The following is a 144,179-nucleotide window of genomic DNA, read 5'->3' as shown; positions in this document are numbered from 1 at the left end:
TTTCTATATCGGAAAAATCCTCTGAGGCTTCTGAGAACTCTCTCTCTTTCCAGGTGCCTCTGTTCCTTCTTTCTCCTTGGAATGTTACTATAATGCTCTTCTCCTTGCTATCCATTTCTCTCTGAACTTTCTTTTTATAACATGGAGATTGATCCCCTGTAGAAGGCTAGTCATCCTGCTGCCACCCCCACCTCATCACCTCCCATAATGATAGCCTTTTTTTTTTTTTTGATAGCCTCTTTTAAAATAAGGTGTAACATAGCTGGATGGGTAGACTGGCCTGTGATGTCATTTAGGTAACACCTTACAAATCTTTGCAAAACTGGAAATCCAGCCCTACAGGCAGTTCAAATTCGACTCATTCCTTTACATAGATCCCATACCTCCCCTATTTATCTAAAAAAAAAATTGTAAACCTGTCTGGGAACTCTGATCTAGATCATTTCCAATCCCCAAGACAAAAAAGAAAGAAAGAAAGAAAAGAAAGAAAGAAAGAAAGATAAGAGCCCCCTTTAATCACAAATTGCTAAAAGGACTCTCTTGCTCAAACAGCTTTCTTAAATTTCTTGTCAAGGGTCAATACAGATATTAAAAATCTCCTGAGTGAGTAGTCTTAATTTGTTCCATTTGTTTCTTATAAGCTAATGAGTTTTATGTTATATCTGATTCATGAATAAAGTTTTAAAATGAAAATTACTTTATCTTTGTGTTTACCTGTATGTATGTAGGTCTATGTATGCACATTATAGATATGGTATTTTTCTGTCTCTGGATGGTATTGCTAAAATTAATTTGTGAAAGAGCTCTAGTTAATTGGCTTAAAAAAGCAAGAGCCTATATAAAACTCTCAGAAACATTATAGAAACTAACTCAAATGAATTTCAGGTTAATGTGATCTAGGAAAGTATTTGATATTAAAATTAGTAAGTTTGTTGGTTTAATTAATACAGACATGTCTTTAGAATTATCAACATTAAGTATAATACTTTGATTTTTACCTAGGTTTACTAAAAGTCAAACAAGTTTATATTATCTTTTATAAAATTTGTCTACAAGAAAAATAACTTGGTATGATGAATTACATAGGCAAATTAAATGGATAAGAACTTTCAAATGAACTCTTTAACGACAATTATGTTTTATTATATGTCTACTTAAAAATAGTTTTCCCAAATCTTTTTGGTAACTTTTAATCTTCAGAGTTTTGCTAAGTTAAGATAAATGATGGGAATTCATTGATTATCTAGATCATTTCCAAATAAGATAAAATGCTGAAATATTAATTGGTAAACAAGTCTAAGGTTATCTACTTTTGACCTCTTATTTCATAAAGGCTGAATATGCATGGGTCTATTAGTAAACGTGTGTAGACACATTTACATGTGTTTATTATGTGTACTCAGTCATGTCTGACCCTTTGCAACCCCATGGACTGTAGCTCATCAGGCTCCTCTGTCTATAGGATTTAATGGCAAGAATATTGGAGTTGGTTGCCTTTTCCTTCTCCAATAAACATGTATATCTTGTGCATTATTGAAAGATTGTAGTGTGAAGCAGCATACGTTTCTAAAAAGTATAAAATTTATAAGTTCTCCAAGTCACAAAATGTTAATACATTAACAAATGTTTGCTTCTTTATTTTCACAAATAAAGTAAGATTTCAAAGGATTAAGATTCCTAATTAATATAGGTAATTAAAGCTATTAGAATTAATAAGAAAAATCTTCCAGGCAAGGAAAATTTTTCAAAGGTATAAGGAATGGAAACTGATTTTATTAAAGGAAAAGAAGGTAAATTTGTCCCAAAGCTGGTAAATTCGAAATGGGAAAGAAACCAAGGGAAAATAAATGGCCAGAGAAAGTTGGGAAAGATTTGGGGGAAAAGAAAGGAATCTTTAGAGAGGAATTTTGTGTGTAGTCAGAACTGGCTAAAATCAGAATAAATTTAATGCAGTAAAAGAATTTTAATATCAAAAGTAAGCTGGTATGGACCTTAAATTTGATTTTTATCTTTTTTTTTTTCATATTGGCCTGCTTTTGACAACAAGAAATTATGAAAGGTTTCCCCCCTCCCTTTGAGTAATATATCAAAAAAAAAAAAAAAAGAAACAGCAAAGATTTTATATCTTGTCAAGTTAATCTCTTATGTTCTATGTTCTTTATCAGGTCTATGACTACTTTAGTAAACTTTGTCCTCTTGATATTGAAAGAGCTAAAATTTCCTCAGAACTGTATTTTGAACTTTCTATATTTGTCTATGAGGTCTTTAATTGTTATTTTGGTTAAACAGATAACTAAGCATTGTTTCACAGTGATCTGTGATCCTATTTGACCAAGTGTTTTTTAAAACTTTAGATATTTTTGACAAATGTCCTCAAATCGAATTCTAAATGAAGTCCTTTTGACTTAGAACTAATTTTGAGATATGAGATGTTTCAGAGGGCTCTGGAAATATCTCAAAGATTGCTCTCTTTTTATGAAAAGAGGGATTTTAAATTGATTAGGCTTATTTGATATGTTAAATTACATGGAAAGCCTTGTCAAATTAGAAATAATACTAAGCCTTCTTTATGTTGTGTATGTAAAGGTATATTACTGTTTCAGGAACTATGTGAAATTCCTAAAAACCTGATAAGTCCTGATACAATATTACCAGCTACAATTCTAGTTGTTATTTTTAAATGTTGTATACCACAGAAATAATTAAAATTTCCTGTCAATTGCACTGTAACCAGATCTTTAACTGTGCCTTTTTAAGTCTTTTAGCATATATAAGCAGTTATTGTTTTATTCTGATGCTTTTGCAAAAATGCTTCATCTTTGAGAAAATTCATAGAAAGGACTTTTTGATAAATATAAGTTTCTGATAATTTTCAGATCATACCAGATCAAACTGGGTAAAAATAACTATATATGTCTAACGGGAAAACTGGTGGCTTCAAAAAACTGCTAACAAAAGGTCAAGGTCAAGAAGTAATTATAACTACAATGATTTTTTGTTTTAAACATTGCTGGTTCTTTTGTGTTTTGCTTTTCTAGATTTAAGGAATCTTTTTCTTTCAAACTATCTATGATTTGCAGCAGTTTGGTACAGTATACCTTTGTAAACAAAGCTGAAGCATTTATCTTTTTCTTACCACCTGACCCCTCCAGAATTCAGAAGCTGTTAACTACTCTTATTTTAATGGCAATATAGTATTTGTAGAAGTAAAACAAAAATCCATTCTCCTTATAATGAATAACATTACCCAATCTGACATGGTCAGAAACATTGACTATATTACTAAGGCCTTGCCTTTAAACATAAACTCAGATATGATCATGTGGCTTTAAGGAACTAAGATTGACTTTGTAGAACTAATAAAGCCCCTTGGAAGGGCAGCCTGGCTGCTTGCTTGCAAGATTCCTGGCATTCTAACTAGGTGAGGAAGGAAGGTCACTTCCTGGCAGATGGAGGAATCTCAAATATTTGGGATACCTCAAGAAGAGAGTGGACTTCCCTGGTGACTCATATGGTAAAGAATCCACCTGCAATGCAGGAGACCTGGATTTGATCCCTGGGTTGGGAAGATCCTCTGGAGGAGGGCATCGCAACCCACTCCAGTATTCTTGTCTGAGGAATCCCCATGGACAGAGGAGCCTGGCAGGCTGCAGTCCACGAGGTCACAAAGAGTTGGACATGACTGAGTGACTAAGCACACGAGAAGAGAGTAATTCACTCAATTCTACAGATATTTCGAATGAAATCTGATGGAAAGTACTTGGATTGGTTTTCCTGGCCTCAAGTGAAAGAAAGAAAGTGAAGTTGCTCAGACATGTCCGACTCTTTGTGATCCCATGGACTGTAGCCCACCAGGCTCCTCTATCCATGGGATTCTCCAGGCAAGAATACTGGAGTGGGTTGCCATTTCCTTCTCCAAGAGATTATTAAAAATTGAATCTAATATTCTTTAAGAAAATCTCCAATAAAGCAGATTTAAGAGTCTATATGATCAATCATTGTTCTTGGTACACTTATATAAATAATCAGGCCAAGTTTATTGAAAACAAACTTATTTTGTAAGCAAAGTAGTCTTAATTTGGCTACATTTGGTAGAAGTTAGCATTATTTTTGAGAGAAAAATTATGTTTCAGTAATATGCATTTGTGGATATTAGATTTTAGTGCTATTAATTGTCTCTGAGGTTTTGGTATTTACCTAAACTGGACTAGATCCTAAATTCTTCTAGTTACTTCCAATATGTGGCTGTGACTCTCCAAACTAATGTTTCTAGTTTTTCTCCTTGAAATCATTGAGAACTAATATTGCCTTTTCCCCAAAGCCATCAATTCAGTTCAGTCGCTCAGTCTTGTCGGACTCTTTTCAACCCCATGAATCAGAGCACGCCAGGCCTCCCTGTCCATCACCAACTCCTGGAGTTCACTCAGACTCACATCCATCGAGTCAGTGATGCCATCCAGCCACCTCATCCTCTGTCGTCCCCTTCTCCTCCTGCCCCCAATCCCTCCCAGCATCAGAGTCTTTTCCAATGAGTCAACTCTTCGCATGAGGTGGCCAAAGTACTGGAGTTTCAGCTTTAGCATCATCCTTCCAAAGAAATCCCAGGGCTGATCTTCAGAATGGACTGGTTGGATCTCCTTGCAGTCCAAGGGACTCTCAAGAGTCTTCTCCAACACCACAGTTCAAAAGAATCAATTCTTCGGTGCTCAGCCTTCTTCACAGTCCAACTCTCACATCCAAGCTAAAATTACACAATTTGATATAAACCCCAGAGAAATCACTGTCGCTGTCTACATGTATACACAATCCTCATGACTCTTGCTACATGAGACATTCAGAAAGTTTACCTAAACACCCAATGACATCATCAGAGACATTTAAAACTGCAAAAGATGCTTTGAACTTGACATTTAGGGATCTTTTCCCCTGCTGGACTTGGTATCTTATTGAGATCTAGATTGCAACTAATTATACTGATAATAATTCTAATTTGTTTGTTAAAATGTTGTTATTTTATCTCTCATGTTGCTGTACTATGATGCCCTCCACAAGAATAATGATAACTCAGTGTCTGGAGATGATTAACTACTCCTATGAGATTCCTCCTGACCAAGATTTATGAACTACTCCTATTTTGAGTGCTGGCTAAGACTCACTTCCTGGATGGTTCCTTGTTGCTCATCTGTGGCCATAAACTCTCTAACAGCAAAGCTTTCACACAGCCAACTCTTTCTCTCCTCCATGGTATATGATTCTCTGGGAATGAACCTTCTCAGTGTTGCGAATTAGATGCCAAATAACGAAATGGTTGATCATCAATGCTTTCTAAAGAAAGATTTTAATCAAAAGGGAGAAATGTGAAAGGAAAATAACGCTGGAGTCAGTATTGCTAAGAGAGCCTTCTAAAATTCATCTAGGAGGCCATCAAGGACATGTGACTTATGCACACATCTCAGTCTGATGGAACCTCATTTTTTGAACACTTTTTGTCTTAACATAGGCATCCAGTACTCTTGCCTGGAAAATCCCATGGATGGAGGAGCCTGGTGGGCTGCAGTCCATGGGGTTGCTAAGAGTCGGACACGACTGAGCAACTTCACTTTCACTTTTCACTTTCATGCATTGGAGAAGGAAATGGCAACCCACTCCAGTGTTCTTGTCTGGAGAATCCCTGAGCTGGGGGAGCCTGGTGGGCTGCGGTCTATGGGGTCACACAGAGTCGGACACGACTGAAGCGACTTAGCAGCAGCAGCAACAGCAGCAGGCATCCAAAACAATGTTCCAGAAACTCAAGATGCTTATTGGACCCTTACCCTAAATAACTCATGACAGCCTATTCCTCAAGGAGAAATATTTTCTTTCTTGCGTCAGATTACAACTTCATAGCTGTTGCCTTTATAAGCCCCTGAAGCCCCTGATACTTATTCTTTCCCAGAATACTCTTAAGGTTTTAATCCAAATCTGTGTCTCTTGAATTGCAATTCTTAAGACCCAAAATAAGCTCTTTTCTTATTTGTAGCCTTCTGTGTTTGTTGGTTAACAAAGGAAACTATAGTCAAAGACTGCAGTTCTTCAATGCTGTGCTGTGTTTAGTTGGACACTCAGTTGTGTCCAACTCTTTGCAACCTCATGGACTGTAGCCCACCCGGAACCTCTGTTCATGGGGATTCTCCAGCAAGAATACTGGACTGGATTGCCATGCCCTCCTCCAGGGGATCTTTCCAACCCAGGGTTTGAACCCAGAAACTACAGCAATATGGGAGGATTCTTTACCATCTGAGCCATCAGAGAAGCCCAACAATACTGGAGGGTGTAGCTTATCCCTTCTCCAGGGGATCTTCCTAACCCAGGAATCAAACCGAGGTCTACTGCATTGCAGGTGGATTCTTTACCAACTGAGTTACTAGGGAAGCACTGCAGTTCATGAATACATTGTTCTAAATAGTGTTATAGATGATAGTCTGCCTAACATGATTTGGTCTTGAGTTAATTGGTATTTAGTCATATTTTAGCTATAAGTTCTGCTGTGTTCCTGTTTGTAAACTTAGTGTGAAACTATCCATTTTCTCCAGAGGCAATTCTTAAATTTTAAAGGCTTGTTATTCTGAAGTTGGAAGCAGGCAGTTTAAAAGTTCAGCAAAGTCACAGCCAGGAGAAAAGTGCAATTTGTATGCCTGGTTAGGATATGGATGGGTGACTCTTATCCTATACCTAAAAGTAAGTGAAGTAAAATAAAATTGGTCAAAGAAATTGTTGAACCAAGTAAATGTCATCCATGACTCCTTGTCAGTCTTGAATATGGATTATTTTCAGAATAAAATCTTTTTATGTTTTTAAAGAATGACATTAAAAAGATGAGACACAGAATAAAAGATGAAATAGTATAGACAAATTAAACTAGGGCAAAGTAAGTCCTTTCACCTATGATAAATAGGATTTTCAAACTTTAACATCCACCAGAACTCTCTAGGGAGTTTACTGAGCATGCAGATTCCTGGCCCCACCACATGGCTTAATAGATCTTGGGAAGACTCAGAAATCTGCATTTTTAAGAGACATCCAACTATTCTCATTCAGGTAGTCCAGAGATCATGCTTTGAAAGACAATGAGGGATTCGGGAGCGCTGCTGCCGGGGGGGGGGGGGCGGGCTGTAACACTCGGGGCGAAGGGCCAACCCGCCGCCATGACTACGGCGGGGCACCCCCCACCCCCGAGCCACCTTCCCCGGCTCCCTAGACACTGGGACGACCCAGAGGGATGGTATGGGGAGGGAGGAGGGAGGAGGGTTCAGGATGGGGAACACATGTATACCTGTGGTGGAAAAAAAAATTTTTAAAGCAAAAAAAAAAAAAAATGAAAGACAATGAAGGGGAAATACAAGAGGGGATTAATGTTGGCTGATGCTAATCCAGCATTTCTTCAGACAGTGAAACCTTTGGAAGTTGGAAAGACAAACCTGAACACAGAAACTTTAGAACCCATTTGTTGACTAAAACTTGTATTTGTGTATTGTTTTGTTCCTTCTGACTTATAAAAATTATATTCAGGAAAAGTAGAGAGCAGCAACAACACTCCACACACATGCACATCTATAATTTCTAAACTAAATATCTTCTACAAATATACTCTGAGATGCTTATTTCCTCATTAGTAGGGGAAATGTCCATAAATAAACCTTTGACCTTTCTTACTTTCTTCACATCCAGAATGTATACTGCTACTGCTACTGCTAAGTCGCTTCAGTCGTGTCCGACTCTGTGTGATCCCATAGACTGCAGCCCACCAGGCTCCCCCGGCCCTGGGATCCTCCAGGCAAGAATACTGGAGTGGGTTGCCATTTCCTTTTCCAATCCATGAAAGTGAAAAGTGAAGGTGAAGTCGCTCAGTCGTGTCCGACTCTTAGCGACCCCATGGACTGCAGCCCTCCAGGCTCCTCCGTCCATGGGATTTTTCCAGGCAAGAGTACTGGAGTGGGGTGCCATTGCCTTCTCTGTCCAGAATGTATAGAACAGTCCAAACTCGAGAACTGACGAAGGACTTTCAGTTGAGCCTTACACTGCCCCAACAAGACTGAGAGAAGCTGCTGGCCTTTTCTCCCTTTCCTTTCACCTACCTCTGCTTTGACCAGACTCTCCTATCGAAATCCTTTGAGGTAGACGATATCTATAAGCTCTAATCTGGTCCAGCCTTGACCCCATTTTTTTTTGAAATTAGCAGGATGTGAACAGATTTAGATTCCTACCTCAAACCAGCAGAATTTAATACTTAAATCACCTTCCATTCACTCATTGTAATTTGAGTGCTACTCAGTATTTGAGTGCCTACTAGGTGACAGATACAGTTTTAAGACTGGGATACATCTGTGAACACAATAGAAAGGCTCCTGACCTTGCAAAGCTTATCTTCCAGTAGGGAGACAGTCAACAAGCAATAAACTTTACTTAGATAGCAACTGTTAAGAGGAAACAAAAAACGAGGGCAAGGGACATTTATGTATATGTATGTGTGTGAGTGGTGGGATTACATAAGAGTGGTCAGAGTAAGCCTTACTAAGAAAGTGAGACTTGTGCAAGGATTAAAAGGATGAGAGGGAGTTAGCCAGAGGAAATTTATGGGAAGAACTGCAAGGAGCAAAAACCCTATGACACAGATATGACGTGTGTGTTCAAAGAGCAGTCAGGAAGCCAGTGTAGCTGGAACAAATGGAACAGTTGGATAATAGAAGAGGATAAAACAAGAGGTAATAATGGAGAAAATCAGGAATATATTCAAATTTTTTGTCTGAGTTACCAGGAGATTGGTGTTGACATCAACTGAGGGAAGGAGGAGGCATGGAGCAAGTTTAGGGAATGAGCGGAAATCAAGAGGTTTGTTTTGGAGATGCTGGGTAGGCACTTGAGTATATGAGCTTGGAGTTCAAGAGAGATATAAAATATGGGAGTTGTCAACATATAGATTTTATTTAAATATATGGGGCTGCTTGAGGTTATCAAGATGTAGATGAAGATAAGATTCAAAACCTGATCTCTGCAGTACTCTAAAGTTAATAGGATAAATTAAGAGAACCAACTAGCAGAAGAAACTGAGAAGAAACAACCAGAATAGTATGAAAAGTAAGAGAATGTGACATGCTGGAGAGTATGAGGGAGAGGTAGGCAGGTCAAGCTGCTGACAGGTTGAGGCCTGAGGTCTGACCATTGTAATTAATACCAGTGAGCTCAGCTGGTAAAGAATCCATGTGTAATGCAGGAGACCCTGGTTCAATTCCTGGGTCAGGAAGAGCCACTGGAGAAGGGATAGGCTACCTACTCCAGTATTCTTGGGCTTTCCTAGTGGCTCAGCTGGTAAAGAATCTGCTTGCAAAGCAGGAGACCTGGGTTTGATCCCTGGGTTGGGAAGATCCCCTAGAGATGGGAACAGCTACCCACTCCACTATTCTGGCCTGGAGAATTCCATGGACTGTATAATCCATGCGATCACAAAGAGTTGAACACGACTGAGTGACTTTCACTTTCACTTTGACAAAAGCAATTTTGGTGGAATAATGGGGTTAAAGCCTGAAGCAGGTTTAAGGGGAATCAAAGGAACGTAGTTGGAGACAGTAAATATAGACAATTATTTCTAGGAACCTTGCTACAAAGGGAAAGGAAAAGAAAAGAGGCAGTTGCTAATAAAGAGTTAAAAGAGGTGTTTTTACAGCTGTCATTGTGTCATAGGCTTCCCTGGCGGCTAAGATGGTAAAGAATCTGTCTGCAATAAGGGAGACCTGGGTTCAATCTCAGGATCAGGAAGATCCCCTGGAGAAGGGAATGGCAACCCACTCCAATATTCTTGCCTGGAAAATCCCATGGACAGAGGAGCCTGGAGGGCTACAGTCCATGAGGTTGCAAAGAGTTGGACACAACTAAGTTACAGACACTTTCACTTTCACTTTTATGGCTGAGTTTTAAATGGGAGAAGTATAAACATGCTACTACATCTATTAAGAATGATCCAATAGAGAGGAAGATCATAGTACGGAAGAGACAAAGGAAAATTGCTAGAGCAATATCCTTGATTAGATGAAGGAGGGTGGGTCCCTCAAGTACAGGGACTGGCTTTGTACAGTGTTCAGATAGTTTGTCATGGTAACAAGCAGGAAAGCTGAATATCTGGGAGATGATGCTGGTTGGAGGCTACAAGAGATGGTGTGAGTCTAGGGAAGTTCTCTTCTGATGCTTCAATTATCTCAGTGCAGTAGGAAATAAAATATTCCCTTGAGATTGAAGAAGAGGATGAGGTTTTGGGGTTTTAGAAGAGAGAAGGTATGAAAATTTTGCTTGAGAGAGTGGGAGAATGAGTGAACTTGTAATAAAAGTTATGATTGCCTGTAGCCAGTAGGGACCCAGTTGTGATTCTTGGTCATAAATTTAAAGTGCAACTTGTCAAGAGTTTGTGGTTTTTCTCCAGTCATATTAAGTTACATACACAGGTGCAGGCACAGGTGCAGGCACAGCTGGATTTAACTGAGGGAGAAAAGTGAAGTGACTCTCAAGAGGAGTGATTGAGGACAATTAAATGGTGGGACAGTCTTGAAAGGTAAGCGCAACATGAAGGGAACCAACAACAGTGCAGAAGCATCCTAGGGATAGCAACAGCAGAGAGCTGTTACCACCCCAACGCTGAAAGGGCAAGAGGAATAATAGTCATCAGATCTTTCTGAGCAGTAGGGCTGCAGGGAAAAGGCCTGCTGATCTGGAGCTGTGGCCTAAGAGAAACTTAGCCACTGCAGAGCTGCAGACTGTTACAAAGGGAGCAGGGAATTAATACCCCTACTTCTCTTTCTCCTGCCTTCCATTCTCTTGCCAGTGCCTCTCATTGGCTAAGCCTAACTGGTAGCTAAAGGGTGAGGAAGCCATGTTGAAGCATCTATAAAGGGCAGCTCCCAGTGCCCAGAGCAGAGTGCAGAAGGATGCAGAGGGGATCTGCAGGAGCAAACCTAGGAGAGTACCCAGTCTGATCAGAGCTGTGCTTCTGCCAGATGAGAGCCCTGAAGTGAGAAAGAGCAAGGGAGGCAAGTCAGTATGCACAGGAGTCATTATAATGGTTGAATGTGGGATTCAGGTATAACCTAAAACAAATCCCTTACCATTATACATTGGAAGTGACAAATAGATTCAAGGTTAGCTCTGATAGACAGAGTACCTGAAGAACTATGGACAGAGCTTCATGACATTGTACAGGAGGTGGGGATCAAGACCATCCCCAAGAAAAAGAAATGCAAAAAGGCAAAATGATTGTCTGAGGAGGCATTACAAAAAGTTGTGAATAGAAGAGAAGTGAAAGGCAAAGGAGAAAAGGGAAGATATACCCCTTGGAATGCAGAGTTCCAAAGAATAGCAAGGAGAGATAAGAAAGCCTTCTTCAGTGATCAGTACAAAGAAATAGAGGGAAACAATAGAATGGGAAAGACTATAGATCTCTATAAGAAAATTAAAGATACCAAGGGAACATTTCATGCAAAGATGGGCTCAATAAAGGACAGAAATGATATGGACCTAACAGAAACAGAAGATATTAAGAAGAGTTGGCAAGAATACACAGAAGAACTGTACCAAAAAGATCTTCATAACCCAGATAATCACGATGGTGTGATCACTGACCTAGAGCCAGGCATTCTGGAATTTGAAGTCAAGTGGGCCTTAGGAAGCATCACTACAAACAAGGCTAGTGGGGGTAATGGAATTCCAGTTGAGCTATTTCAAATTCTAAAAGATGATGCTATGAAAGTGCTGCACTCAATATGCCATCAAATTTGGAAACCTCAGCAACGGCCACAGGACTGGAAAAGGTCAGTTTTCATTCCAATCCCAAAGAATGGCAATGCCAAAGAATGCTCAAACTACTGCACAACTGCACAATTGCATTCAACTCCCACATGAGCAAAGTAATGCTCAAAATTCTCCAAACCAGGCTTCAGCAATATGTGAACCATGAACTTCCTGATGTTCAAGCTGGTTTTAGAAAAGGCAGAGGAACCAGAGATCAAATTGCCAACATCCGCTGGATCAGGGAAAAAGCAAGAGAGTTCCAGAAAAACATCTATTTCTGCCTTATTGACTACACCAAAGCCTTTGACTGTGTGGATCACAATAAACTGTGGAAAATTCTGAAAGAGATGGGAATACCAGACCACTTGAACTGCCTCTTGAGAAATCTGTATACAGGTCAGGAAGCAACAGTTTGGACTCTGTGGGAGAGGGAGAGGGTGGGATGATTTGGGAGAATGGCATTGAAATATGTATAATATCATATATGAAACGAGTCGCCAGTCCAGGTTCAATGCACGATACTGGATGCTTGGGGCTGGTGAACTGGGACGACCCAGAGAGATGGTATGGGGAGGGAGGAGGGAGGAGGGTTCAGGATGGGGAACACATGTATACCTGGGGCAGATTCATTTTGATATATGGCAAAACTAATTTTGTAAAATTGTACAATTTTACAATATTGTAAAGTTAAATAAAATTAAATTAAAAAAAATAAAAAAGCAAGAGAGTTCCAGAAAAAAAAAAAAAAAAAGAACTAGACATGAAACAACGAACTGTTTCCAAATTGGGAAAGGAGCATGTCAAGGCTGTATATTGTCACCCTGCTTATTTAACTTATATGCAGAGTACATCTTGAGAAACGCTGGGCCAGATAAAGTACAAGCTGGAATCAAGATTGCTGGGAAAAATATCAAAACCTCAGATATAAGGATGACACCACCCTTATGGCAGGAAGCAAAGAAGACCTAACAACCTCTTGATGAAAGGTTGAGGAGAGTGAAAAAGTTGGCTTAAAACTCAACATTCAGAAAACTAAGATCATGGCATCTGGTCCCATCAGTTCATGGCAAATAGATGGGGAAAGAGTGTAAACAGTGACAGACTTTATTTTGTGGGCTCCAAAATCACTGCAGATGGTGATTGCAGCCATGAAATTAAAAGACGCTTGCTCCTTGGAAGAAAAGTTATGACCAACCTAGATAGCATATTAAAAAGCACAGACATTACTTTGCCAACAGAGGTCTGTCTAGTCAAGGGTATGGTTTTCCCAGTAATCATGTATGGATGTGGGAGTTGGACTATAAAGAAAGCTGAGTGCGGAGGAATTGATGCTTTTGAACTGTGGTGTTGGAGAAGACTCTTGAGAGTCCCTTGGACTGCAAGGAGATCCAACCAGTCAATCCTAAAGGAAATCAGTCCTGAATATTTCATTGGAAGGACTGATGCTGAAGATGAAACTTCAATACTTTGGACACCTAATGGGAAAAACTGCCTCATTGGAAAAGACCCTGATGCTGGGAACAATTGAAGGCAGGAGGAGAAGGGAACAACAGAGGATGAGTTGGTTGGATGGCATCACTGACTCAATGGACATGAGTTTGAGTTAACTCTGGGAGTTGGTGACCAACAGGGAGGCCTAACGTGCTGCAGTACATGCGGTCAGAAAGAGTCAGACATGACTCAGTGACTGAACTGAACTGAACTGTTGGATTCAAACAGGTAAAGAAGGACAAGGGGATGTGAATGGCATGAGGGACAGTGAGAATACAAAAAGAATCGCCATCTGGTGACGGAGAAGATAGTTGTCATTCAGGTAGCACTAGGAGTGATGATAGGAGGTTAAAGCAGGAGGTGATGGTCAAAAAGTGAGATGGATGGAATTGAGATTTTTAAAATTTATTTATTTATTTATTTATTTAGTTGTGGCACATGGGATCTTCCTTATGGTGCATGGATCTAATTGTGGTCTACCAGCTCAGTAGTTGGTGGCACCTGGGCTTAGCTGGTGGTGTGCAGGCTTAGTTGCTGTATGGTAAGTGGGATCTTAGTTCCTGACCAGGGATAGACCCTGCATCCCCTCCGTTGCACTGTGGATTCTTAGTCAGTGGGCCACCGGGGAAGTTCTTGGAATTGAGATTATGCAGGAGATGCAGTTACTGATGACAACAAATTCTTGATATTATGATATGAGTGAGTGGCTGGGTTAGGGTGAAAAACGAAAGCATTGCCATTATTTCAGAGGTTGAACAAGATGGCAGAGGAGTCAATGGACGTGGAATACATCTCTCTCCTTGGATACGTCAGGAATACAACTTCAGACTCAGAAGTGAATACAGAACACCAGCTAAGAACAGACGGTAGTACCTGACCAGTGGAAAAGAATACCTATAACCACACAAAACTTGGTAGGATGAAGGAGCTAGTGGGAAAAACAGGAGTGTTAGTTAGACTGGATCTGCCCTTGGTGGGTGGGGGAACTGAAGCAGGGGTCGGATCCTCACATCGGGACAATTGTCTGAGTCAGAGGAGAAACATTTAAGAGTGAAACAGCTGGTCTGTGGCAGCCTAAATGGAATGAGAACCAGACAGTCCTTGCCACAGCCATACATACCCTGGACAGGGACACAGGTCGCCTAGAAGGCGCAGCAGCTGGGAGGTGGAGTTTAGGGATTGTGGAGCAATCTCAGGGTGAGGGCTGCTGTTGACTGCGGAGAGAGGGAGCAAGAGAATGTGAGGGAGGAGATTGTGGTGGGAAATGCCTGTGGAGAAAAGCCCCATAGCCATGGAAGCAAGGCGATATTGCTGAGTCACGTGTAGGGGGTGGAGCAATCATCATAGCCTCTCTCTTCCCACACACCAACATCAGCAGCTCAACAATAGAGAGGCTGACCCATCAAATGCTTGATGCACTGAACTACAGAGTAGGACCCCAACCAGGGGGGCCCTCTATGTGCCTACGTGAGGAACAACAGAGAAGGACCTCAGGCAAGGGAGCCATCTTAGTGCCTGAAATGTGGAGCTATGGAGAAAGACTGGCCAAATAGGCCTTCTGATGGCCAGCTATAAGAGGCTCGACAAAAGACTGATGATGCCTTAAGTCCTGTGGTGAAGGCACTCCGTGTCCCTGCACTCTTGGCGAGGGTCTCTGCAAGCCAAGCAGCTGCACCACCCTCACGCTCAATTCTCACTAGGGCAGAGCTGCCACAGGCAAAAAATGTCAAGCGTCTGTATGCACAGGGTCGCTTGGGTAGTGTCCAACTCTTTGCAGCCCTGTAGACTGTGGCCTGCCAGGCTTCTCTGTTGGGGTGGGGGTGGGGGTAGGGGGTTCTCCAGGCAAGAATACTGGAGCATATTGGCCAATACTGGTTGACATACTCTACTAGAGCACTATAGTTCCTGCTGCCCTAGCCGCCACTCCCCAGAGTACCTGGTGCTGCCAGAAGCCCTGCAACCCAAGCAACTGTACCACCTCCATAGCTGGCCCTCACAAGGGCAAACCCAAGTCCTCCAGAGCAGCCTCAGGAGCAAACCCCAATGGACGACCCACATGCAGAGGTAGAAATAAAACCACAGTTGAAACCGAGGGACAGTGTGGCTAAGGAAGAAGACCCAAAACCTTCCCACCAGCTGTACAAGCTACAGATTAAAATCACACAGTCCACACAATCAACTAGGCATATATGTAATATATAAAAGGTCATTGAGAACTCCCACAAAAGATGCAGTAGTTCTGATAGCTGTGGACATTGGAGGCAAGAACACACAGGAGTAGGACCAAATTAGAATCTGAGCTGCCCACACAGCAGGTCCAGAGATCAGCAAAGCTTTGGAGGGCATCCTAGGGAGGTGAGGTGGACTGTGACTCCCAGCGAGGGAAAGGACTCTGACAGCAGTGATTCAAGAAAAACATTTATTATTCTTATGTTTTGACTTGTTCTGTAGATTCTTTTGGATTTTTTTCCCCTTTTGTTTCCTTTTTTCCCCCCTCTGGTGTAGTTGTTGATTTTATTGGCACTATGAAGTCTAATTAAGCTTTTGAGCTTTGCTTTTATTTTTTCTCAGTCACATTTTTCATGCTGTCATAGTTTTGTTTTCATTGCTTTATTCCCCACTTGGCATCTTGCTTTAGTTTTGTTTTCCAGTTTGTGCTTAAGTTAGTTTTGTTCTTAACTGGTAAATAAAATTTTTTATTTCCTTTGTTCACCAGGTCAATATCCTGTACTTTGTTTTTGTTGGATTGTTTTGACTTTGCTCATGGGTGTATATGTATACGTGTATATTCCATTATTTTAATTGTCATTTACCTGATTTTGTAACTGCCATTTTTCTGGGGTTCATCTTTGGTTTCTTGTTTTTGGACATTTGTTTTAATCTCACTTAATGCCATAACAAACCACTTGTGGAATGTTTGTTCCTGACCAGAGATCAAGCCCTGAGCCTTTGGAATGGGAGCACTGACTCCAAGACCCTAGACTACCAGAGAACTAACCCTAGGGAGTATCAAATAGTGAGAACTCACACAAAGGAAACCACTTGAATGCAGGACTGGCATCACCAAACCACCAGTAGCACCCTGTGCAGGATGCCTCATCTAAACAACAAACAGAACAAAAAGACAAACCCAATCATCATCAGACAGGATGACCACCTCACTCAGCCTTGCCCATCAGAGGGAAAACAAACAAACAAGCAAAAACTCAGGACAAATCTCACCCTATATGAAGTTTACACAAACCACTGGACCAACCTTAGGAGGGCAGAAACCAAAAGGAAGAAAGAATTCAACCTTGAAGCCTGGGAAAATACCTCAAACACAGTAAGTTAAAAAAAAAAAAATAATGAAAAAGCAGAGAAATACTACACAAATGAAGGAACAAACTAGAAACACAGAAGCCCAAATAAATGAAAAGGAAATAGGCAAACTGTCTGAAAAAGAATTCAGAATAATGATAGTAAAGATGATCAAAAACCTTGAAAACAAAATGGAGAAAATGCAAAAATCAATTAACAAAGACCTAAAAGAATGAAAGAATAAACATACAGAGACAAACAAAACAATTACTGAAATTAAAAATACTCTAGAAGGTATCAATAGCAAAATATCTGAAGCAGAAGAATGAATCAGTGAGCTGTAAGATTAAATGGTGGAAATAACTTCTGAAGAGCAGAATAAAGTAAAAAGAATGAAAAGAACTGAGGATAGTCTCAGAGACCTCTGGGACAATATCAAATGTACCAACATTTGAATTATAAGGGTCCCAGAAGAAGAGAAAAAGAAAAGGTATGAGAAAATTTTTGAAGAAATTATAGTTGAAAATGTCCCCAACATGGAAAAGGAAATAGTCAATCAAATCCAAGAGGCACAAAGAGTCCCATACAAGATACACCCAAGGAGAAACATGCCAAGACACATACTAATCAAACTAACAAAGACTAAACACAAAGAAAGAATATTAAAAGCAGCAAGGGTGAAGCAACAAGTAACATACAAAGGAAACCCCATATGCTTAACAGTTGGTCTTTCAGCAGAAACTCTGCAGGCCAAAAGGGAATGGCAGGATATATTTAAAATACTGAAAGGGAAAAAAATCTACAACCAAGACTACTGTACCAGGCAAGGTTCTCATTCAAAATTGATAGAGAAATAAAAAACTTTTCAGACAAGCAAAAGTTTAGAGAATTCAGTACCACCAAACCAGATTTACAACAAATGTTTAACAGACTTATATAGTCAAGAAACACAAGAGAAGAAAAAACATCTACAAAATCAACCCCAAACAATTAAGAAAATGGCAATAGGAACACATATATCAATAATTACTTTAAATGTAAACAGATTAAATACTCCAACCAAAAGACACAGACTGGCTACCGCTACCGCTAAGTCATTTCAGTCGTGTCCGACTCTGTGTGACCCCATAGACGGCAGCCCACCAGGCTCCGCCGTCCCTGGGATTCTCCAGGCAAGAATGGTGGCTGGCTGAATGGATACAAAACAAGACACACATTTATGCTGTCTACAAGAAACCCACTTCAGACCTAAAGACACATATAGACGGAAAGTGAGAGGATGGAAAAATATATTCCATGCAAATGGGAAGCAAAATAAAGCTGAAGCAGCAGTGCTCATATCAGACAAAATAGACCTTAAAATAAAGAAAATTACAAGAGATAAGGAAGGACATTACATAATGAGCAAGGGGTCAATCCAAGAGGAAGACATAACAATTGTAAATATCTATGCACCCAACATAGGTGCACCTGAATACATAAGACAAACATTAACAGACATAAAAGGAGACATTGACAGTAACAATAATAGTAGGAGACTTTAACACCCCACTCACACCAATGAACAGATCATCAAAACAGAAAATTAATAAGGAAACACAAGTCTTAAATGATACATTAGATGAGATGGATCTCATTGATATCTTCAGAAAATTCCATCCAAATGCAGAAGAATACACCTTCTTCTCAAGTGCACATGGGACATTCCCCAGGATAGACCACATTTTGGGTCACAAGTCAAACCTCAGTAAATTTAAGAAAATTGAAATCGTATCAAGCATCTTCTCCAGCCACAATGCTATGAGATTAGATATCAGTTACAAGAAAAAAAAACTAAGAAACACAAACACATGGAGATTAAACAAGTTTCTAAATAACCAACAGGTTACTGAAGAAATCAAAAAGGAAATCAAAAAATTTCTGGAAACAAAGGACAATGAAAACACGACAACTCAAAACTTATGGGATGCAGCAAAAGCAGTTCTAAGAGGGAAGTTTATAGCAATACAATCCTACCTCAAGAAACAAGAAAAACATCAAATAAACAACATACCTCTACATCTAAAACAACTGGAAAAAGAAGAACAATAAAAACCCCAAAATTAGTAGAATGAAAGAAATCATAAAGATCTGAGCAGAAATAAATAAAAAAGAAATGAAAGAAACAATAGTAAAGATTAATAAAACTAAAAGCTGGTTCTTTGAGAAGATAAAATTAACAAACCTTTAGCCAGACTCATCAAGAAAAAATGAGAGAAAAATCAAATCAACAAAATTAGAAATGAAAAAGAAAAGGCTACAACAGACAATGCAGAAACACAAAGGATTATAATACACTACTATGAACAATGATACAGCAATAAAATGGATAACCTGTAAGAAATGGACAGATTCTTAGAAAAGCTCAATCTTCCAAAACTGAACCAGGAAGAAATAGAAATTATGAACAACCCAATTACAAGCACCGAAATTGAAGCTGTGATCAAAACCCAAAAAACAAAAGCCCAGGACCAGATGGCTTCACAGGAGAATTCTATCAAATATTTAGAGAAGAGCTAATGCCTATCCTTCTAAAACTCTTTCAAAAAACTCTTTTCCTGTAGAGGAAGGAACACTTTCAAACTCATTCTATGAGGCCACGATCACCCTGATAACAAAACCAGACAAAGACAAAACACAAAAAGAAAGCTACAGGCCAATATCACTGATAAACATAGATGCAAAAATCCTCATCAAAAGTTTAGCAAACGTAATTCAGCAACTCATCTAAAAGCTCATACACCATAATCAAGTTGAGTTTATTCCAGGGATGCAAGGATTCTTGAATATACACAAATCAATCAATGTGATACACCATATTAATAAATTGAAAGATAAAAATCATATGATAATCTCAATAGATGCAGAAAAAGCCTGTGACAAAATTCAGCACCCATTTATGATTAAACCTCTTCAAAAAATGGGCATAGAAGGAACCTATCTCAACATAGTAAGGGCTGTATATGACAAGCCTATAGCAAATATTATTCTCAATGGTGAAAAACTGAAAGCATTCTCCCTAATATCAAGAACAAGACAAGGGTGTCCACTTTCACCACTGTTATTCAACATAATTTTGGAAGTCCTACCTACAGCAATCAGAGAAGAAAATGAAGTAAAAGGAATCCAGATCAGAAAATAAGAAGTACAGCTCTCACTGTTTGCAGATGACATGATACTGTACATAGAAAACCCTAAAGATAGTATCAGAAAATTACTAGAACTAATCAGTGAACTTAGCAAATTTGCAGGATACAAAATCAATACACAGAAATCACTTGCATTTCTATATACGAATAATGAAAAATCAGAAAGAGAAATTAAGGAATCAATCACATTCACCATTGCAACAAAAAGAATTATATATCTAGGAATAAACTTATCTAAAGAGACAAAAGAACTGAAAATTATAAGACACTAATGAAAGAAATCAAAGATGACATAAACAGATGGAGAGATATTCCATGTTCCTGTTTAGGAAGAATCGATATTGTGAAAATGACTATACTATCAAATGCAATCTACAGATTCAATGTGATCCCTATCAAATAACCAATGGCATTTTTTCACAGAACTAGAACAAAAAATTTCACAATTCATATGGACACACAATAGCCAAAGCAGTCTTGAGAAAGAAGAATGGAGCTGGAGAAATCAACCTTCCTGACTTCAGGTTATACTACAAAACTACAGTCATCAACGGTACGGTACTGGCACAAAAACAGAAATAGAGACCACTGGAACAAGATAGAAAGCCCAGAAATAAACCCATGCACCTATGGGTACCTTATTTTTGACAAAGGAGGCAAGAATATACAATGGGGCAAAGAAAGCTTCTTCAATAAATGATGCTGGGAAACCTGGAAACCTAAATGTAAAAGAATGAAATTAGAACACTTCCTAACACTGTACACAAAGATAAACTCAAAATGGAATAAGGACCTAAATGTAAGACCAGAAAGTATAAAATTCTTAGAGGAAAACATAGGTAGAACACTTGATGACATAAATCAAAGCAAGATCCTCTATGACCCACCTCCTAGAGTAATGGAAATAAAAACAAAAGTAAACAAAGGGAACCTGATTAAACTTAAAAGCTTTTGCACAGCAAAAGAAACTATAATCCAGGTGAAAAGGCAACCCTCAGAATGGGAGAAAATAATAGCAAATGAAACAACTGACAAAGGATCAATTTCCAAAATATACAAGCAACACATTGAACTCAATACTGGAAAAACAAACAACCCAATCAAAAAGTGGGAAAAAGACTTAAACAGACATTTATCCAAAGAAGACATACAGATGGCTAACAAACACATGAAAAATTCTCAACATCGCTCATTATTAGAGAAATGCAAACTACAATGAGATATCACCTCACACCAGTCAGAATGGCCATCATCAAAAAATCTACAAACAATAAATGCTGGAAATGGTGTGGAGAAAAGGGAACACTCTTGCACTGTTGGAGGGAATGTAAATTGATACAGCTGCTTTGGAGGATGGTATGGAGATTCCTTAAAAAACTAGGAATAAAACCACCATATGACCCAGCAATCCCACTTCTAGGCATATACCTTGTGGGAACCAAAATTGAAAGAGACACATGTATCCCATTGTTCACTGCAGCACTGTTTACAATAGCTAGAACATGGAAGCAACCTAGATGTCCATCGAGAGGTGAATATTTAATGAAGCTGTGATACGTATACACAATGGAATATTACTCAGCTATAAAAACAAGAGCATTTGAGTCAGTTCTGATGAGGTGGATGAACCTAGTACCTATTATATAGAGTGAAGTGAGTCAGAAAGAGAAAGATGTTTATAGTTGTATTCTAACACATATATACGGAATCTAGAAGAATGGTACTGAAGAACTTATTTACAGGGCAGCAATGGAGAAACAGACATAGAGAACAGACTTATGGACATGGGGAGAGGGGAGGAGAGGGTGAGATATATGGAAAGAGTAACATGGAAACTTATATTCAGTTTAGTTCAGTTGCTCAGTCGTGTCCGACTCTTTGCAACCCCATGAATCACAGCACACCAGGCCTCCCTGTCCATCACCCACCCCCAGAGCTTGCTCAAACTCATGTCCATCCAGTCAGTGATGCCATCCAGCCATCTCATCCTCTGTCGTCCCCTTCTCCTCCTGCCCCCAATCCCTCCCAGCATCAGAGTCTTTTCCAATGAGTCAACTCTTTGCATGAGGTGGCCAAAGTACTGGAGTTTCAGCATTAGCATCATTCCTTCCAAAGAAATCCCAGGGCTGATCTCCTTCAGAATGGACTGGTTGCATCTCCTTGCAGTCCAAGGGACTCTCAAGAGTCTTCTCCAACACCACAGTTCAAAAGCATCAATTCTTTGGCGCTCAGCCTTCTTCACAGTTCAACTCTCACATCCATACACGACCACTGGAAAAACCATAGCCTTGACTAGACGGACCTTTGTTGGCAAAGTAATGTCTCTGCTTTTGAATATGCTATCTAGGTTGGTCATAACTTTTCTTCCAAGGAGTAAGCGTCTTTTAATTTCATGGCTGCAGTCACCAACTGCAGTGATTTTGGAGCCCAAAAAAATAAAGTCTGACACTGTTTCCACTGTTTCCCCATCTATTTCCCATGAAGTGATGGGACCAGATGTCATGATCTTCATTTTCTGAATGTTGAGTTTTAAGCCAACTTATATTACCATATGTAAAATAGATAGCCAATGGGAATTTGCTCTATGGCTCAGGAAACTCAAACAGGGGTTCTGATTCAACCCAGAGGGATAGGATGGGGAGAAAGATGGGAGGGAGGTTCAAAAGGGAAGGGACATATGTATAGCTATGGCTGATTCATGTTGAGGTTTGATAGAAAACAACAAAATTCTGTAAAGCAATTATCCTTCAATTAAAAACAAAAAACGAAAGCATTGAAGGTGGAGAGGTCAAGTGACTAAGAGGCCTGATCAGGATCTATTCCCAGATCATCACTTAGTGTTGTCACATGACATCTGGGCCCTCCTGTTGCTCTACAAATTTCTTAGGAATAACTTTAAAGGGGAGGTAATGGACGGAGGAGCCTGGTGGGCTGCAGTCCATGGGGTCACTAAGAGTTGGACACGACTGAGTGACTTCACTTTCACTTTTCACTTTCATGCATTGGAGAAGGAAATGGCAACCCACTCCAGTGTTCTTGCCTGGAGAATCCCAGGGACAGGGGAGCCTGGTGGGCTGCCATTTATGGAGTCGCACAGAGTCGGACCGACTGAAGCGACTTAACAGCAGCATCAGAGAACCTATATGAAGCAGACTGCAAAATCTTCCTGAAAGATATACAATAAGATCTACATAAATTGAGAGATATTTTTGTTTTGGATGGGAGGAAGTCTTGGGCTGCAAAATCACTGCAGATGGTGACTGCAGCCATGAAATTAAAAGATGCTCGCTCCTTTTTAGAAAAACTGTGACAAACCTAGACAGCATGTTAAAAAGCAGAGACATTACTTTGCCTACAAATGTCCATCTAGTCAAAGCTATAGTTTTCCAGTAGTCATGTATGGATGTGAGAGTTGGATGTAAAGAAAGCGGAGAGCCCAAGAATTGATGTTTTTGAACTGTGGTGTTGGAGAAGACTCTTGAGAGTTCCTTGGACTGCAAGCAGATCAAACTAGTAAATCCTACTCAGTCCTGAACATTCGTTGGAAGAACTGATGCTGAAGCTGAAGCTTCAATACTTTGGCCACCTGATTCAAAGAGCTAACTCATTGGAAAAGACCATGATGCTGGGAAAGACTGAAGGCAAAAGGTGAAGAGGGAGGCAGAAGATGAGATGGTTAGACAGCATCACTGACACAATGGACATGAATTTGAACAAACTCTGAGAGATAGTGAAAGACAGGGAAGCCTGGTGTGCTGCAGTTCATGGGGTTGCAAAGAGTCAGATGCGACTTAGTGACTGAACAACAATATAGAGTGAGGTATGAGTCTTAGATGAGTTGCTATTTTTTAAATTGAATGGTCAGAGAGGGTCTTAGAGAAAGAAATCTGAAAGCAAAGAGGTTAACTGCCATGCGGATAACTATGAGAAAAGGATAACAAGAGAAAGAATCAGTTCAGTTCGGTTACGTTCAGTCACTCAGTCATGTCTGATTCTTTGTGACCCCATGGACTGCAGCACACCAGGCCTCCCTGTCCATCACCCACCCCCAGAGCTTGCTCAAACTCATGTCCATCCAGTCGGTGATGCCATCCAGCCATCTCATCCTCTGTTGTCCCCTTCTCCTCCTGCCTTCAATCATTTTCAGCATCAGGGTCTTTTCCAGTGAGTTAGTTCTTTGCATCAGGTGGACAACACATTGGAGTTTCAGCTTCAGCATCAGTCCTTCCAATGAACACCCAGGACTGATCTCCTTTAGGATGCACTGCTTTGATCTCCTTGCATCGAAGGGACTCTCAAGAGTCTTCTCCAACACCACAGTTCAAAAGCATTAATTCTTGGGTGCTCAGCTTTCTTTATGGTCCAATTCTCACATCCATACATGACTGCTGGGAAAACCATCTTTGACTAAACGGACCTTTGTTGGGAAAGTAATGTCTCTGCTTTTTAGTAGGTTGTCTAGGTTGGTCATAGCTTTTCTTCCAAGGAGCAAGAGTCTTTTAATTTCATGGCTGTAGTCACCATCTGCAGTGATTTTAGAGCCCAAGAAAATAAAGTCTCTCACTGTTTCCATTGTTTCCCCATCTATTTGTCATGAAGTGATATGACTGGATGCCATGATCTTAGTTTTTTGTATGTTGTTTTAAGCCAGCTTTTTCACTCTCCTCTTTCACTTTCATCAAGAGAAAGGATAACAAGTGCAAAGGCCCTGAGGTTAGAGCATGCTTGATATGTTCAAGGGACAGGGAGGCCAGATTGGGGTGGATAGATAAAATTTTAAAATACCATGGAAACACCCCATGTAGAGAAGGACTTCAGCTTTTTCTGTGAGTAATACAGGAAGCCACTGGAGGATTTTAAACACTGATGTGACAGCTGCAACTTCAATACTTTGGCCACCTGATGCGAAGAACTGACTCACTGGAAAAGACCCTGATGCTGGGAAAGATTGAAGGCAGGAGGAGAGGATGACAGAGGATGAGATGGTTGGATGGCATCACCAACTCTATGGACATGAGTTTAAGCAAGCTCCAGGAGCTGGTGATGGACAGGGAAGCCTGGCATGCTGCAGTCCATGGGGTTGCAAAAAGTCGGACAAGACTGAGCTACTGAACTGAACTGTGATAGGTCATTCATTAACTTATGATCTGAAGGATATTTAGTTGGCCATTTCAGTTTGAAGGCAGTACAGTATTTGCCAATCACTCCACATAACACATGCAAACACTGCAGTGTCTCCCACAAGGGCCTTATGTGAAAAGAGAATGTGGCCTAGGAGGGTTTCCAGGGGATTCTGAGAGGGGCCTGAGTAGGCTTTCTGGGGGTACTTGGAAATTGTGTTGTCATCTGTGTGGGCCCTTTCTTAGAAAACGTGCTGTTCTCTGTCATTTGTTTTGTGGTTATCTTGTTCAGAGAAAAGAAACTCTGGAAAATTGATAAGGATATTTCATTCCAGAAGGATTGTTGTTTTTTGACTTTGAATAAGGGGAAGAAGGTCCCAAGGACTGCACTACTCCCCCCAACTCAAAACCCCAAAAAACACAAAATCCCCAGGATTTTGATTTGTTAGAAAGCTCAAAAAGCTCAGATCATTTATTTTATAAAGTGTGTGTGTGTGTTAAGTCACTTCAGTCACGTCCGACTATGCGACCCAGTGGACAGTAGCCTGCAGGCTCCTCTGTCCATAGGATTCTCTAGGCAAGAATATTGGAATGGGTTGCCATGCCCTCCTCCGTGGGATCTTCCCAACCCAGGGATCAAACCCACATCTCTTATGGCTCCTGCATTGGCAGGAGAGTCCTTTACCACTAGTGCCACCTGGGAAGCTGAGGCAAACTTAGTGTCTTAGGTCGGGTTCCCTAGAAGCAAATTCTAAGCAGAATTTGTGTAAGAATGCTTTATTAAGAAGTATTCCTAAGAAGAACCCTCAGGGGGGTCAGGGAGTAGGACTGGGAAGGGAAGGAGCCAGGCAAGGAATTGGGCAGAATTGATCATGGATGTCTGAAGGAAAACTGCCCTGGCCCCCAGAGGAGCTATGCAGACAGCAGGCATCCACATCAGGCATCTGATTCCACAAGGTTACCAAGCTGTGGTAGGTCACACCTGTCAGTCATTGCTCATATGCTGTGGGAAATGGGGAGATTCTGCCTCCTCAGGCATGTGGGCCACACAGAGGGCTCCACTGGCAAGTCTCTAAGAGAAAAGATACAGGAATAAAGACATTGTGTGCCAAAGGGATCTTTGGAAGCTTTGAATGAAAACTAGATTTCACACGTTCCTTTCCACTCTTCCAAACCTTCATGCTTTTCTACAGGAAAACACACGTATACCTCAGATGTAAACTTTCATGTGTGAAAAGTGAAAAGTAAGCTGCTTCCCTGAGCTGAAAAGACTGCTTCTCAACTACTGAGAAGAGCCATCTTCTCAACAGGCAGGGACAGTACATACTACTTCCTCTGACACCCAGTTTCCAAGTGCTGAGATAGTCATATAGACCTAGTTTGTTTCCAAAGCCTAAGAAGGAAATAGGCACCAGCTAGTGGTCAGAGACCTATCTCGCTCTCAGATGTGTTTTGTTTGATGTGTGTAATATGTTTAAAAATTGGACTTTCAATATTTGTCCATAAAAAAGTACCAAAAATTTTGCCCACAAAAAAAGTATCAAAAATTATTTTGTGTCCAGAGTGTTCATATTATGAACAAGAGGTTGATAATCAAAGATAAAAAAATTATGCTTGAGGGGACAGTGAATATGGTAACATAAAATATCATAACAGTGGTAGGAATTTCACATCTTAGAGTTTTCTTAATAGAAGTAATAAGCTCAAGGTAATACACAGCCAATCTGAAGTAAGATAGTAAAACCAGCTTGAAAGGCATTTTTAGGGACTGGTTGTTTATCAGCATTTTAAAAAGAATGAAAAGGTGGCAAGAATACACAGAAGAACTGTACAAAAAAGATCTTCATGACCCAGATAACCATGAAGGTGTGGTCACTCACCTAGAGCCAGACATCCTGGAGTGTGAAGTCAAGTGGGCCTTAGGTAGCATACTATGAACAAAATTAATGGAGGTGATGGAATTCCAGCTGAGCTATTTAAAATCCTAAAAGATGATACTGTTAAAGTGCTTCACTCATTATGCCAGCAAATTTGAAAAACTCAGCAGTGGCTATAGGACTGGAAAAGGTCAGTTTTCATTCCAATCCCAAAGAAAGGCAATGCCAAAGAATGTTCAAATTACTGTACAATTGCACTCATTTCACATACCAGCAAGATTATGCTCAAAATCCTTCAAGCTAGGCTTCAGCAGTATATGAACTGAGAAATTCCAGATGTACAAGCTGGATTTAAAAAAGACAGAGGAACCAGAGGTCAAATTGCCAACATATGCTGGATCATAGAAAAAGCAAGGGAATTAAAAAAAAAAAATCTACTCTGCTTCATTGACCATGCTAAAGCTATTGACTGTGTGGATCACAATAAACTGTGGAAACTTCTTGAAGAGATGGGACTCTCACCTGCCTGCCTCTCACCTGCCTCCTGAGAAACCTGTATGCAGGACAAGAAGCAACAGTTAGAACTGGACATGGAATAACAGACTGGTTCAAAATTGGGAAAGGAGTACATCAAGGCTGTGTGTTGTCACTCTGCTTATTTAACTTATATGCAGAGTACATCATATGAAATGCCAGGCTGGATGAATTACAAGCTGGTATCAAGATTGCCAGAAGAAATACCAACAACCACATATATGCAGATGATATATATGCCACTTAAGTGGCAGAAAGGGAAGAGGAACTAAAGAGTCTCTTGATGAAGGTGAAAGAGGAGAGTGAAAAAGCTGAATTAAAACTCAACATTCAAAAACCTAAGATCATGGCATCTGGTCCTATCACTTTATGGCAAATAGATGGGGAAAATGTAGAAACAATTCAGATGGTGACTGCAGCCACAAAATTAAAAGACACTTGCTCCTTGGAAGAAAATCTATGACAAACCTAGATAGTGTATTAAAAATCAGAGATATCACTTCACTGACAACGTTCGATACAGTCAAAGCAATGGTTTTTCCCGTAGTCATGTATGGATGTGAGAGTTGGACTATAAAGAAGGCAGATCGCTGAAGAATTGATGCTTTCAAGCTGTGATGCAGGAGAAGACTCTTGAGAGTCCCTTGGACAGCAAGGAGCTCCAACCAGTCAATCCTAAAGGAAATCAACCCCAATATTCATTGGAAGGACTGAGGCTGAAGCTGAAGCTCCAATACTTTGACCACTTGATGCAAAGAGCTGACTCATTGAAAGGGACCCTGATCTGAAGAAAGATTGAGGACAAGAGGAGAAGGGGGTGATGTAGGATGAAATGGGTGAATGGCATCACTGACTCAATGGATATGAATCTGAGCAAACTCAGGGAGATAGTGAAAGACAGAGAAGCCTGGCATGCTGCAGTTCATGGGGTTGCAAATAGTTGGATACAATTTGGGACTGAACAATAATAACAGAAAAGAATGATAGAATAAGATAGCTAAACTAAATACAAAGCTTTTGAGGTTTTATTTTGACTGGGTAGAAGTAATTTGCTTCTCAGACAAAAATTTATAAATTAACACTTAACATGTGATATTTAAAATTACAATTTCCAATATTTACACATTATATATAAAAATTATGCATTTCATATATAAATATGCAATTACACATTACAAATTACATATGTAAATATATAATTACACATTACATTTAAATATTACAAATGTAATTATGTATGTTGTAATATTATAAGCTATGGACTACCACAAAATCTGGGCCTATATAGTCAGTAGTGGATTTCCCTAGTGGCTCAGATGGTAAAGAAACTGCCTGTAATGCAGGAGACCCAGGTTTGATCCTTGGGTTGGGAAGATCTCCTGGAGAAGGGAATGGCTACGTACTCCAGCAATCTGGCCTGGACAATTCTATGGACAGAGGAGCTTGACAGGCTACAGTTCATGGGGTCACAAAGACAGCTGGACACGACTGACCGACTAACACACATAGTCAGGAGTACACATTCCTATAGATGATTAAATAATCTGTGGGTGGCACTGATAAATAATGTCCCAGTTCGATATTATGTCTTTCTTTTCTTTGTCTTATTTTTAAGTTTTGGATAATTTTGAAAATATCTCTGGTTATACCACTATAGATTTTATGATTAAATTGGCCTGAAGACAGACTCTAGCATAAATCCTCTAGAGAAGGAAATGGCAACCCACTGTTGCCTGGGAAATCCCATGGACAGAGAAGCCTGGCAGGCTACAGTCCATGGTGCTGCAAAAGCCTGACAAGACTTAGCAACTAAACAACACCAACAACAAATTCACAAAATATATAAAAGCTACCCATCCTGTTTTGGAACTAGCTATGAAAAATCAAGCTGTGGTTGAACAAGAATCTTCCAATTAAAATTTTCTGATGCATAAGATGAGAAAATGTTTCTAATTTCTATCTGGGATGTGGAGCTAGGCTAACTGGGAGCCTGAATATGAAAAATAGGGAGGTGGGCCTGGGTTTACTTGTGGAGAAGTGGTAACATAAGGACTGTTCAAGAGTATAGTATAAAGAGACAAAGAAACAGCCTAAGGGAAGCAGAAGCAGTGAAAAAAGAGAGACAGGAATATGAATTGAGATGAATCGATGAGGATCTGATAGTATATTACACATTTATTTTTGTACCTTCTTGTGAGTTAGAAAAATTCACAGATGTGGAATTGATGGGCAAAAGTTAAGAGTATTAATAGATATTGCCAAATTTATCTCTAAAAAGTTTGCAACAGTTCATACTGTCATCAGTTGCATATCAGAATGGCTGTTTCTTACATCCTTACCAGAATTACATTAGCAACTGCTTTAATCTTTGCCAGGATGAAAGTAAAAATTTTAAAGTTATATAAATGTTCTAAACTACATTTATTGTGGCAGATTCATGATGATGTATGGCAAAACCAATACAATATTGTAAAGTAATTAGCCTCCAATTAAAACATTTTTACCTATGAGTTGGATTATTAGATTGGGTACCATTTCAAACATTTATTTCTTTTTTCTGGTAGCGTCTTTTTACATTTTTGTAGCCCATTTTCCACAGGGATTAAAATTTTTTTCTTACTGATTTTTAAAAGCTTTTGATTCATTAAGGAGATTAGCTCTCTGCTATGTAGCCAAGGACTGGGTAGGCAGAACTTTAAACTGTTTCTTTGTGAATACAGTTTAGTAACTTTCAAACAAGAAAAAGTCAATGGAATGGCCTCTCTAAAGTTCTAAATAGGAGCCGAACATACAGGCATCCCCTCAAGGGAGAACTGTAACCGGAAATATTTTTGTGGTTTAGTGTGACCGTTTGAAGCCAAACATCCCTTGAGGTATTGAAACAATGACAGTTGGAAAGTCAGGCAAATTTGCAGAGACATCACAAAGATAGGATTAATTCTGCTACCAGTACCTTCTCTTTTGAATTTTACTACTTTTAGAACCTCTCTCATAGATTCCCTCGGAGAAGGTGATGGCACCCCACTCCAGTACTCTTGCCTGGCAAATTCCATGGACGGAGGAACCTGGTAGGCTGCAGTCCATGGGGTCGCTAAGAGTCAGACATGACTGAGCGACTTCCCTTTCACCTTTCACTTTCATACATTGGAGAAGGAAATGGCAACCCACTCCAGTGTTCTTGCCTGGAGAATCCCAGGGACGGGGGAGCCCAGTGGGCTGCTGTCTATGGGCTCACACTGAGTCGGACACGACTGAAGCAACTTAGCAGTAGCATAGATTCCCTAAAGGGGAACTCACCAAGAGGGACACACAGAATGGAGATCTGGCATCAGTATCAGGTTTAAATACCCAGCGGGGTGGAGGGGGAAGGGAAAGAGTTGATACCATGTGTAGCTTTAACGGGAGTCCTGCCTAAGTCAGACAGCCTGGAGGGCATGAGTTGGGAACAAGCTTTGGCAAACTGCTCTTCTTTGCTTGGGCTCCCAAGGCGGCAGTCACCACAGCACTGCCTGCACTAGTCATCCTTTCTCTGTGGCTTCAACCCTGGATGAGTTGTGGACCAGCCAGTGCACCATGGTTAACAGCAGAGGCAAATTAACAAACTGCAGTGCCAGTGTTCAACAGTAACACTGTATGGCAGCAACAGAAACTGCACGGCAGTGGGATGAAAGCCTGCTGTGAACTGATTCAATTCACTTGGAAGTTCGCTTTTGCCTGGAGTTTGGAAGCAGGCACTTCTGGAGCTAAATGCCTCGAGGGTTCTTGGACAATTTGGAATGGGGACGATCAAGAAGGAAGCATGGAGCATCCTGGTAATATGATTAAGGGAATACTTTGAATAATTTCCACCTCAAATTTGAGAGTCAGGTCATAGTAGTCGCAACTGGGGTGTAGCAAATGTTAGTTTCATCTATTTGAAAATTTTTTTTCTGCACTTTGTTACTTTGTAAGTCATAGAGAGTTTAAAAATATTTATAGCTCAATTACTTTCTTTGTGACTTCTGCATTTTGTATGCAGAAAGGCCTTCCCCTCTCCAAGATAATGTATATATAAGATACGGATATCTGTGTATTGTTTAGTCATGTCCAACTCTTTGTGACCCCATGGACTGTACCCACCAGGCTACTCTGTCCATGGAATTCTCCAGGCAAGAATACTGGAGTGGGTGGCCATTTCCTTCTCCAGGGGATGTTACTGACCCAGGGATTGAACCCGGGTCTCCTGCATTGCAGGCAGATTCTTTACTATCTGAACTATAGGGAAGTCCCACAGATATATAGATAGTGATAGGAAAACTCTGAAAGGCTTTGGAATAGGCAAAAAAGATTACTGGGCATCCTTTCAGTGGAATACTACATGGCTCTTTAAGGTTTTCTGGAAGAATAATTAAGATAGAGTGGAAATCATTAGTTACCTAGGAAATTAACCACAGCTTTTCAGTCTCATTATTCAACAGGTTCTATGATTCTTGAAAGTTGTCTGAGGTCCTGCTATAAGCTGCAGGTCAAAGTCTGGATCTTTAGCAGACATTGAAGAAAATAGTGAAAACCACTAGGCCATTCATGTATGACCTAAATAAAATCCCGTATGATTATACAGTGGAAGTGACAGATAGATTAAAGGGATCAGACTCAGTAGACAGAGTGGCTGAAGAACCATGGATGGAGGCTCATAACACTGTACAGGAGGCAGTGACCAAAACCACACCCAAGAAAAAGAAATGCAAGAAGCAAAGTGGTTGTTCAAGGAGGCTTTATAAATATCTGAGGAAAGAAGAGAAGCAAAAGGCAAGGGAGAAAGGGAAAGACATACCAAACTGAATGCAGAGTTCCAGAGAATAGCAAGGAGAGATAGAAGGCCTTCTTAAATGAATAATGCAAAGAAATAGAGGAAAACCATAGACTGGGAAAAACTAGAGATATCTTCAAGAAAATTGGAGATATCAAGGGAACATTTCATGCAAGGATGGGCATGATAAAGGACAGAAACAGTAAGGACCTAACAGAAGCAGAAGAGATTAATAAGAAGTGGCAAGAAAACATGGAAGAACTATACAAAAAGGTCTTAATGACTAGAATATTCACTATAGTATACTCACTCACCTAGAGCCAGGCATCTCGGAGTGTGAGTTCAAGTAAGCCTTAGGAAGCATTTCTACAAAAAAAAAAAAAAAAGCTAGTGGAGGTGATGGGATTCCAGCTGAAGTTTTAAAATCCAAGTATGGTAGGCAATATGTCAGCAAAGTTGGAAAACTCAGCAATGGCCATAGGACTGGAAAACGTCAGCTTTCATGCCAATCCCAAAGAAGGGCAATACCAAAGAATGTTCAAGCTACCATACAATTGTGCTCACTTTTCATGCTAGCAAGGTTATGCTCAAAATCCTTCTTAGCTAGGTTTCAGCAGTACATGAACTCAGAGCTTCCAGATACACAAATGGGCTTAGAAAAAGCAGAGGAATCAGAGATCAAATTTCCAGCATTCACTGGATCATAGAGAAAGCAAGGAAATTCCAGAAAAACATCTACTTCTGCTTCATTGACTAGGCTTGACTATGCTAAAGCCTTTGACTGTGTTGATCACAAAACAAACTGGAAAATCCTTAAAGAGATGGGAATACCAGACCACCTTACCTGTCTCCTGAGAAACCTGTATGCAGGTCAAGAAGCAACAGTTAGAACTGAACATGAAACAACAGACTGTTTCAAAGTTGGGAAAGGAGTTTGTCAAGGCTGTGTATTGTCACCCTGTAGAGAACATCATGCAAAATGCAGGGCTGGATGAATCACAAGTGGGAATCAAGATTGCTGGGAGAAATATTGACAACCTCAAATATGCAAATGATACCACTCTAATGGCAGAAAGTGAAGAGGAACTAAAGAGAATTTTTAACCTTTAAATTTATTTATTTATGTTTAAAATATATTTATTTTTTCAATTGAAGGATAATTGCTTTATAATGTTGTGCTGGTTCTGCCAAACATCAACATGAATCAGCTATTGGTAAAGAGCCTCTTGATGAGGGTGAAAGAGGAGAGTGAAAAAGCTGGCTTAAAGCTCAATGTTCAAAAAACAAAGATCATGGCATCTAGTCCAATCACTTCTTGGCAAATAGAAGGAGAAAAAGTGGAAATAGTGATAGGTTATATTTTATTGGGCTACAAATCAGTGCAGATGGTGACTGCAGCCATGAAATTAAAAGACACTTGCTCCTTGAAAGGAAAGTTTTGACAAACCTAAACAGTATATTAAAAAGCAGAGACATCACTTTGCTGACAAAGGTCTGCATAGTCAAAGTGGTTTTTCCAGTAGTCATGTATGGATGTGAGAGTTGGACCATAAACAAATCTGAGCACTAAAGATTTGATGCTTTTGAACTGTGGTGCTAGACAAGACTCTTGAGAGTCCCTTGGACTGCAAGGAGACCACACCGGTCAATCCTAAAGGAAATCAACCTGAATATTCATCGAAAGGACTGATGCTGAAGCTCCAATACTTTGGCCACCTGATGCAAAGAGCCAACTCATTGGAACAGACTCCAATGCTGGGAAATATTGAGGGCAAAATGAGAAGGAGGCGACAGAGGATAAGATGGTTAGATAGCATCACTGACTCAATGGACATGACTTTGAGCAAACTCCAGGAGACAGTGAAGGACAGGGGAGCCTGGAGTGCTGCAGTTTATGGGGTTGCAGAGTCAGACACGACTTGGAGGCTGAACAGCAACAACAAAGCAAAGACACAGAGGCCCATTGCGTCATTGGAAAAGGCCCATTGGAAAAGGACTTGCCAAGTATATTAAACTACTGATACTTCATAGAATAGACTTTTGGGTCATGTTTCTGGGCCGATGTTACTTAGATAACTTTCAAGCTGTACCTGTGAAGTGAGTCTGACTTTCCATGACTCCTTTTAGTCCAGAAGCAGGTAAGTTTATGTCAGCAGAACCTTAAACCAAGATCCAGCAGAGCAGAATTACACAGGATGGAAGGCGTTAATGAGGGAAAGTTTTCTGTGGTTCTGTTGAGACTGTTTTAATACTCTTTTCCGGATAAACAAGGAAGCCATTTCTTTTTCTTTTTAAGCTATCTTTAATCTACATTGATTCACTAGACTCTGCTTTTGTAAATTGAAGTTAAACTCATTGATTTTCTCACCATCAACAAATTAAGAAGCTCCAAGTTCTTTTCTCCTTCATAGCCATGTATAGTTATTTGCATAGCTTCCTTTCTACTAGTATATAATTGAAAAAAATTGTATATCAATTTCTGGGAATGTTGTATTTGTGAAGGATGTTCATTTAATTGAATACCTCTAGTGAACACAGGTTGATTTTACTTATGAAGCCAGTGCCAGCAAAGCCATCCCAGGAAAGCCAGTTCTTGCAGCATCCTTATAGATTGTGAGAAAGGGCACTTTCTAGAAGACCAGGCTCCTTAGCAAATTTGGGAACTCACATAGAGAGGAATTCATTCAGATTTATAGGCAACATGGGCAAAGTATGGTGGAATTTCTTGGGCTTGATTTCCTAGCCTTGAAAGTGAAAGTCACTCAGTTGTGTCCAACTCTTTGTGATCCCATGGATTGCAGCCCTCCAGGCTCCTCTGTCCATGGAGTTCTCCAGGCAAGTATAGTGAAGGGGGTAGCCATTCCCTTTTCCAGGGGTCTTCCCAACCCAGGAATCGAAGCCAGGTCTCCCGCATTGCAGGAGAGCCACCAGGGAAGCCCTTCCTAGACTTGAGCTGGCAAATAATAGAGACTTTTAAAAGTGCACTTGAGAGCTCCAGTGGTTGTACAACACAAACCCAAGAAAGGCCTGTTGTTGTTTAGTAGCTGAGTCATGTGCCACTCTTTTGTGACCTCATGGACTGTAGCCCAACAGGCTCCTCTGTCCATAGGATTTCAGAGGCAAGAATACTGGAGTGGGTTGCCATTTTTATCCTCCAGGGGAGTCTTTCAGACCCAGGGATCGAACCTGAGTCTCCTGCATTGGCAGGCATGTTCTTTATCACTGAACCACCAGGGAAGCCCCAAGAAAGCCTACTTGGTTAACTGACACTGCGCCTATGTGAATTATCAGGTCACACCGAACGAGGCCATCTTTTTTTAATGACCAAAAATAATCTTAGAGACTTTTATGGTCAAAAAAGGGAAAGATATTAATAAAATTGGAAAGAATTTGAAGTTTTAAAAAGGAGTAGAAAAAATTAGTAGGTTTTCTGTGTAATACTAGATGTCCCTTCTGAGTTCTGATTCCAAATGAATTTTGCTCATTTTTTTGTCTTTGAGTTGTTTCATAACGCTGTAAATTGTAGAAAGCTGATAGAAACCAAAATGATTATTGCCCAAAGAAGCAAATGAATTCTGTCCGATGGAGATGTAATTGATTTCTCCCTGGGAAAGAGCCAGTTTTGCATCTTTTAGCAAATTCATTTCAGCATCTCTGGTTGCTCATATATGTGTCTTTTCTTTGAATTCTCCCTGGAACCATTTTAAAACATCTTATTTGTTCCTTTATTAATAATGAGCTAGATAAACATTTTGACACTTGACTAGTTTATATGAGAATCATAGCACTACATTTATAAAAAAAAAAAAAAAAGACATATTTACCTGTGTGTTTTAAAGTCTTTAGATGAGCATTTTTTTAAGATATAAGGGGCAATATAAGGATATAGCTTTATTATCTTCATAAAACTAAGTCATTTTTTTTCACCATTTATTGAGTATCCCTTATTTTCCCCATTAATTTGGAAAGGCTACTTTTCTGATGTTATTTGTGTTCTCTATTATGATCTATTTATTTCCACATCATAAGTCTGTTTTAAATGCCATTGCTTTATAACGCATTTTGATAATTTGGCAGGTTATTTTAATGTTGCACTAACTACTGAAGAACAGATTGTCCTGCCAATTTGGATTAGTCTAAAATTAGAAATAATGAATGATAAAACACTGGTATACAAAAAATGGCTCAGTTATTTGGGTCTCATCAACTCCTTCTCAGACAATGCTAATGAGACAGAATGTAATTATAAATCTAGAAGGTAAGCAAGCAGGTCTTCTGAGTTGCAAGGTAATCAGTAAGTCCATAGTTTATTCCATTTTGGAAGTCCATAGTTTATTTCATTATGGGTTATTCTCCCCAAATCCAAACAATTATATGTAAAATAGGGCAGAATACACATTAGCATGGAATGGTAGTGGAAGCAGTCAGAGCCATTAAAAGTACAATAGGACCAGACCTTTTGATTCATAAGAAAACCTGCTCAATTCTGACACACTTTTACAACTGCTTGAGTTTGAAAGTGAAATGACTCACACCCTTTATCCCTGGGGTTTTGATTAAGAAACAGAAAGAGGAGGCACATAAGGATAAAAGTATCAGCCTTATTGCTAATGAAGCTAGGTTGGAGTCCACAGCTTGGACTCCTGGCTCCAAATTTCCACCTTGAGATCCACATGGGCAAGAAGGTGGCCCTGCAGAATAAGCTATCTCCAGGGCAGCCCAGTGAGGGTCAAGAGCAGCCTCACACCCAGTCATACCTTGAGGTGCAGGTTGTTCCTGCACTAACCCTGTCCACAGATAAATGCAGACATCAGACTATGGCCATCTTGCCATCTTGGTCGGATAAACTTTCCTAAAATCATGGGGAGGAGCCAATGATGGACAAGGGAAAAATCAGGCTATAGGAGCTTTCCCTTCAATAGTTCCTGGAAAAATGGAAGTATTGATAGGATTTCCTATTTTATGAGTGGTTACAATGTGGGCAGAGAAAGACTAGAGTCCCTCATACAAGATGGCACAGAAACTGATACTCATAAAGATGATCTTAAGAAGAAAATATTATGTTGAACCTACTCTGATTATTAAGGATTGGAGAATTGTAATATGCTTCAGATCAGAGAGATTCCTATTGGAAGAATTTTTCTTTTTTTTAGAATTCTCATTTGTCTTTAATCACTGAGTTTTAGCTTTTACAAATAATCTTAGAACAATGCAGTGAACTGAGGTTTGGGGGAGCCAGTTCTTACTGGTACACAAAGAACTGTTCAGTTCAGTTCCATCACTCAGTCATGTGACCCTATGGACTGTAGCACGCCAGGCCTCCCTGTCCATCACCAACTCCTGGAGTTTGCCCAAACTCATGTCCATCCAGTCAGTGATGCTATCTAAAATCTCATCCTCTGTTGTCCCCTTCTCCTCCTGCCTTCAATCTTTCCCAGCATCAGGGTCTTTTCCAATGAGCCACTTCTTCTCATCAGATGACCAAATATTGGAGTTTCAGCTTTAGCATCAAGTCCTTCCAATGAATATTCAGCACTGATTTCCTTGAGGATTGACTGATTTGATCTCCTTGCAATCCAAGGGACTCTCAAGAGTCTTCTTCAACACCACAGTTCAAAAGCATAAATTCTTCGGTATTCAGCTTTCTTAATAGTCCAACTCTCACATCCATACATGACCACTGGAAAAACCATAGCCTTGATTAGACAGACCTTTGTTGGCAAAGTAATGTTTCTGCTTTTTAATATGCTGTCTAGATTGGTCATAGCTTTCTTCCAAGGAGCAAGCATCTTTTAATCTCATGGCTGCAGTCACCATCTGCAGTGATTTTGGAGCCCCCCAAAATAGTCAAACTACCACACAATTGCACTCATCTCACACGCTAGTAAAGTAATGCTCAAAATTCTCCAAGCCAGGCTTCAGCAATACGTGAACTGTGAACTTCTAGATGTTCAAGCTGGTTTTAGAAAAGCCAGAGGAACCAGAGATCAAATTGCCAACATCCTCTGGATCATCAAAAAAGCAAGAGAGTTCCAGAAAAACATCTATTTCTGCTTTATTGACTATGCCAAAGCCTTTGACTGTGTGGATCACAATAAACTGTGGAAAATTCTGAAAGAGATGGGAATACCAGACCACCTGATCTGCCTCTTGAGAAACCTGTGTGCAAAGTCAGGAAGCAACAGTTAGAACTGGACATGGAACAACAGACTGGTTCCAAATAGGAAAAGGAGTATGTCAAGGCTGTGTATTGTCACTCTGCTTATTTAACTTCTACGCAGAGTACATCATGAGAAACACTGGGCTGGAAGAAACACAAGCTGGAATCAAGATTGCTGGGAGAAATATCAATAACCTCAGAAATGCAGATGACACCACCCTTATGGCAGAAAGTGAAGAAGAACTAAAGAGCCTCTTGATGAAAGTGAAAGAGGAGAGTGAAAAAGTTGGCTTAAAACTCAACATTCAGAAAACTAAAATCATGGCATCTGGTCCCATCACTTCATGGAAAATAGATGGGGAAACAGTGGAAACAGTGGCTGACTTTATTTTTCAGGGCTCCAAAATCACTGCAGATGGTGACTGCAGCCATGAAATTAAAAGACGTGTGCTCCTTGGAAGGAAAGCTATGACCAACCTAGACAGCATATTAAAAAGCAGAGACATTACTTTGCCAACAAAGGTCTGTCTAGTCAAGGCTATGGTTTTTCCAGTGGTAATGTATGGATGTGAGAGTTGGACTGTGAAGAAAGCTGAGCACAGAAGAATTGATGCTTTTGAACTGTGGTACTGGAGAAGAATCTTGAGAGTCCCTTGGACAAAGGAGATCAGTCCTGGGTGTTTGTTGGAAGGACTGATGTTGAAGCTGGAACTCCAATACTTTGGCCACCTGATGCAAAGAGCTGACTCATTTGAAAAGACTCTGATGCTGGGAAAAATTGAGGGCAGGAGGAGAAGGGGACATCAGAGGATGAGATGGTTGGATAGTATCACTGACTCAATGGACATGGGTTTGGGTGGACTCTGGGAGTTGGTGATGGACAGGGAGGCCTGGCTGCTGTGGTTCATGGGGTCACAAAGAGTCGGACACAACTGAGCGACTCAACTGAACTGAAACTGAAAATAAAGTCTCTCACTGTTTCCATTGTTTCCCCATCTATTTGCCATGAAGTGATGGGACTGGATGCCAGGATCTTAGTTTTTTGACCAAACGTGGTCTACTGGAGAAGGGAATGGCAAACCACTTTAGTATTCTTGCCTGGAGAACCCCATGAACTGTATGAAAATGCAAAAATTATGACACTGAAAGTTGAACTCCCCAGGTTGGTAGGTGTCCAATATGCTAGTGGAGAACTAAGTCCAGAAAGAATAAAGAGATGGAGCCAAAGCAAAAACAATGCCCAGTTGTGGATGTGACTGGTGATGGAAGCAAAGTGGATGCTGTAAAGAACAACACTGCATAGAAACCTGGAATGTTAGATCCATGAATCAAGATAAATTGGAAGTGGTCAAACAGGAGATAGCAAGAGTGAACATCAACATTTTAGGAATCAGTGAACTAAAATGGACTGGAATGGGTGAATTTAACTCATATGACCATTATATCTACTACTGTGGGCAAGAATCCCTTAGAAGAAATGGAGTAGCCCTCATAGTCAACAAAAGAGTCCGAAATGCAGTTGTTGGGTGCAATCTCAAAAACGATAGAACGATCTCTGTTCATTTCCAAGGCAAACCATTCAATATCACAGTAATCCAAGTCTATGTCCCGATCAGTAATGAAGAACTATTACATGCTCAATTTTCTGTAAATAACTCAGCTGGTTGGAATAACATTGTCACAGGAACAAGATTATTTTTAAAGCCATAAACAAACATGCATTTCTGCTTACTAGTAGAACTGGAAGCATTTTTTAAAGTTTGGACACTTGAATATAAGGTTCCATGAACTCTCAGTGTCCCGAAACACTGACAAGTTGGCCAATCTGTCTCCAACAATCCCAACTAGTGAGTGTAGCAAGAACCCAATTACCCCCAGGCCCTTTTAGTTAGTGTGTGTGTGTGTGCGTGTTCAGTCACTCAGGTCCAACTCTTTGCAACCCCATGGCTCCCCATCAGGCTCCTCTGTCCATGGGATTATCCAGGCAAGAATACTGGAGGGGATTACCATTTCCTCCTCCAGGGGATCTTCCCAATTTAGGGATCGAACCCGTGTCTCCCGCATTGCAGGCAGATTCTTAGCCATTGAGCCACCTCAGTATTGTACCCTAGAAGAATGAACACAAAAATTCATAAATGCTTTATTCCACATTTTAATGTTTAAAAACTATGTTAACAGAGAAGTTATACAATAGAACTTCTTACATGTCCCACATCCTGGGGGGAAAAAACAAAACTATGTGTTTAATCAACCATGAATTACAAAGTTTTGTGACATGTGACTCACTTAAATCATCCATCTGAAACTCATTGACAAGGTTTTACATTAGTACACCAGTGGTGTGCTACAGGTAGATGAAGTCTAGAATACACTGAACTCTAGAGAGTAGATTACATACCAGCGATCAAGACTCAAGTCTTTTGGGAAAAAAAAAATTACTTAAGACATCCTATGTTGGCGTGGACACTGAAAGGCAAACATGCAAGACTTTCAAAAGCTTGATAAATAATAGTTCTTTTCTTCTTTCTTTCAAATTTGTGCTCACAGTTAATATTCAGGTCTAATATTCAGCTCTTTCCCTTTCAAAGGGACCAAAGTTTGGGAAACAGAAATTCAATTTTGGAAAAAAAAAAAAATTCCTCCTCCCCAACATCTGTTTTCATAAATACTGTGTAGTAGTATCAGTGTTAACAGTGAAACAGTATTGCAAAGAAACAACTTGTTATTTTGGGTATTCTATTTCTATACGGCAATAATTTGGGTCTAAAATGTTCCTTTTTATTTGTAGCTCAGAGGACTAGCTTTGAAATAATTAATCTTAATACCAGTATAAGAAATCAACGTTAACTATTTCTCAGACATTTCTCTCTCTAAACAAGTAAGATTTGTAGGTTCCAAGTTTACATTAAGAGAACTATGTTACCTGGGAGAGAATGTAAATTTTTCTAATTCCCAAACAAAACCACTAGTATCAATGAAGACATTTATTCTTGATATGCAGATACTAGCAACTTCTATTTCAATGTGGATCAACAACTTCAAAAATATACAGCCTCCTATTTATTTACAATGTATTTACATAAAAATGAAGTATTTCCTACAATAAGCCTCAACTGCATAGATTCTTCCTTTAAAAAACACGAATTCAAGCCTGTATGCATATAGGCCCAGCTTCACAGTCCTTCCTTACAGAAAACTCTAAAGAAGGAGGTCTGAGCCCTGTGAATTTTACATGCTTTTCAATAACTTTTCCTTTAAGATTTAGTGGTATCTTTCAGTTGTTAGCCACCCCGTCCCCAAATTTGTATCTGAAAACCTTAGATCATTATAAATAATTCACTGTATTTTACAGGAATGGTGTTGCTAAAAGATTCTCAGATTTGCCATTTCTAAGGAAAACATTAACATCCTCAAATGATAAAATCTCAGTCTTTAATTTGAAAGTGGATAGAAGTTTACCATGAACTAGAATGCAGGAATTATATTCTTAAGGTTTACATCCTAAGCCTCAAGCCAACTTCCATTGAAAAACAGAGGGAAACTGATGGCTTTTGCACTAAAGGCATAAAATCAAATACCTGATCATTTCACCGATCTCCTCCCCACCCCCAACCCAACAAGATGTGCCATCCAGCACTCTGATCCGCTGAAAGAGTGGAGCACTAACCTTTTCAAAGGCTTTTCTGTAGCCTCTCTCAGCAGAGAACTCCCTTTAAAGGGAGGATAGGATTGATCATCACATGACGAACCCAAACATTCTAGAGAAACTTCTGACCTAAATTCAGTATTTCCTCTAACAAAAGGTAGATCTTTTAATTGCTTTCAAAAAAAAAAAAAATCCGAAACACCTCATTTTCATTTCTTCACAGCTGCCAAAACTCTAACCTTACTGTGTCTCAGGCCACGTGCAGGCAGCCTTATTTGCAATGATGCACCTGTACCAGCATTTCCAGTAGGAAGGGGGCTGCATTTCTCCCCTCCCTAAGTCCTGGTTCCCACTCTTATCCCTCAAGTCCTAGGAACCACTGTCTGAGAATGACAGATAGGACTACTGGGGAGAAAAAGGTGAGATGAATTGGCTCAGTGTGGGTCTCTAACTTGACCTGTGCCAAGATCACTGGGAGTGATTATAAAATACAGTTTGCTGGAGCTCCACCTCCAAAGTTTCTGATCTTATTTGGTCTGGGCTGAGGCCTGAGTACATGCATCCCATCGAGTTCCCAGGTGATGCTGATGCTGCTGATCTGGGGATCCCCACTTTGAGGAACACTGACTTGGAGGCTTGAATCCAACTCTAGAAAGAAGCTAATTCTGGGGTGACTGTCTGAGGTGTCCTCTGAAATACCATGACACCTTATCACAGCCATTAGTCCACCCCAAACTCCATGGCCATCACCCATGTATGTCTTTCTCAACAGAGTCTGCAAATATAAGAGGAAAAGTGGGTAGAGAGGTTTTTACCCCTCTTTGACTATTGGGCAGTTAAACTATGGTTTCCTAGCACTAAATCCATTAAAAGTGCTGTGTGCTGGCTTCAGCGACTGGCATGCAGGAGAAGCTACACAGTGACATCATTTATGGTAGTGGGAGTGAAGGAGATAAACTCCAGGAGCAAAAGGTCCTACAAACAGAAGCAGGCAGGCCAGGCCTGAGCCTCCAGAGAAAAGAAGGGGTAGCAGCGGAGAATGTCCCTGGTGATGTATGGCCCATCAGAGGACCCCTCATCCTTCTTAACCCTCTTCCTCCTATGAGGTCTCTGGTTGCCCTGGACCTGGTCCCCTTCCTTTGCTGGGGACCCAGCTGTAGGCCACTCTGGGCACTTCTAATTGGTGGCTACTCTGGTGCCACCACCCAGCAGGCAGTGTGAGATTGGAGTGGTTGATCCAGATTCCACTAACATGAGGGATGGATTCTCGGCAACTCTGAGCAAACATCTGCTAGAAACAAAATCATATTCATTGCTTAGATTCTTTAGCAATCTTGTTAATATAGTACCCTATTTCAGCTAAACTATGAGTTTAGATCATCTTTTCTAGTTGGTCTGGGGGCCTAACCATTATGTATAACTTGGTTTCTGAAGGAAAATACATTCCAGGTTGCAAACAACCAACCGACAGTTCTGCACTATGCTCTGCCTATAAGTTGGGGTTCTGCACTAGCTTATAAATTGGGGACTGCCTATGATTAACAAGACTGAATTTCTTTCCTGTACATATGCTGCTGTCCTCACTTCCAATAAGTAACACGAAGGAAATTAGGGATTTGCAGTGTGCTATGTTATTACAACTAGAGAACAGTTCATACCCCAAAGCATGAACCTAGCACTGTTCACTGGTGCTGAGATCCCATCTACCCAAGGAAAGTGTGCTTCTCCCAAAGGCTTAAGGTATAAAATTCGTTAGTCTACTCACATAGCAGAAAAACTTGTACAGCACTTGACTGTGTGATTTAAATTCTACCTAACATCTGTGGTACATGTATTTTTGGCTACGGGTTCACTACTCTGAACAAGAAGAATAAGAACAGTACACTTTACAGCTGCTGCTGCTGCTGCTAAGTCGCTTCAGTCGTGTCCGACTCTGTCCGATCCCAGAGACGGCAGCCCACCAGGCTCCCCCGTCTCTGGGATTCTCCAGGCAAGAACACTGGAGTGGGTTGCCACTTCCTTCTCCAATGCAGGAAAGTGAAAAGTGAAAGTGAAGTCGCTCAGTCATATCCGACTCTTAGCGACCCCATGGACTGCAAATGATGAAATTAATCACTGACAAATTACAGTAGGGTCTATTATATTCAGTCAACAATAAACTTAAATAAACGTACAAAGGTTTTAAAACCCTGTAGTAGTGCAGACATCAACAAGTGCCTCCTCTAAATAAGGATATTTTAAATAATAAAAAAAAAATCCCATTCTGACACATAAAATCCAGAGATCCAAAAATATCATTACACATCCCAAGCCTCCTCTAAATAAGCATATTTTAAATAATTTAAAAAATCCCCTCTTCTGACACATAAATTCCAAAGATCCAAAAATATCACTATACATCCCAAGAGCTAATGATAATCTTCTAAACTATATGGGCAGAAAGTGAATTTTTATAAGTTAATGAAGAAAATGGGAAGTAGCCTAATATAGCTTGCAAATGAAATTTGTATTTTTTTAATGGAGGGTCATCCACTATCTAGCTATTACATGATTGGGTGTCCCCGGATAAGCTCCAAGGGCCAGGCATCTTGTTTGGTTGAGTTTCTCTTCTGCTTATCTATGGAAGACTGCTGAGAAGGACAGAAATGGCTGTGGGTTTCACTGGGTTAAGAATTTATACATAGGTAGGTACTCATTTCTAAATACCTGAACTCTAATCTCTGTGGATGTAATTCTGGAGCATGACATTAGAACCTATGATGATACGACTAAGACAGGCAGAAAATAATCTTTCCTTTTCCCCCAAGAGGGTCAGGAATGATCCTGATGCTTGCTTTCTGTATGGGATATTAGTCTGTAAAGGGGAGGGGACAGTTCCGTGTTACTCCTGGTAAATATGGAGGCCTCCAGGGATCTCAGTGCGGGAGGAACAGAGCCCAGAGTTAAGTGCCTCAAAACTCTGCCAAGAGCCTATGGTTAGAGGCTACTTATCTCTGGATAAGAAATCTGTTCAGTGAATTGACGTGTTTGTTGAATTCAACCAGGATGTAGATATAACACAAGCCCTGTTTCAAGAGACTAGCTCACAGGGTCACATGCTTCTCATTGTGTGATACAGACAATCCACGCACAGGCGATGGCCCAGCACAGGGGGAATGTGGTACTGGGTTTCTATCCTGTCCCCAGTGCCTTTTCAAGCTACCGTGCCCCACACTTCTCTGCTTTTACAGTCTCTCGGGAATTTCCTTCACTGGCTTTTAGGAGAGGGGCTGGGGTAAGAGTGTCAGCAACTCTGTCCCCTATGTGGGTCACATCAGGTGGGCAATGACAGCCCACCCTTGACCAGGGATGAGGAGAGGGATAGCACTGCCACCAAAGTCCCCATCTTGGGGGAGAAAGGTACACAGTGCTTTCATCCCACGCTGTCCTCAAAATCATCTCTGAAGGCTCTTTTTTCAAGACTGGATGGATGGCTAGTAGAGAAGAAATAGGAATGAGGCTTATTTAAGGTACAAAAATCTTGTATTTACAATAACCTAAATTTATAGATACAAAGTGTTAGTCACTCAGTTGTGTTCACCTCTTTGCAACCTCATGGACTATAGTCCACCAGACTCCTCTGTCCATGGACTTCTCCAGGCAAGAATACTGGAGTGGGTAGCCATTCCCTTCTCCAGGGGATCGTCCCAACCCAGAGATGGAACCAGGGTCTTCTGCACTGCAGGCAGATTGGGTTCCCTTGGTGGCTCAGACAGTAAGGAATCTGCCTGCAATGCAGGAGACACCAGTTCGATCCCTGGGTCGGGAAGATCCCCTAAAGAAGGGAATGGCTACCCACTCCAGTCTTCTTGCCTGGAGAAATCCATGAACAGAGGAGCCTGGCAGGCTACAGTCCATGAGGTTGCAAAGAGGTGGACACAATTGAGCAACTAACACTTTCACTTTCATAGATATAAAACAAATTTTTTAAAGACCCCCCTAAAGTACCTAATATAAAACAGGACTTACTTTCCCTAGATCATCCTTGGTTAGATACATATGATTTTCTGTGCAAAAAGCTGATGGACATGAGTAGAAGCTGCTGGGTTTATAATTTAAGACAATGTTTTTCCCCCTTCAACAATACAGATGTTGGGCTGAAGGTTATCTGCATCTGAAAAATATTTCCTCATACATTTTGGACAATCTTTTTGTAGGACTTCTGTTTCTCAATTTGTTATAAAGGTGTCGTGGGTCTTCCCCAACAAAGGCTGACTCAGATTATATAGAGTAACTTTGACACAAAGAGGGAAACAAAACTTCATTTGCTAGATAACCCAGATGTGTAGTTCAGTGTATTTACCAAGGTAAGAATCATTCCCACCCCTTTCTGAGCTGAGAACACTCACCAGAGAAGGTCTCTGCACAGAGTGGATGGAATGCCAGTGAGGCCATGAGCTGCTGAAGCTCGCCTGCCAGGTGATCAGAACTGCCTCAAATATTGGGCATTCTCTGATCCAACAAGGGTATGTGCCCTGTGACTCTCATCTGATTATCCCTATGTGCTATTTTAACCAAAATAGGCAAATTATTTACGAAACCATTTTTTTCTGTAAAGCAAAATAAATATATACAATTCAAGATTCTTTTCTCTGCTAAAAAGGTACAGATATAAGCTGAACATCAGTAGGAAAATTATTTCAGAATCTGGATGTACAATAAATAAACATGATGGATGATCACGTCTTCAGAGTTCTAAGACGATGAAATCACAAAAAAATAGTTAGTAGAGTGAAAAACAATCAACTGTGAAAAGTACTGGAAAATATGATTGCATGAAATTTGGAACCAAAAAAATCGACAATCTTAAAATTGATCCCCAATCCTGGAGAAGGATGAACCATGATAGAAACAGGTCTCTTGTTTTGCTACCAAAGTATTATTTCATTGTCTATCTTGTAAATTTCTGTTTGCTTCTGTAAACTTGCAGAGGAAGTGATGAAGGGTTGCTGATGCGTGATAACTTGACTGCTTTTCTCAGCTGGTCTCAGTGGCCTTCGTCACCACTTGATGAGTAGGCCCAGTCGTAGATGACCAAGGGAATGCTTACCAGGGAAAACAATACTCCCAGACCCAAGAAAAGGGCAGCCTGGAGTAACAGAAAGGCAAGGGTTATTTTCAGGGAAGCAAACATTTCCCATGTATACCCGGGAAAAACAAAAATGATTTCCCTCTCTTTTCATGTCCCCTCATATTTTATTTGGTTGGTTACATCTATTACTGAACTGTGAGATTCTTTCTAAAGTTGTGTGTACCTGATTCTCCAAGGATGGGCAACTAAGAAAAACTAGCTGTGCACAACCATCCTCTGTATTCTGCTCTTTGACTTCATGGAACGAAGGAAAAAGATCATCCTTCAACAACATACAGGTCATGTCATCAGCCAGCCTAGTTTATCACTGGCAGGTAAACATTTCTGTTTGAAAAAGTGTTAAAAGGATATCTAAAAGCAGAGTAGATTTGATCGAGTGAGACAGGAAATGAGTATACAAAATTAAGTGCTTTCAAGGGTTGATGAAGGCCCAGGGGGCAGATTACTAAATCTAAAATCTGGAGAACACAAGCTTTTAAATTGTTTGGTGTTCAGAGTTTCCAATGAGAGCTGAAATTCAAGGAGAAGGATGAAGTGTCAAGACAGCCAGGGCGGGCTAGACTGGAGTCTGGAGGAGGAGACAGAGTTATGGGAAGGGGAGGGGGTGGAGAGTGGGGTTGAAAGGGTTGCATCCAGGCTCACCATCAGCGGTCTGGTGTAACTCCCAGTGAGCCCCTACATAGACTGGATCTCTTGTTTAATGCTATTTGGTAGATCCTCCCAGTGGTTTTATAACAGGAGCAAGGTTGGAGAGGCCCAGAGATTGGTGATCAGTAGGTCTCCACCACTGTCAGATTGAATCTTAAGCTAACTGCCAAAATTTAGTCAAAAACCTCCCCAAAAAACAAAAGTTTGGGACCAGAAGATGGCTCCTTCCTCTCTATCCTCATGAAGCCCCCACTGGTCAGATTTAGAAGGATTTGAGATTTATGGCTTTAGGGATAGTCCTTTTGGGGAAGCAGATGCTCCAGTGGCATCAACGATGCTTCCTCTAAATACACAGGGATGTTCCCCCGTGCCTACGCCCCTCACTGGGGTCTGCTGACTCAGGTAACGTTTGTGATTGGAGTGCTCACACTATCTGGGAGGGCGGCTGAGAAGCCTTCTCCGAGGCCAAACATAATGGTGCTCCAGAAAGTACTCATGTAGCAGCCACTTCACCCCTGCTTCCCTCACTGTCTCCAAGTGCACCACCTTCAAGATGCCCTTGAACTTCACCAGACCTGGAAACAAGAATTCCAATATAGAAAGGTAGTTTCTGAATCCGGGTCTGTTGCTTCAAGGCATTTCTGTCAAATTATAAAAAGACTCAATGCTAACTAAGCTGTTTCAATTAAGGCACTGCAGGTTCCCTGGGCTGAAGGATGGAGTTACAGGACCAGGGACTATACAGAAACAGTGGACCGCAGAAAATTTTTGAGTCCCTTTCCACTTCAGATCTTGCTAATGACAAGGCATCACCCTGGAGAGACACAGGATGATCAATGTCTAATTTCTTGGCTGGCCACTCTGACACAAAAGGAGCAGAACCTGAAGATATTTTGAGGGAATGGAGAAGATCCTGATATGACATTTCAAATCTCCCAAATGGGCAAACACTAGTATGGTTGCCTCCTTCTGAGGTCACTGTAAGTACTAGATGATGGAGATGGACTATTTACCTGGCATAGTTCCATGAAAAACAAACCAGAAAAATGAGAGTGGCTGGCATGAGACATACCCAAATTTGTTGAGTTCCCTTGTCTCCATCTTGGCTTGTGATTTTTAAATAAAGAGATGAAGGAAGAATGAAAATAAGCATATTAGCAGATGTAACGCCTGGAAAATAAGAAAAATCGAGGTTATCATTGTGAAAGTTTAACTTTCTAAACAGCTATCATAGAATAAGCAGCAGGTCAGAAAGCCATACCAACGACTCCAAAAATATCCTTCATGGAGGGTATGAAGATCACCAACAAGTTGATAATAACCAGGAGTAGGATGGTCACCAAGACATGACGACATAAATTAAACTTTGTTTTCTTAGCCAGTTCAAATAAAGAAGATCGAACCTGCAGAAAAAGAAAGCAAAAGTCCTGTCATGCCTCCAGCTTGATGCCTTTCGTGTTTCTCATCAGTTATGGACGGATTGGGGCGTAGGCATTTGGACATGGTCAGTCCACACCTCGTGAGTTTATAGATGGCTTAAACGTCTGACAAACCAGGGGGCTGGACATAAGATGGAAAGTCCTTTTCTTTATGAGTAGGTAGTTTTCTTTTGCAGGGGGCGGGGGGTGGGGGACAGTTTCTATTTAATCTGTGACTGAGCACTCTCTTCTGGTCCTTCTATATTGCCCTGTCTTGGATGACTGGGAGTCAAATAGTCTACCTACATTTCTCTGTAAGGAAGAGGGATAGACTAATCAGAACTGACTCATCCGTCAGAAAGCTACCCTAACTCACTGATACCACTTTCTTTCCAAAGACCTTTGAGATCCTTCCCTGAGGCAGTTTCAATGATGCAGGAATTCCCCACAGCAGCCTTGATCTGCAAGTGGCTCCTGAAGGCAGCACGGAAGAGGAGCCCTCAGCTTTTAGTCAGGTTGCACTGAGGCCTTTTACTCACCGTGAAAAACAACACGGGCACGGTGAGGATGACGGCCATGATGACTGCCAGCCGTACCGTCAGGATAAGGATGTCGTTCTTGCTCTGGTACTTGTGGAGGAGGTCGGACTGCACGCTTTCTAAAATGAGGCGGAATGTGAAAAGGCATTAAAACAAGACAAAAGAATTATCATGGAGTGATGGGTTTCCTGAACCACAAAGGATCTGTAAACTAAAGAAGGCAAGGAAAGCAATGCTCTGGGAACTGAAGTGTCTATTCAACAATTTATAAAGTTGGAGAGCAAAGTCCCCATGTGAGACATGCCCCACCTGTCCATACCTGCAGCAAAAAGGAGTGTAAGAGTAATCACCAGAAATTACACAGAGTGTAATTTACACTAAACTAAACCTAGGAGTGAGCTGAGGTTAGGCATACCATATGGCTGAAACACAAAGCCCTTCTTCATCTAGATTCTCTTCAACTTGGTGCCACTCATCCAACAATGCCCATAAGCCTCAGTCTCGCTGAGTGGGCTGCAGGCCACCTCCAGCCTCTTTCAAAGACTTCTGTTATCACTCAACGTCCAAGCAGAAGTGCCCATGGAACTTCACTGCTGCAAGGAACGCATTCTCCTCTTCCAGATATGTTTTCCTCATAAAACTTATATACCACTTTGAACTTTTTCTTAACACTGAACTTTAGAAAGTGTCACTTCAAAGACAAGCAAAGCTAGAAAAGCAGTCACTGAGCAAGAAAAAGCTCACCCCTGCCCTTTTTTAAAGAATAATTGCTGTTTTTTAAATATTTATTTTTATTTACTTATTTGACTATGTCAGGTCTTAGTTGCTGTGTGTAGAATCTTTAGTTGTGGCATGTGGGACTTAGTTCCCAGACCAGGGATCAAACCCAGGCCCCCTTCATTGGGAGCATGGAGTCTTAGCCACTGGACCACCGAGGAAGGCCCACTCCTGTTTTTTTTTAATCAATGACTATACAGCAGTTAGTTGTAATTTGGATGTGCTCTGGAGAGGAGCTAAGCTCAAGGTCCTTCTACTCTGCCATTTTGTCTCCAACTCAAAAATCCACTCCTTTGACAAGAGATAGTTCCCTTCCCATCTCAAGGTTCAGGGTGTGGAATTCCAGTTCCATTTAACAGTCTGGGCCAGAGATAGGTCTCAATTTTAGAAAAAGGATCCTAGATTATAATAAAAATCTCCTTAGTTCTAATTTCCTTGATTCAAAATTCATAACCATCTAAAAGTAGCTTAGCTTTTTTTCTTGCTGCCGTCTCTGGGGTCGCACAGAGTCGGACACGACTGAAGCGACTTAGCAGCAGCATCAGCAGCAGCAAGAGTATTGAAAGGTTTTGATATTCTATTCTATGTGGGAAAAAAATGGATTTGCCACAAAAAAATCATAGCTTAAACAAGGCAACAGTGAGACCAGTCAACTAATATTAGGCTCTCTCTCTCTTTCCCTCCCTTTACCCACCCCCAAGCCCTGCAACTCTTCAGGAAACTTGAGAACACTGTCTTTATGCAGAAATTAAATGTGGTATTTATGGATTCATTAGACAATGCTCTTCTCCATTGCTTGTGAAAATGGTAATTAGGGAATTCCCTGAAGGTCCAGTGGTTAGGAGTCAGTGCTTTCACTACCAAAGGCTGGGTTCAATCTCTGGTGGGGGAACTACGGTCTCACAAGCTGTGAGGCTTGTGGTAATGGTAATAATACAACTGTATAATCAGGGAAGCCTTTCCAGGCCGAATTAATCATCTCAAATGTGTTTAAATTTTGAGACATTTGTGTTTATGAAAAAAAGTGCCCCCAAGAAATGTTATTTCATAGAGAATGTAATGTGAAATTTACGTATTCAAATTTAAACCAGCTCCCAAACTGTAATGATAATGAAAGATGTTAAATAAAATTGCAGGATGATTGGAATAGAAGAGGATGAAGGAGCAGTAAGGTAGACTATTCATACGGGGTCAATAAAAGTTACAAATGAAACTTTGTTCTTTTTCAGATTTCATTTAACTCTGTCATTGCTTCATATTAAAGCAAAGCTCCACCTGCTGCTGAACAATCAGGTGTTTTATTATTAATTAACGCACAGTGTCATGAGTGTAGCACTCTACTCTTTCTCACTTTCCAAATCTATCTCTGTCTCTCTTTTCTATTAATGGAAAATGACCCAGTTCACAACAGCAATTAGGAAAGCCTTCACTGATACAGTTCTAAACCTTCCTTAGTAAAGGTGACATGCTTATAAAATGCATTTTTTTTAAGGACAGTATTAGGAGAAAAAATTATGGTAATTATTCTATTGCATAGTCAGCATGAATATGTAAAGGAACCATAGCCATTTGCTTTAAGCAGAAGAAAAGATCAGTAAAATCAATGGATAGATTTGTTGCTTTTGGGGGTTATCACATTGAAATATCAGTACATATTTTGATACTGATTTTTACTAATTTACTTACTAATACCTATATTTAGGTACTGACAGAAGGTACTTACCATAGAATGTCAAGTAGCCAAAAATGGCAGTCAAGAAATACATAACAAACATGGCGAAAAAGGAGATATTTGAAACCATCTGCATCTTTTTCTGTGATCGACTAAAAACAAAGAAAAAGAAATTTGAAAAATTAAAAACCATGTTATTGAATGTAAACACAAATATTAACCCTGAAGAATGGAACTTAACTTTCTTTCTAACAGGCTTGGGCTGACTTGAGCTGCTATAATTACCCCCAGTAATTACAGCAAATATGCCAGTTTCCAATAACTTTATTTACACTGACTGGGTATTGAGAGAGAAAGAGCCATGGAACAAACAATGCCTTGAATGTTCTTCCTCATTCTTTTGGAAGAATATTGAGTTCTCATCTGAAGGGCAGAGAGTGTTTTTTTAACATTTGTTTGATACTATCTCCACACTCAGGACGCACAGGAAAAAGGCAGAATAAGTTCCAATGCTGTTTCCTTGGCTCCAGAGATCAGGCACTGAGCTAGAATTTGACTGGGAGTTCTGTCACTAAAGCTGCTATTTAAGGTCTGATTTTCCCATCGAATAGCCTCAGGGAGGGTTTCCCAGGTGGCTCAGTGGGTAAAGAATTCACCTGCAATGCAGGAGATACTGGTTCCATCCCTGGGTCGGGAAGATCCCCTGGAGGAGGGCATGGCCACCCGCTCCAGTATTCTTGTCTGGAAAATCCCATAGACAGAGAAGCCTGCAGACTGAAGGCCACGGGGATGCAAGGAGTCAGACTTGACTGAAGCGACTAAGCACGCATGCACTCACACAGCCTCAGGGAAGCCTGTATGTCTTCACAGCAATGAGTGCCCAGAAACTCACAGCTGGGATAATGAAACGCTCTCTCTTTCTCTCCTAGGTCAAGTTTATCTTGGGAGTTTGCATGAACCTCTAAGTTTCTTTAGCTGCCCAAACAATTAATCTCCAAGACTTGTACTCAAGAGTAGGCCACCAAGAAGCAGGACATTTGACTGTGTCATAACAGGAAGTATGGAACACAAGACAAATTGAGAAGTACCCACATAAGACAACTACAAACTAAAAGCAGAACTATTAAGTTTAAAAGATGCCAAAGATATCTTTTAATTATCTTATGTTTAAATATCTTAAATGTAAGATCATAGAGTAGGACTAATGTATGCAAAGATAGGTAGATGTAAATACTTCAAAACTTAGTCATGAATCAATTTAAAATGAAAGAGGAACAATCATGAGTGAATTCAATCCTGAGTAACATCATCTTTCTTTCAAAATGGAAATAGATAACTATATTGTATATCTTTTCTGAGCTTAAGACTATGCCATGATGCCTATTTCAAGAAACAAGAAAAATGTCAAACAATCTACCCTGACACCTAAAGAAACTAGAAAAAGAAGAACAAAGTCCAAAGTCAGTATAAGAAAGGAAATAAAAATGAGTGGAATAAATAAAATAGAAACTAAAAAGATAACAGAAAGGATCAATGAAACTAAGAACTGATTCTTTGAAAAGACAAACACAATTGACAAAGCTTTAGCTAGGCTTACAGAGAAAAAAAGACAGAAGGCCCTGATAAATAAAATCAGACACAGAAGAGAGTAAGTACCAACAGACACCATCGAAATACAAGAGACTACAAGGGAGTATTATGAAAGTTATATGCCAACACACTGGACAACCTAGAAGAAACGGACAAACGCTTAGAATCATATAACCTTTCAAGACTGAATCATGAAGAAACGGAAAATATGAATAGACCCATCACTAGTACAGAGACTGAAGCGGTCTTCAAAAACCTCTGGAAGAACAGAAGTCTAGGACCAGAGGACTTCACTGGTGAATTCTACCAAACATTCAAAGATTTAATACCTATCCTTTGCAAACTCTTCCAAAAATCTGAAGAGGAGGGAATGGTTCGTAACATGTTATGAGGCCAAAATCTTTGTGATACCAAAACCAGACAAAGAAAACACAAAAAGGAAAATTGCTGGCTAATATCTCTGATGAATATAGATGTAAAAATCCTCAACAAAATATCAGCAATGACAAACCGACAGCAAACATCACTCTAAATGATGAAAAATGGAAGCTATCCCTCTAAAATGAGGAAGAGGACAAGGATGCCCACTCTTACCACTCTTATTCAGCCTAATAGCAGAAGTCCTAGCCAGAGCAATTAGGGAAGAAAAAAAATAAAAAGCATCCAAATTGGAAAGAAGAAAGTAAAACTGTCACTATTTGCAGGTGACATCATTTTATACACCGAAAACCCTGAAGACTCCACCAAAAAACTATTAGAGATAATAAACAAGTACAGTAAAGTTGCAAGGTACAAAAATCACACAAAAATCTGCCATGTTTCTATATGCTAACAATGAGAGAACAGAAAGAGAAATTAAGAAAACAATCCACTTATAAATGCAACAAAAAGAATAAAATATCTAGGAGTAAATTTACAAGGATGTAGCTACAGAGAATAGAGTCGTGGTTACCAGCAGGGAAAGGAAAGAGGGAGGACGAAATGGGTAAAGGAGATCCACTGTATGGTGACGGATGGAAACTATATTTTTGTGAGCAGGACGTAGTGTGTATGGAAGTAGAAATATCAGGTTGTACACATGAAACCTATATAAGTTGTAAACCAGTTATCTCAAAAAAGAGACTATGACATGATAAATATTTTTATGTAGAAAGTCTGATAATAAGAGAGGCTAAGAAGAGAACCCATTAGGGAATTCATAAGCAGTCCTTCCATTTTCTTTAGAAGAGCAATCAAAAACAAATCCATAATCACTGTAATAGTTGAAAATGAACAACAATATTCTTCTGTCCAGTTTGTGGTCTTAAAACATTCATTTCTTCATGCCTGTTTTACCAGCCTCCAACTAAACCAAAAGGCAAATCATATACAATGTATTCAGTGGTTCACAGATGAATCTGAAGATTACCATTATTCATTTGCAAACTAATCACAAGTGATATAAAGCAACACAAACACTTGAACTCTCTTGAGTAACACAGTATTTGAAAAACCAAATTAATAAGAAAAAGCCCACATAATAAATGCTTTTTATACATTTATGGACAAAATATACTGCAGGTTTGTGTCTTGCTCAAGAATGACAAAGTAAATGTTGAAGCTGGGCTATGGAAGTTCATGATATGAGTCCATTTATTTTGATACAGCACTTGCCTATTAATGAGGGGCTGTAAAATGATTCAGTTTGAAAAAAAAAATTAAACAAATCTCTTACTCTTTAAGTTCACTGTAAATTGGCAGGACCGACGGGTGGCAGACAAAAGCAAACGCAATTGTTGGTAAAGCGTACACGGTCTATTTGAGAGGAAAAAATAAACGTTACGGAAAGGCATTTTACCATAAAAACTGTATTGCTCCAGTATTTCTGAGCTGTCTTTTTATCTGACAGCCCTTCAGAATCCTTGGATTATTTGGTTATTAGGGGAGCTTTGGTATCTAAAATAGGAGCAGCTTTTCTAAGACAGCTTATCTAGCTTGAGCCATTATGCACTTGGCAGAGAGGGGTTTTACAGCCAAGCTCACCTACGCTGTATTTTACGTTCCCCAGGCGTTGCATCACCTGTATTAATGTGGCACTAGCTGGTTACAAGCACTTTCCTCTGTTATTTCACTGAGTCCCCACAATCCTGAGACAGACCAGCACTGTTCTCCTGGCTCCCTCCAAGACAGGCAAGGCAACACAGCCAGAACATGCACCTTCGTTTCACTGCTCTCTGCTTTATAAGGGGTGCATCAGTCAGACTTAAATATGGATCTAAAAAGAAAATGACTTTCTTAAAAGAAAACTACTTCACTACTTTAGGGTACCTTTCAGAGTTAAAAGACAGCAGGTGACAGATCAAACTAAATTAGTTTAATAGAAAAAGATAATTCAAGATAGTAACTTCTTATGCAAAAAGAAGCTGGCAGAGAAGAAGGGAAAAGTAACTTTTCTCATGCTATAATTTTGCCCAAGCAAGGTATCAGGCACATTCTAAGAAACCCTGTAAGATACACAATAGAGTCATCATTTTACAAATGGGGTTGACAATTTGCCTGAGAATTCAAATCCAAGCCTGACTGTCTCCATAGTCTACCCTTCCCCAATATGTCGTATGAATGTTCCTGAAGTGCCAATTTGTGGTGGGGTCTATATTTCAACTGTGCAAGCTGGGGAAGTTTGAGGTGTTCCTTTCTGTCAGCACGAGACAGAAGCAGTGAGCTGTGGGATGGGGATGGGTGGAAGGGGGGCTCAAAGGGAAGGCGTAGACACATATCAGGACTGATTCAAGTTGTACGGCAGAAATCCACACAACATTGTAAAGGAAGTACCTCCTATTAAAAAATTAGTTTTAAGAAAAGAAGAAACAGTGGGCTAAGGATGTTATTAATTTGTTTTTAAAGAACTATAAGAAATAGCAGAGCTGAGATAATTGTGCAGAAAGAGCTTTTCACAGAGAATACTTTAGGTTGTCCTACACTAAACTGGGTAAAGGGGAGCATGAAGTACACCATCTGTATATTTCTTCAAGGTCATTAAATGGACTGTGGCATTTGAAACCTGTGGTACCCTGTTCCTTTGAGAATCAACGCATCAAAGACAGTTTAATTAAAACAAGTTTAAGAAACACAATGTCCTTTGTAAAAACACCCCTATTTTTATATCTAAAGGACAAGAAACTTACCTTTGAATTAAAGGTAACATATTTTGGCGTACACATGTCCGGATTTGTTGAATTAGGAATTGTTGAATTTAGCTCTGGAACAGAACAGGTAATTTTAAATTTCTTGTAGATAACCTGGCATTAAAAAAAAAAAGGAGAAACAATCAAACTTTGTCAAATAAAGCCCAGTAATGCGTAATTATTACGTAGCATCGTACTATGGCAAAACCAGGCCAACCATTTCAACCAGCACTTACCACAATTAGGAAAAAAACCATACAGCTCAAGGAAAATCCACTAGTATAGCCAAGATAACCTAAAAAGAGTTTAAAGAATTATTATTTTATCCATCACCTCTTTCAATGCATTATTTCAAGCACAGTTTAGGGTTCCAATAATATCCATACATGCTAATATGAATATAAGATTTTCTATTTGATAGGGCTATCTTATTTGGCAAAAAATGGTGACTTTAAATTAAAACAATACAGTAGTATGTGCTTTGATTCCAGTTCTTCCTGACACACTAGAGAATGCAGATTTTCAGAGTCCAGGGGAAAAGAGCCTCCCAAATTTGGCTATCGGTCTCTGCTGCCGTATTCTAATGAATTCCTATAGCCAAATCCATTTACTCCTTGATCCACTCAATAGTTCTTGATTATGTACCTATTGTGTACATACTGAATATGCACAGAAGAGATGAAGTGATTTCTAGGGATAAACTGAGCACCCAAGGCACTCGACCTTGTTCCCCTTAGAATGCCTGGGAGATCTCTGAGCACCATAAGCTCCAGAAAGGCAGAGTTAAGTGGTCTCTGGGGGCTGCACGGTGCTCACCTCTGGGGGAGAAGAGTCCTTCTCCACTAGCATGAAAAAGAGCTATGTATACACAGAAAAGCTTAAACAGAGACTCAGAAACCAGAAAATTAAGTAGCTTTAAAGAAAAAATCCACTTATAGGTCTAAAAGAACAGCTACAGAGGTGTGGTAAGAACTTGAGATGTCTGCCTCGAATGAGCCCAGAATTATAAGGAAATGCATTTCAGTGCCATTAGACTGGATAGAGGTCTGGCTGCATTATTTCACACATGAAATTTTCATAACATCAGGGATTCTTGTCTCCAAATATAAGCACACATGCAAAAATGTCAAAGCCAAGTGGATATGGCTTAGTGATCATCTACCACTTTTCACTTCTCTCTCTCCCTTCAGTGAGGCAAATCATTGAGACTGGTTAGACTCTGATCGTTTAAGACTGATTCATAATATCAATTTTTGCCTGTTCAGTACTCAGTCCTGACTGACTCTTTGCAACCCCATGGACTGCCAGGCTTCCCTGTCCTTCACCATCTCCTGGAGCTTGCTCAAACTCATGTCCGTTGAGTTGGGGATGCCATCCACCCATCTTGTCCTCTGTGGTCCCCTTCTCCTCTGGGTAAAAATATAAGCCACTTTCTGTCTTGGTATTAGCTATGAAATTCTGTCCATCTAAACAATCAGAATGTGTAAGACCTTCTATGAGGAGAATTCCATTTTTTGGACTTTGGGCTTTTAGACAGAGCATTTTCTGCTGCTGGCCCCAGGACCCCCTTTACCCTTCCATGGCTTAGAAGAGGGACTGCTTACAAAGTCACATATGAGCCAGTGTTTTTAATCCCCTATTAAAGTCATGCCTCATTAATACTTACAATTTATTATTCAATCTTTACCCTGCAAGTCAAAGTAGGGAGCAAAGTTGTTTGTTTTTATTAGGTTTCTGATTCATCTGAGTGCTATAGAGACTGTGATAAAAGCAAGATCTTACCTAAGTTCTTCAAGAGACACAGAGGGAGAATTATGCCAAAGGTAACGACCACCACCAGCAGGCGGCCATCCACGTACCAGGCTCTGAAAGGCATTGAAGCAGATAGCCATATTTTCTTAGAAAGCGACTTTTTTTTCTCACAAGGAAAATTTCACAATATTTTTAAAAATTAAAAAAAAATTTTTTTAATGGTAATTATTATTCGATTTTATCCAAACACTTTAAGCCAACCACTAATCATTTACTATCATCTGTCTCTCCATGTGACCGAGGAAGAGATACTTCTTTCCCCCTGCTCTCCCCCACTGGCTATGTGTGCCATTCCTCTGAATTATTTATATGACTTCAAAGCTGAATGCACACATTACGTTTTGTCAAATTACAACTTGTCTTATCAATTATTTAAAGAGAAAGTTCCTTTTTGCTTGGCTTGGTGAATATCGTCAAAAAATAAGCCACCACAGGTAGGCATTGCTTACTCCCTAATCGCTTGTATTTGACCTTGAATCCTGATGCTAGAACACTAGGCACTCTGGTTTCTACAATTCTCCCTTGAAAGAAGACAGAGAAACTAAGACTAATAAGAACTGTTGAACAAGAGGTAGTCAAAACACAGCAGTGTGCCAAATGCAGAGGCAACATTTTCCAAGGTTGGCTACATCTTTAACGAGGTTGGCTCATGTCAATTCTGCTCCCAAAATGTTCTGTCTCTTCTTTAAGGAAGAATTTTGGGTCTTAATTTTGCATGTTCTATTTCTGCATTAGAAATACTCCATATCTGTTCTATTTCAGAGAAACTAGATGTCGATTTCAAGCTCTTGGGAAGTTGCAGGACTCAGCGTCTATAGCACGGCTGATGAATCTATCTTTTAAATGCTCAGATTCAAACGGTTCTCCTTGCTTCCTTCATTTATAAACCCCTAGAAACAACAAACCAAGAAAAAACAGCCTAGGGAAAATTCTGTTCCTGCAGTCTTCATAAAACAAAAACTTAGGTTATTAGCCCTCATTTCAATTAAAAACATTTTAGTTATCTTTTAAACAACAGTCTAACTTACGAAAATTCCTCTTCTTTTCCCATTAGAAATTTTATGGCAGAAGGTAGCTCATTTTTTACTATGAAGAGGTAGCTCAGCATTGCTAGAAGAAAATGAGAACATTTTTAGAAAGGAGATACTGAGGCTCATGTTGCAAGCTATACAAAGATGACCAGACTGTCTCTAGACTAACCTTCAGTAGGACATAAAGATGGCTGTAGACACTGTCCAAGTACCCTGGTTGTAAGTGTAACTGGTTGTAAGTGACTACTGTCTCTGCTTCACTTTCATTGCACAATTTTAGCAATGAGAATTGCTAAATTGTGTTAAAATTGAATTGTGTTAAAATTCATGTGGCCACCCAACCACTAAGATTAGAAAAAATAGTAATAACATTCACAACTTTAATGTATAGAAAAAACAATCTTTTTACCTCCAGTGTTCTGTAGGGAGGTGGCTCCAAAGATGACAAGTTTCCCTGTGGTACCAAAGACCTGTTCTCCCAGCTTTTCATAAACCATGCAGCCTGTTTAAAAAACCATAGATGAGAACAGAAAAAGTGATGAGTTCCCTACATTAAAAATAGCCAAGATTTCACCATTCTCTTGAATATTCCCCAAGTTACTGTGTCTTTATCAAAAATCATATACATAGTCTTCTTGGTTTTGTAAGGATTAAGGCATTCTCATTACAAAACAAAAACAACTTGTTGACTTTTAAAAATGTCAGACATGAGCACCATTTTTTTTTTTCAGGTTGGCTACAAAACATTACAAGTAAATGATTAGGTCATAAGCCTTATTTTTATTTTAATTATCTCAAAAATTTCCCTACTTTACTTGGGGGGAAAGTCCCACTCTAATTTTATTCTCAGGTCTGGTGTATATCATTAAAATAAAAATTTGTTTTAAAAATAAAAACCCTGATGGCTGGGAAGAAAGGTTTCTTTTGAATGAATTACCTGAACTGATGAGGCTAACAAGGAATAATAATATTCCAACAATGCCTTGTGGGTTCTAAATATAATAACATAAAAACATGTAATAACCACAACATTAGAATTTTGACCTTTATTTCAGAGATTTGACACTCACAAAAAAAAGCAGCAGATAATTCTTTCGAGAGAATAATTTGGCTATAGCAAAATTCTAAAGTCTTCAACTGGCTCATCTCAACAAATACTAAAATGTTAAACCATTCATTAAAAAATGGGTTTATGCTTCTTTTGTAACAGTTCAGCTCACATTTTTCAAAAGGTTCACAGAAAGAAATTGGGTTAGACTATAATTAAACTTCTGTTTATTCTTTCATAAGACTGATGTTTAAACTAGACAATGGTTAGATCCACAGTTTATTACAAAATGTTCCAGTTAAATGGAGTCATCTATATACAGTAATGGTTGGCCAATGTGGTTTTAGCTAACGTAAAAGTCAAAGTATTACAAACATAATCCAGTGTCCCAGGAATAGAAAATAAACATGTCAGGTATTACACTGCCCAGAGAACTTAAGGTCCTTTCACAGCACACTGACGCCCACATCGCTTGGGAGTCACATTTTCTCCTTGGACTATGCACAAAAGAGAATGAAAGCTCTGTTTACTTTTAAAACCTTGGAGCCTATAATATAAAAGCATGGGATCCTTGGTCTGAATTTATAAACACTTGAGGAAAAACCAAGGTCTTTAAAATGAAGTCATCTTAAACTAGAAAAGCAAGTATATTTGAGGGTTCTCTTTAAATTGCAATGTTATTTGCTTACTATTCATAACAAGCTCATTTATATGTTCCTGTATCTACTAAGTAAATACCACTATAGGTCTTCCAGCGACAACAGGTCAAAGTACTGCTTTTCTTTAATAAACAAGTTGTTGAACAGGGAGAGTATCATTTGTTCAAAATGTCACTGTGAGAATTTATCACTTTGGCTTTACAAACAGCTTACCTGTTTCCTTTGAACAGATCAACAGCAGGTTGATTGAATATATAGACAGCAGTGTTACTGAAGTCAAAAGTACCCTAAAGCAAAGAAAATAAGTCTTGTGATAACTATAAAGACTGACCTTAAAATGTAGAAAGGCCAAGGCTGATTAATAGGTTAACACTATTCACTGATAGAATCCAAATACTGGAACCTATTAGTCACACCCTCCTTAACATCTTCAATAAAAATGTTCTACCAAGTAAAGAATTGCTCATTGGACTGTAACTCCAAGAATTCAAATCTTTTACGTAATTCTAAGCTTAAATATAAATGGCACTCTGGAATCATTTCAATTGAGGTGACTTTTAAAACAACATTGTGAAAGAAAGCTTTTGTGGTCTATGGTACACTTTCTGTGACATCTGAGTGAGGAGGCGTGAGAAGGGAGGGGTGGGGGCTGGGAGAGTAAGGCATGAAACGACCTTTAGGTCAGTGACGTGACTTTGGGCACCTTTCTTGAGGTCTCTCATTCCTAGACTCCTTGCCTATAATATAAAGGCAAATGGTGTCTAGGGTTCTTTCCATCTATTTATTCTATGGCTATTTTTGAATAAATAAATTAAACCACTGAGATAATTCACTTTTTTTTTTTTTTTTTTGCTCCCAGTGTCTCTTAAAAGAACCTCCTTTAATGGATGGGAAAATTCTGACAATCATCTGTAATGAAAAGACTTTGTTGAATGATGAACTCATGTTTTTGTTTTAGTACATCTGGCTCATTGCCGAACCTTCCTCAAGAAAAAGCACAGTTAAAAATGATGTGGGAGATGACACAGTTCGGAATCATTTGGTTAAAACAGACATAAGAATTGAAAATAAAGCTTATTTAATAATAAGAACAAAATTCCAGTCTCCTAGATGAAACCATTCACTTCCTGATGTTGGGAAAAATGTCCCGGAAACAAGGCATTTGTGCAATTGATTCCATGTCTGAGTAGTTAAGGCAATTATTTTTCTGGCAAGGACTGTTGGGCAGTGCTTGGCACCTTGTGCAGTTCTCTCTGCAAGGGCCTCCTCCCAGACCTCTCCACATCCCATGCGCCTGCTAAACCCCTGCTCAACTGCCACCTCCTCAGGGGCCTTCCCTTGCCCCAGGCAGAAAGACAGCTTCTTAGCTTTCCCCTGTCTTGCAGCATTTTGTTTCGCCTATGTTTCAACCACGGGGAGATAAATGGGGGAGCAAAGACAGTCAAGGGCAGAGAAGATGAACGGCCAGAGACTGGCCAGGAAACATAAGAGAGTGACAGGGCTCAGCAGAGGTAAAACAAATACTGGGAGAAAGATCAGAAAACCTAACCCTTTGGGTGAAGGTACAACTGACCAGCTAATAAAGGGGAATGTATGTATGACTGTAAGGAAGGGCATCTGGATATGTATTGACTCAGATCTCGGAGGAAGAGGGTGAATAAGAGGGTAAGTCCCTTATTACTTATTCTGGTTGAGGACATGAAAAGCTGAGAGCAAGCTTTTATTAAGCAATGGAGCAGTTCTGAGATAAGCAGTGGAACATGACTTGATATGCCACAGAGTAAGACACAGGACACAACTGTGCAATGATTTCTCTTTCATCTTGTAAGATAATATTTATGTTGAGGAAGCAGGCTTTGCGTTTCACTCAGAGTTCACTCACGGTGACACTGAAGCCTAAACGGCAATTTCCACATGTGCCTGTGCCAGGCCACAGGGGATTTATTTCTGTGTGGCACGGACAGCTTGGGCTTCCCAACTGGGGGCTGAGTGGGCGGAACTTGAGGATTAGCCATGTGCTCTTCTGGAGCAACTTTGTTCTCTGCTCAATTGACTCTCTTGGGACTGAGCTGGGGAGAAGAGTGCATATTACCACTGGCCCCGAGCTATTGAGTAAAGAGTATGACCTTTCAAAATACATACCTTGTAGGAGGGATAATTACTAATGTCTACCTAATTGCCAACATCCACTGGATCATGGAAAAAGCAAGAGAGTTCCAGAAAAAAATCTATTTCTGCTTTATTGTCTATGCCAAAGCCTTTGACTGTGTGGATCACAATAAACTGTGGAAAATTCTGAAAGAGATGGGAATACCAGACCACCTGACCTGCCTTTGAGAAATCTGTACGCAGGTCAGGAAGCAACAGTTAGAACTGGACATGGAACAACAGACTGGTTCCAAATAGGAAAAGGAGTACGTCAAGGCTGTATATTGTCACCCTGCTTATTTAACTTCTATGCAGAGTACATCATGAGAAATGTTGGACTGGAAGAAGCACAAGCTGGAATCAAGATTGCCGGGAGAAATATCAATAACCTCAGACATGCAGATGACACCACCCTTATGGCAGAAAGTGAAGAGGAAATAAAAAGCCTCTTGATGAAAGTGAAAGTGGAGAGTGAAAAAGTTGGCTTAAAGCTCAACATTCGGAAAACAAAGATCATGCCATCTGGTCCCATCACTTCAAGGGAAATAGATGGGGAAACAGTGGAAACAGTGTCAGACTTTATTTTTTTGGGCTCCAAAATCACTGCAGAGGGTGATTGCAGCCATGAAATTAAAAGACACTTCCTCCTTGGAAGGAAAGTTATGACCAACCTAGAGAGCATATTGAAAAGCAGAGACATTACTTTGCCAACAAAGGTCCATCTAGTCAAGGCTATGGTTTTTCCTGTGGTCATGTATGGATGTGAGAGTTGGACTGTGAAGAAGGCTGAGTGCCAAAAAATTGATGCTTTTGAACTGTGGTGTTGGAGAAGACTCTTGAGAGTCCCTTGGACTGCAAGGAGATCCAACCAGTCCATTCTGAAGGGGATCAGCCTTGGGATTTCTTTGGAAGGACTGATGCTAAAGCTGAAACTCCAGTACTTTGGCCACCTCATGCGAAGAGTTGACTCATTGGAAAAGACTCTGATTCTGGGAGGGATTAGGGGCAGGAGGAGAAGCGGACGACAGACGATGAGATGGTTGGATGGCATCACTGACTCGATGGATGTGAGTCTGAGTGAACTCCTGGGGTTGGTGATGGACAGGGAGGCCTGGTGTGCTGCGATTCATGGGGTCGCAAAGAGTTGGACACGACTGAGCGACTGAACTGAACTGAACTGAACCTAATGGTTAACCAAAGGCCCTCAGCCCGGAAGAACTGGGTCTTCAGTAGCAAAAGAAAGATTCTAAGGAAACATCTTTCCCCCAGCTAGGACCACGTGGTGTTCTCGTACCAGAAGCCTCTTTGCCTTTCTTTTGGGTGGACTTTCTTTGGAGATGATGCACTTGTATCAGGGCTTCCCCTGGTGGCACCAGTGGTAAAGAACCCATCTGCCAGTGTAGGACATTCAAGAGTCTTGGGTTCGATCCCTGAGTCGGGAAGATCCCCTGGAGAAGGAAATGGCAACCCACTCTAGTATTCTTGCCTGGGAAATCCCATGGACAGAGGAGCCTGGAGGGCTACAGTCCACAGAGTCGTAAAGAGTAGATACCACTGAAGTGACTCAGCATGCACGCATGCATATCACTTCCTTTTCTTTTCCAAGTGGGAGGAAAGGGTTGATCACAGAAGATTTTAGCAGGAAACTCAGCTATCTTCTTCCCCACACTTAACACTGGCGAACTGAGGTCATCCCACAGTGATGACAAGCCCCTTGCTCCCATGTCTGAGAGCCATCAGGCCACACCCCCAACCAAATGACCCCATAGTAAGTCTGACAGCCAATCCCTGAAGACCCTTTTCTCCATCCCTTCCAATGCATACATCTTCCCTTCCAAGACTGAAAGCTAATATAAAGCAAAAAGCTGTTTCTAAGTTGTCACTAAGAGGTACCTTCTGTGTATATTAAAACTCTAAGACTGCTTTAGCCTGTAACAGAATCTAGCACTAACGGGCCTAAGATTTAGAAAAATTCACCTCCCTATTTAGATTCTTAGAAGAAGTGATAAGGTATCTAATTAGTTCTCACAGATCCCAGAATAGTTTAAGAGGCTCCAGTGGGAGTTGACGTCTAAAAGACAGACCAGGAAGAATGACTTGAGATACAAAAATGACTTATTTGAACATTTATTTTGAGCATAACTGTGCCCTTATTTGTCCAAGTAAACATCTGGACATATGGTTAGGTTTCCTGGAGGAGAAACATAAGCTGGTATTCCTGAACTAAGAGCAACAGAAATGACTCACGTCTTCAGTTTCATCTGGCTGTCATATAAGCTTTCGTGCTGCTGTGTGTGTGCATGCTCGGTCACTCAAATAGTGTTCAACTATTTGAGACCCTGTGGACTACAGTCCACAAGGCTCCTCTGCCCATGGAATTTTCCAGGCAAGAATACTGGAGTGGGTTGCCATTTCCTACTCCAGGGAATCTTTCCGACCCAGGGATTGAACCTGCGTTTCTTTGCATCTCCTGCACTGGCAGGTGGATTCTTTACCATTGCTCTTCCTGGGAAACCTTTCACATTGCTAACCACTGACCAAAAGTTTTCATATGGCTGGGGCAAAAGCCAATCACTGAAAAAGGCCTGTTCAATGGGAAGCAAACTTCAGCACCAGGCAGTTGTCAAGGTATGAATAGTCCAAACTGATGTTCAGCCTTGAAGAGGAGAGGATCTAGAACATGACTGGACACAGGCCCTGGGGAAGCAGTGGAGCAAGGTCAGTCTTGTGAAGAATGTGGTCAGGAATTCTGAGAACCCTCATGCATCAGGCATACTTTGTAAACACGGTGCAGGGACATTCCACTAGATTTTGTGTCCCCTGAGAACCAAGAGGCTGGTTCAGATCAGGTAAGTCGCTCAGTCGTGTCCGACTCTTTGCGACCCCATGAACCGTGGCACGCCAGGTCTCCCTGTCCATCACCAACTCCCGGAGTACACTCAGACTCACATCCATCGAGTCAGTGATGCCATCCAACCATCTCATCCTCTGTCGTCCCCTTCTCCTCCTGCCCCCAATCCCTCCCAGCACCAGAGTCTTTTCCAATGAGTCAACTCTTCGCATGAGGTGGCCAAAGTACTGGAGTTTCAGCTTTAGCATCAGTCCTTCCAAAGAAATCCCAGGGCTAATCCCCTTCAGAATGGACTGGTTGGATCTCCTTGCAGTCCAAGGGACTCTCAAGAGTCTTCTCCAACACCACAGTTCAAAAGCATCAATTTTTTGGCACTCAGCCTTCTTCACAGTCCAACTCTCACATCCATACATGACCACAGGAAAAACCATAGCCTTGACTAGATGGACCTTTGTTGGCAAAGTAATGTCTCTGCTTTTCAATATGCTATCTAGGTTGGTCATAACTTTTCTTTCAAGGAGTAAGCATCTTTTAATTTCATGGCTGCAATCACCATCTGCAGTGATTTTGGAGCCCAGAAAAATAAAGTCTGAGACTATTTCCACTGTTTCCCCATCTATTTCCCACGAAGTGATGGGACCAGATGCTATAATCTTCATTTTCTGAATGTTGAGCTTTAAGCCAACATTTTCACTCTCTCTTTCATTAAGAGGCTTTTGAGTTCCTCTTCACTTTCTGCCATAAGGGTGGTGTCATCTGCATATCTGAGGTTATTGATATTTCTCCCGGCAATCTTGATTCCAGCTTGTGCTTCTTCCAGCCCAGCGTTTCTCATGATGTACTCTGCATAGCAGTTAAATAAGCAGGGTGACAATATACAGCCTTGACGTACTCCTTTTCCAATTTGGAACCAGTCTGTTGTTCCATGTTCAGTTCTAACTGTTGCTTCCTGACGTGCGTACAGATTTCTCAAGAGGCAGGTCAGGTGGTCTGGTATTCCCATCTCTTTCAGAATTTTCCCCAGTTTCTTGTGATCCACACAGTCAAAGGCTTTGGCACAGTCAATAAAGCAGAAATAGATATTTTCCTGGAACTCTGGTTAGGAAACAGAATTCTAGACTCCTGGACTCGGGAGAGACCTTGAGAGACTACCCTGCCCAGCTTTTCAGGCAGGATGGGAAACCTCTCTGCTCTGTGCCAACACAAAGGCTTGTAGGTCTGCCAGGTCTCCTGTCAGGAGACACAAGTACAACCCATCCTGATTCTGGAAAGTGCTGTGCAGTGGAACTGAGGCTGAGCTGAAAGCAGTGCTGCTATTTTCATCCTGGGTCCTTATTTTACCCTCCGGACCGACTTGAATCTACTTGAAATCTATCCCCTCTTCCACCTCAAAGTCCATCTGACGGTGCTCATTTTACAATGCTCATTTTAAGACAGTGCTCGTTGACTTGAACATCTCTAGTACTTTCAGCTGTTCATCCATCTCTTTTAATGGCTGTGTGCATGATGTCTCACATTAGTTTTGGTTCAAAAAGTGCAAAGCACAATAAGATGATTAATTTGTGTTGTACACCCTGCTTCTTTTAAGGCGACCTATTTTGGTTTTCATTTTCATGGAAGCGGGTCACACTTTTCATTCTTATTGAGTTTCTGGTAGGAACTGCTGTTAGGCCAATCTTCCTGGTTCCATCCTGTGCACTTTTTGAAAAGTCAAGTATATGGGTCTGCACTTATTTTCATTACCTTTTATCTTTCCAGTCTCCCGATATTTTTTAAATTGCCAATCCTTTTTACTTATGTATCAATTACCTCATCCAGCTTCCTATCTTGAGTCTGCCTTCATCCAAGTCTTCACCCAAGAAGACTCAAACTTCATCCTGAGTGTGGGTCTAACGCTGAATGGAACAAGACCATCTGGAAAGTGGCCCCTTGTCCAGACAACTGCTCCAAGTAGACATCACCTCTGACTTCTCATCTACTCTCTCGTCCCTAATGTCTAATTTATTGGCAAGTGTCTGATCATTTATGCCTCCAAAATATAACCCCAATCCATACACTTCTTTTTTTTTTTTTCCTATCTCCACATCCACTACTCAAATCCAAGCCACTATCTTCTTTAATTTCTGGGCAGCTGGGATAATCTCTATGTCTCTTTTTTCTTGATTTTCTTGGACCCAGCAGCCAGAGGAATCTGTTTTATTGCTTTACTATATGTCTCCACCACTGGACTGCAGGACAGGCCTTGATGGTTTAATTCACAGCCATGGCCTGTCCTAGGGCTTCCCTGGTGGCTCAGATGGTAAAGAATTCACCTGCAATGCTGGAGACATGGGTTCAATCCCTGGGTTGGGAAGATCCTCTGGCGAAGGGAATGGCTATCCACTCCAGTATTCTTGCCTGGATAATTCCATGGACAGAGAAGCACGACAGACCACAATCCATGGGGTCACTAAGAGTCAGACACGAGTGAGTGACTAAGCATGCACTCATGGCCTGTCTTATTTCCTATACTTATAATATCAAACACAGGACATAGCAGACTCTTACCTAAGAAAAAGTGACTTTACAAAGGTTAGAATCTCATTTTTAAGTCACATGAGATTCTGCCAAATATCTTACAAAAATCAAAGTACACTCTGTTTAAGCCAGTCCTGTGACCTGCCAGTTCACTCTTCTGAAAATTTTTATTGGCGTATAGTTGATTTACAATGCTGTGTTAATTTCCACTGTACAGCAAAGTGAATCAGTTATACATATACATATATCCACTCTTTAAGATTCTTTTCCCTGTAAGTCATTACAGAGTACTGAGAAGTATTCCCTGTGTTACCAGTTCATTCTTCAAAAGATAAGTTAGTTAAGCATGACTATTTAGGACATACTTATTTGGCCCATGGAGCAATATTTTCTGCAGTAATTGCACATAAATAAGCTATTTAGTAATCTGCTCTGGAATGATGTTTGCTGCTGCTGCTAAGTTGCTTCAGTCGTGTCCGACTCTGTGTGATCCCACAGACGGCAGCCCACCAGGCTCCCCCGTCCCTGGGATTCTCCAGGCAAGAAAACTGGAGTGGGCCGCCACCTCCTTCTCCAATGCAGGAAAGTGAAGTGTGAAAGTGAAGTCGCTCAGTCGTGTCCGACCCTCAGCGACCCTATGGACTGCAGCCCACCAGGCTCCTCCGTCCATGGGATTTTCCAGGCAAGAGTACTGGAATGATGTTTGGGTTCTACTTTTTACCACTTTTGAAACCTGGGATGACATTTGTCCATTTTCAGTCCTCTGGCAATATATTCAGAGACGTTTTTCCTCTATTTGCTGCAAGAAAATTTTGTCTCATACATTAAACAATGAACACCTAAACGTCTATTTTAAAAACATTTATCTGTCATTGTTTGAAACATTTATAGGACTGTGATTCTTTATTCTTCTATAATATATACAAAGATTATATGGCTAATGTTTTAAAATTTTTCATTTTTAAAAGTATGTTATGCTAATGAAATAGAAAGCTGTGACAATAAATGGAACCAACACTTAAGATGATTGAAATGTTCTATACCATGGCTGTAGTGGTGATTTCACAACTGTATTTGAGTAAATTCATCCAATCCTACATCCTTTAACTTGAATTAGGAATTTTATAAGTTATACCTTCAAAAAAAAGAAAAAAGAATAAAACCCAACCTAACAACACTTTAAGGCAGATGAAACTATCTTTTTAACAGCCCAGCTATATAACAAGAAATCATATGACATCCTCCAACCGAGCATCAGAGCCCTTGAAAGAGGTGAAGATGAAGCAGCCGTCACCACTGTGGATCTAGAAATAGCTCAGATGGGGGTGTTCAAGGCTGCCACACAGGTGAGGGCTTTCAACTCATCCAGGCCCCACTTCTCTCAAAAAAGACAGAACCCTTACCGACCCTCCCAGCATGACTCTCCCTGTCCTCTCCCTTGCCTGAGTTTAAAGCAATTATTCTCAAGCTTTGAGTCTATCTGAATCTCCTTGCTGCTGCTGCTGCTGCTGCTGCTAAGTCGCTTCAGTCATGTCCGACTCTGTGCGACCCCGTAGACGGCAGCCCACCAGACTCCCCCGTCCCTGGGATTCTCAAGGCAAGAATACTGGAGTGGGTTGCCATTTCCTTCTCCAATGCAGGAAAGTGAAAAGTGAAAGTGAAGTCGCTCAGTTGTGTCCAACTCTTTGCCACCCCATGGACTGCAGCCTACCAGGCTCCTCCATCCATGGGATTTTCCAGGCAAGAGTACTGGAGTGGGGTGCCATTGCCTTCTCCGCTGAATTTCCTTAGGTTCTTGTTAAAATGAAGATTCTCAGTCAGCAGGTCTGGGATGGGACATCAGATTCTGTATGTTTCCCAAGCTCCCAGGTAAGCTGATGCCACTGGTCCATGAACTGCACCTAGAGTAGCCAGGATGTAAAGCTACGAGCTCTGGTCCCCTGGCATGTCCATCTCAGTGTTTATTTCTCACAACCTCTGGACCAGCGCCACCACATCACCTTCCACACTGTCTGCAGGTGTTCAGGGTGATTACCTGGGACACGGACCCCACCACTGTCCAGGTGAGACTGGGCTGAAGGGAAGCATTTACAGCTGAACCAATGCCATTCCTGTGGGACCCTGACCGACTCTCAGTGTGAAAGTGAGTCCTGTCTGTTTCCTTTGGTTGACTTCCTAAGGGTATTAGGGCATGACTTACTTCACTAGGATACATATATTTTAAATTATTTTTAACTTCACACCCCTCCCCAACTGCCATGTCCTTTCCTCCAAAGGGGCCCTGAGGTTGACCATACTATATAATCCCCCCTCTTCTATCTAAACCTGGATGAGAGTATAAAACCTTTTAAAAAAATAATGTCCAGAGATGCCTGTTTTATTTCTTACCAAGTGATGGCATTTCAGGCTGGTGACTTATTATATCAACTACTTTTGTACCTCTGAAGTACAAATCCACAAGCCAGCTCAGCAAGGAGCAGTGGTGTCCACACCTAACTGTGGGGGGTGGGTGTGGGTGTGGGGATCGGGGATGGGGGTGCGAAGCTGGATTTTCCAAGTAAAGGTCTTGGCTGTCAGGGTGCTGTGACTGGAGACAAGGGCTAGGGCTGAGATTGTTTGAGAGACCCTGACACCTGGCTGAGACAGGCTGAAACCCTGTGATCAGCCTGTCAATTCCTAGGCCCAGTCCTCCAACCCAAACCTTAAGAGCACAGTTACTATCTTCCTTTTTGTAGTCACTTCAGCCCAAACAAGGAGCTGAGCTGGTCCTAGGAAAGTGGATCTGGGGCCTATTTTCAGCTGACCTGTCCTCCGCCTGCACTCCCAACCTTAGGGCATTGCCCTTTCTGCAGATTCTTAGGAAAAAGCTAGGTTTCTGGTAATCTCCTGTCTCTTTTCAGTTCTGCTTTGAGAAGAAAAGGGAACATAGGGGTAACCAAGGGTGGACACAGGCATCTTGGCAGAGCTCCGGCGGCCTGAGGCCCAGAGCCACGCAGAGTCAGGTCTGCACTGGCCCGAAGTGCTCCTCTGGGAACACAGGGCCAGGGCACCTTCCTGGAAGGGTGTCCAAGAGGAAGAATTCACTAACCACATCCTACACTAGTAGGGGCTGTTCATCTGAGAAGGCAGAGGCTGGGAGAACATCAAGGTCAAGGAAGAAGAGCTAGAAGGGAGGAATGAACAGCTCTTTCTTACCACAAGGGAGGCCGTGAAAGTAAGCAGTTACTAGGTGAATCATTACTGTATCTCCTCTTCTTTCCTCACCAGAAAAGAACACCAGCTTCCTGTGAGATCTGGAGAGCCCCTGCCTAAGAACCAAATGACAAGCTGGTGTTTTTCTCTCAGACCAAGTCACTCAGGAAAGAATGATCTTACTAGCATCCCTATGCTAAGGCCTCAGGCGGCTGCGGACGCCTCTCTGCTCTGCCTGCATGTGTCTCTGAGCTGTGGGGCTCTGTGCAAGCGTGCTGGCACCTGAGGTGCAGCGACAGCACCAGTGCTCTGTGGCTTGGTGCTCACAAAAGCTTTCTTGAATTGAAAAATACTCTGACATGCTAACGTTATTTTATCATGCAGTTATCTCTGTTTCTATATCCTTTGATATCCCCAGTGCCTGGGAGAGTGTCTGGCACATAAAATGTACCAATAAATATTTGATGAATAAATGAATTATTTCCTTAAAAAATATAAAACTTTTGCCATCCTCATCATTAGAATAGTCCACATGAAAACTCCTTCGCTGGAGAGAAAGTGGTCTTTATTACTCATCCTGCTTTTATCTAACATCGTGTCCCCCCAAACTGCAGCCCCTCACTATCATAGACAGTCCACTGTCTATGTGGACTCATAGACAGAGATGATGATTGAGGCAGAATATTTGCAAGAAAATGTAAAACCCGAGGACAAGGGAATTGAACAAAGTGTAGGAAAAGCTCTGTCTCCTGGCCAATCATCTTTCTCCAGTCCTTCCCTGTGATGCTGGCCTCTGCCAAGCTCTCTTCTACCTCCCACCTTTCTTCCACATTTCCAGGCTGTCTCCACCTTCCCCATTTTCTCATTCACCTCTCATCTCCACTGACTCTCCCCACTCTTTCACTCCACCCTCAACTCTTCATACAAGAAATATCTCTATGACGTGAATTCAGTTCAGTCACTCAGTCCTGTCCGACTCTTTTTGACCCCATGAACAGCACCATGCCAGGCCTCCCTGTCCACCACCAACTCCCGGAGTCCACCCAAACTCATGTCCATTGTGTTGGTGATGCCATCCAACCATCTCATCCTCTGTCGTCCCCTTCTCCTCCTGCCCTCAATCTTTCCCAACAATCAGGGTCTTTTCAAATGAGTCAGCTCTCCAGATCAGGTGGCCAAAGTATTGGACTTTCAGCTTCAACATCAGTCCCTCCAATGAACACCCAGGACTGATCTCCTTTAGGATGGACTGGTTGGATCTTCTTGCAGTCCAAGGGACTCTCAAGAGTCTTCTCTAACACCACAGTTCAAAAGCATCAATTCTTCTGTGCTCAGCTTTCTTTATAGTCCAACTCTCACATCCATATTTTAAAATACTGCTGAAGAGAGCAGAGTGCCTGCTGGGGATGAAGGAAGGGCTGGAGAGCCCAATGAGGTGAATTTGAAATGTCATTCATCTGTGTGGTCAGGGAGCTCAGGTTCAGGGCTTTTCCAGGATACTGTGATACAGCACCAGTGGAGGAAGGGAATTTCAGGTGTGGGGAAGTGAGGAGTTTAAGTGAAGGGCTGTGACATCTAGGCTGGACAGGGAAGGAAGCACAGAGGTTTTAAAAGACATACAAGGCACAGTTGGGAGTATCCAAAGGGAAGCCCTTGGAGGGAAGTAGAGGAGGCTGTGGTCTGGAGTAGGGTGTCTAGCGGGTACGTGCAAAGTGGGTGGTGCAGTATAGTTTCTGGTCTGGGTAGTGATGCCAGTGGGAGAGGCTTAAGTGGAGAGGAAAGGGCACACAGGAGAAGTATTTTTTGATGAGAGCTTAAATGGAAGAACACACGCCTGAAAATTAGGAGAGAGGGACAAGCTGTTCTAATTCATGAGGAAATTTTAAATATTTTGAAAAATTCAAAATTATTTTTTACATAACAAATGCACCTCCTAGAGCTTTCATTTACTTCAATGAGAATTCGGTATAATTAAGCACTTTGTTGATCACTGCTAACAATAAATTTATATTAACAATAAGACCCTGATGCTGCGAAAGATTAAAGGCAGGAGGAGAAGGGGATGACAGAGGATGAGATGGTTGGATGGCATCACCAATTCAATGGACATGAGTTTGAGCAAGCTCTGGCAGTTGGTGATGGACAGGGAGGCCTGGTGTGCTGCAGTCCATGGGGTCACAGAGTCGGATACGACTGAGCAACTGAACTGAACAGAACAATAAATTTAAATATTCACTCTGTCAGGCCCACCCTAAACACTTTTAACAGTATTTTACTTATGAATAGTACTATTACTACCTATTTTACAGATAAGGAAACTAAAGTTCAGGGAGGTTGAATATTTTATCCAAGGTCACAAAGCCAGCATCGTAGCCCTCAAACTCTGGCAGTCGAACTCCAGAGTCTTTATCCACCGTGCTTTACTATCTGCCAAAGTCAAATGTCCACAGAAGAATACCAGTGTGAAAAGCAAGAGCCTAGCAGAAGACAAAAAACTTAGATTAAAATATATCCAAGTATTAATAATTGAGCTTGTTTTAACAGACTTTGAGTGATTTTTTAATATTTTATACATTTTCAAAATGGCCTTAATGATTATCTTACTTTTACAATAGTAGTATTAAAATAAAAAATATAAAGAATCTTTCAAATGCCAGCATCATTATTCCAAACCCTTTTTTGGGAGGTATTTATCTGTTTAAGCCCAAAGCTTATTAATATAATTCCCATTTAATTTAAGGAACTCATGAAATACTTATGGAAAAGAGCAGAAACATCTAGTTATTCAGTCCCAAAATGGACTTCTTAGTCACTACACCCTGATTAAATTTCAACATTCTGAGGGTCAGAAGACCAGCACACTAGGATCTAGTAGCATGTGATTATTTGTAATATTTACAAAGTGAACAAGAGAATTAAAGGGATGGTTTTTAAAGGCTGGACAGGGAACAGGTGAGGATCAATTATTTGTACAATTCCATTACTTTTCTTGTAGGCAAATTTAATTCTGTGGTGCAAAGATTCTCTTAAACTAGCCTCACTGTTGATTCAGTTCAGTTCAGTCGCTCAGTCGTGTCCGACTCTTTGAGACCCCATGAACCACAGCACGCCAGGCCTCCCTGTCCATCACCAACTCCTGGAGTTCACTCAGACTCACGTCCATCAAGTCAGTGATGCCATCCAGCCATCTCATCCTTTGTCGTCCCCTTCTCCTCCTGCCCCTAATCCCTCCCAGCATCAGAGTTTTTTCCAATGAGTCAACTCTTCACATGAGGTGGCCAAAGTACTGGAGTTTCAGCTTCAGCATCATTCCTTCCAAAGAAATCCTGGGCTGACCTCCTTCAGAATGGACTGGTTACAACTATAGGCAAAAAAAAACACGAAGTGGTGACACAGGCTTTCTTTCTTGTGGATACAACTTCCTCATTTAAACTCAGACCTCCTCCTAACTTTCTTAGCTTCTCAAAAGCATCAACTAAACTGATAAACTCTATTTCTATCTGTGTATCTCTTTTAAAAACTTCTCTCTCTTTAGGATTATATTAGATATTGTTTGATTTGATCACCAGTGATATACATTCTTTGCCTTAGACAAAACAAAGTACTGGTCACTGTTGATTAGGTCATTTGTTTTGTCTAAGGCAAGGAATGTATTTCACTGGTGATCAAATCAAACAATATCTAATATAATCCTAAAGCGAGAGAAGTTTTTACGTAGATAGAAATAGAGTTTATCAGTTTAGTTGATGCTTTTGAGAAGCTAAGAAAGTTAGGAGGAGGTCTGAGTTTAAATGAGGAAGTTGTATCAGCAAGAAAGCCATGTGCCACCACTTCCTGTTTTTTGACTATAGTTATTGATAGAAGGTTGTGGGTTTTGTGAGCGCTCCATTTTTAACTTGAGAAATGGCTTCCTTCCATTCCACAAGGATCACTTCCTTGTGGCTTCCCTTCTCCTCAAAACTATATCCTTACCTTTCAAAATGATGCCTCCTTTATTACACTCTAAAGATGTGACCCCTGAGTGACAAAAGAATTCCATATAACCATTAGGTAAAGGAATCTGCTATACTTGATGGGCTATGTGGACTTCCATTCCAGTAGGAATAGTGGAATACAGGCTGAATTCACACTTTTTCTGTTTCCAAGGTAACAACCCATACACTTAAGGTGAGTTAAGAGGAATACATCATCGTTGCCCTCCCGTCCCCTCTCCCACTCCCAACTGGTGTCATCCTGGGCAAGTTACTTAGCCTCTGTAACTCTTAGCTTCTTTATTTGTAAAATGGGATGCTAAATAGAATTGTTATAAAGACTCCATGAAACAATGCATACTTTATAGGTATCTTCATTTTTTAACCCTTAAAAAAAAAATTTAAGCCATTCTCGTCTAGCAAGCCATACAAATAGAGGCTGCAGGTGGCTTTTGTCTGTGGACTATAGTTTGCTGACCCTGATACAGATGTAGATCACTGATACAGTGTGCCTGACCAAAGGTGAAGCCTGGGGCTATAGAACAAAGCCAGACTAACTGGCCCACGCCAGGGCAGTTTTCCAATCTACTAAACTGCCTGCTACTCTGTGAGTTCAAGCTACTCTGGAAAATCCAAATTTCTGGACTGCGTGGACCTACTGTGTGACACATCTGTCTTACTGTAACCCAGAAGAGTAAACGTTAAAGGCATTCTATGCATCATGGCCACGAATAGTACTGTTAAACAGTTTAGTTTAGTTTAGTTTAGTTTCAGACAGTTTAGTTAAGCTGCTTCATGCAGACTAAGAAAAACACAGGGCTCCAAAATGGGGCCACACTGCTGCCCTTGGGTAGCACCAGGGCCCTGGATGCAACTCAGCATAGGAAGACCTGAGTGAAGACTCAGTGTATGTACTGTGTGTTTATGCACACGTGCACACTCACACGCACACCACTCCTATACCTCTGGGGCCAAGAGCATCGACTTCTTGGAAGCCCTTATCAGACACATCTCAGATGATTCATCAACGAAGCATAACTGCTCAATTTTTAAAAACAGTGGGTGGGACCGATCTCTTACACTTGCCAACTCCTTCTGTTTACAAAATAGGCACTCATTTTTAGCACAACACTAACCCCTTTCCTATTTCCCCATTTCTGAAAAGCTTCCTCATCCAGTGAATTTCAATAGAGTTCAAGGGCACTGCTGCTGTCCTTTCTACATGTATTCCAAATGCTGGCAAGCCTGAATGTACCACTGCTCCCCTTCCAGTATCATTATTCCCAAACAAGAGACTCTGAGGCCAATGATATTTGCTGCCAGCTGAAGGATAACAATTTTCTCTTCAAATCATTTCTAAGGAACGGAGACCATAACTCAAAGAATTTTGAAAACAAGTAAGTGACTGACAAGATGGAAGATGAGTGAGCCTCTACCCAGGGACCTCCTAGGATCATCAGAAGAGCAGCATTTCCTATTGACTTCCTCTTTATTGTGCCTGTTTTGATATCACAACATCCAATTTGGTCTTTCCTTAGGAGGCCAAGAACTGCCTGCTTCAGAGCCCCTAGAGAAGACAACTCAACATTTACCAGGAATGACTTGATAAATATCACACAGACCATCTTTGTTATGGCTAAGAGGAAAATTATCATCTTTGGTGGGTATGATTCAAACTTTTAGGAATGTATCTAAAGTAATAAAGCAATGAAAGTTCGAGACCATGCAGAATATTTGCAAAGGTACACTGCAACCTCACTCCAATTTGGTAAAATTTGCAGAAAAAGATTGAGAGACTCCAGAGAGCTATGCTGAGGCAGTTGTTTAAGACAGCAAATCTCCTGATAGAACAAGAAGCCCATATTTGTGACACGACAATAATGATCAAATAACCGTAATATATGAACAGGATTTAGGGCAATGTGTTGATGAGTCTGTTGTTCTAATTCCGTTTCTGCCTACCCCTTATGCAGGCTGAATTGTAAAACACTAGAGAAGGCATCTGGTAGTCTGATCTTGGCTTATAGCATTCCTCATTTTTTAGATTTATCTTTACTGAATGGCTATTTACTGATTTGTTTGCAAACACTGTGATTATAGGCAATACTGTATTGCATCTTTTTGGTAGTAGGATAGTGATAACCATCTACAAAGGTAAATATTAAGAGAGGGACTTTACCTACAATTGGAACAAACAATCCACCACAAAGTGAAGGTAATTGCTGTAAACTAACAATGAAAATTACTGTCCTTTCTGCAAACAGCAATTTAGCAATAAATGCCCTTTTAGCAATGCAGTGCTAACCTCATAGTAATTCTTAACAGTCTCTATTTTGATTTTTCAAATGAAAGAGGCATTCCCAGGAAAGTAACCAAAGGGTGGTGAGTCCCTTGCTAACCTTCTCCAATTTTCATTACATGTCCACAGCCTACTTAAAATTGGAGGGTGAACTAAATCTCATAGTTGACTTTTTTCCTTCTGATAAGTTTGCAAAATTATAAGGGACATTGTTTGCCCTAAAGCCTTTGTAAGACTAAGCTAATTCTCACATAGTCATTCATTCATTTCAGGAAAACTTTATTGAGATCAGCTATAGGCAAGCACTGTTTTGGATTTTGTGGTGAGGGGGAGAATAAGGAAGAATTAGACATTAATCCTGCCCTTGTAGGGATCAGTGTTCAACAGGAAACAGAATATATATGCCTAAATAATGGAAGTATGTGTGCTGTGCTGAGTTGCTAAGTCATGTCCAACTCTTGGGAGAGCCCATGGATGGTAGCCCACCAGGCTCCTCTGTCCATTTTCTAGGCAATACTGGAGTGAGCTTCCATTTTCTACTCCAGGGGATCTTCTCAATCCAGGGATTGAACCCATATTTCTTGTGTCTCTGACACTGGCAGGCAGATTCTTTACCACTGCGTTACCTGAGAAGCCCTAAATAATGGAAGTGCTATTTGCTATAAAGGCTACACCAAAAAAAGAAGAAAGGGAGATCCTTCCCTCTATCTTGGAGGATCAGAGAAACCTTTTTGGAGATGGCATCTGGCCTGGGTCTTAGAGGAATGTCAGGATTCAGAAGCACAGGGATGGTACGGGAGTGGGGTGGCCCCCACTGGGTAGTGGAAAGGCCGAGATGATACGCACAGTCCCGGTGGCCTCTGTGGCTGATGCAGAGGCAGTCTGCAGGGAGATGAAGGGAAAATGCAGATTGGAGCAGGTGGCACTGTACTGATGGCTCATTCTAGCTCTTGTGGTCTAAATAATCACACTGAATTTTTTTTTCTCAAGTTTTCTGAAGGTAAGAGAAAAAGTCTCATTGCAGTAGTTTTAAGTTCTTTAAAAAACAATTTCTTAACTAATTTCTTCCCTTAAAGTATATGGTGAAAAAGATACGTTAAGGAGTGTAAACTTTCCACTCCCATTCCACCCCTAGGCCCTGCGTCACACTCCCAAAGTAGCCACTGTCAACAGTTTTCTTGTGAACCTTCCCCACAAAGTCTATGTAATATACGTACATATACTCAATCTATCCCCATGCTCACTTCCACCCAATATTCAGTTTGCTTCTACATAATAACATCCCTGGAAAATTTCTCCATAGCAGGACATATAAGTCTATTTCACTCTTATAAATAGTAGTCTAATGGGAAATAGATGGGCAAACAGTGGAAACAGTGTCAGACTTTATTTTTGGGGGCTCCAAAATCACTGCAGATAGTGACTGCAGCCATGAAATTAAAAGACACTTACTCCTTGGAAGGAAAGTTATGTCCAACCTAGAGAGCATATTCAAAAGCAGAGACATTACTTTGCCAACAAAGGTTCGTCTAGTCAAGGCTATGGTTTTTCCTGTGGTCATGTATAGATGTGAGAGTTGGACTGTGAAGAAGGCTGAGTGCCGAAGAATTGATGCTTTTGAACTGTGGTGTTGGAGAAGACTCTTGAGAGTCCCTTGGACTGCAAGGAGATCCAACCAGTCCATTCTGAAGGAGATCAGCCCTGGGATTTCTTTGGAAGGAATGATGCTCAGGCTGAAACTCCAGTACTTTGGCCACCTCATGCGAAGAGTTGATTCATTGGAAAAGACTCTGATGCTGGGAGGGATTGGGGGCAGGAGGAGAAGGGGACAACAGAGGATGAGATGGCTGGATGTCATCACTGACTCAATGGACGTGAGTCTGGATGAACTCCAGGAGTTGGTGATGGACAGGGAGGCCTGGCGTGCTGCGATTCATGGGGTCGCAAAGAGTCGGACACGACTGAGTGACTGAACTGAACTGAACTGAATATTCCATTTCATGGAACTATTATGGTTATTTAACCAATTCCCTAATAATGAACTTGATGTTATTTGACTTTGCTATTTCTTGGTTTTCAATTCTTAATTACAAAAAATTTAGTTAAAGTCCTGGAAGGAATTAGGTTCAAGGGCAGTGAGCAATCTTAAATAGTACATGAGGCAAAGGCAAGTACACATAAAGACAAATATGAAGCAGTTCACAAAGCCTACTGGTTTTACAATATACTTGAGGCTTGTATAGGGTGTCCCAGGTGGCTCATGTGGTAAAGAATCCACCTGCCAGTACAGAGCCACAGGAGACCCAGCTTAGGACTGGGAAAATCCCCGGGAGGAGGAAATGGTAACCCATTTCAGAATTCTTGCCTGGGAAATGCCATGGACAGAGGAGCCTAGCAGCCTACAGTCCACAGGGTCACAAAGAGTCAGATATGACTAGGTGACTGAACACATGAGGCATGTATTATACTTGCTGAGACCAGGAACTTGACCACCTCTGATACACAATTTGGTATCCTGGGTATTCCTGAACTATTTCCATTACAAAAAAGGTGGGTGATGGTTCTTGGTGGAACAGCAGTAAAGTAGTTCAAGAATACTGACTGATTTTACAAGGTATTTTGTATTACTGATTTTTTGTATTACTGATTTTTCAAGAGATAAGGGATTAACTTGCAAGTACCCATTGATAAGAATAAGATTTGTCTCAAGAAGTACATTAATAATGTAAGTTTGGCTTCTGAAGGCATCACTAAAAGGCAGTACAGTGTTTTAGGTCACTCAGGTTCTAGAGTCAAGAGATTCTGAATGCAACTCTGGCTCCCCTACTTTCTAAGGTGTTATTAAACATCAGTTACTTCATCATTAAAATGGGGGTAATATTTACTTCATAGTGTTGCTGTGGGGATTAGATGAGATAATATGGTATATATAGTTACCGTTCAACAAATGTTACCTACTATTTAGTAGCTACCTAGTTAATACTTTAGCAAATGCTTAGTACATAGTGTTACTATGTACCAGCCACTCCTGGTTATCTCTCCATCTCCCTCTCTCTCTCTTTCCTGCTCGTCTATACGCACACTCATTAGTTTCTTAAAGGAGCCTGATGGGGTCATTACTAATTAATACATGTTTTATTGCATGTCACTTTTCAAAGTGTGCTTTTAGACATTATCCTTTTTATTCTCATCACCACTACCTAAGTGAGACAGAAAATGGAAAACACCAAAAATAGGCAGGAGTAATAATCAACCAAAATAAAATTTAAATTATTACTCCACACAGATTATAATGTTATTTCACAACGATCATTTTGAACAGATAGTTTACAAACTCAGTGTTTACAATAAACTGTGATATCTCTTTGAGCTCCTAGGAATATCATGAATTACATTCTTCTTTTTCATGGTTTTAAACTTAAAGGTTACATGATTAAAATAATAATACATGCTAAGAAGTTAAGGAAAAATATAAAGCATTTATTACTTTATCAGCTTCTATATAGTGTAATTAACTTCTCATTAACCTGGCACAGTGAGATGACATGTTCTTCAGAGATTAATTTTCTATAAAATGTAGGCCTTTAATAGAAATCTTCAGAAAATGCAACTTTCCTGTTTTGGGAAATGGTAATGAGAAACGCTGGGCTGGAAGAAGCACAAGCTGGAATCAAGATTGCTGGGAGAAATCTCAGTAACCTCAGATATGCAGATGACACCAGCCTTATGGCAGAAAGTGAAGAGGAACTAAAAAGCCTCTTGATGAAAGTGAAGGAGGAGAGTGAAAAAGTTGGCTTAAAGCTCAACATTCAGAAAACTAAGATCATGGCACCTGGTCCCATCATTTCCTGGGAAATAGATGGGCAAACAGTGGAACAGTGTCAGACTTCATTTTTTGGGGCTCCAAAATCACTGCAGAGGGTGATTGCAGCCATGAAATTAAAAGGTGCTTACTCCTTGGAAGGAAAGTTATGACCAACCTAGATAGCACATTGAAAAGCAGAGACACTACTTTGCCAACAAAGATCCGTCTAGTCAAGGCTATGGTTTTTCCTGTGGTCATGTATGGATGTGAGAGTTGGACTGTGAAGAAAGCTGAGCACTGAAGAATTGATGCTTTTGAACTGTGGTGTTGGAGAAGACTCTTGAGAGTCCCTTGGACTGCAAGGAGATCCAACCAGTCCATTCTGAAGGAGATCAGCCCTTGGATTTCTTTGGAAGGAATGATGCTAAAGCTGAAACTCCAGTACTTTGGCCACCTCATTGGAAGAGTTGACTCATTGGAAAAGACTCTGATGGTGGGAGAGGTTGGGGGCAGGAGGAAATGACAGAGGATGAGATGGCTGGATGGCATCACCGACTAGATGGATGTGAGTTTGAGTAAACTCGAGGAGTTGGGGATGGGCAGGGAGGCCTGGTGTGTTGCAATTCATGGGGTCGCAAAGAGTTGGACACAACTGAGCGACTGAACTGAACTGAATGTGAAATAACAAACAAAACAAAAGCCATCATTCTTCCATGCTAATATTTACTTTTAATTCCTAGTTTTGCTATAATGAATTTATGGGGAAGCTGTGCAAAGAGATTAGCAAGAGAGGAGGAGGATACAGTGCAGAGAGATTTCTTCAGCATCCATTGCCTTTCCCTTGGACCCCACTCTTAGGAAAACTCGATTAGATAGGAGCATCTCACCCTTACTTTGATGGGCTTCCCTGGTGGCTCAGATGGTAAAGATTCTGCCTGCAATGTGGGAGTTCTGGGTTCAGTCCCTGAGTAGGGAAGATTCCCTGGAGAAGGGAATGGCCATGACTCCAGTATTCTTGCCAGGAGAATTCCACAGACAGAGGCTACAGTCCACGGAGTTGCAAAAAGTTGGATACGACTGAGCAACTAACACTTTGACGCTGTGCCTCAGCACATCCCCAAATTGCTGCTTCAAGGAACAGCCCCATTATTTATTTTTTTTTTTTAACAAAGAACATATACATTCAGAACAACTGTAAGCTGAGAGTCCCCATGACCGTATTTCCTGTTTCTTAAGATGCCAATATAAGGCCTCAGAAAGGCTCCGGATAACACAAATCCTCACAGTATTCTTATAATAGGGCAGAATTCACTGAATCAGATGTGCTTTAAACATGAATGATAGCCATTATAGTCAGGTCCCCCAAATAAGCCCCAGTCTCATCCAAGAAAAAGCAATCACCCCAGCAAGTTTCCAGATGACCCCAGTGAAGAGTCCGGCACCCAGCCTCAGTGAGACACAGAGGAGCCTTCCCAGCTGCTTTTCTAAAGAAGCCTGGGCAGGCTTGGACTCCTTCTCGGTGTTGGCCAATAAGAGTCTGGAACAGGGCCCTGTACCACATGAATTATCTTCATCCTGCCAACTGCTTCTTGGCTTTGAGCAGCTGTGGGAGCAGCTGGTTTTACAACACAGAGTGAACCCTTGTTCTGAGGTAGGAGAGTTCTGCCTTCTGTGAAAAACTTGTAAGTTTGGGTCCCTATACAACTACCTTCAAGGGCTTTACCCTGAAGATTTGGTGTGTGGTGCTGGCTATTCATGGATCTTGCAAAGAACCAACCAACCTATGATGGTTTTATCCAGAGGAGATCTTCCTACAACTATAAAAGTCACCGTTATCTAAGTCTTCGCCTCAATAAGAAACTGAAGAGTCATAAGACAAGACTTCTCCCTGAACCAGTGTAACTAAAAATCAACCACGTTTCAGGAATGGTTGATGGAACGCTGGAATTTACTAAGGCTTCCCCTGCTTCAATAAACCTGTAAAGGGATTTTTTTTAAAGGCACAAAACTGCTAGGATAGTAAGAATAGGAGAGAAGAGACAATTACAAAGTTTCAGAAGCTGGAAAGCAGACAGATCTGAAAGTTAAATTTGCAGTGGAGAAAGCCAAGCCAGTTTACACCAGAGAATTCCCAAAAGGCCCTGGGGGCATTACTGGAAGTGGGCAACAATGAACACGATGAGCTTCAATAAAGAGGATCTGTCAAACTTCAAGAAATAGCCAAATTCCTCAGACCAGGTATCTACTCTGTAAATTGAGCTGACTGCTCCTCTCCCATATAGGCAAAAGATACATAAATATGTTCTCTGAAGAGTATAAACTGTAAGTCTCCAAGTGAGAGACCCAGCACAACTTGTGGGGGAGGGGTACTGCAATGAAAACCAGGATTGGGTGCACATGCACAGAGATATTCCCCCAAGCCATTTCCGTCTACTTGGTCCCAAGAAAGACGGCAGCAATGTCCAGGCCTTACAGGAAGATCTCTGGGTGATGTGAACAGCCAAGGAGAAACTGACATGGCTGGTTCCCCAAGAAAAGGGCTACTGACAGCATCTTAAGTTAAGCTATTTCCAACAAGCCCCACTCATGTATACCAGATTTCAATTAGCCTCGTTCTCCCCCCATCCCCTGGCAATTCTTGAATACAGCAGACAGAGAGGGACAACCTGACATCTAAGGAAAGGTTCTAAAATGAAAGCGTCCAAAACAGAAAAGTCAACTTGCATCACAAGAGTACAATCATCAGCAGAACTCAGATTATAGAAACTCTATAGGACAAATGGCCTAGTTTCTTGAACAAATAAATTGCACAGAAGAGAACAGAAGAGAATAGGGGGCCTACAGACTCAGAGACTTAAACCACATACCAAACACTCATACTGTATGGACCTTATTTGAGTATTGATGTGAACAATCCAATTGTTTTTTTAAAATGAGATAATCAGAGCAATTTAAATATAGTTTCGATATTTGATGATATTAAGGAACTATGGTGAATTTTGGGGGTATGACATATTATGGTTATGTTTTACAGCCCTTATATATTAGTGAAATACACTGAAATATTTTTGAATGAAATGATGGCTTGGATTTGCTTCAAGACAACCTGGGAAAGGGGCTGACTAAACAAGCAAGGTCATGAGATAAAGGGAAGAAGGGAAGCTTTTAGATTCTCTAAACGAAGATCATGGCATCCGGTCCCATCACTTCATGGGAAATAGATGGGGAAACAGTGGAAACAGTGTCAGACTTTATTTTTTTGGGCTCCAAAATCACTGCCGATGGTGACTGCAGCCATGAAATTAAAAGACGCTTCCTCCTTGGAAGGAAAGTTATGACCAACCTAGATAGCATATTAAAAAGCAGAGACATTACTTTGCCAACAAAGATCCGTCTAGTCAAGGCTATGGTTTTTCCTATGGTCATGTATGGATGTGAGAGTTGGACTGTGAAGAAGGCTGAGTGCCGAAGAATTGATGCTTTTGAACTGTGGTGTTGGAGAAGACTCTTGAGAGTCCTTTGGACTGGAAGGAGATCCAACCAGTCCATTCTGAAGGAGATCAGCCCTGGGTGTTCTTTGGAAGGAATGATACTAAAGCTGAAACTCCAGTAGTTTGGCCACCTCATTGGAAGAGTTGACTCATTGGAAAAGACTCTGATGCTGGGAGGGATTGGGGGCAGGAGGAGAAGGGGACGACAGAGGATGAGATGGCTGGATGGCATCACTGACTCGATGTACGTGAGTCTGAGTGAACTCCGGGAGTTGGTGATGGACAGGGAGGCCTGGCGTGCTGCGATTCATGGGGTTACAAAGAGTCGGACATGACTGAGCGACTAAACTGAACTGAATTTGGTGTTTGAAATTTTCCATAACTGAGAAAAATGATCACTAGAATCCTCAGGGAAAACAATGAAATCATAAAACAGAAATAAAATAATATAAAAAAAGGAACATTCAAAGAATGTTTAAAACCTCCTGTAAATAAAAAATAAGAAAAAATAAAACATTCAGTAAAGAGTTGGAGAAAAACTTGATGGCATATCCCAGAAAGTACAGTGAAAAAGTATACAAATTAAATAAAGAAAAGAATAAAAAGTTAGAGGGCTAGTCCAGAAGGTCTAAAATCTTGGTAACAGTTTTAGAAAGAGAGAAAAAGAGAAAGAGCAGGAAGAAATTCATCAAGACAACAATGTAAGAAGATGTTCCAGAACTGAAGAGCATAAATTTCTAAAAGAAAAGCTGTACCAGTTGCCTGAGACAATGGATGAAAAGAGATACATAGCAAGATACATCATTGTGAAACTTCAGAACATTGGGAACCAAGAGATTTGGCAAGTTTCCAGGAAAGACAAAGTAAAAACAAAAACCCTGGCTATATATAAAAGATCCGGAATCAGAAGCATTTTGACTTCATAACAGAAAAAAAACTAGGAAGGAATGAAGCAATGCCTTCCAAGTTATGAAGGAAAATGACTGCCAATAGAGAGTTTATATCTAGCCAAACTACCAATCAACGATGAAGGCAGAATAAAAATATTTTTCAGATATGAAGGGCTCAGAAATTTTATTTTTATTTACCCTTTCTCAGCAGCAAAAAGGAAGTAAATCCAGAAACAGCAAGAAATGAAAATGCAGGGAACAAAGGATCTAGCAGAGAAGAAAGGAGGAGGGAATTACCAGGATGGTGGCAAAGAGAGATTGCAGAGTAAAGGTCTACTCTCCAAGCACCAGTTGCATTATCTCTGAAACTGGGAACGGACAGTAGTACCTGCCTCATAGACTCGTCAGGACTCAGCTTAAAACACTCTGAGTAGTTCCTGGCATAGAGTATAAGCCACAAGAGTTTTCTCATTATCCTCCTTAAAGAATTGACACTTTGTATATTACAATAGCTAAAAAGAAAGAAATCAATGTGAAACACTTACATCTGAACCAAACTTACTTCCAGCTTTGGAATAACTGAAAGTTGTCACAGAACTATAGGGTTCTGGAGGTAAATGGGGTTGTGAGATTTTTTTTCTAGTGCAATTTTCTTGCTTCAAAGCACAGGGAATTCCAGCTCACAGTAGCTAAGTTACTTGCTGGACTACATAACCATTTAGAAGGAGAGACTAGCAGTCAGGTGTTTCATGTCAACGCACTGAAAATCACAAGTAACAGCTACTCAAACTCCATCTATGGCATCCTCACAGGGTCAGAGTTTCACATATACAAAAAAAAATCACCATAGAAATATTTTGTTCAACTTCTGTCATTTTAAAACCTAGCACTTGGCTCAGGATATACATACACAGAAAGACCACCCAGAAAGATTCGATCCGGGCAATAAAGAGAAGAGGGTTTCCTGAATTAGGCTGACAAAAGGAAGGCAACATATTAGATTCACTGTCCTACACAGAGTTTCTCTGATTCTAGGAAGGACACCTCTAATGGGTTTACACACAAAAGTAAGAATATTAATCCCTACAGCACAGCCTGGATGGAAATTTCTGATGCCTGAGTAGTGTGGGATGGGTAGCAATGTACTTCTGTCAGTTTTCTAAGTCTTTCTAAAGAAATAAACACAATTTGCAGGGTTAGTAGTCTTTTCAGAACTGCTTCCAAAGAAATTATGGATACAACAATGAGGACTACTGGGCAAACCCAGTGAAGAGTGGGAGTGTCGTCAGGGGCAAAAAGGCAAGATCCCAGGAGAAGGGCATTTTGTACCAGCCTCATCAGGCAAAGCACCACTGATACTCCTTTGAGGTGTGAGAGGGGAATCAGACTGGGTAGGAATTTTCCTCGTATGAACGATGACTGCAATGATCTGCCATCTCATTCCAACTGAAATTAAGCCCCCTGTACATTTGCAGAAAGTCTTCTTCAACAGTTTGAGATGAACTTATTGTGAAAGAAAACTGCCCATTTTCTTTTCACTGAATCTCAGGGAGAAAGTACACCCTATTTTCTCATCTTTAAAACACTGAAAACTTCTTTGCTTCTTGAACGTTTCTTACAAACAAATTTGCAGTTACCTTTGGATATAGTTTATATCCCACAGCAATTCAAATACCAAAGTGGTGACTGGATGGATTAAACACCTCTTAATATTTTCACCATTTAGCTGAGATTTAAAGTGACAAGTCAAGAGTCCAAAAATACAAGTGCTATTTTCAAATCTTTTATCCTTTTCACAAGTACTTATTTTGGTATTTTTGATTAATAAAATGATTTTCTATTTTTTTAGCTGTACAAACATTAGGTGCTCCTTGGAAAAAAAGCATTCAAACAAACAATACAAAAGTATGCACTATAAAATAGTCACACTAGTAAAACATAAAAAGAAGTAAGAACCATTTAAAAGTATTTCCAGTGTCTTCTGGGTATGAACAGAAACATACAGAAAATACAGTTTTTAAATGGAAAGTATGGCTGTGTCAACACTCACAGAAAAAGTAGGATTCCAGTGTTTGCCAGGGCGAAGGCGAGTCCTAAAATCCCACTGCCCATAATGGCGTTGCTTAGGTTAAAAACAGACATCCCCAAGGAGGTTGTTCCTGGAATCTGAACAGAGACACAGTCACACTAAACAAAACAGTCCTCCATAAAGATCATCACTCCAAAGCCTTTAAAGCACTATCAGGAACCAACAGGGAAATGAAACTCAATGAATTCTTTCTTCGTGGTCTACTTATTTTTTCAAAGCGGTTTCAGGAGACAATACACAGACTCCAAGGAAAGTCTTGGTGAGTAAACAGCTCTGCTTTTGGTACCATGCTGGATGAATTAAAACATCTGTTGCAATTATTGTAATTTAAAAAGGAAGCAAACTTTATTAAAATGACACTTACATAGTCATCACATTTCTTTTTTTCCAAGTGGCTGTTGGTGAGACTTCTTCTACTTTCACGATCAGAAATAAACTTGCTGTAAAGAGAGGCATAATGATTTAATCTCATTATAATGACTTGGAGCTTAACATCATGACTGAATGATTTATTATTTACCAAAACATCATGCATGAAAAGTTATCAATCAGTTAGCTAAGAGTTTATAGTCCTACCCAGCTGCTCTCACTGACTTATTTTTGTTTTTTTTCAGTCACGACTGTTCTTGTTGTTCAGTCACTAAGTTGTGTCCATTCTTTGTGACCCCATGGACTGCAGCACACTAGGCTTCCCTGTTCTTCACTATCTCCTGGAGTTTGCTCAAACTCATACCCATTGAGTTGTTGATGCCATCTAACCATTTCATCCTCTGTTGTTCCCTTCTCCTCCTGCCCTCAATCTTTCCCAGCATCAGAGTCTTTTCCAATAAGTCAGCTCTTCATATAAGGTGGCCAAAGTACTGGAGCTTCAGCTTCAGCATCAGTCCTTCCAATGAATATTCAGGCTTGATTTCCTTTAGGATTGACTGGCTTGATCTCTTTGCTGCCCGAGGGACACTCAAGAGTCTTTTCCAGCACCACAATTCAAAAGCATCAATTCTTCAGTGCTCAGCCTTCTTTATGGTCCAACTTTCACATCCGTATATGACTACTGGAAAAACCATAGCTTTGACATTATGGTCTTTGTCAGTAAAGTGATGTCTCTGCTTTTTAATACGCTGTCTAGATTTGTCATAGCTTTTCTTCCAAGGAGCAAGCATCTTTTAATTTCATGGCTGCTTTTAATTTTTGTCAGGATTAGTTGCTCATATTCTTGTTTTACCTAATAAACTAAAAGTGCTCCAAGGGCAGACACTTTGCCTCATTCCTTTTTACATCCCTCACTCTCAGTTCAGTTCAGTTGTTCAGTCATGTCCGACTCTTTGCGACCCCATGAATCGCAGCACACCAGGCCTCCTGTCCATCACCAACTCCCGGAGTTCACTCAAACGCATATCCATCAAGTTGGTGATGCCATCCACCCATCTCATCCTCTGTCGTCCCCTTCTCCTCCTGTCCCCAATCCCTCCCAGCATCAGGGTCTTTTCCAATGAGTCAACTCTTCGCATGAGGTGGCCAAAGTACTGGAGTTTCAGCTTCAGCATCAGTCCTTCCAATGAACACCCAGGACTGATCTCCTTCAGAATGGACTGGTTGGATCTCCTTGCAGTCCAAGGGACTCTCAAGAGTCTTCTCCAACACCACAGTTTAAAACCATTGATTCTTCAGCGCTCAGCCTTCTTCACAGTCCAACTCTCACATCCATACATGACCACTGGAAAAACCACAGCCTTGACTAGACGGACCTTTGTTGGCAAAGTAATAGCTCTGCTTTTGAATATGCTATCTAGGTTGGTCATAATTTTCCTTCCAAGGAGGAAGCGTCTTTTAATTTCATGGCTGCAGTCACCATCTGCAGTGATTTTGGAGCCCCAAAAAATAAAGTCTGACACTGTTTCCACTGTTTCCCCATCTATTTCCCATGAAGTGATGGGACCAGATGCCATGATCTTAGTTTTCTGAATGTTGAGCTTTAAGTCAACTTTTTCACTCTCCTCTTTCACTTTCATCAAGAGGCTCTTTTGTTCTTCTTCACTTTCTGCCATAAGGGTGGTGTCATTTGCATATCTGAGGTTATTGATATTTCTCCCAGCAATCTTGATTCCAGCTTGTGCTTCTTCCAGTCCAGCATTTCTCATGATGTACTCTGCATATAAGTTAAATAAGCAAGGTGACAATATACAGCCTTGACGTACTCCTTTTCCTATTTGGAACCAGTCTATTGTTCCATGTCCAGTTTTAACTGTTGCTTCCTCACCTGCATATAGGTTTCTCAAAAGGCAGGTCAGGTGGTCTGGTATTCCCATCTCTTTCAGAATTTTCCACAGTTTATTGTGATCCACACAGTCAAAGGCTTTGGCATAGTCAATAAAGCAGAAATAGATGTTTTTCTGGAACTCTCTTGCTTTTTCGATGACCCATTGGATGTTGGCATTTTGATCTCTGGTTCCTCTGCCTTTTCTAAAACCAGCTTGAACATCTGGAAGTTCAAGGGTCATGTATTGCTACTTAGTACCAAACAATGCTCATCTTGAGAGGAAACAAAAGACAACTCTATGTCAAAAAGAGCTATAGATTTTGAGTAATTTTAATACCAATGAATTAAAACACTATATGCAATGCAAGTTAACTTTTATATGGATTTTTCTCTAATGGAACATTAGATAAGGTCAAAAATACTATAAGGCTGGCATTTAAAAAGAATACTGGAGACAGGACTCTTTACAAGCTCACATTCTTGGAGTACAAAGTTATTACACAGGTTTACCCTCCTCTCACCCCTGCAAAAATGGAAAATAACTCTCTCCCCATGAAATATTACTTTAGCACCCGCTTATATATGGGCAACGTGGGAGGCATGGAAGTGTGTCATAAGTGATGTAGACACTAGCCCATAGGAGTTCAGATGAGGAAATTATGGTAGAGGAGGAGGGGCATATGGTCCATGGTCAGGGGCAGAGCTAGGGCTTAAAGGGATTCAGAACTTGGGCTCAATTCTTACTTATTCTGAGGGCATGAGTATGCGACCCCAGTTTCCTCATCTGTGAAATGGGAATGATGCTACTGCATTATCTCACAGTGTTACTGGGACAGTTAAATAAGAGCACATGTAAAATACCAATACAGCTCCAGGCACAAAATGAAAGGAACACTTTCTGAATCTGGGGAAGATTCAGACAGGCTGAGTAGAGTCAAGTATATACAAAACATACAGAAGGAGGCAATCAGAATGCTCTAAGAACCAGTAAATATATTATTGGGATTAACATTAGAACTTTATGGCCTAAATTTCTAATTTAAAAAATTTCCCATTAAAAAAAGAAGTTCTATTGACAAGGAAAAGTCCATCCATAAGTAAACTGCTACATGTAATAGTAAAATAGGAATTCTTTTTGGCTTTTCTGGAAATTTAATTATCTGGTTTTAGTAAGAACTAATTCATAAATTTTTCCCTAATAAATATAAAGACACTTGAACTAGACTATTTTAAAGAAGCACGTATTTTTGAACTATACATTTTCAGATGCTTTTCTGAACAAAGCTGTATTTCACAATAAACCATTTTTTAATGAAAGATACACATCATCAATGTTGGTTTTATTTATCTACCTCTTTCATCTTGAATCCATATTCTTCAGGTTTGCTTTTTTTCACCTGGATAAACCAAAGGCAGGCAACATATGAACTACGAACCTCCCCTGAGGCCACTACCTGGTGTGAGCAACACAATCTGTGGTTTATTTCCTTCAGCATCTGCATTTGCCTAGAACCTTTCCAGTGACTGTCAGAAATGAAAAGGAAGTGAAGAAAACCTTGGTCTCCTGAAACACAGGAGGTGACTTTCCAGTTGAGGAGCATTTCTTGTAGTCCTGTACGGATGTGAGACCATAAAGAAGGCTGAGTGATGAAGAATTGATGATTTCAAGTTGCGGTGCTGCAGAAGACCCTTGAGAGTCCCTTGGACAGCAAGGAGATCAAACCAGTTCATTGGAGGGACTGATGCTGAAGCTGAAGCTCCAATACTTTGGTTACCTGATGCAAAGAGCCAACCCATTGGAAAAGACCCTGATACTGGGAAAGATTGAGGCAGGAGAAGGGAGAGGCAGAGGATGAGAATGCTGGATGGCATCACTGACTCAGTGGACGTGAGTTTGAGTCAACTCTGACAGTAAAGGACAGGGAAGCCTAGCGTGCTGCAGTCCATGGGTCACAAAGAGTTGGAAACAACTTAACGACAACATAGCGACTGAACGACAACAAACCAAAACACCAGAATAGGAACATCAGACCATGCAAAACGGAGATGAAATAAGGAAGCCAGAAAAGGAAAAACCATTATTGGGTGGGATTAGCCAGAGGAATCTTAAAGGCTGAGGTCTGGGAAATAGCATGGCAGGGTCTTAGCAAGAGAATGACATAATGAAAGCCACTTCTCTGGAGACCCATCTGACAGTACTCTAACCCTGGCCCTTCTTTTACCCTTAACATTTTAAATCTTTCCACAGAACTGAGGTTTACAGATCTGGCTGGAGAGGGACAAGGGAGCGCAACCTTCCTTTTCATCCTGGCAGCCCAAGGAAACGGGGGTGCTGGACTTGCCAAAATGAAATGGACTCATACTGAGTGCTTCTGTTAAATAAAAGACTGCATGGAATTAGATTAATTTTAACAACCAACTTAAGTGAGCCAAATCATTATCCAGAAAGTCCCATTTGCCTTTCTTGTGGAGGGACTTGCTTTCCAAAGAGAATTTTCATTATTTTTAAATAAAGGGGAAAATCCCCAACATTTTCAAATCAACTAAACCAAACACCATAAGTCTCCTGTTATGGCAATTCTAAGCTCCTGGCCTGCCAGTGCACCCCAGACTTGGGGAAGAAAGCTGACAGAGAAAAATGGATCAAGGCACCAGGATGCAGGGGCATTCCGCAGGATCAGAGGCTGCAATGGGAGGGGAGGAAGACGAGGCCCCTGCATGCCTGCTGGCTCCCTGCTGCAACACTTCCACAGGAGGAAAATAATGCAAGGGACTTGCAGAGCTGCTGTGATGAGTAACCATAAAAAGCTTATTAAAACACATTGTGCCTCAAGTGCCTCCCGATTCTGCCTCTTTCCGTCTACTTTATGCAGCCAAGCTTAATAGGTTTTCCCAAAAATCTTTACTAGCGCTCCTAATGAAAAAGTTTTCAGTACAAATTGCTTGGCCTGCAAATTCCAGGTACCGCTGAATTTGATTTGGCCTCGTTCAACCTTAGCTCCCCCTGCTCTTCCGAATGGTCTTCCCAAGAGGCGGTGAGGACGGAGATAAGACCAGGGCATTCGGAGAACAGGGACTGAAAAACAGTGCTACTAGGAATGCACTCTCCCCTCAAGAGACCCTCCATCCTCCTCTAAGCCAGTGCTTTCCTGCCTGGTGCACGACCCTCATCTTCTGTGTGTGTGCTGGATACTCTAGATTGAACAGACTCTTCTGACTCTGACCTATTTACGATTTTTCTGTGGCTCCAACTGTGGCACTAAGCACTAATCTTGCATTCAGAGTGGTGGCGTCATGTTCTCACTCCTTCTATGTACCTGCCCTTCTCATCAGCAACTCAGAGGAACCCTTCATAAACCTAAGGCTCCTCTTCCATTGAGGAACTAGACTGGCTTAGGCTACAGGGAAATCTTGCTCGGTAAGAATGAAGTACTCAAAGAAAGCCTCTGTGTTTTCTTTATGGTGTTTCCACATTTTCTTCTCTTTTATTTTTCAATCTTTGCTTTATATTGCTGCAAACTTAAACACACACACGCATACAACAAAAACAATCTTTTTTGTGTGATGGAAAAGTCCGTTTATAGTAACTAGGTCAGCAGCTTATCACAAGTTTCTGTAATCTCACCATTTTAAAAATGCAATTGCCTGTTAAAAAAGCACTGACCTCTGGCAAAGACCTCTTTATTGACTTAAAAATGGGCTATTGGAGAAGATGTCTTTGACATGTGGTCTCAGGATGATAAGAGTATTATTAAGAAAGAGTTTTCGCTGGGTCGGTCTGTACCCATAAAGCAGAATTCGATCAACTCTTAGGTAGACAACTGTTCTGTGAACAAAACAAAACAAAAATCTACAGTGGCTGTCATGCTGACCTTCAATAGACAAAGCCTTAAAAAAGGAGGCATTATACTGAGGTATGTGAAGGAGGCAAGCAATATAGAGCAGTTATTTAAAACCAAAAATAAACCAACAACAACAATCCAATTAAGGATGGGTTGTACAATGGGAAAATAATCTTCCTATTTTAATCTCCACCAATCAGGTTACTTACTAGATTATAGTGTTTCACTGGAGGATTTATAACACAAAAGAGATGAATAGCTGAACTTAAATAACCTTTCCTAGCTCCTCCCCTGAAACACTACATTCTATATGAAGGAAAGAGAAAAGGAGCAAAAAGCATGTATGAAAGAGACTGGAAAACATGAATGAATTAAAGAAACAGTAGGTATTTAAAGAGAATACTGAGAGGTGAACAAAGCCTTATTTGGTGGATAAACTCTACTGAAAATAGGAGAAAACAGACTTCTGTTGGAGCAGGAGCGATTAAAGCGAGGGAAGAATTTTCCAACATGAAAACTGAATGTAAGAAAAAGTTATGGCCTCTTCTTCCCAAAGGTACAGAAAAGACATTAGAAGAAAAGAAGTGATGACTTTTCAAGAGTCCTCCCAATGATACAAACGTAGTTCATCAACGCTGAAAGATAGGGGACCGAGAGGAAAAAGACTGACTCGAGTGTGTAGTGACGAGTTTCTCATTAAGGAAAATCTTAAGGAGACTCTCAGATTTTGTTACAAGCTTCCTGGGTCATAACAACAATAACTATACATGGAGATGAGAACAGTATATAAATATGAAAATATGTGAATATTTGCCTGGACACAGTTAGTATCATCTATGAATATTTCCACAACTTTAGGATAACAATAACCAACAATCACCCCAAACCTAAAACAGTTTTGTTAGTCCTTGGGTGGAGAAGAAAGATGTGCTTGCCAAAGAAAGAGGTCTGTACTTTTGTTAGAGACTTTCCCATATCTTGCCAGACCCTGTGCCAAGTACTTTATATGAGTTTTCTCATCTCTTTTCACAATAATTAGCTCCATTTTAGGGAAATTAAGTAATTTGACTAAAGTTAGATTACTAATAACTAACCTATTGAGCCAGGATTTGAACTGAAGCTGGCTGATAGTACAGCTTGAGTCCTTAACCTACAAACAGCATTGTGTTTAATACTCCCCAGCAATCCCAGGAGGTCAGGTATTATTTTCATGCTTGTGTTATAGAGATGGGACTAAGGCTCAAAGCACAAGATCACACAAGACCTGTGGATAGAGCCAGCGTTCAATACAAGTTGAAATTCAAACCATGTATGTAAGAGCTCTCTCTGTCTCTGTCACTTTCATTTAACAAATGCTTTGAGATGTTTGCCCTGTACCGGGCACCATTATAGTATGATAACAAGGTATAAGAGATATAAAGACGGTTAGGATGGTTCCTCCTCTCCAGAAGATCACATCTAGAGGAGTGTCTAGAGCTCCTTACCCAAAATGAGGTCCAGCATCACCTGGGAGCTTGCAGGAAGTCAGAATTTCAAGCCCAGTTCCAGAGCTACTGAGTCAGAATCTGCATGTTAACAAGTTCTCCAGGTGTTTCAAATGCACATTAAAATGTCAGCAATACTGGCCCAGTGGACATTTCAAAAGGTTTTGCTGTTCCAGGGGTAGACTTCTATGACTGCAGGGCTTCTGCTGTCTGGCTCACACAGTAAAGAACTCTCCTGTAAGGCAGAGAACCCAGGTTCCATTCCTGAGTAGGGGAGATCCCCTGGAGAAAGGAATGGCTACCCACTCCAGTACTCTTGCCTGAAGAATTCCGTGGACAGTGGAGCCTGGAAGGCTACAGTCCATGGGATCATAAGAGAGTTGGGCACGATTTCTATGACTACCACCCAAAAAATTAGGGCATGAAATAGAACAACTGAACTGGAAGATGGGCAGGAGTCCTAATACCCAAAGGGCTCTACTCTGTTTTTTAACTAAACTTTAAAAAATGCTTCTTAAAGTATCCTAGGGGGAGAAGTTTCCAGGCAAGGCTATCAGCTGGACGCCAGGTAATCAGGGTTCAACATTTGCTTCCAACATTTTCTCTAGCTTCCTTACAAAGATGCACTGTTACCTAGAAGTTCACTGTTCTGGGAGAGGATTCTCTTAGATTCATATAATCAGGCCTACCTTCTTCCCACGAATGTGAAAAAGCTACCAGAAGAGTCAGAGGTACTCAGGTGTAGCTTTGCAGAAATCATGGGGGTGGGGGCTCTTTTCTGATTATTATTTACCTTTTGGGCTTCATGCTGTAATATGTTATTTTTAATTTTTATTGGTCTAGAGCCAGAAGTGAAGCAAGATTCATAAACCGTGTCAACCAAAGAGGGGACAAATAAATGCATCACACTGCATCTGCAACAGTGGAATAAAATTCCAAAAAATATGAGGCTGTACAGCCCATGCCTAGTAGGCAAGTGGGCTCTCTTGGCAGGCACCCAAAGGGGTGAGAAGCGGTGCCTTCTCTTATTGCAAGGGGTTATCGCCTCCAAAACAATACTTTTTCATAGTAAAACCCTTAAAGATCAAGTTCAGAGCCTGAACTGAATATTATAAAGGACTCTAGTTTTAAGGTCCTCAAGGCTTACACTGATTTGGGAATGAAGTTGTTACAAACCCAAAATTTGCACTTGTGAAACAGCTGACGGATGTCCCATCCATTGTTCAGTGGAAATCAGTAGTGACTACAGAACACCCCAGGAACCCAGAGCAGAAAACAGCACTAGTAGAGTTTAGCAGGGTTCAAACTGAGAGTAGGAACTATCCTTTTCATTCATGCTGGAGCATTTTAAACAGAGGTAGCAGAAGAGGGTAGAAAGACACAGATTTCTTACAGACCTGTATGTGCCCTTGAGCAAGTTATTTATTTCTCTGAGCTTCCACGTTCTTATTGGTATACTAAATTTTTAAATTTCCTCATTTGCAAAAGAATACATTGCATGATATTTTAAGGATTGTTATAAGGATATATGTAATATAAAATCACAACTGGCACTCAAGAAATGGCAGTTATTCTTAATAATTACACAGGAAAGGTCAAAGAAGCAAACTTGGGTCCAACAATAAGAAATATCACCACACGGTAAATGATACTTGGATGGTAGTGAGGAAGTATTTGGGTTGGAGACTTAATCTCTGAGAACATTTAAGGAAGAGAATAAGGAGGAGAGGGGGCTGAAACTTCTGAGTGTATGTAAATGAGGGCAGCCCAATCCTACCCCTGACTTTCAATTACACATTGTATCAGAATGCAGAGATTATCAGAAAGGATTGCTGCAGAGATGCCTGGTTAGCTGACAAAATGTTTTCATCCTCCTTCCTCCCAATTTCCTTTTGACCCTGCCCTCCCAAGTGCAGCATGTCTATGTTCTAATAAGTAGTCCCCACATATTTCACTTTTCTCCCAGCCTTTTAGGAGGCCTCAACTCCAAACAAACCACACACAAACTCCCAAGCTGAAAAACTTTCCGATAGGGATCTACATAAGTTGGCAGCCATGTGGATGAACCTAGAGATAATCATACTAAGTGAAGTAAGTCAGGCAGAGAAAGATAAATTCCATACGATATCGCTTATGTGAGGAATCTAAAAATATGACACAAGCGAACTTATCTATGAGATGGAAACAGACTCACAGACATAGAGAACAGACTTGTGGCTGGCAGTGGGAAGGGGGTGGGGGAGAGGAGGACTGGGAGTTTTAAGTTAGCAAGTGCAAGCTACTATACATAGCATGGATAAACAACAAGGTCCTACTGGATAGCACAGGGAATTATCAATATACTCAATATCTATATATTCAATTTATCCTATGATAAACCATACTAGAAGACAATATGAAAAAGAGTGTATATACATGCAAAACTGAATCACTCTGTCATACACCAGAAACTAACACAATATATAAATCAACTACACTTCAATAAATTAAAAAAAATAAAATCAGGTCAGATAATGCCCCGAATCATTAAAATATACATACATATATATATTTAAGTTTAGTCCTATTCTTGTAACTTAAGAAACACAGGACCCAAGGGTTGGAAGGACTTGTGGTCACAGCTGAGGCTGAGAGCTGCCAGGCCAGCATTCTTCCTATCTGCCCCCTACCTTCCCTCACTCACAGTATCTCTTCATTTCTCTCTGTTTCATATACTATTTCTCTAGTTTCTCACAGAGGCATTTAGCCCTATGTTATTATTACTCAAAATCCATGTTACAAATGATGCTTGTAATGACGTATTTGTCGTTTTAACATGTGAACGTCGGCAAGTGCGACTTTGACCATTTCTTGATTAAAATGTGGGCGAAGCCAGATGACTGTAGTACACATTCAGATATGGCGTGCAGCTAAATTCCAACAGTTGGTCTAATTCATAAGCATAAAGCTTTTGAAAAGTTAGGGCTGGTTGGGGTCCAATGTATTTATACATTTTTATTAGACTCAATTGAAAGATGCGAAAGGATGAATAAATTCCTTTCCTATTTGCTTCATCTGCTATTGCAGACTATGCCCAACAGATGTCACATATGAAATTCAAATTACATCTTCAAATGGAGCATAACTTTAGTAATGAATAATTCAAGAGAATAACTGAAAAACCAGAATAATATTTTAGAGACCTTTCTTTCATTGGAGAGAAAGTGTTAGTGGAAAAATACTCACCTATTTATCTGACCATTTTCCACTTCAGTGAAATCATTGGAATCATTGCTGATGTTATCATCTTCGGGCACTGTCATGTTCTGCAACTCAGTTAGCTCGAGTCCACTTTTGAAATGCATCATGTTTAGAAACTACCTGTCGTCAAAAAATGGGTCCAAATTCTCTTTTTCTGAGAGTATTTACAAAAGGATAGCAGCAAAAATATAAGGTTGACACCCCTAAAATACAACACAAGGAAAAATAATTAAACATACAAATACCACTGATTAAAAATAAACTATTACACACAAACAATTTACTGATAACTTTTACATTTTGTTATTCAATGTATTAAAGCAATCTTGGTACATCAAATTATAGAGACTGTACATTTTATGTCTTTCATAAATCTCCCTACACTTTTAACTATAAAAGGAGTCATGTCCCATAATCTTTATGTTCACATTTATAGAAATACCATGTCATCTTTAGTCAATAGAGATGCCCTTTTATGAAGCAGTAAGTTTAAAAGGAAAGCGATTCAGTTGTTTTAATGCGTCAGACCACAGGGCACACACATAGCTGGGTACAGATTGAACGGACACAAAAGCACCTCTGATTTAGCAATCCCCATTTAATAAAAATGCAAATCCTCAATAAATGGCATCATGCAGGATCAACCACCCAACCTGGAGGTCAAGCAGCAAAGGACAAATCTGTGTTTTGAAATTTAGCAAACAGTTTATCCATCAACTCCAAGAGATTAAATCAATCTCTTCAATGAAATCACTCCATGTCAGGGAATTAGGGAATTAAAAACTCATACTCTGGGGATTTAGGTTAATCCACCTGAAACTATATTTCCTCACAGAAATGAAAGACTTGCCGAGTTCACATTTTCCCCTACATGGATGATTGTGATTTAAATTTCAAAGGGGTCACCATTAATATATAAGAGTTTCAGGCTTCCCAGGTGGCTCAGTGGTAAAGACCTGCCAATGAAGAAGACACAGAGGATGAGAGTTCCATGCCTCAGTTGGGAAGATCCCCTGGAGGAGGAAATGGCAGCTCACTCTAGTATACTTGCCTGGGCAATTCCATGGACAGGGGAGCCTGACAGGCTATAGTCCATAGGGTTGCAAAGAGTCAGACACAAGTTAGGCTTAGCAACTGAGCACTATCACTACAGAGTTTTAGACACACAGCATCACAAATCAAAAAGCAGGTGGCCACAGAGGTGTGGTACTGTGATTTATCATAAAGTGAAAGTCACTCAATCATGTCTGACTCGATAGTCCATGGGTCACAGTCACACATGACTGAGTGACTTTCACTTTATGACTGTCACTTTCCCTTCTCCAGGGGATCTTCCCAACCCAGGGATTGAACTCAGGTCTCCCACATTGCAGGCAGATTCTTTACCAGCTGAGCCATAAGGGAAGCCCAAGAATACTAGAGTGGGTAGCCTATCCCTTCTTCAGTGGATCTTCCCAACCCAGGAATCAAACCAGGGTCTCCTTCATTGCAAATGGATTCTTTACCAACTAAGCTATCAGGGAAGCCCCGATTTGTTATAAAGAATACATACTTGGTCTTCGTTCCTACTTCTGGCTCACAGCTCACCAAACCCTTAGAGCTTATATAGTTAAGAATCTGCCTGTAATGAGGGAGACCCAGGTTCGATCCCTGGGTCGGCAAGATCTCCTGGAGAAGTGAATGGCAACTCACTCCAGTATTCTTGCCTGGAGAATTCCATGGATAGAGGAGCCTGGTGGGCTACAAACCCCATGCGGTTGCAAAGAGTTGGCCATGACTGAGCGACTTACACACACTGTAAGAGTGATAAATGTCTTTTGTTATGTTAATGACCCAACTCTGGGAAAGCACCTAAGGATGTGGGCTGGTTGCCAGTGGAGTCAAACACTTGATTAGAGGACTGGAATTTTCCGTCCTATCCATGATTTCCGGGAAGAGGAGAGAACTTCAGTCAATCACTCATGGCCAATGAGTTCATCAGTGATGCCTATATAATGAAGCCGCGAAAAAAAATTAATAAAGGAGATTCGGAGAGTATTCGTACTAGGGACCCAGAACTCCCCACATCCTGAACCCCACACTTCACAAGGACAGAAGCTCTTTTGTTGAGGACCTCGCCACTGTACTGCTACATTTGGCTGTTGGTCTGTATCTTTTTGGGCTTCCCTGGTGGCTCAGCTAGTAAAGAATCTGCCTGCATTGTGGGAGACCTGGGTTCGATCCCTGGGTTGGGAAGATCCCCTGGAGAAGGGAAACGCTACTCACTCCAGTATTCTGGCCTGGAGAATTCCATGGACTGTATAGTCCATGGGTCCCAAAGAGTCAGACACCACTGAGTGACCTTCACTTTCACTTCACTTGTATCCTTTGATATCCTTTGTAATAAATGGGTAACCAAGTGAGTAAACAGGTTTTCATGAGTTCTGTGAGCTCTTCTGGAAGATTATTGGAACCCAATGAGGAGGTCATGAAAACCTCTGATTTATGGCCAGTCAGTCAGCAGCACAGGTAACAACTCGGACTTGTGATGGCATCTGAAGTGGAGGGCAGTTTCATGGGATGAAGACCTCGACCTGTAGAATCTCATTCTAGCTACTGGTAGATAATGTCAGAATTGGGTCGACAATTGTTGGTATGGGGAAGCCTACACACATGCACACCCACGCACATGCACATGTTGGTACTGGGTCCAGGAATCCTTTCAAGAGGGAAATGCAACTTTCAAAGTCAGGCCTATAAAGGTATGGGAGCCTCACTTGGATAATCTCAGTGAGGTGATGTCTCAGGACCAAGGGAGTCCTCAGTGAGTCTCAGGACCAAGGGATGAAGCAGAATGTCACTAAGATTTTTTTTTTCACCTCCAATGGTAAACCCCCTTGGATGATGTTTTGATGTTTTGTCTGACCCTGAATTCCACAACTGTAACCTAGTTAAGAGTGAAAACTCCAATGTGCCAATGTAAACATCCTACAATACCCAGGAAGTAATATTTAAAATATGTAATATTTAAAATAGTAAAAATATGATAATATTTTCTGGACCCTCAGAAAGTACTCTGGAATGATAATTCTTCAATAATTTCTTTCTTCTTTTCCCAACAGCTAGGCCACACGTTACTCCTTTTCATTCACACATTTAGAACGAGACTTCCCTGGTTCCATGATCCTTTAAAGCTTCCACAAGATAAATACTGTCTACTTTCTCAGGTTCCAGAAGGCTCACCCTTTCTGCAGAGCAAGGCCTCTTCTAGAAACCAGGAAGCAGGGACAAGAGACCGAAGCTCCTTGAACTCCTGATCTAAAGCCAACCTGGCAGCTCCAAGCTGATTCTTCCAGCCAGGGTGGCAGTGCTGGAGCTCGGGCCATGACTAATTGCTTTTAGTACCTTCACACAGCAGCAATGTCTACAGCCTGTGTTTTCTTTGCAAAAGTTGAAGTGCATTAAAAAGGCTGAAGCCCCCATCACCTTTTGGCCCCCTCTAAAGAAAGCCACACAAGTGGACCAGACTGGGTCATTCCTAGGAGTCTTGCCACCCTGGCTTTCACCTAAATGACTCCCTCAGAGGCTACTGAAGCGATCCTGCAGAGCTTCTAGAAAGTTCACTCAGTGGATGGCATTTCCAATCTGAGCTAAGGAGTCCTTTTCTCTCCATAAACTTGTAGGAAATAGGGTACTAGACAAAAAATTTCTAAGGAGAGGAAAAGGTGACTAACAACAGATTTGAGTCTACTGTTTGTATTCAAACTTTTATATTAATATACAAGTGTGTATACAAATATATACTATGTACACACACACACACACACACACATGCAATGGACAAAAGAGGAAAAGAACAGAAAGAATAGATGAAGTTCTGGCCATTAAAATTATGTCAGTATTAGGCAAATGCCACTACTAAGTTAATCACATAGGATACATTTATTTTTGCCTTTGGCTTAAAGAGAAATTCATTTTTTCACAGTTCCAGAAGTGCAAAATCAGATGCTGGCAAGTTTTGTTTCTTCTGAGGCCTCTCTCCTTGCCTTACAGATCGCATCTTCTTGTTCTCGCCTCACATGGCTTTTTGTCAGTCTCTGTTTTGTCTAGGTTGTAATCTCCTATTTTTTTTTTAAAGAATACATTTTTATTGTTGTGAAATAGCCTATCTGAAATCTAACTTTTTCTTGAAAACAAAAACTGGAAAAATGCGGAAAAGTAACAAAATTAGTGACATTCATCACTATGAAAGTTAAGGCCATACTTAGAAAATACTACCCATTCAATTTGTCGTATATTTATTGAGTGCTAGGTGATAAAAGGACTTTAAAAGCTTTCGAAAAGGTCAAATTCAGGGATCTGAGGCAGTTTCACAGAAAAGTCACATTTGAACTGGCTATTTAAAAAGGGGGAAAAAAAAGTTCTGGTTCTAAAGCTAATACATACCCACTGCAGAATCTTTAGAACAAACATTGTACAAGAAACCCAACACCCAAAATGGGCCAGTGTTAAAGTTTAACGTGCTTCTTCTTCCCTTCTTTTCTCCTTTTTCTTTTCCTGTCTGTCTTCCTTTTTAGCTCTCTTTTATTAACTTTGGAATTTTAGTGTTTTTAGTCTATTGTTTTTCATGTAATACTACACAGTACACGTTTGAAGAACAGACATGTTTTTTAAAAAATGTGTTAGTTCCATATTAACAAATAATATAAGTGTAGAAAAATTAGAAAACACAAGCTTGCAAATGAAGGAAAAAACAAATAAGAAGAAAAAAGTCACCTGTTATCTCAGCAAGCAGAGATGATCACTGTATATGTATATTGGAGTATCAGCTTCAGGGGTTTTTCTATGCACACAGATACAGTGCCTGGCACACAGTAGACACTTGATAAGTATCTGTTAAATGAAAGGAATAAGTACAGATTTTTAAAAATATGTATACATTTACAAAAATGGAAATCATACCACAGAGTTTTTAAGACGTATTTTTTCACTTAACAAGATATAGTCTCCCATCCTGAGTTATGTCCATAACACAGTTCTACATCATTACTGAAAATGCTCCTTAACTTCTTGACTTGCCATAAATCGACATCCAGCCTGCTACTGCAGGCCAGTCGCAGTGCCCGGGGGATGGGAGACAATAGGTGGAGACAGGCCCTAAGCTGAGACTTCTCAATGAAGGGGAACATGGCCCATGACAAAGAGACAGGAAGTGCAGGTCAAGTTTAAGAAACAAAAGAATTATAGTTTCACTGAAGGACAGAAGCAATTATCAGACTGTACAGTTAATTACAAGATTGAATGAGATCATCATGTGAAGATCTTGATGTTAACCCAACAACAATGACTATCCCCCAGCGTCTATAACAGGTTACAAATGACAGTTTACTAAGCACAGAACATTTCTGATCCTTCACTACAAAATTCAGAGATATTCTTAAGAAGCAGTATTATCTTGGTATGCTTATTGGTACATTTTACTAACAGTACCCATGTAAAAAACACAAACTTCTCTAACTCTTCATGGTGATACAGATCAAAAAAGAGGTTATACAGAGAATTTAACATTGCTTACAGGCTTCCTTGGTAGCTCAGCTGGTAAAGAATCTGCCTGTGATGCAGGAAATCTTGGTTTGATTCCTGGGTCAGGAAGATCCCCTAGAAAAGGGATAGGCTACCCACTCCAGTATTCTTGGGCTTCCCTGGTGGCTTAGATGGTAAAGAATACACCTGCAATGTGGGAGACCTGGGTTTGATCCCTGGATTAGGGCATGGCAACCCACTCCAGTATTCTTGCCTGGAGAATGCCCATGGACAGAGGAGCCTAGAAGGCTGCAGTCCATGGGGTCACAAAAAGTTGGACATGAATGAGGACTAAGCACATACAGCCTACTGAAACAAGAAAGACCTTTTCATATAAAGTAACAACAATAAAACACTTGCATGATAGACACCAAACTGTACAGTAAAACAAAGATAAGTCCAGAAAGATTTCAGAGACATACATATGTACACATGGGAAGGAAAGAGGGAAGGAAGGAAGTTGGAGCCTGGAGAAATCAGGTAAGATTTTACAAATAGTTAGGATATGAACTATGCTTAAAAATAGAATTTAGACTGGAGTAGGGAAGGCATTCGGAGAAGGCAATGGCACCCTACTCCAGTACTCTTGTCTGGAAAGTCCCATGGACGGAGGAGCCTGGTAGGCTGCAGTCCATGGGGTCACTAGGAGTCAGACACGACTGAGAGACTTCACTTTCACTTTTCACTTTCATGCATTGGAGAAGGAAATGGCAACCCACTCCACTGTTCTTGCCTGGAGAATCCCAGGGACGGGGGAGCCTGGTGGGCTGCCGTTTATGGGGTCGCACAGAGTCGGACACTACTGAAGCGACTTAGCAGCAGCAGTAGCGGCAGCAGGGAAGGCATTCCTTGCACTAGAAACAGCACAGGCAAAGACATGGTGGCCAAGTGTGCACAGAACACCCATTCAGATGAATCTAGCCGAAGCAGAGAGATCAAAGAACACATTCTTGAGTAGGAAGAGTTTATACTGGTTTGGTAAAAGCTGGTTAAAAACTGTAGAGAGGAAACCAAACCAAAGAATATACTATAATTTAAACATTGTCCAAAATTACTTTGGGGGATAAATAAGCAAAAATACACTTAGATTCCACTAACAGAAAGAAAAATTGGTAGAATCTAAATCCTCTCTAGAAGCGTAGCTGCAAATGAATGTAGGAAATGTAGTTTTCAATTTTTCATCCTTGCAGAACTGGACTAGAAAGAAGTGGGAACAAACACTGACTGGGCCAATCTGTCACAAAGTTTCTTAGCAACTGAAATTGTAGTTTGTTAATTAATCCCCCAAATTGGAAGGAAAGTTATGACCAATAGACAACATATTAAAAAGCAGAGACGTTACTTTGCCAACAAAGGATCGTCTAGTCAAGGCTACAGTTTTTCCAGTGGTCATGTATAGACATGAGAGTTGGACCATAAAGAAAGCTGAGCACCAAAGAACTGATGCTTTTGAACTGTGGTGTTGGAGAAGACTCTTGAGAGTCCCTTGGACTGCAGGGAGATCCAGCCAGTCCATCCTAAAGGAGATCAGTCCTGAGTGTTCATTGGAAGGACAGATGTTGAAGCTGAAAGTCCAATACTTTGGCCACCTGATGCAAAGAACTGACTCATTTGAAAAGACTCTGATGCTGGGAAAGATTGAAGGCAGGAGGAGACGGGGATGACAGAGGATTAGATGACTGGATGGCATCACTGACTCGATGAACATAAGTTTGAGTGAACTCTGGGAGTTGGTGATGGACAAGAAATCCTGGCGTGCTACAGTCCATGGGGTTGCAAAAAGTCGGACACGACTGAGTGACAGAACTGAACTGAACTAATCCCCCAATCTACTGATTAGCAGGGTGGGATTTCCAGGTGGCTTAAACAATAAAGAATTTGCCTGTAAATGTGGGAGATCCAGGTTCAATCCCTAGGTCAGGAAGATTCCCTGGAGTAGGAATTGGCAACCCACTCCAGTATTCTTGCTTGGGAAATCCCATGGACAGAGGAGCCTGGTGGACTACAGCCTATAGGGTCACAAAAATTGGACACAACTGAAGCGACTTAGCACTCATGCAATAGAGAGCAAAGTGGTGGGGACCAAGCACCCATTTCACTGGTACAATTTTAGCAGGTGCTACAGTGCAGCCAACAACTGTGGTGGTGAATTCCTGACCATCAGATTTGGCCTCAGTGATGTGTTCCCAGAGGATGCAGTTCAAACAATGAGAAGCTGGCTTCCTGATGAAGGCATAAGAGAAGACCCTTAGGCGAGCTGAGTGGTGGTACTCTGTGTTTATTCCTAGAGACTGAGCCCAAAGCCTGGTCTGCCATCTTTTCTAGCAATTTTACAGGCTTTAATTCCCTGTATTCAATCCCTTTTGCTTAACATACAAGAGATCTCTGTTTATATGCAGTTAAACCCTGACTGATATTCTTAATTTTATTTTTTTCAACCTCTGAAATTTTTTATTATGAGAACTTTTAAACATATACAAAAGTGAACATAACATAATAATGAACCCCCATGTACCAACTTCAATAATGATCATTTCAGGCCAGTCTTGTTGAAGTTTTACTCCCAGTATTACCTAGAATTATTTTACAAGACATTCCAGATATCACCTGTAAATACTTCAATACATATTTCTAAAAAGTCAGATCCATTTTTAAAACAATACCACCATATCACAATCACATCTAAAACATAACAAGAATCCCTGCTGCTGCTGCTAAGTCACTTCAGTCGTGTCTGACTGTGTGTGACCCCATAGACAGCAGCCCACCAGGCTCCATCGTCCTTGGGATTCTCCAGGCAAGAACACTGGAGTGGATTGCCATTTCCTTCTCCAATGCATGAAAGTGAAAAGTGAAAGCAAAGTCACTCAGTCGTGTCCGACTCTTTTCGACCCCATGGACTGCAACCTACCAGGCTCCTCTGTCCATGGGATTTTTCAGGCAAGAGTACTGGAGTGGGTTGCCATTGCCTTCTCCTAACAAGAATCCCTAAATGACATTAAATAGCCAGTCATGCACGTGTGCTAAGTCACTTCAGTCATGTCCAATTCTGGAACACTATGTACTGTAGCCTGCCAGGCTCCTTTGTTCATGGGATTCTCCAAGCAAGAATACTGAAGTGGGTTGCCATGCCTTCCTCCAGGAGATCTTCCCTGACTCGGGGATCAAACCTGAGTCTTACATCTCCTGCATTGGCAGGCAGGTTCTTTACCACTAGCACCACCTGGGAAGCCAAATATCCAGTCAGGTACACATAACTTCAAAACTGCTATGAATGATTATTGGTGATTAATAATAAGATCTACCTCTCCTAGTTCAGCTCCTGGGAATGAATTATGACAGCTAGGTCAGTGGTTTTGAGAATGTGTTAGGTATAAGGCCAGTTATGGTTCTGTCTTCCTGATAACTCTTCCCACGACATCTCTTCCCACAACCAACTGAGTCTATTTACATACTGGAGGTCCCTGGCTCACCGGACTCTCAGATGGTAATAATATGATCTGTGAGCTGCTTCACTATATTTCGAAAGGCCTCAAACAGGCTAAACAGGTTAATTAAAATGTCATGAGTCCTTAGTTTTGGCAAGATTGCCTTAACTTGGTGTGATAATCCTAGATTCTGACTGGCAGTGTAATATATCTTAGAGTACCAAAAGTGGGAAGTGAATTAATATAATTCAAGTTATAGTCAAAACTCTCTAAACAGTATGCTTAAGATCCAGCTGTTGCACTGCATATAAATTATACTTCAACTAAAATAAAAACTTAGAGTGGATACAATCTTTGAAAACCCAGGGTCCTTGGGAAGTGGGGAATGACCTTGGGTAATGAAAGACTGGGATCCAGTAAGCAGTCTCAGAAGAGACGGTGTTTTCTCTCTTCTTACTCAAAACTCATGACTTAGCCAGTGCTCCTGGTCTCAGCTCTGCTAGGACCTGGCCTCCCACTCTCCCTCTGGTGGCTCCCCCAACTTCTGTCAATCCCGCTCAGCTCCATATTTGCAAAGTGACTTTGAACAATCAGCCTGCTCCTGTCTCTATGGCCAACAATCTAAACAGCTTACCCCTGTTCTCATCACTCCCTTGAACCCTAGTTCCACTGGCAAATCCTGGCTCCACCCCTCAGGAGCTGTGCTGACTCTGGGCAAGTAGGTTAATATCTCTTTGTCTCAGTTTTGTCATCTGTAAAATGGAGATGAAGCAGTATCTACCTCACAGAGTCGCTATAAAGCTTCTACAACTGGGTCCGTACCTGCCCTGGTTCTGGTAAGCGAGGGCGACTGTCACAGCTACTATTGCTGCCTCCTCCTAATCAAGGCAAGTGGCCTTTTCTAAGTTCTCAACCTTTCACCTCCCCGCGAAGGAGGGACACTGTTTCCTGAACCCCACCACCTTGCTTCTCACTGCATCTGCAAGCATCCGCATTCTCAGAGGAACTGTTTTCAGCCTCCACTGCCAGCTCCTGTTCTCCTCCCATCCTCTGTGCTCTGTGTGGGGGCAGCCCTACCCCCACCCCGCTTTCCTTCATACACTCCAAACTCTTTCCTTTGTAAGTTTCAAGCCTGAAGTGTCAGTCTTCATCCCACAAGGGTGCCTTTCAGATCTCTTTTCCCCAGGGCTTTTCGTTTTACAAAACTAGAATTCCTCTAGAAATTAGGAGATAGGATCTCTGTCATACTTCCTACTTGCTAATGATCACGTCACTTAACATGCCACGTATTTCTTTATCTGTAAAGTGCGAAAGCTGGAGGGGAGAGACAATCTCTCAGGTTCCCTCCTCCTGCTCAGAAAAATTTTCACAAATTCTTTTCAGATCCCAGCTGCCTGGGAGACCTCTTCACGTGAATGTTTGTCGTGACCTCCAACTCAACGTGCCCCACTGAACATACCATCTGACCTCACACATCAGCTTTTCTATTTCTGTTCACGATAATGTTGGTTCCCCTCATCACTCAGACTTGGAACTCGGGTATCTAATCAGTCTCTGAGTCCTATCAACATTTCATACCATCCCTTCCTTCCTCTTGTTCCTTCTGGCTCCACAATCGTAGCCTGGCTGGTCGCTTCCCCCCGTGCTGCCTACTGAGCCCAGCCCACTCCATTTACAGAGGCAGATTCTTCCTGAAAATCCATGTCTTGGCGTATTCCTCTTTTCCCCTTGCCAGTCCTAAGTGTTTCTACTAGTCGAACCCCTGGAACAGCAAATTCAAAGCCAAGATTGCCCTTAACTCCTCTTTTCCCCTGAATATTTACTTAGTTATTTGGCTGTGCTGGGCCTTAGTTGCGGCATGTGGGACCCCTGACCAGGTATGGAATTCAGGCCTCCTTGGGAGCGTGGAGTCTTAGCCACTGGATCATCAGGGAAGTCCCCTCTTAACGCTTTAAATTTCTCTCCCAGGATGTTCCTTCTGAACCTTTCACTTCTGTAATGGATCTGCTTTGCAGTTTTCGGCTTTCCTCCCACCGCCCCCCACCTTGGCCCTGAACATACTTCTCAGCCACTTCCTTTCTCATTGAGCCAGTGCCCACTAAGTACATTTCTTTCAAAAAGCCCAGCTTGCTGGCTTGTGTGGTTTTTTAAAAAAAAGATTATTTCAAGCCAATCTTCTCTATAAGGTCTTCCTCCAGTGACCAATTGTGATTATTTACCTGTGATGACTTCTCATAGCACTTTTGTATACTCATTGGATTATAGGAAGGGGTCTTATATGTTTTCATGATCTCTTTATGGAGTTATCCTCCTTCCTAAGTACATTCTCAACTTCTCGAGGACAGGGAGCACAGACCTCTTAGCTCAATACACAGTGATAGTAAAAACGTTAACAATAATGATGACTCAACTGATCATCTGCCTGCAGACAATACAGCATAATCCTCACAAACACAATTTCTTAGGAAAACAAAACAAAGATTAGAAGTTAAAAGAAGCAACGTGTACAGCTGCTCCACATAGTTTTCATTAACTCTGCCACTGTATTTTACTTTTGATCTGAGCATGCACAAAGTATGTGATAATATGTTTAAAATTGTAAAGTACTCTATTAATGAAAGGTATCTATCATTAACAACACAGTCACTATGGCTGGAATGTTTAAGAATTCTTGGTATGACTTCTACAAGCCCACAGAAAGGGTTATATTAAAGTAGTGGTTCTCAACTAGGGACCATTTTGGCCCCCGCCCTCAGTGGACATTGGCCATGCCTGGAGGCATTTTTGGCTATCACAAGTGAGAGGGTATTGTAGGCTTCTAGCAGAGAGAGGTCAGAGGTGCTGCTAAACATCATACAGTACACAGGACAGCTATTCACATCAAAGCTTTATCTGGTCCAAAGGCCAGGAGCACTGGGGATGAGAAGCCCTGTGCTACAGGAAGCTCACAGGGGAGTAAGGACTGACCACTCCTGAGGGGGGCAGAGAGGAACAGCTCACTGCCTTGAAATGATGGACCCCTGGTCCTGTCTTGTTTACAGTATCCTGACACCTGCTCCACAAGAACTTTGTTCAGGTTCCTAGATGATGTTTTATTTTTATTTTTGTATTGAACTATTTCATTTTATTATAAAATATTTGACTAGGTAATACATGTACACAGTACACCATTCATACAGTACGAAAGCGTCTACAGTGAGAAAAGCCTCCTTCATTGCTGTACTGTGTGCTCAATTGCGTCAAACTCTGCGACTCCATGGACGGTAGCCCGCCAGGCTCCTCTGTCCATGGAATTTTCCAGGCAAGAATACTGGAGTGGCTCCCATTTCCTACTCCAGAGCCTTCACTGCCTATCCCCCCAAAAGCTCCCTCCCATGTTTTATTCTATAACTTTCACAATTTTATTTTTTACATTAAAATCTTTGACTCATCTAGCTGAATTTTTCAAATGTTCTTATTAACATGCCCAGCCTAAGATGTCTAGGAGTTAACCTTCCCATTGAGATGTTTTGCAATTATTCTGATTTCTCAAAGAGAGAAAATACTAATAAACTTTAGAAGTTAATGAAGTTAACCTGCAACTCTGGATACAGGAGGACAGATTGTATTGTATATTACATTTAAAAATTTAACTTTAAACAGTGAGTGTCTTTGAGCAGTGTGAATACACAAAAGTAAAAATCTTTCTCATCAACTGAAAATTAATAGATTTAAATAATTATGTACAGAGTTCAAAAACAACCCAAAATATATTCCTATAGCCTTTGAAAAAGTCTCTTTCTCTGCACATGTACTTTTTGCTCTAGCAATACCTCTGATCAAGAATTACTGCTGGACTAAAAACAGTGAATGGCAACTTTTTTTTTTTTTTAAGTTCTAGCTAACTCCAAACAAAATACTCTAGGAAAAATAGAAATCATGACAAATTGAAAGCACAACAGAGTGGTGTATGTAAGTTCAGTTCAGTTCAGTTCAGTTCAGTCACTCAGTCGTGTCCAACTCTTTGCAACCCTACAAATCACAGCACGCCAGGCCTCCCTGTCCATCACCAACTCCCGGAGTTCACTCAGACTCACGTCCATTGATTCAGTGATGCCATCCAGCCATCTCATCCTCTGTCGTCCCCTTCTCCTCCTGCCCCCAATCCCTCTCAGCATTAGGGTCTTTTCCAATGAGTCAACTCTTCGCATGAGGTGGCCAAAGTACTGGAGTTTCAGCTTTAGCATTATTCTTTCCAAAGAAATCCCAGGACTGATCTCCTTCAGAATGGACTGGTTGGATCTCCTTGCAGTCCAAGGGACTCTCAAGAGTCTTCTCCAACACCACAGTTCAAAAGCATCGATTCTTCAGCGCTCAGCTTTCTTCACAGTCCAACTCTCACATCCATACATGACCACTGGAAAAACCATAGCCTTGACTAGACGAATCTTTGTTGGCAGAGTAATGTCTCTGCTTTTGAATATGCTATCTAGGTTGGACATAACTTTCCTTCCAAGGAGTAAGTGTCTTTTAATTTCATGGCTACAATCACCACCTGCAGTGATTTTGGAGCCCCAAAAAATAAAGTCTGACACTGTTTCCACTGTTTCCCCATCTATTTCCCATGAAGTGATGGGACCAGATGCCATGATCTTCATTTTCTGAATGTTGAGCTTTAAGCCAACATTTTCACTCTCCACTTTCACTTTCATCAAGAGGCTTTTTAGTGCATGTAAAGAGGATCACTTATAAACATTTAAAAATATACCTTTATTTGAAAAGAGAAAATATAATAAAACACCATAATTCATACTAAATGATGTTTACAGTCTTTGAACAAGCTTTTTTTCTTTTTGGACTTTTTCTCAGGCAGAATCTGAAGTTCAGATTAACAGATGCGCTCTCAAAGATCTCTCCTGGTTCTAAAATCCTCTGAATTTATGATTCTATATACCGTTTCTTAATGAATCATTTTCAGAGATAAGATGGGCTTGTAGACAAGTCTTTTGAATAGGTGACTCAGACTGCTGCTACTGCTAAGACAATTCAGTCGTGTCCAACTCTGTGCGACCCCATAGACGGCAGCCCACTAGGCTCCTCTGTCCCTGGGATTCTCCAGGCAAGAATACTGGAGTGGGTTGCCATTTCCTTCTCCAATGCAGGAAAGTGAAAAGTGAAAGTGAAGTCGCTCAGTGCTCGACTCTTAGCGACCCCATGGACTGCAGCCTACCAGGCTCCTCCATCCATGGGATTTTCCAGGCAAGAGTACTGGAGTGGGTTGCAATAGGTGACTCAGACTGCTGCTACTGCTAAGTCACTTTAGTCATGTCCGACTCAGACTAGTAGTCCTCAGTTCTAACTACACATAGAAATCACCTTGGGAGGTTTGGAAAAATAATAGTGATAACATGCCCCCTAACACACACCAGTTTCTGATTCAGTTCATCTAGAATGGAATCTAAGCATGGATGTTTTAAATGCTTTGAGAAGATTCTAATGTGTTGCCAATACTAAGATCTGCAGATTATATTAAAAGCTAAAAACAAATGTAGCTGGAGCCCAAGTAGGTAAGACAAATAAGCAAAGCAGATTGGATACAAGAAACTGGAGAACATGTGTCTCATCTATTTCAGTAAAAATAAGACAAATCTTTTTATTTCTTTTCAAGAAATGCCAGAAATCAAGTTTTAAGTGAAATTCAGATACTTAAATGTTGACAGCTAATTCCAAACAATTTTAAGAGAACAAGTCCTACAAAATACACCCACAGGTTTCATTTGGTTCTATAGTCACCAACATAACAAAACCAGTTCAATAAATCAAGCCCAACTTTTCCTCTGTGTTCTGTCCTGACATTCTCCCAACTCAAAGCCCCCTCCTCCGAGACCTCGGGCCATAAACTCTCCCTTTCCTTTTCCTTTCCATTGCTCCCTTCTTTTCCCATCTTCTTTGTCTTCCATCACTCCTAAGAGATGGAAACTGAGATCCACACATTAAATCTTTATGTGGCCCTGGCTGCATCACTCTGACGGGCTTCTCTACCTGGGAAAATTCAAGTTATAAACTGTAACCTGAGGCTGTGACTCCATGATGTCAACAACCAGTTGGTTTCGTGAAGTCGGGGGAAAAGCCAATCAAGCTCATAACTTCATATTACCAAAAGGTTTATCAAACAAACAATATATGGAAATCGTCATTTAATTTCTGTTTTTGTTTTGTTTTTAAATCTAAATCACTTATAAAAATTACCCCAGTATTGTTTTTAAAAAATTCCCCTGTCTGAGCTCTATGCCAGGCCAACTAAATCTGAATCTCTGGAAACAGAGTCTGGGCATTGGTAGCTTTTAAGAGACTTTTGGTGAATCTGGTGTGAAGCCTGCTTTGAGAATCATTAATCTTGATCTATCTCCTAAACCTGCAGATTACCAGAGTCTGAACTTGTTCAAGCATATTCTCAGCTCTGTTCTCATTGTACCTTCACAGCTCAGACACTGTCATTAGCATCATACGGATGAGAAAAGGAGGCATTAAAAATGCTAGCTGAGTTACCCAAGGGGACCCAGTTAGTTACAGGCAAAGATACACTATAGCATTACCTGAGGCAGAGTTCCGTGACAGCAACCTGGGTGCTTGCAAAGTTTACCCAAACCATGGTGCTTTCCTATGACTGGATTCCTTTATGCTTAGTAAGTAACCCTAACACACAGGTGGTGAGCTGAAAACCAATGACTAAAATGTGATCAACTTCCAGATATAAGTTTTTTTAAAAAGATTCAATTTAGGGCCAGTGTTCTAAGATGTCCTTCTCTAAAGTCTATGATGCTATTTGGATTTCACTTCCTTCTATGCACTTGCTTCCCCCACCTCCATACTACCTTTCACAGATGCACATTCGCCCAGGGACTGAAAAGTTTCTGGTAGTTTCCATTAAGACATTTTCAGAAAAATATTTTTAAATGATTAAATATTCATTGAACATTAGAGGTAAGGGGAACTTTCCTGATCAACTTCCCCCACCTCCTCTGATAGATGAGAAACCTGAAGTCTCTCTTAATTCAGTACCTATGGAGTACTAACAGTGTGCCAAGCTCTTCACATCTATTATCCTCACTAACCCTTCAGGATAACTCAGTAAGTACCACTATCATCACCACCATCACTATCATTTAACAAAGGTGGGGGGTGGGGAACTGAGGCTCAGAGATGCTAAACAACTTACCCAAGATGTCTAGGCTGATAAGTTGAGACTGGGCATTTACATTTGACTCAAAGTATCTGTCCTTACTTCACCTTCCATCACCTGGACTGATGGTGCAAAATGTGAAAGATCAATATGAAAAGGCTAGGAGGTAATCAGTGAACACTTACTTGAAGAGGCAGAAAGTAGTATTTGGGCTAAGTCTTTTACAAATATATAGGATTTCAGCAGGCATTCCAGTTTGGAATCAGCATCAATATTGAGGCAGAAAGTGACAGGGAGGACATAGGGTGAACTGGGAGACAGTGATGGAAAGAGGTGAGGAACAGGTTGTGGAAGGTCCCAGGTGCCTGACTAAGGAATTTAGACTTTAATTGTAGGCAACTGATTTTGAAAAACAGTGGTTTTTGAAAACCACTGAAGGTTTTCAAAAGAAAGATTAGTTAAAAATTAGTTAAAAAAATGCAGATCCCATGGAAGTGTTGAGACTGAATTAGGGGAGCAGAACTTGATACCCAGGAGACCAACTAGAAGCCCATTACGCCTCCTTTGCTGGCTACTTTACTCTTTACCCTTCACCGTGCTTGCATCTGCTCCCGTGAGTGCTGGTTTCTTCAGGGCACCTCCATGTCTGTTTCACCATTTTTGAATCCCAATAAACTCCTTAAATTGCCCTGTCTAAATCAAGTGAGAGAGACCTGAACCTGGGCAGTGGGAATGGAGATGAAAAAACAGGTTTATGCATCATTTGCAGGTTCCTGGTAACTGCTCAAAAATGGAGAGAAGGCGAGAGAAGAAGCAGAGTAGAAAGAGACTCCGATGCTTCAACTTAGCAGAGGAACAAATAATGAGATCTAGAGAAAGGGATGGTCAACAGTAGCACTAAGTGGTGAACAAGATGTTTTGACTAAGATCTCAATCCAACAGGCATTTATTAAGCAGTTATTCTGTGCTGGGCATTAGGGAAACAATGGTAAGTAAGACTAATTTTGCGCTCATGCATCACCCAGGGAAAGAAAAAGACAGTCTAGCAATAATCAGGTGTCTGGTCTCTTAGTCTCAGGACAAATGTACCCTCTTACAAGACCCACCTAGAAGGTCATCTATCTCAGGCATCAGCCTTCCTCACAAGATTGACCTGGTTTTATTCGTTCACTGCAAGAACAAATCTCCAACATTCATTTATAGGTGTATTTATTGTCTGTTTCCCCCCCGGAGGAGGGACAGCTCACAGAAATAGGACTTTTATCTTGTAGTTGCTAACTGCCACATAAACTCTCAGTAGGAAACACTCATTGAATATGTTTAGGGGGAAAAAAGTGAATTCATCTCATCAAGGTTAAGACCTTAAGCCAAACCAGGTGAGTTTAGTGATGTCTAAGGAACTACTGAGAACTGAGTAACTCTGCGGAGTAAAGCCAATTTGAGGTTGGGGCCCAAACTGAAATCCTACCATCATCAGAGCCCTGACTTGTCTGAAAAATTTCAGCAATACCCAGCCATTTAACAATGATTCATTTAACAATGAGATTCATTTAACAATGAGGCCAGCCAGCCACCTAGCTCAGGTTTTATTTTCCGTCGTCGTTCTGACGTCAGAAAAAGCACGAGTTGCCGCAGTTTCTTCTATCAAGGTGACAAATTACAGTCTTGTTGGGCCCTGGAGTCTGCAAAGGATGATTTATTCTTTCCTTCCCCTTATATTAAAAAGTCTTAAACCCACGGCAGAGATGTCAGATCCTTTTCCAAACGCAAATAAATACGGTTTCCTAGCTCTCGGGTCTTTTTCAACTCATGAAATACATCACCAGGGATTCGTCCGCAAAAGTATGTGATACTGGTGGCAATTAGGTTTTCACCAGAGAACCAGAGCAAGAAAAACCAGGTCAGACACAAAGGATTCACAATTGCAGCACCACCTTCCCAAGCGGAAGACAGCCTGTGAAAGGCACCGCCGAAACGCCGGGACGCGGTTACCGCGAAATTCCTTTTGCCGCCATATGTACTTGTACCTTCTAACTACAGTTCAGTCCAAACCCAGGGCTGGGCACTTCAACAGGGAAGTGGCGCCCAGTCAGCCCTGTAGCCTGGGGGTACCAGTGGGTGCTGAGGACCCCGAAGCTCCGGGAGGGGAATGACGGTGGTGGGGGCGTGCACCGGGGCGAAGGAGCACTTTCCTCCGGGCACCCGCCCGGCGAGGTTAAAGGCCTATTGTGGTAACATTTAGGGACGCGAGGGTGATTCGGGGGTGGGGGGAAGATGTGGGAGTGCTGGGGAGGACACTCGGCGCTCTGGCCCCGCGCAATCGGTGCCCTTTTGTTCGCCAGCTCCACCGGTTCCTAGCTTTCAGAACGGCACTTCTCTCTTTCTCTCCTTCCTTTGGGAAAGAACCTCTTCGGGGAGGGAAAGGGCAGCGAGTCACTGCCAGCATCGCTTAATAATCCCCCTCACCCCTCGTCCCCCAACCTCATAGCCCGCATCCTCTCCGTTACTGAGAGCCGGGCAGAGCTCGAGAAGGGCCGGCGAGCGTGTTCCTGTTTACTCGGGCTCCGTGGCCAGTCCTCGAGACCCAGCCGGCCGCATACTCAACCCCGGGCACATCACATGCCTTTCTTGGGGCTCCTAAGACACAGGAAATTCCCCGCAAATGCCCAGCACTCAACCACTCCTCGGGAATGCAGTGGAGCCCTCACCTCGGCGCGCTCTCTAGACCCGCGTGGTCCCTAACCCGCGAATGATTTAACCAGATCTGGCACCACAATCTGCCACTAAGAAAACAGACCCCAAAAGTAAGCCGCAGCCCACGCAACGCTAAAACCAGGGGCTCCGCGCCTCTTTACACTGCCGCAGGCGGTCAGCAGAACCGTGGATCTGACTTTTCTCTTGGTAAAAGCAAAATGCGAACGCATCCGGCTCAGCCGCGCACTCCTTCCTTTTACGCTCGCATGGATGAGTTCTGCGTTACCGCCTCCTCTCACATCTAAAACGTCCCTTTCCTCCCCACCGCTGCTCCCTCAGCTCTCCCTGGGAAAGGGAAATCCTCTTACCTTGGGCCAAAAAAAGGGGGGGGAAAGTGGTATCCGCCCTTCCCGGATTTTCCCCCAGCCTTGCGATGTCCTTTGTGTCAAGGTCTGGCTGCCTTGGCGGATGAAAGGTGCCCTCAGTCAGCGAGGACTGGGCGGGAAGGCTCGGCGTGGCGTGGCGGATTTCCGAGGAAGGTGAAGGGCGGCGACCTTCAGGCGGAGCGGCGTGCCGCCCCAGCCCGCGCACTCCTGGCTCTCCTCCTCCTTTCGGGGCCGATTGCATCAGAAGCTCCCCCCACCAGCAACCCTTACCCACACGGTGCTCGCCAGCCTCGCACTCACATCCGCTCGCTCGGCCGCAGAGGGTCTCGAATCAAATCACAGTCATTCTCCTACTAGGGGACGCGTCGCCCTTGCGCATCCATGGCTCGCGATGGTTTAGCTGTTCAGGCTATTTATCCGCGTCTCGCGTGCCGTCGCCTCCCCTCCTGCGCGTCCGCTCTTTAACCGAAGCTGCGTGTCACTGAGCGGTGCCCGTCACATGGTGTCTCTTGCCTAGGCGGCCGCCCCTGGCTGCCTCCGTGTCGCCGTCCACCGAGTATGCGGCGACCGCGGCCGGCGAAGGTTGAGCATCGGAAAGAGAGAGGGAGCGAGGGAGGGGTTGCGGGGCGCTTGTGTGTCGGGAGCGCCGGCGGTGGCACCGGGAGCGGAATGTGCGCGCAGCCTGGACACCTGCCCCACGCCCTCCTGGTGCCCTGCGATGAGCCCAGAGCCCAGCTGCAGCGGTGGCCGGAGACTGGGAGCCCTCGGAGATGGAGAGGGGAGGTGGCTTGGAGGGCACGGAAGGAGGCGAGGAGGACTGTGCGATGGGGAGCTGGGGGTGCATTGAGGGTACGCCGGAGCCGGGCCGGGGCGCGTGAGCGAGGGGAGTTGCATTGTGGGAAGGGCGCCGAGTGAGGATGGCCGCCGGAGTGGCTGGTCCGCTCACAACCCTGCAAACAGCGTGGGAGCCGCTGGCAGCAAGGGAGCGGCGTGGAGGCTCCCTAGGGACGGCGCGGAGGAGGCCGGGATCGCCCGGAGCGCTAGCACCTCTGGAAAGCCTTTGTCCGTCACCCGCAGTGGGAGGTGCCTCCCCTCTTCCGGATCCACAGCACCCGCAGTCCCGGCCAACCCGCACCCCGAGATCTATGCTGAGGGGCTCCGTTGGGGGAACTGGGTGGTTTTGCTGAGCTGGGGCGCGCTCTGGGCTGGGAGGAGACCCCACGTGATCGAGCCCCGGGCGTGGCGCGTCGGGGATCAAGAAGCCGGGCGCTCGAAATCTGGGGTCAGCGGGGAGCGAGGGCACAGGATGGAGGGGTCTGGGGCCGCTGGGCCCGTTTCCCTTTCTTTTGCTCTCTCTTTGTTCCGGGCACAGACCCTCTGAACTGACTGGGCACTTCTTGCAGGGCAGTGTGTTTCCTTAAAATGGCGACAGGAAATCCCACCTGCGCGTCAGCCAATGAGACAGTCAGCGGCGCGCGAATTTGCGCGGTGGAAACTCGAGCCTTCTATTGACAGGAATGGTTGCGTCTCCGTGTTCCATCAAAACAGGAAAAGGAAGGTGAATCATCTTTCAAAAATTAATCTACCAGGCGCATTTCAAAAGGGCAGACGGAATAGCCTCTGATGGAGTGGCTATGGCTTTTTAGTCACCGCTGGAAAAGCGAGAGGAAAACCAAACGCCTCATAACTAGAATATTTGTTCCGTCGAGTGGCAGAAATCGGTCTTGGTTAGTAATGGCTGTCTGAGAATCCTGTTCAGAAGGCCAGCTCTTGAATAAACTGGAGAAACTGAAAGGCAGTGCAAACAGAAAGGGGAAGATGATGGATGGGGAGCCTCGCTCAAACAGACCTGCGATCAAATTCTGCCTCTGACACTGCTTCCCTCGCCTGCTTAACGTTTGTCCTTAGTTTTGTTCCCAAGTTTGTAAAAACAACAACAACAACAAGACAGTTAGTAGTACCCATATCATAATAATATTATACACGTCGCCAAAAAGTTGGTTTTTCTCCCCCCTCCCTTTCTAGAGGAAGCTAATTTAGAATGAAATTGCTAATTATAAGTAGTGTGCCCTTTGCCTGGCAGGGATAATGCTTATGAATACGGTAGGAAATCTGAACATGCAAAATGATAGACGGAGCATGGCTCCATCAGCTGGTTACCTTATCATCACTGGTATATTCCCCAGTGTTTAGAGAGCATGTCTGATTGTCTGATGGAAAGCTTATCTTTTGATTAGGGTTTTAACTTATTTCTGTGCACCTAAGGCTGCAGTTAGGTAGCATTTAAAATTTTTTTTAAATTGTGGTAAAAATCATATAATATAAACATACTATTTTAACTATTTAACTGTATAGTTCAGTGACACTAAGTACATTCATATTGTTTTTCGACTCTCACCATCATCCATCTTCTGAATTTTTCAGCTTCCTATACTGAAACTCTGTTCCCCTTAAACACTTAACTCCCCATTCCCTTTCCACCCCACCCCCAAAGTACTTTCTGACAGCTGTTGTAGCTACCTTGTATAAGTGGAATCAAGCAGTATTTGTCTGCTCTTAATATATATTGTAACGCATTTTTTAAGGTTAATTTATGTCCTATAAACAGATTGTACCTTTTTTTCCCCCTCCCTGTTCTCCCAGTGACTCTCATTAGTTACCTATTTTATACATAGTGGAGAAGGCAACGGCACCCCACTCCAGTACTTTTGCCTGGAAAATCCCATGGACGGAGGAGCCTGGTAGGCTGCAGTCCATGGGGTCGCTAAGAGTCGGACATGACTGAGCTACTTCGCTTTCACTCTTCACTTTCATGCATTGGAGAAGGAAATGGCAACCCACTCCAGTGTTCTTGCCTGGAGAATCCCAGGGATGGGGGAGCCTGGTGGGCTGCTGTCTATGGGGTCGCACAGAGTCAGACACGACTGAAGCAACTTAGCAGCAGCAGCAGCAGTGTATATATGTCAGTCTCAATCTCGCAATTGATCCCACTTCCCCTTTTCCCCCTTTCTGTCCATACTTCTGTCTCCTCTGCATCTGTGTCTATATTTCTGCTTTGTAAACAGGTTCATCTGTACCATTTTTTAGATATGTGTGTTAATATTCAATGTTTGTTTTTCTCTTTTTGACTTCACTCTGAATGATAGTCTCTACGTCCATCCACATCTCTGCAAATGGCACAATTTCATTACTTTTTATGGCTGAGTAATAACTACTGGTGCCAATCAATGAATTTGGTAAAGTTGCAGGATACAACATTAATGGACAGAAATCTCTTGTATTCTTATACACTAGCAACAAAAGACTGGAAAGAGAAATTAAGAAAACAATCCCATTCACCATTTTAACAAAAAGAATCAAATACTTAGGAACAAACCTACCTAAGGAGGCAAAAGACCTCGACTCAGAAAACTGTTCAGATACTGAAATAAAGAGGACACAAACAGATGGAGAGATATACCATGTTCTTGGTTTGGAAGGATCAATACTGTGAAAATGACTATCCTATCCAAGGCAATTTACAGATTCAGTGCAATCCTATTAAATTACCAATGGCATTTTTCACAGAAGTAAAGCAAAAAAATTTTCAATTTGTTTAGAAACACAAGACCCTGAACAGCCAAGGCAATCTTGAGAACGAAAAGCAGAGCTGGAGGAAACAGGTTCCTTGACTTCAGGCTATACTACAAGGCCGCAGTAATCAAGGTAGCATTTTACAAACTCAATTCAGTAGTCGAACTGGGCTTCACTCCTTGGCAACTACCGTGCTAAGCACTTTACATGTAAATATTATTACATGTTATCCTTTTAATTACTCAATATCATATTAGCCTGTGTGTAAACAAGAAAACAGGTTTGAAGAGGCTAAGTTCACATTAAGACAGTAAGTGGTGAAAGGGGGCTTGAATTCTTGTTCAGGCCCAAATTCAAAGTCCATGCTCAGACTTAACCATGATTCTACAACTGTTTACAATTAGACACCCTTGGGCTTTGAGTGTGGAAAGACTTCACCCCTCATCTGGATTTTAGTTGGCAATATGAAAATGGAGTGTAGATGTCCCCTTGGAGGCTGAAGTGAAGAAGCTGCTGTGGAGACGATTGCCGGGAAGGAGGATGGGGATGGTATTCAGGAAGAGTGCCCAGTGGCTTCAGTGTGGCTTTTCCTCCAACACCACTTGTAGGTGAAACTTCCTGTCAGAGGTCCTTTCAGTAGCTCAGCATTTAAACCCAATTGCTGTGGTCTCAAATGGAAGCAGGGGGTATCGTGATGATGACTCTGCTCTTTGCTGTGTGCCTCTCGAGAGACAAGCAACAACATAAGCACCTAATAGATGGTCTCTCGTTTAATCCTCACATCATTCCTAGAAGGTACAGTCCATTATAACCCCTGATTCAGAGTCTAATGAATTTATTCCAAGTTCACTCAGCTCTAACTGGCATATCTAGGTCTTATATCCAGCACTGATTCCAAAGTCAGTTTACTGTGCCTGGCTCTAAGATGTTCCCTGATGCTGAAACAACCCCTTTGGAGGACCAAGAGGATGAAGGACCCCCTGCCTTCACATGGGGATCGCTGCCCTATTTCCAGGCAGCCCAGGAATCAGTTTGCTTTGTAACAGAGTTATGAGCCCCAAGGGCATTGTTGATTGTATCTAAAATTACTGTGGACCTTTGCAACTGAGTAGATTCCCCAAATGATACTCTTGTAGTCAGGACATATTAATGGGTTATGCAGTGGGCTGCCCTATGGTACTGAGAAAATAAACATTTCTGTATCTGAAAGTGAGGCTGGAGAAGGAATCTGTAGTGTGAAAAGAGAATTGAATCACCTCAGGTCACCTGGGAGTTTTCTAGTAGCTCCCATGGGCCCTTTCTGGAAGGGTCCAGGAAGGAAGGGGCAGCTTTTTGAAGAAAGATTAATCACATCCCAAACAAGATTCAGCCTAAACTTGAGCAACACCTGCCCTCACCGCAGCTTCACCCTGTATTCACCTGGGTTGCACATGCTTCCTGTCTGGGTGCCTAGTAGGAGAGCTGTGCACTTACAAAGAAAAGGTGCTTTCCCCCATGGGTTTTCAAAGCTGTCCAAATACATTGGTATGTAGATCTATCTATATATATATATTTCTTGTGGGTGAATTTCTATATATATATATTTCTTGTGGGTGAATTTTGAAATGGGATCAAAACTATCTCCTGAATGTGTATAGTTTTCTCTTTTTAATCAGTTATAGGACAGTCTGAATTTTGACAATGATGAAAAATAGAAAGATCAGTAGGTACAGTTTTTGCAGAATAAGTGTCCTGATTATCTTCAATTTATAACAGAAGTAATATGGCCATCTATGGAAAAAAAAAAAAACTCACCTCATTAGAAAGTAAGTTATTTATTCTGAAATCAGTCTTTTACTCCAACTAATATGGTCTAAAACATCAGATGGTCTTTAAAATTACCTAGTTTTTCTTTTGATGGATGTAATCACATTTCTTTGCCTAATTAACCCATTTTACCAACTTCAATGTTCTTTGGATCTCATTCATAGATGACAGTATTTTGACAATAGGAGTTAGTTAAAGGAGCCACAGCAAAGAATAACTTTGCAACCTAAAAGAGTCCCAGTCGTCTGGGCCTGACAGGGTCTGCTGTCATCTCTTCCAGCATCTCAATAGACAATCTACCTCTCCAGATCTATAACTGGCTCTGGCAGGAGGTCAACAAATTCTACTGAATCTAAACCGAATTTAAAATAAAATCACAGTGCAGTCCTCTTTAAAAATGTCTATTGTTCCTGATTTTGGCCCAGGTTAGCTTTGTAGGGTCACTTAATTTTCATCTGTTAGGGGAGCAGAGAGTAGGGTTTGTTCCGTATTGTGACTGGATGGCAAAATGGTCTCATTCACTGAAGCTAAACTAAAGAACCAGAGCCAGTGATCAGTCCCAGGGGTTTATTTACCTGACCTTTATGCATTGTTATGCAGATCAACATGCCTGGATCTCCCTAGCTTCTTACTGAATGAGGTAATGATACCCGTCTGATGTTTAAATGACTCTGTGTCTCCACAATCTTCACCACAATGCTTGGCACACAGTAAGTGCACAATAAGTGGTGTCTGTTACTTTCTTGCATGCTTTGCAGAAATAAGCACAGGGCAATGAATTTTCAAAGCCCCAGCTTACAGGCATGAGTATTTCATTATGCTCATTCTATACTGAAATAGCTGTCGGACCAACACCTCTGATCCTGTTCTCCCACTATGGGAGTAAGGAGACAACGTATTTATTAGAAAATAGTCCTCCATGTCCACTCCAAACCTTAATTTTAAAGTGACAAAGGGAAGTTAAGCTCTACATATGAATGTGCTAATCAAAAAGTAGAAGTGTTCCAAAGTTGAGTATATTATCTACACTTGTTAATGGTGCCAGTATAAGTTACTATAACTTTTTTGTGATAAAATTAAATTTAATCACATTTAGTTTAGTGATAAAAATGTGGGCTCTGAAGTGAAATTTTCTGAATTCTAATTCTGATTCCACCCTAATAACTCTGTGACCGTGGGTGAGTTGCTTAACATCTCTGTTCCTCAATTTCCTCATCTTTAAAGTGGAAATAATAACACCTACCTCACATGGTAATATGAAATATGTTTGTTAATATGTGTAAACATTTCGAGTAAGTCATAATGTATCTTAGGTATTTAATAACAATATTAGTTACTGGAAAATAATTTGGCAATAAATAGGAAGAACTTAGATCCCATTGGTGTCACTTCTGGGAATCTGCATCCTAAAAATAATACACAGAGATGTTCACAAATAGCACAGATGATAAGAGCACAGGGTTTGGAATCAGGCAAGTAAAGGTAAAAGGCATGTTGAAAAGCATTCATTCAAAGTAAGGATAACAAATTTAAATGATAGGTCCAAATTAAATATTCAGGTGGCTAGACTCAGGGAGATCTTTAAACCCTCAAACCCTTAGAGATAGTTTTAGAAATGGAATACAGGGCTGACTGTTCCTTAGTTCTGAACCAGTATGATCATTCTTACTTTCTTATCAGTTTGGGTGTCCAAAAGCAATACAATGGAGAAAGAATCTTCATCCAAGAGCCAGAGAAATGAAAGCAATAGTAGGGAAGTGATGAGAGGTATCAAGGGAAGTGAGGATAGAGATAAGAAAATGGGGAAATGAATGACAAAATCAGAAGGCATGAAAACGTGAAACAAGCCCCAGATGCATAGCATGAGCTAGTTCAGGTGAGAACAAGGGCAAGGTCATCTCAGGAAGTTAGAGGGAGGATATATGATGCTAAAATCTTATTGGGCAGAAATATGCTATGCTAAGTCACTTCAGTCGTGTCTGACTCTGTGTGACCCCATAGACGGCAGCCGTCAGGCTCCCCCGTCCCTGGGATTCTCAAGGCAAGAACACCGGAGTGGGTTGCCATTTCCTTCTCCAATGCAGGAAAGTGAAAAGTGAAAGCAAAGTCGTTCAGTCGTGTCCGACTCTTAGCGACCCCATGGACTGCAGCCTACCAGGCTCCTCCATCCATGGGATTTTCCAGGCAAAAGTACTGGAGTGGGGTGCCATATAGGTTTTGCCTTTTCTGCTGAGAAGTTAGCTTTGGGGAGGAAGGGGGTTTTTTTTTGTCTCTTTTTTTCTATTCCTTCTGGCAAGCAATAAAAGGGGAAGAGCCCTATTCATTACTTGAGTAGAGTAACACACTTTACTAAAATAAATTTCTATTTTAAGTAATTGTTCTTAAAATAGGAAATACCCAGTAATTTTCAGTGTGCTTGATTTTGAAGGACTATGTATTCAGTTTTATTTTAGACATCCAATGCTATTTCATAATGACAAATGGGATAATTTTACTGAGAGGTTTATTGATATGTTTCTAGTTAACTATACACACACATATGTATGTGCTTCTAAAGTAAAATACTCCACAAGTTTTTAATTCAGATGTAACATGTCCAAAATTGAACTCATCCTTTTTCCCCCAAGCCCAAACTCTCCTCTTCCCCCATAGACCCCATCTCGTGAAACTGTACCATCATGGTCACAACTGTTCAGGCTAGAGGTAGGGGGGTATCTTAGTGTCTCCTTCACCTTTCAGATCCAACTGATGCATTCTTTGCACTAACATTTACTAAATGCCAGGCATTCTGCTAGTCTTTCATGGAGCTTGGAAGGACCAACATTCTGCAAATGATCTCACCAATGAATGAAGTTTGTAAATAGAGAGAAGTGCTGTGAGGGAGAGGCCTCAGCATGACTCTCTGGGGTAACAGAGGGACATGCACTGGGCTGGGAATCTGGGGAGGCTCCCCTGAAGACATGAGCCTTGCTTGGATGCTATCCTCTTTATGTGGAGGATTTTAGTAAGGAGCAGTGATGGACATGATCCAGTGAACATTTTCAAAGGAATAATCACCAGTCCTGTCACTCTGCCTCCTAAATACTTATGGCATTTGTTCCTTTTCCTTCTTCCTTATGACCGTAGATGGCATGAGCCTCCAATAACACACTTCTGGAAAAGTTCTCATCAAAGGGCATTGATAACATATGTCATCCTGAAAACATATATTAAAAAAATTTTTTTAATTAATGTAACCTAAAGACTTGATGCGTTTGAACTGTGGTGTTGGAGAAGACTCTTGAGAGTCCCTGGGACTGCACGGAGATCCAACCAGTCCATTCTGAAGGAGGTCAGCCCTGGGTGTTCTTTGGAAGGAATGATGCTAAAGCTGAAACTCCAGTACTTTGGCCACCTCATGCGAAGAGTTGACTCATTGGAAAAGACTCTACTGCTGGGAGGGATTGGTGGCAAGAGGAGAAGGGGACGACAGAGAATGAGATGGCTGGATGGCATCACTGACTCAATGGACTTGAGTCTGAGTGAACTCCGGGAGTTGGTGATGGACAGGGAGGCCTGGCATGCTGCGATTCATGGGGTCACAAAGAGTTGGACACGACTGAGCGACCGAACTGAACTGAAGCTAAAGACACCTTGATTTTACTTCTGCAACATAATATGTACCTCAATATATTTGTCACTAATATATCTGTGTTATTGTCCTATTTTTTTAATATAAATTTATTTATTTTAATTGGAGGTTAATTACTTTACAATATTGTATTGGTTTTGCCATACATCAACATGAATCTGCCACAGGTATACACGTGTTCCCCATCCCGAACCCCTCTCCCTCCTCCCTCCCCGTACCATCCCTCTGGGTCATCCCAGTGCACCAGCCCCAAGCAACCAGTATCATGCATTGAACTTGGACTGGTGATTCGTTTCATATATGATATTATACAGGTTTCAATGCCATTCTCCCAAATCATCCCACCCTCTCCCTCTCCCACAGAGTCCATAAGACTGTTCTATACACCTGTGTCTCTTTTGCTGTCTCGCATACAGGGTTATCGTTACCATCTTTCTAAATTCCATATATATGCATTAGTATACTGTATTGGTGTTTTTCTTTCTGGCTTACTTCACTCTGTGTAATCGGTCCAGTTTCATCCACCTCATTAGAACTGATTCAAATGTATTCTTTTTAATGGCTGAGTAATACTCCATTGTGTATATGTACCATAGCTTTCTTATCCATTCATCTGCTGATGGGCATCTAGGTTGCTTCCATGTCCTGGCTATTATAAACAGTGCTGTGATGAACATTGGGGTACACGTGTCTCTTTCAATTCTGGTTTCCTCGGTGTGTGTGCCCAGCAGTGGGATTGCTGGGTCATAAAGCAGTTCTATTTCCAGTTTTTTAAGGAATCTCCACACTTTTCTCCATAATGGCTGTACAAGTTTGCATTCCCACCAACAGTGTAAGAGGGTTCCATTTTCCTCACACCCTCTCCAGCATTTATTGCTTGTAGACTTTTGGATCGCAGCCATTCTGACTGGCGTGAAATGGTACCTCATTGTGGTTTTGATTTGCATTTTTCTGATCATGAGTGATGTTGAGCATCTTTTCATGTGTTTGTTAGCCATCTGTATGTTTTCTTTGGAGAAATGTCTGTTTAGTTCTTTGACCCATTTTTTGATTGGGTCGTTTATTTTTCTGGAATTGAGCTGCAGGAGTTGCTTGTGTATTTTTGATATTAGTTGTTTGTCAGTTGCTTCATTTACTATTATTTTCTCCCATTCTGAAGGCTGTCTTTTCACCTTGCTTATAATTTCCTTTGTTGTGCAGAAGCTTTTAAGTTTAATTAGGTCCCATTTGTTTATTTTTGCTTTTATTTCCAATATTCTGGGAGGTGGGTCATAGAGGATCCTGCTATGATTTATGTCGGAGAGTGTTTTGCCTATGTTCTCCTTTAGGAATTTTATAGTTTCTGATCTTACATTTAGATCTTTAATCCATTTTGAGTTTATTTTTGTGTATGGTGTTAGAAAGTGTTCTAGTTTCATTCTTTTACAGGTGGTTGACCAGTTTTCCCAGTACCACTTGTTAAAGAGATTGTCTTAAATCCATTGTATATTCTTGCCTCCTTTGTCAAAGATAAGGTGTCCATAGGTGTGTGGATTTATCTCTGGGCTTTCTATTTTGTTCCATTGATCTATATTTCTGTCTTTGTGCCAGTACCATACTGTCTTGATGACTGTGGCTTTGTAGTAGAGCCTGAAGTCAAGCAGGTTGATTCCTCCAGTTCCATTCTTCTTTCTCAAGATTGCTTTGGCTATTCGAGGTTTTTTGTATTTCCATACAAATTGTGAAATTATTTGTTCTAGTTCTGTGAAAAATACTGTTGGTAGCTTGATAGGGATTGCATTGAATCTATAAATTGCTTTGGGTAGTATACTCATTTTCACTATATTGATTCTTCCGATCCATGAACACGGTATATTTCTCCATCTATTAGTGTCCTCTTTGATTTCTTTCACCAGTGTTTTTTAGTTTTCTATATATAGGTCTTTAGTTTCTTTAGGTAGATATATTCCTAAGTATTTTAGTCTTTTCATTGCAATGGTAAATGAAATTGTTTCCTTAATTTCTCTTTCTATTTTCTCATTATTAGTGTATAGGAATGCAAGGGATTTCTGAGTGTTGATTTTATATCCTGCAACTTTACTATATTCATTGATTAGCTCTAGTAATTTTCTAGTGGAGTCTTTAGGGTTTTCTAGGTAGAGGATCATGTCATCTGCAAACAGTGAAATTTTTTACTTCTTCGTTTCCAATTTGGATTCCTTTTATTTCTTCTTCTGCTCTGATTGCTGTGGCCAAAACTTCCAAAACTATGTTGAATAGTAGTGGTGAAAGTGGGCACCCTTGTCTTGTTCCTGACTTCAGGGGAAATGGTTTCAATTTTTCACCACTGAGGATAATGTTTGCTGTGGGTTTGTCATATATAGCTTTTATTATGTTGAGGTATTTTCCTTCTATTCCTGCTTTCTGGAGAGTTTTTATCATAAATGGATGTTGAATTTTGTCAAAGGCTTTCTCTGCATCAATTGAGATAATCATATGGCTTTTATTTTTCAATTTGTTAATGTGGTGTATTACATTGATTGATTTGCAGATATTGAAGAATCCTTGCATCCCTGGGATAAAGCCCACTTGGTCATGATGTATGATCTTTTTAATGTGTTATTGGATTCTGATTGCTAGAATTTTGTGAAGGATTTTTGCATCTATGTTCATCAGTGATATTGGCCTGTAGTTTTCTTTTTTTGTGGCATCTTTGTCAGGTTTTGATATTAGGGTGATGGTGGCCTCATAGAATGAGTTTGGAAGTTTGCCTTCCTCTGCAATTTTATGGAAGAGTTTGAGTAGGATAGGTGTTAGCTCTTCTCTAAATTTTTGGTAGAATTCAGCTGTGAAGCCGTCTGGACCTGGGCTTTTGTTTGCTGGAAGATTTCTGATTACAGTTTCAATTTCTGTGCTTGTGATGGGTCTGTTAAGATTTTCTTCCTGGTTCAGTTTTGGAAAGTTGTACTTTTCTAAGAATTTGTCCATTTCTTCCTCGTTGTCCATTTTATTGGCATATAGTTGCTGATAGTAGTCTCTTATGATCCTTTGTATTTCTGTGTTGTCTGTTGTGATCTCTCCACTGTCATTTCTAATTTTATTGATTTGATTTTTCTCCCTTTGTTTCTTGATGAGTCTGGCTAATGGTTTGTCAATTTTATTTACCCTTTCAAAAAACCAGTTTTTGGCTTTGTTGATTTTTGCTATGGTCTCTTTTGTTTCTTTTGCATTTATTTCTGCCCTAATTTTAAAGATTTCTTTCCTTCTACTAACCCTGGGATTCTTCATTTCTTCCTTTTCTAGTTGTTTTAGGTGTAGAGTTAGGTTATTTATTTGACTTTTTTCTTGTTTCTTGAGGTATGCTTGTATTGCTGTGAACTTTCCCCTTAGCACTGCTTTTACAGTGTCCCACAGGTTTTGGGTTGTTGTGTTTTCATTTTCATTCGTTTCTATGCATATTTTGATTTCTTTTTTTATTTCTTCTGTGATTTGTGGGTTATTCAGCAGCGTGTTGTTCAGCCTCCATATGTTGGAATTTTTAATAGTTTTTCTCCTGTAATTGAGATCCAATCTTACTGCATTGTGGTCAGAAAGGATGCTTGGAGTGATTTCAATTTTTTTTAATTTATCAAGGCTAGATTTATGGCCCAGGATGTGATCTATCCTGGAGAAGGTTCTGTGTGCGCTTGAGAAAAAGGTGAAATTCATTGTTTTGGGGTGAAATGTCTTATAGATATCAATTAGGTCTAACTGGTCAATTGTATCATTTAAAGTTTGTGTTTCCTTGTTAATTTTCTGTTTAGTTGATCTATCCATAGGTGTGAGTGGGATATTAAAGTCTCCCACTATTATTGTGTTATTGTTAATTTCCCCTTTCATACTTGTTAGCATTTGTCTTAGCTATTGTGGTGCTCCTATGTTGGGTGCATATATATTTATAATTGTTATATCTTCTTCTTGGATTGATCCTTTGATCATTATGTAGTGTCCTTCTTTGTCTCTTTTCACAGCCTTTGTTTTAAAGTCTATTTTATCTGATAGGAGTATTGCTACTCCTGCTTTCTTTTGGTCTCTCTTTGCATGGAATACCTTTTTCCAGCCCTTCACTTTCAGTCTGTATGTGTCCCCTGTTTAGAGGTGGGTCTCTTGAAGACAACATATATAGGGGTCTTGTTTTTGTATCCATTCAGCCAGTCTTTGTCCTTTGGTTGGGGCATTCGACCCATTTATATTTAAGGTAATTATTGATAAGTATGATCCCATTGCCATTTACTTTATTGTTTTGGGTTCAAGTTTATACACCCTTTTTGTGTTTCCTGTCTAGAGAATCTCCTTTAGCATTTGTTGGAGAGCTGGTTTGGTGGTGCTGAATTCTCTCAGTTTTTGCTTGTCTGTAAAGCTTTTGATTTCTCCTTCATATTTGAATGAGATTCTTGCTGGATACAGTAATCTGGGCTGTAGGTTATTTTCTTTCATTACTTTAAGTATGTCTTGCCCTTCCCTCTTGGCCTGAAGAGTTTCTATTGAAAGATCAGCTATTCCTTATGGGAATCCCCTTGTGTGTTATTTGTTGTTTTTCCCTTGCTGCTTTTAATATTTGTTCTTTGTGTTTGATCTTTGTTAATTTGATTAATATGTGTCTTGGGGTGTTTCGCCTTGGGTTTCACCTTGAGTGTTTGGGACTCTCTGGGTTTCTTGGACTTGGGTGATTATTTCCTTCCCCATTTTAGGGAAGTTTTCAACTATTATCTCCTCAAGTATTTTCTCATGGTCTTTCTTTTTGTCTTCTTCTTCTGGGACTCCTATGATTTGATTGTTGGGGCATTTAACACTGTCCTGGAGGCCTCTGAGATTATCCTCATCTCTTATAATTCGTTTTTCTTTTTTCCTCTCTGATTCATTTATTTCTACCATTCTATCTTCTAATTCACTAATCCTATCTTCTGCCTCTGTTATTCTACTATTTGTTGCCTCCAGAGTGTTTTTTATCTCATTTATTGCATTATTCATTATATATTGACTCTTTTTTATTTCTTCTAGGTCCTTGTTAAACCTTTCTTGCATCTTCTCAATCCTTGTCTCCAGCCTATTTATCTGTGATTCCATTTTGCTTTAAAGATTTTGGACCATTTTCACTATCATTATTTGGAATTCGTTATCAGGTAGATTCCCTATCTCTTCCTCTTTGGTTTGGTGGGCATTTATCCTGTTCCTTTACCTGCTGGGTATTCCTCTGTCTCTTCATCTTGTTTATATTGCTGAGTTTGGGGTGGCCTTTCTGTATTCTGGAAGTTTGTGGAGTTCTCTTTATTGTGGAGTTTCCTCACTGTGGGTGGGGTTGTACAGGTGGCTTATCAAGGTTTCTTGGTTAGGGAAGCTTGTGTCGGTGTTCTGGTGGGTGGAGCTGGATTTCTTCTCTCAGGAGTGCAATGAAGTGTCCAGTAATGAGTTATGAGATGTCAATGGTTTTGGAGTAACTTTGGGCAGCCTGTATATTGGAACTCAGGGCTGTGTTCCTGTGTTGTTGGAGAATTTGAGTAGTATGTCTTGCTCTGGAACTTGTTGGCCTCTGGGTGGTGCTTGGTTTCAGTGTAGGTATGGAGGCGTTTGATAAGCTCCTGTCAATTAACGTTCCCTGGAGTCAGGAGTTCTCTGGTGTTCTCAGGGTTTTGACTTAAGCCTCCTGCTTTTGGTTTTCAGTCTTATTTTTACAGTAGTCTCAAGACTTCTCCTTCTATACAGCACCGTTGATAAAATATCTAGGTTAAAGATGAAAAGTTTCTCCACAGTGAGAGACACCCAGAGAGGTTCACAGAGTTACATGGAGAAGAGAAGAGGGAGGAGGGAGTTAGAGGTGACCCGAATGAGATGAGGTAGAATCAATAGAGGAGAGAGCAAGCTAGCCAGTAATCACTTCCTTATGTGCACTGCACAACTGGACCGCTCAGAGATATTCATGGTGTTATACAGAGAAGAGAAGAGGGAGGAAGGAGACAGAGGTGGCCAGGAGGATAAAAGGGGGGAATGAAAAGGAGAGAGACAGACCCAGCCAGTAATCAGTTCCCTAAGTGTTCTCCACCGTCTGGAACACACAGAGATTCACAGAGTTGGGTAGAGAAGAGAGGGGATAGGGAGGAGACAGAGGCGACCTGGTGGAGAAAAAGGAGATTCCAAAGCGGGAGAGAGCAGTCAAGCCAGTAATCTCACTCCCAAGTAAAATTGGGTACTGAAGATTGGGTTCTTAAAGGTACAAAATTGATAACAAATACCAAAAAGCACAGATTAAAAATCTAGAGTAGAGTTTGGAATTTCAAAAATACAATATTAAAGAAAAGAAGAAAAAAAACCCAAAGTCACAAAAATTATGAATATATATATATATATATATATGTAGTTTGCTTTTAAAAAATAGGGTCTTTTTTTTTTTTGCAAAGTAATAGTAGGTTATAAAAGTGAAATTTAAAGGAGTAATAGAGGACTTAAAAAATTTTTTTTTAATTAAAAAAAAAAGAATCATCGTAAAAATAGTAAAAATATATCTAGGGCTTTCTCTGGTGGTGTTGTGGGTATTGTGGGGTCAGTTCATTTTCAGATAGTTCCTTGGTCCGGCTTATATTTCTCAAGATCTATAGGCCCCTTCCCATGTAGTTGATACTAATGACAGGGTTTTAATCTATTGCACCTGTCACTTCCAAGGCAGTTCCTTCTGTTTTAGCTTCTTCTGTTTGCTGGTCTCTTCAGTGTCTGATTTCTGCCCTGAAACAAAGGGGGCGGTGGTGGACACTTTTAGGCTTACTTGGTCAGTCGTGCTGTGGGGAGGGAGGGACGCTGCAAACAAATAACACTGGCGTGTGCTCGCAGTGCCTCAGCCACACTGGGCCTGCCCCTGCTCACGGTGCGTGTACCCTCCCTGCCCACACTGCTCAGGCTCTAGGTTGCTCCACCGGGAACCATCTGAGGCCAGCCCTGGGCTGCATGCACCTCCTAAGTCTAAGCCTCTCAGGTCAGGCGCTCGGGTAGTCCTCAGAGGCGCAGACTTGGTTGGGCCTGCATTTTGTGCCCTTCCCAGGTCCGAGCAGCTCAGGTGATGTGTTTGGCGAGCGCGGTCGCTGCGACTTACTGCCTCCCCCATCTCTGCTGCTAGGTTTTCTGGGTGTACAACCAGCGCACCTTCTCAGGCAGATGTTGACTGTCCAGAATCCCAAGAAGTCTTAGTTAGCAAAGAAGCCTGCTTGCAGTTTGGTAGATAACGTCTCTCTGGGGCTGCGATTGCCCCCTTCCGGCTCTGGCTGCCTGTCACCGGAGGGGGATGGTCTGCAGCTGGCTATCTGTGTTCAGTCCTTTGTTCTGTGCGTGGGCCTGTTGGAGTCTTAGGTTAGGGCTGGCTTTGCGTGAGGTAGCCATCCCGCAATCTGGTTTGCTAGCCCAAGTTAGTTCCCTCAGATTGCCCTCGGGGCATTCAGGCCTGGTCCTTACTCTAAGCAATGCAGCCCGCGCCTCCCTGCCCAGCCCCCACTTGCTGGTGGCGGGTGCAGGCATCTGCACTGCTTCTCTGCTGGAGGAGTTACCGTTGGGCTTGTAATCTGTGGGTTTTAATTATTTATTTATTTTTCCTCCCTGTTATGTTGCCCTCTGTGCTTCCAAGGCTCACCACAGACTTGGCAGTGAGAGTGTTTCCTGGTGTTTGGAAACTTCCCTCTTTTTAAGACTCCCTTCCCGGGACGGAGCTCCGTCCCTACCTCTTTTGTCTCTATTTTTTGTCTTTTATATTTTTTCCCTACCTTGTTTCAAAGACAATGGGCTGCTTTTCTGGGTGCCTGATGTCCTCTGTCAGCATTCAGAAGTTGTTTTGTGGAATTTACTCAGCATTTAAGTGTTCTTTTGATGAATTTGTGGGAGAGAAAGTGGTCTCACTGTCCTATTCCTTTGCCATCTTAGGACCACCCCTCCCTATTATTGTCCTATTTATCATATACATAAAAACATTCACAAAAAAGTTAAATAGCAGGAGCTTATACTTATTTGTTATTGTTTGTATTACTAAAATGTATTTCTAATTATTATTACAATATTAACATTTTAGTAAGATAAATTCTATTGAGTATACTTTATTTTTAAAATCTTAGTTTAACACTCTGTGATACAACAATTCACAAGTCTGGTTCCAAATTTGATTAATTTTGATTCTTTTATTTAATGGCTGTCACAGCTGGAAAAGAAACCTCACAGAGACATATTTGTGCCATGCCAAAAATAGATGGCATGTTTTTTTCAACTGTTTCCAAGCACCTTGGACATAATAGAAGCTCAATAAATATTTGCCCAGTTAATGAATGTATGAATGAATAAGTAGAATATCTTTATAGTTCAGTAGCTCTAATTATTTTCTATTGAATTTAAATTTCAGGTCCTTAAAATGACAAGGAATATAAAAATATTTATAAAATGTACATTTAGCTAAGTTTTTAAAGCCTGAGAGCCTATATACACAAAGCAAATGAATAGCCATTTTTGGAAACTTGTGGCTAATGAATTACCATTTTAAAACATCAAGGGTAAGAGCTTATCAAATGACACTTTTAAAAGGGAAAAAGGAACTTCAACCTGTGTTTAAAAAGTAATGTGCTGGGCTTCTCTGGTGGCTTAGTGGTAAGGAATCAGCCTTCCAATGCAGGAGACACAAGTTCGATCCCTGATCTGGGAAGATCCCAAATGATGCAGGGAAACAGGCCCATGCACCACAACTATTGAGCCTGTGCTCTAGAGCCTGGGAGCCTCAACTACTGAGCCCATGTGCCAGCAAATACTGGAGCCCACGAACCCTAGAACCTGTGCTCTGCAGCAAGAAAATCTACAGCAATGAGAAGCTTGTGCACTGCAACTAGAAATAGCCCCCTCTCACCACAACTAGAGAAAAGCCCATGCAGCAACAAAGACCCAGCACAGCCAAAAATACATAAATAAACATTTTTTGAAAATAACTGAAAACAATACATATATAAGGGTTTCCCAGGTGGCACCTTGGTAAAGAATTCACCTGCCAATGCAGGAGACACAAGGGATGTGGGTTCAATCCCTGGGTTGGAAAGATCCCCTGGAGAAGGAAATGGCAACCTTCTCCAATATTCTTGCCTAGAAAATCCCACAGACAGAGGAGCCTGGTGGGCTACAGTCCATCAGATCGCAAAGAGTCAGCCATGACTGAGTGTGCACACACACACACACGTATGTATAAATGAAACTGAATAACTTGGCTGTACACCTGAAACATTGTAAATCAACTATACTTCAATAAGAAATAAAAAAACTTAAGTAATGTATTTAGTTTAACAAGGTTCTAGCTCATTGGAATTATCTAGAAAATTCAGAGTCCCAACCCCTTAAAAATGACCATTCCTTAATAGCAAGTGTGGTTTTTCTTCCAGACTTGTCTGGATATGTGCCAGCATGTCTAATTCACATTTGCTATATGAAATTCACATTTGTAAATGGAGTCAAATTAAATTTTGTGATTTAAAAGAACAGTTATATATTAATTTGTCCTATTGTTCCTCCTTGCTCTTCTTATAACAATATTTAGACATCATCCTATAGTTAAGATACAAAGCACTTAGCAATATCAATTTTATAATGAATTCAACAGCTCTTTATATTTATTATTGTAACTTAGGTCAAAAAAGAAATGCACTGTTTTTTTCCTTTTCAATTTTGAAAAGGAACAGAATGAAAGAAAATTGTCTTATTGCTTGGCATTTGTTCATTCAATACTTGTTCAACGAATGTGTTCAAAGTTAATTCCTTTGGCAGTGCTCTTTATCTGACTCTCCTTGGGAAACTTACTCCTGCAATTATTTTTTTACTACTGTATTTTCATCCTCTTCTCTACTGACTGTAAAGTATTCAAACTTCTCCTATCATTAAAATAAAGAAAAAAAGAGGATGGGGGAGTTAGGGAAGGGGGGAAATTGGGAGGAAATTCCCCATGATTTTACATTTCTCTCTGGCTATAGCCCTTGTCTTCTATTTAAGTGTCAAGTTCCGCCAAAGAATAGTTAACAATATGTTCAAATTCTTTTCCTCCCATTCACTTTTTAAATACACACATACACATATAACTGTAAAATTTATTCTCACCATGGAAAAGTTGGAACATGCAGTCAAATGGAAAAAAGACAATCCAAACCATTTATAAGTTGATAGACTCTAGATAACCACTATTGACATTTAGTTCATTTTGCATATATGCATACCATTAGTACAATCGGAATCATGTGCAGTTTTGTATTTTTGTGACATTAAATTTTGATCATTTTACTCTCATTAAAAATTCTTCAAAACCATAAAATTTTAAGATAACAAATTATTCTAGCATATGGTTTTGCAGTCATTCTCATTGATTTCAGATTTTTGCTTTTTTGTAGAAGTGTATGGTACTTTTCCCCAACTCTGATTATTCCCATAGATAAATTTCTAGAAGAGGAATTCTAGAGTTAAAATGTAGCAATGCTTTAAAATACTTGCTACAAGTTTAAAATCACTTTCTTGAAAGAAAGTATGCAAGGAAACATTGATAGTATGTGAAGGTAGTCATGGTATTGCTTCTTCAGCATTCTTGGGAATTACAACTTTACTCATTTTTATTAATTTAGTAAGTGAAAAGTTTCTGGGTTTAATTTGCTTTTCTTTTGTTACCAGTTCTATTGAACTTTTTAAATGCACTTATTAGACCTTTTATTTCTTCTCTGAATTGTATATTATGTGTATTTTCTCCCAATATTTTAGTGTTTGGAAATCCATTTAGCTTTTTATATTTTAAAAGTCATAAATTGTAGCTACATTTTTTTTCTGTTTTTGTCTGCCTTTTTTTTTGTGTTCAGAAGTGGAAATTTTTATGTCAATAAATTGTTGAGTTTTTTTCCTTAAACTTACAAATTAATTGCTTATACAGAGAGAATATTCACCAGCGTACGGCTTTAGTTCTTATGACTTAGATATTTTTCCACCTGTTTACTTCTTTAACCCATCTAGGGAGACTTAAGAATCTAAACTGATTTGTTCCAAATCACTAACCTATTATTCCAGTGCCAGCTGTGAAAATTCTTTCTCTACTCAGTTGTGGTGCCTCTTTTATTCAATGTTATTATTTATTACAGTTTATTACACCAGATGAATTTAAGATTATTAAGTCAATAAAACAAAACAATTCAACTTTTGCCACACCTGTAATTCAACTTAAACACACACATAAAGGATAAACACACATATGACACACATAAACACACATAAACACACAATGAAAACCTAGACTACCCAAGGATTCTCTTAACATGAAATATGTATGTTGTCTTTCTATATTTTTTAAAGTGTAAAATATATAAATAAAGATCTGAGTATATTGAGTATACCACACTCCTGAACAACCTGAATATAGCAACTTTTCCTAAATTAGTTTATAGAAACGGAACTTTGCCAATCAAATCTTACTTTTTAAAAATATGAACTGTCCTAACTAAGACATCATGCACAACTAAGACACCATTTTTAGGTAAATTACATTTCTCTATCAGGTAAGCATATATAGGAACTTTTCATGTAGTCAGTTTTTAGCTATCCACAATATATTGATTGACATTCTCATTTTGCAGGTCTAAGTCACCAAGAATGTTCGAAAATCAACCAATCAGACTTCTGTCACAGGTTGGGTTCCCTGGGAAACAGTGTGAGACTGAGATGAATGAGTGTGTGGTTTATCAGAGGTGCTCCTGGGATCCACACTTGAGGAAGGGAAGGAAAACAAGCAAGATTAGGGAGGAGGAAGTAGTTGGGCTACAACACAGTTAGAGTGAAATCCCCAGCCAACCCCGCAGGGAGCTCAAGGCTGGGGTGGTCCTTTAGAGTTGTCTTTTTTTCACCACCATATGGACCAGTCATGGGATGCAGACTGCCCTGGGAAAGGAGTGTCGACTTCGGACAAATCAGCTCTCTTTCGCCAGATTCTTCCACAAGGGGGCAGATAAATGAGGGTTTCTGCCAGCTGCAATCTTGAAAGGGGAAGGGACAGTGTCCTGTGGTGTGCTCTGTGGCATAAACTTAAAGTAGTACTCATCATTTCCATGTTGCGAGTCAATTATCAGTGTGTACTCAGTAAGATTTGTGAAAGTATAAAACAAATCTTGAGAGAAGTATTTTTAAAAACACACAGCCTAGTATACTCCATGTCATAAGTGGATAAGAACTAGATAAGAAGGTGTCCTAAAGTTCTCATTGTTGTGACTTGTCTGACTCGTAGGCACGCAAAACCAGGACAGGAGAATTTCCATTCCCTTTGCTTCTCATTCCCTTCTTTAGTGAAGTAGCAAAATATAAAGAAGCCAGGGAGAAATAGGAGCAGATCAACTTACACGTACATTCTTGATCAGGGAATGTTAATAATTATCTGTCCATATTAACAGAGCACTCAGTTTTATGGCCTTTCTGAAGTGGGGTTGGGGGATGGGGGGACAGGTAGAGACGAACGGGAGAATGGGGGCATTGCAGAGGTGGCAGCTGAGGACGATTGCAGAGGAGGAAACAGAAGGAAAATAACCAAACCCCTGCCAGTGCCCACTTCTAGGTCACCTCCCTGAGTGTTGCCTGTGTTGCCTTCACAACAACCTTTAAGGTAGACACTGGTACTGCTCAGTCACTCAGTTCTGTTACAGTCTTTGAGACCCCATGGACTGTAGCCTGCCAGGCTGCTCTGTCCATGAAATTTTCCAGGCAAGAAATACTGGAGTGGGTTGCCATTTCCTACTCCAAAGGTAGACACTATTGTGCCCAATTTTCAGAGGGATATGTGAAAGGCAAAGAGGTACTGTAACTTAGTCAAGATTTCATAGACAGCCGCTGAGCTGGAATTAGAACTCCCATCTGTTGGCCTTCTGCACCTGTGTTTCTTTCTGTTATATGCTGTAAATATAAGGGATAGAATAGAAGAAAACAATTAGAAGTCATCCTGCCATTCTAGTATCATTCAGCTTTATCATCCATGTGGTTTAATGAATATTTATTGAGTGATTATCAGGCCCTTTAATATTTGTTGGGGTTAAAAAGATATGAGTAATATACAATTTTAGTCATAAGATGTACTGAGTTTATCAGTCTTATTAATTACTAGCATGTTGGTTTTACTATTTTGTTCCCTATCAGTGGCAAAGTAACAGAAATGATTATCCAATTAATTTTTTGAATAGCTTGCCTGAGTTACCAAGCTGCCTGACAAGCTAGCATTCGAAAGACATTAAAAACGTAAGGTATGCCCTGACAGGTTTCCCAGGTGGTGGAGTGGTAAAGAACTGGTCTGCCAATGCAGGAGACACAGGAGATGCAGGTTGAAATCCCTGGATCAGGAAGATCCCCCGGAATAGGAAATGACAACCAACTCTAGTATTCTTGCCTGGAAAATTCCATGGACAGAGAAGCCTTTCAGGCTACAGTCCATGGGGTCTCAGAGTCGGACGCAACTGAGACTGAGTATGCACATACTTTGACACAGATTTTTGGAGATGAAAGAAGCTGCTGGCATGGACAGGGGACTCATCTTTCTAATGGAGGCAACGTAAAAGATGTGATGTAGGGAGTTCCCTGGTGGTCCAGCGGCTAATATTCTGCACTCCCAAGACAGGGGGTCTGGGATTAATTCCTAGTCAGGGAACTAGATCCTGTGTGCCACAACTAACACCAGGGGCAGCCAAATAAATAAATATTTTTTAACAAGAATGTGATGTAAAGGAGTGGAAAATGAGAGATGAGGAGGACATTCCTAATTGTTTGTTGGCTTCATCGAGGAACCTAAAAGAGTAAGTTAGATGCTGTTCATGGTTCCAAGCAAAGGCTTTGCTACTAAATATACCCAAGTTTCCATCTGGTCCACATGCAAGATGCATATGTGGGCATGTGACTTAACTTCTGTTACCTTGAGTGTCTCTGTACTTCTAAAACAAATATTCATAGTACCCATCTCATAGACTTGTCGTGTGGGTTACCTGAGATACAGGCTTAGAGTCTGACACTTAGTGCTTTCTACTTATTAGCTCTGATTAAGAATTTCTATGCTTTACTTGAACACTTATCTAAGTCTGTTTTATATTTAACGTGGGAGACAGCTGGTTTAAAAAATGGTCTCTGAAACTGGACAGCCTGAGTTCAAGCCCAGGCTCTGCCTTGTGCTGACTGCATGTGTGACCTTGAGCGAGTTACTCACTAGCACTGTGCCTCAGTTCTCTTGCCTGCAAAGTGTGTATCATAACAGATCGTACTTCAATATTGTCAAGATAGTGAGTTCATGTATGTAAAGCCTCTAGAACAAGACCATCTTGAAGACCTATGTTTTTATAGTTAGCTACCTACGTGCGTGTATACATACTTCTAAAATAAAATACTCTAAGTTCTTGATTCAGGCGTAACATGTCCAAAATTGAACTCATCCTGTTTTTCCCAACCCAAACCCTCCTCTCCTCCCATAGACCCCATCTTGGGAAACCTCACCACTGTGGGCACAGTAGTTGAGGACACACGAGCCTTGAGACACACACACACACACTGGAATGTACGCACACACGCACTGGAATGTATGCACACACACACACACACACACACCAGCTCCAAAGTCCATGTCACTACAGTCCCTTCTCTGGGGAAGCGAGCAGCACATTTAATTCCTGTGCTGAATTTCCCTGGGAAAAGGACCTGACTTTTGTCCTAGAATCTAAGGGCAAGATAAGGTGGCAGGAATGTGCAGCCTGTGGTTCAGTGAGCCCAGGTTGGAGGCTTACCCTAGTGCCCTCCGAGCCTCCCTTATCAGCCCGCTTTCCTTCCTTCCGTCATTCCCACCCACCAGTGCTCCCCTGGGGCCTCTTCCTGTGCCCAGTCCCTGGTTTCAGCCAATTTCAGCAATGAGCCATCACAAAATATGAACTCTTATTAAAGTGTTTGCTGATAACTTCAGGTAGGAAACCTCCCCGGGGGCCTTTTCATTTTTTACAAGGAGGAAAAGGCAATGCCTCCTTCACGGCTTCTGCCCCTCCAGCCCTTCCCCTTCGTCCTTAATATCTGTCTGGCTCGGGAAACGCCCACAGCGGGTGGAGCAGAGGTCTATGTGGTTTTGTTCTGGGGCTGCTCCTCTGGGGGTGCTGGGTTACAGGGCAGGGTTTGCCAGGACACAACCAACATCAGCTCTATTACTCCCTTCCCAGATGAGGGGGCAAAGCAAGGGTCCTAGTTTTGGTTTAGAAAAGGTTACTACCAGTTACCTAGTCAGGTTCTTTGACTATTCCCCCCTGAGACACTTTCACATTCTTAGCTGGGAAAAAGAAGGGAGACGGGGGCACATTAAAAAGAGGAAGGAGACATAGGTTTAGGTGAGGGCCTTGACAAGTTTTCTGAACAGACTAGATGTGCCTGGGGTATACCAGTGGCTAAATGAGTATCCCACTGGATCTTGAAAGCATAATAGAAACGTAGCATTTCAAGCTGGGATGCTGGAATTTCCTCCATAACATCCCTGATAAGGGGCTTCTAGCCCCCTGGGACTGTTTATTTCATTTTCAGGTTATCCTCTCTCTGTCCTTCACTGCCCCTTCCTCTCTTCTCCTCTGTCACATGACAAGCACTCCAGATATTCGAGAAGAGCTATAGGTAGCCACTACCCTCCCCCGGGGCCAGTGACGCCCCAATCTGCCTTACCTTCTCTTTCTCAGCATAAGCACTCAATCATTCCCTATACGGATGTTGACTATATGATCTGCATTTCGAAATTTCAAGTATGTGATCTGTGCCTACTTTTGCTATCTGCTGTCAAACCATGTGTCCCAGATTTTGTTTGGAGAAGTTGTTACTCTAGACTCCTAGGCTACTCCAATTTCTCTCATTCTGACCCCCCAATCTTGCTATCTTTCTTTCTCTTTGACCCATTACAACTTTTTAAATGCTTCACACAGGTACTTGTAAAACGGGCTGACTTCTAAAGAACTCTAACCATGATTCTAAAGTACTGATGGACATGGAATACAGGGGTGACCAGAACATATTAGGAGAGGGTATGAATAATAAATCTTACATGATATACGGGTACAAAAGGGGAAGACAGAGAATGAGAGTCTAAAATTAATACAAAAGAGGAAAAGTGCATCCAATTCAGTTTATACCTGAAATCCCTTAAAACTTTGGATCTTTATTTTCCTAGATCAGTATTTGTCTTTTGTAGATTATACTTGCTTCCCTATCTCTTTATAAGTTAATATTTTTCTATGGTCCTCAATTAATTGTTCAACTTTTTCCTTAAGAATATCTACTCAACTTTTACTACTCAAGATACCAGTGCCACCCGGAGAACCAATCACATGGGAGCCTGTGAGAAATGCAGAATCTCAGAACATATATTTTAACCAGATACTCAAGTGATTCCTGTGCCCACTGAAGTCTCAGAGGCACCCTATTA

At 41.1% G+C, this 144,179-nt stretch overlaps 1 protein-coding gene across 4 annotated transcripts; it reads right to left on the bottom strand.

Moving 5' to 3' along the window:
• Positions 1-40,406: 40,406 nt before the first annotated feature.
• On the bottom strand, positions 40,407-119,196 carry SLC38A1 (solute carrier family 38 member 1). 4 transcript variants are annotated; one of them, XR_003034730.2, is made up of 18 exons: positions 118,696-118,875; positions 104,237-104,353; positions 99,467-99,684; positions 89,023-89,098; positions 88,620-88,735; positions 61,619-61,692; positions 60,108-60,200; positions 59,696-59,777; positions 58,638-58,720; positions 57,092-57,150; positions 56,856-56,969; positions 55,406-55,485; positions 52,153-52,253; positions 49,653-49,771; positions 48,957-49,098; positions 48,768-48,865; positions 45,847-47,044; positions 40,407-45,507 (listed from the first exon to the last, which is right to left on the bottom strand). XR_003034730.2 is itself a non-coding variant. In XM_059886918.1 (17 exons), exons 3-17 carry the CDS (start codon positions 99,586-99,588, stop codon positions 46,943-46,945), a joined length of 1,461 nt encoding a protein of 486 aa, XP_059742901.1. In that variant the 5' UTR covers positions 99,589-99,684; positions 104,237-104,353; positions 119,014-119,196; the 3' UTR covers positions 40,407-46,942. The 4 variants fall into 4 exon arrangements, 3 of the variants coding, with proteins under 3 accessions (XP_059742901.1, XP_002687367.3, XP_059742902.1); XM_059886918.1 differs by lacking the exon at positions 118,696-118,875 and adding an exon at positions 119,014-119,196 and having other exon boundaries at positions 40,407-47,044; XM_002687321.6 differs by having other exon boundaries at positions 40,407-47,044.
• Between the last annotated feature and the right edge of the window lie 24,983 nt (positions 119,197-144,179).

The sequence above is a fragment of the Bos taurus genome, chromosome 5 (genome assembly GCF_002263795.3).
Source record: "Bos taurus isolate L1 Dominette 01449 registration number 42190680 breed Hereford chromosome 5, ARS-UCD2.0, whole genome shotgun sequence".
Taxonomy (NCBI): domain Eukaryota; kingdom Metazoa; phylum Chordata; class Mammalia; order Artiodactyla; family Bovidae; genus Bos; species Bos taurus.
This window is presented reverse-complemented; position numbering and strand designations above follow the sequence as displayed.

Bases quoted from the DNA above. Each gene is read 5' to 3' on its own strand.
- SLC38A1 (XM_059886918.1), bottom strand. From the start codon at position 99,588: ATGATGCATTTCAAAAGTGGACTCGAGCTAACTGAGTTGCAGAACATG. The intron at 58,721-59,695 runs GTAAGTTAGACT...AATGCCTTTCAG, and splicing joins GGAAAAGAAGAGGAATTTTC to AGCCTGGTACGTGGATGGCC. The intron at 55,486-56,855 runs GTAAGTTTCTTG...CCTCTCAAATAG, and splicing joins ATGTTACCTTTAATTCAAAG to ACCGTGTACGCTTTACCAAC.